Source organism: Hemitrygon akajei, chromosome 10 (assembly GCF_048418815.1).
Source record: "Hemitrygon akajei chromosome 10, sHemAka1.3, whole genome shotgun sequence".
In the NCBI taxonomy this organism is placed as follows: domain Eukaryota; kingdom Metazoa; phylum Chordata; class Chondrichthyes; order Myliobatiformes; family Dasyatidae; genus Hemitrygon; species Hemitrygon akajei.
The window spans coordinates 164268874-164390769 of record NC_133133.1 but is presented as its reverse complement, the minus strand read 5'-3'; the positions used below and the strand labels follow the sequence as shown (position 1 = coordinate 164390769).

At 41.4% G+C, this 121896-nt stretch overlaps 2 protein-coding genes across 7 annotated transcripts; one reads left to right on the top strand and one right to left on the bottom strand.

Moving 5' to 3' along the window:
• Positions 1 to 4345: 4345 nt before the first annotated feature.
• On the top strand, positions 4346 to 72941 carry tbc1d30 (TBC1 domain family, member 30). Of its 6 annotated transcripts, XM_073059595.1 has the most exons (14): positions 4346 to 4973; positions 6380 to 6544; positions 24947 to 25008; positions 27607 to 27672; positions 35360 to 35485; positions 38107 to 38292; positions 40197 to 40365; positions 42869 to 43037; positions 51723 to 51828; positions 62363 to 62475; positions 63865 to 64001; positions 66858 to 67067; positions 68492 to 68563; positions 71849 to 72941. In XM_073059595.1, the coding sequence occupies exons 1-14, from the start codon at positions 4436 to 4438 to the stop codon at positions 72610 to 72612; spliced, it is 2883 nt and encodes a 960-aa protein (XP_072915696.1). In that variant the 5' UTR covers positions 4346 to 4435; the 3' UTR covers positions 72613 to 72941. The 6 variants fall into 6 exon arrangements, with proteins under 6 accessions (XP_072915696.1, XP_072915697.1, XP_072915698.1 ...); XM_073059596.1 differs by lacking the exon at positions 68492 to 68563 and having other exon boundaries at positions 4352 to 4973; XM_073059597.1 differs by lacking the exons at positions 4346 to 4973; positions 6380 to 6544 and adding an exon at positions 22728 to 23856.
• A 3580-nt stretch (positions 72942 to 76521) lies between these two features.
• vhll (von Hippel-Lindau tumor suppressor like) lies at positions 76522 to 91889 on the bottom strand. Its single transcript, XM_073059594.1, has 3 exons — positions 91405 to 91889; positions 81859 to 81993; positions 76522 to 78574 (listed from the first exon to the last, which is right to left on the bottom strand). The coding sequence occupies exons 1-3, from the start codon at positions 91589 to 91591 to the stop codon at positions 78411 to 78413; spliced, it is 486 nt and encodes a 161-aa protein (XP_072915695.1). The 5' UTR covers positions 91592 to 91889; the 3' UTR covers positions 76522 to 78410.
• Positions 91890 to 121896: the final 30007 nt, after the last annotated feature.

Sequence of the window (121896 nt, the reverse complement as noted above, 5' to 3'; positions counted from 1 at the left end):
GCAAATGAGTCTCTGAATAAAGTTAGACCAGGGTATATCCTCCCACAAAAGCACATCTAAATTCTTGTGCATACCACGAGGTCCAGAGCAGACTTGACTCAAATGACTATCACTTGGACATGAGCTTGCTCAAGCACCAATATATGACATATGTTGGTGTTGGGTATACTGAAGATGTGAAGATAGATGTCTTGGATAGGGGTGACACAGGTGGAAATGGAAAACAGAGGCATTCAGTACTATCATTCCCTCAAAAGTAATCAAGAAGCTTCAAGACCTTGGCCTCAACATATTCTTGTGCAATTGGATCCTTGATATTCTCACTTGCAGATCCCGGTCAGTTCAGATTGTCGAGAATCTCCATCAGCACAGGTACACCACAAGGCCGTGCGCTCAGCCTCTTGTTCTACTTGCTTTATACTTACATCTGAGTGGCTGGGCACAGGTTCAATGCTGTAGTTAAATTTGCTGATGACATTACTGTTGTAGGCTGAATCAAAGGTACTGATGAATCAGCATTTAGGAAAGAGATTAAAAATTTGGCTGAGTGGTGCCACAACACCAACCTCCCACTCAATAACGATTGCCTGGTAGCGCTCACATCTACAGTGATGAAATGCTGAGAGGTTGGTCATGCCTAGAGTGAATTCCTGCCGCAGCAAGAACATGGACCCATTACATACCCTCACCACCCAGGCCACGCTCTTTTCCATACTGCTGTCAGCAGGTAAAAGTACAAGTGCCTCAGGACTTACAGCACCAGGTTTAAGAACAGTTACCACCAGTCTCTGGAACAAAAGGAGATAACTTCACTCAATTGCCCAACCATTGAGATGTTGCCATAACCGATGATTTGACTTTAAGGACTCTTTATCTTTTTATTTCATGCTTTCCTTTTTTATTGCTACTTACTTATATTCACATTTGCTCAGTTTGTTGTTTATTGATCTTGTTTACAGTTACTGTTCTATGGATTTACTGAGCATGCCCGCAGGAAAAAGAATCTCCAGAAGGTCATAAGATACAGGAGCAGAATTAGGCCATTTGGCCCATCAAGTCTGCTCTGCCATTCAATCATGGTTGATCCTTTTTTCCCTCCTCAACCCCATTCCATGGCTTTCTCCCCGTAACCTTTGATGCCATGGCCGATCAGGAACCTATCAATCTCTGCCTTAAATACATCCAATGACATGGCCTCCACAGCTGCCTGTGGTAACAATTTCCACAAATTAACCACCCTCTGGCTAAAATAAATTTTTTCCGCATCTCTGTTTTAGATGAACACTCCTCCACCCTGAGGCTGTGCCCTCTTGTCCTTGACTCTCCCATTATGGGAAGCATCCTTTCTACATCTTCTCTGTCTAGGCCTTTCAACATTCGAAAGGTTTCAATAAGATCCCCCCTCATCCTTCTGAATTCCAGTGAGTACACACACAGAGCCATCAAGTGTTCCTTGTATGATAACCCTTTCATTCTCGGAATCATCCTTGTGAGCTCCCTCTGGACCCTGTCCAATGCCAGCACATCTTTTGTTAGATGAGGAGCCCAGAACTGTTCACAATACTCAAGCTGAGGCCTCACCAGTGCCTTATAAAGCCTCAGCAGCACATTCCTACTCTTGTATTCAAAGCCTCTTGAAATGAATGCATACATTGCATTTGCCTTTCTCACCACTGACTCTGTCTGCAGATTAACCTTTAGGACATTCTGCACGAGGACTCCCAAGTCCCTTTACATCTCAGATTTTTGGATTTTCTCCCCATTTAGAAAATCATCTGTACATTTATTTCTATTACCAAAGTGTAGGACCATGCATTTTCCAACATTGTATTTCATTTGTCACTTTCTTGCCCATTCTCTTAATGGTCTGCATCCTACCTGTTTCCTCAACTCTACCTGCCCCTCCACCAATCTTTGTATCATCTGCAAACTTGGCAATAAAGCCATCTATTCCATCATCTAAATCATTGATATCCAGCATAAAAAGAAACACTCCCAACACTGACCTCTCTGGAACACCACTAGTCACTGGCAGCCAACCAGACAAGGACACTTTTATTCCCACTTGCTGCCTCCTACCAAACAGCCAATGTCCTAACATGATAGTAAGTTTTCTGTAATACCATGGGCTCTTAACTTAGTAAAGAGCCTCATGTGTGGCCCTTGTCAAAGGTCTTCTGAAGGTCCAAATATACAACATCCACTACATCCCCTTTATCCATCCTTTTAATCTCCTCAAAGAATTCCAACAAGTTTGTCAGACAAGGTTTACCCTTAAAGAAACAATCCTTTGAGGAAATTTATTACCTTCTTTTCTCCTTAATGAACAGCTTCGGTCTTGGTAGGGGTTAGACTCTTTTTTCTTTTGTAATAGATCAGTTCAATATAACTGTTGATGAACTTATATGAATATGGAGTAATGTAATTGTTATTATGAACAGACATAATGTAACTGGTAGTTTTTTAAATCTTTTCTGACCTTTTATATATACTTTCATGTACTCTGTATTCTTCAATGTAGAAACTAATAAAAATATTGGAAAAAGAAACAATCCTGGCTTTGTCCTATCTTGTCCTGTGTCACCAAGTATTCCATCACCTCATCCATAGCAACTGACTATCTTCCCAACCACTGAGGTCAGGCTGACTGGTCTATAATTTCCTTTCTGCTGCCTTCCTCCTTTCCTAAAGTATGGAGTGACATTTGCAATTTCCAGTCCTCTGACACCATGCCAAAGTACAATGATTTTTGAAAGACCATTACTAATGCCTAACAATCTCAAACACTACCTCTTTCAGAACCCTAAGGAGCAGTTCATCTGGTCTGGGTCCACTAGTGGTACCCCTAGGTCTCTCAGCTTTTTGAGCACCTTCTCCTGTGTAATAGTAACTGCACTCACTTCTCTTCCTTAACACACAGCAACATCTGGTACACTGCCAGCGTCTTCCAGTGAGGACTTAACCAAAATACTGCCATTTAATCTGCCATTTCCTTGTCCCCGTTATTGTTTCTCCGGCCTTATTTCCAGGGTTGTATGCGGTGACGTATGTACACTGATAATAACTTTTACTTTGAACTTTGAACTTTTGTGTCCGCCCTATTGGGTGCGGTCTTTTGTTGATTCTATTATGGTTATTGGATTTACTGAGTATGCCCGCAAGAAAACAGATCTCAGGGTGACATATACGGACTTTGATAATAAATTTACTTTGAGTTTTGAACTTCGAGGTGGAAAATAGATCCAGACAGCAAAACAATGATTTATTCACCCTTAAGGCGTCTACAGGTTAACTGAGTGTTTTTAAAGGTCCTGACCATTTCCTGCTGAGCACGGAATTTGCGAGTTTTAGCCAGGCGGTAATTACCTCCAACCTTCAGTCATGGCATCGGATTTCCTTGATTAAAGTCAAAACAATCGTCCAATACTCAATAACAAGGAAACGATAGCATCTAGCTCCACGCTAAACTGTAACACACCCAAGTAGGAAATGGTCTGCTGTAAGTCAGGGACGGGAAGCCAATGCAAGGACGCGCATTTGTTTATCTCTACAGAAGAGGAAAATTGCCCCGATTCGAAGCAGTTTTCATCCAGTCGTGAACATTCTGGCGTAATGTACTGAGTGGTTTTATTATACTAACACTAATTACTCGCATTAAGCACAACTCCCCTTAAATCCAAGTTGTTGTACCTTTGGCAAATTTTCGAGCAATTCCCAAGCTGAGTAAAATGGCTCGCCGTTAAAATCCCTTGCCGTAATTCTTAATTCCGTTTTCCAGTCAAATCATATTTCGATTTTTTTTTCATCCAAATACTGACCGGTGCTTGGTAGCAATTTCACAACACTATGATTTATCTAATTTGAGCGTGTCCCATTTAATTGATATTGAGCACAAATGGCTTACGTGTCATTCAGAAGAACGTTTACGAGCAATTACCAAAAGTGACAGGATGTGACATACTTCGAGAAAGGTTTCCTGAAAATTCCTTCTAAATCATCCCGGGAAGTGATTTGCTTTTGAATTAATTTCGAATCCTTCCTGTATTTTGTTAATGCAATGTCCTGATCGCGATGAATTGTATTACCTGCGCTGCGAATCCCGACGTGAAATGTACCTGCCGCAATATCATAGCTCGTGGAATGTGCCATGGGAATGGGGGGGGGGGGTGTGGACGCATTAGTTCCATCAGGAGGATGCATCAGCACCTTAGAGTTTATCTAATAAAGTCATACTAAAATGCTACTTTTATTATAGCAGCAAACATGTAGTTTGGTTCGGGAGAGGGATTGGGTAGGAGATAAATGGAGCGTATTAAGTTGCTGCCTCCCCAGTAACAGATTGGAGGGGACCCGGAATTGGCTCCCGTCTTACCTGCTCTTCGCTTCTGGTCACCACTTGGACAAGTTGCGGTGATCCTTCTGGGACCGCCGAACAATGGCGGCTCTTGGCAGCGTCCCGCAGCAGGATTTTTCCGAATTCGATGTCTTCAATGGGAACTTTTTTGAAGGAGAGGGGGACTCCTTCGTGAACTCCCTTGGAAGTAACTTAGACGGACCGTCCGGCTTCCAGGGATGGACGCCGAATGTAGGCTCCTCGGCAGCAATCAGAGGCCCTTTGCATTTAATGGACAGCGAGAACGTCTTCCTACCGTCAGCTGTAGCCCCGGTCCAGCATTGGACAAGGGGGGTGGCCCCCACGGAGAAAACGCTGGGATCTCACTCTGATCAAGGAGGCAGAGACAGCCAATCTGGAATAGTTTGCCGGAGAACATCTTCCATCGTGGACGGTCTGCTGACGGAACTCTATGACAACTACACATACGGCGGCAGGAGCTTTGACAGTGTGGATAGTTCAACGGAGGCCTCCAGTTCCGATGCTTTTCTGGGAAGGAGTAATTCTGGATCTGCATTCCTGCAGGAGTTTCAGGAACAGTACACGACTAAACACCAGATGCAATACTTGGCACAAAAAGGTATGTCCTTAAACTTTTTTTCTCTGATATCAGTCGACACTGCCTATACGATAAACCTGTGATTATTTTAACGCATCCATTTGTGTTTGGAGCTTATTAATTAGAATCCTGTATTTACGCCCACTTCAAGCTCCTGGGAAGCAAAGCTGTTGATCTAACGATGGTGCCAGTCTATAAATTATTGTAATGGAATAAAAAAAAACTGAAAATGCTGGAAATTCTCAACAAGTGAGATGGCATCTGTGGAAGGAGATTAAGAATTGAATATTTACGGGTTTTTTTTGCTTCGTTGTAATAGGATTTCATAACCCGGAAAAAAAAAATCGTGTGAATTTGTAAATGTGATAGAAAAGCGTAGGGGTCAATTGATGATCTTGACAACCTGTACCACTTGCACAAGGCGGAGAGAGGTCCTCATGCCTTGAAGCGTTTGTTTTTATTTCCCGATTAATGGGTTAATAATGCACGGCATCCCCGGGGTCACCGAAGCTCATTGTAGCCGAAAATACTAAATACAAAGTTTGCATTAATTTGATTTTCACAACAAGTGACGAGACAAAGGCAAACACTGAGGACGACTTGCCTGCTTTAGCAAGTTCCTCTGCGGTAGAGTGTACCTGCGCGGCCGGTCGAGCATTCCGGGGTGATTTTCATATAATGAAATATTGCGGATCGACACTGAACTCAATATACAGCGCCTTCAATCTTCGATAAATGACCACAAGGAGGAACCAGGCGTGAGAAAGTGAGTGGTCTGAGCAGTAATTAAACCTGACTCTGATTCTGAGAGGATGTAGAAACTCCACAGATAACATCCAAGGTCAGGCTCAAACCCATAATCACAGAGCTGTAAACTGTGCTAAACTGGATTTTTCACTTGCTGCATATTTCTCCTTTATAAAACAATGAAATATTGCATTTCAGACTGTTTGGTGCTCACCTGAGCCCCCAAGAACGTCCCGTTCCGAAATGTCAACTGTTCACTCCTCCCCATAGATGCGGCCTGACTTGCTGAGTTTGTCCAGAATTCTGTGCTTATTCCACTTCATTATTCATCAAGACTATCTCCCCTGCTGCCTGAAAAATGCTTTGGGTCTCCTGAAAGCAATTTGGAAGTTGCTATTTAAATGCAACTCTTTTTCCTTCAACATTCCAGTCGTGTGGAAGGAGGCTACCACAATGAAGTGAGGGATATCTGATGACTTGAAAGGATGATCTATTTATTAGATATAGCAGAAAGTATTGAAATGAAGCGCTCACAAGAACATTAATGGAATCCAAAATTCCAACCGTACATAATTATTTTTAATTAGAATTCTATATTATTTATCATGGTTTCATGCTTAGCAGCACTTAAATTTAGTGCCATTGCTGTTCCATATTATAATGCCTATTTCTGTTAACAGATTTAGAAGAACTGAAACGAATTGTAGAAGAGCAAAAGTACAGAATTGCGGTGCAGTCTGCCAAGCTGGTCCGTCAGCTAAGGAGAAAGGATACCCTTTCACATAAACTGCAAAAAAACAGTGATATTGTGACAGCATGTTTGCAAGCAGTTTCACAGAAAAGGCGTAAGTATGTTTGAAGTAAGGCACGTTTTATTGCCTCTTTTTGTATGTTATAATATTTGCATTATAGAGCACCTTATCATCTGTGTTTTAAACTCTGCACGTGATACAGTTGTTCTTGGACTGCCAACAGTTGCTAAAAAGGCATTTGACATTGGCTTTTCCATCTACTATTACACATAGAGTCAGGATGTTACCTCAACATTATATGGCTTTGTATAATACATCTACAGACTGGATCCAGGGTGAATAAATTGGTCAAAAGTGTTGTTAATGAATGCTTAAATTTAAAAACATAAAGGTCATGTTTGTCTTTTGATAATTTAACATTCTAGGGATATATGTGGTGTGTATTTATTTAAGATGTAACCTTTATTAAATGGACCAGAAAACTAACCGGTAGTGCATTAGTACCAACAGTTATGTGGTGGGGGTGGGGGAGAATCAAATGTTTGATTATGGGCTCCACCCCGACTAGCATTTTTACTGCAATAAAATGGAAGTGTCACAAATGGGAAGAGTGCTTGGCAATTGCACTTTTCAGCACCAACTTTGAACAATCTTAAGTACTTGCGCTTTCTGAACTCAATTCAATCAAGTGCCTTTCAATGTGTTACTTTCAAGAAGTGTTCATTTTGAAGCCTCTCTTATGTTGCTTACATTAACATAAGAATTTTTGAAAGCATTACAATTTGTAGCAACAAATAGGGAACATAAAACTTTGCTGTCAAACGAGTGTTAAGAAACCTGGCGATCTCCTTCAGCAGCAGAATTGCTGAAAGGATTTAAACCTTCTCCTTTCCCTCTATAGAAATATCCAGGTATAAATTGCTATACCTCGATATTTCTATAGAGGGAAAGGAGAGGGATTAACCCTGTCATTTAATTGTGGTGTTGAGTCGTTTCTTCTAGCTATAGCACTCTACTCCTACTCTGATTGTACTTTGAACTTTAAAACATGAGGCAAGGGATTCCGGGGAAATGGTTAATTACATCAGAATCAATGAAATATAAGCAGAGGTAGACTATTCGGTTCCAGATTGGACTATTACCTTCTCCAAAGTATATCTGTAGTGTCTTACTTTCAATACTTTTATAAGCCAGCATTCTATCTTGTTGAACAGTGAATAATTTGAAAAATTTTAAGTCTCTAGCCTAAACTTTGAGGAGAGAAAAATCTTCAAATTGTTATCTGTATCAAATACATGGTTATCAGTCTTAGATTTTTTTGCAAAACACCTCAGTTTTAATATATTCTGCACTCAGTCACTATATTACTAAATTCAGTCTTCTAACATCTGTTGTCCTAACACATATGACCGTTCATGAAACAGAAGCAGGCTGGTTTTAAGAAACCAGAGCAAGCTGAAATAATACTGAATTACCAATCAGTAATTGAGACTGGAAGATTAAATACTGATAAACCCTTATAAAGAAGAAAGTAATGTAAGCTTTTGATAAGGTACTTAAGAATACTTATTTACTTACTGCCCATTATGCCACTGGCATTTAGGGCAATAATGAAGGCCCTCCACGGTTGTATAGAAGGATTCTTCATGGCTGTTTCTGTAACAAATTTGTTTTCCCAGTCAGGGTTGTTAGCCTTGAGCTGAACCCCAGAACCTGGAGTTCACTCCAGGTGGAACATTCTTAAACTAACCTTAAACTTTAACACTCTTAAACTAACCCTAACCCTTTGACCTGTTTGGCATGAGTGACTCTACCAAGAACCAAAGCACAAAGTCCTGACTCCAGCCAACTTAGCTCTCCAGGTCATTGAGGCACGCAAGCCTCCAAACCATGACATGGATGTGGACTTAAGAATTAATGGTTTAAAATAAATATCAGTTGTATCAAACTAAAGAAGACTATTGCTGTCTCATATTCATTCATCATAAACAATAAAGCATCAGAAGCTTCACGCTGTTTCAAGATAATACTTGGTAGAAGTAGTGATTCAAAATAATGTGAAGTGTACATATCATGTTTTAGGTTGGGAAATACATGTAGGAAGTATGTCCTAAGTTAATATTTAATTGTCTGTTTTGTCAACACGCAGCGTGGCTGTGCTCTGTGATAAGGTAAATATAATGGATTTGTATTGCATTCACACTAAAAGCATGCTGGTCTGATTTTCTTTATGGCCAACTGTTAGTTGATTACTTTAGTCTTGGTATTGAATGGTTTTTAGTTTATGTGCATGTATTAATATGCTTGCTTATTAATTTTACACGCTATCCTGCTGAATATTTGCTTAGTGATACAGCACAGAATAGGCCCTTTCTGCTCTTCAACCCCCACTGCCCGGCAACCCCCTGACAGCCCAATTTAACCCTAATCACGGGACCATTTACAATGACCAATTAACCCACCAACCGGCACATTGGATCGTGGAAGGAAACCAGAGCATCTGGAGAAAACCCACGCGTTCCACGAGGAGGACATTCAGAGACTTCTTACAGATGCCAGGATTGAACTCAGAACTCCAATCCTCTGAGCTGTAATAGCATTGCGCTAACCACTGTGCTACCATGGTGCACCAATATGGTATTTATTTATTTACTTATTGAGGTACAGTGCAGAATAGGCCTTTCAGTTCATGTCATCCAGTAATCTAACCCTAGCCTAGTCACAGGACAATTTACAATGATCAATTAACCTACCAACTAGTACGCCTTTGGACTGTGGGAGGAAACCGGAGCACCCAGAGGAAACCATGCAGTCATGAGGAGAACGTACAAGCTCCCTACAGGCAGTGGCGGGAATTGAACCTGGGTCACCTGTACTATAAAACGATGTGCTAACCACTACACTACCGTGTGTGTAGATACTTTTAAGTACTTGAGAAACAAATACTTAATAAGGGATTGCTTGCATATTTCAGCATGAAAAAATATTACCAAACAGCACTTTAAATGAAACCTGCTTCATGCATCAAGTTAGTTCCTTGAATGCTTTACATGTAGACTTGAGACCTTTGATTGCTTTAAACTCTTGTGCTTCTTTCTGGGTCTTATGATGTTCTACTGTCATTCCTTATTATGACACATACTGTATATTGTAAATGGGTCCTCCTGCTCAAAATATGCAAGGCATGTTGCATAATCATGCTTGGACACACGAGATAGATTATTTAATGACCTGTTTTATGAGAACAGTTGCTGCTATGATATATCATTTAATTAAAAATACACAACAAATAGTAATAAAGCATTTTCACAGATTCCAGTGCCTATCTCTTTAAGGGAAAAAATGTTCAGTTATTCATGGTGTTAAAAGCAGAAAGCCAGCTATGTAAGTACTCAGGTATAGTCACCAGACTGGAATAGGTGGAGCCAACCTTATCAGATTTTTTTTTAGTATCACCGTTGGTTCCCAATGAACATAAAGTAAGCTTTGTTCTGTATTGACAAGGAGGTATTATCTGATCTGCATTTTATTTTATAGAACATTTTCTTACAACTCATCTAATACTTTTTTATTCGATTTAAGTAAATTGTACTTGTCTAAATAAACACATACAATTGGTTACAATTGGTTTGGCAGAAGTTAATTACTTTTACTTCCTGGTGTGAGGAAGGAATATCAAAGTATAATGTCAGTAGTACAAGGAGGACTTAGGAATGAACTTGCTAAAATGTGTTTACCTCAATGAAAACCATTTAGTATCTAATTAGTAACGTGCAAGTATTAAACAAAATTTTTGTATTTTCCATGCATCAAGTTTCAACTTAAACATTTTAAACATATGTTTTGATAAAGTATTTAGTATGAATCAGGATATTGAAAATGACTATTAATGTTTGACTTACTATAATCATTGGTTTGAACTAAATATACTGTACTGACTGTCTTCACACAGTTACAGATGCGGTTGAGGGGTAGTATTGTAGTTGACTTGATTTGAGCAGGTTCTTGATTGAAAAAAAATTCTTACCAGCACATCATGATTGAAAGAAAAGGACTGGAATTGAGCAAATGACAAGGGGTCTTTGAAACATAATAACTACACCTGAAAAATAATAAAAAATACTGGCTCCATAACTTTGCATTTGCCAAACATCCAGATTTTTAGATGTGAAGAAATAAGAGGGATACAAAGATTTTTTCCAATTATTCCTAAGCAGATTTGTCAAATTATGGCAAATAATTATGTGATAAATTCTGTTGTTGAAGTAATAAATTATTATTAGGGGTTGTCTAAAAGTGGCATATGGATTCTAAGGTGTATTAGTAAACAAAATCCAAATTTGGCTTTATGTCAGAAGGCAGAAGGTAGTGGCTGACTTTGTGAAATAGGTGATAACAAAATAAAAGCCCATTTTATATCCATCCAGAGTTTTTGTACTGTCAGCAATTGGTCAGCCTGCAATTACACTCAATGACTTCCTGATCAGAGTGATATAGTTTTATTCATATTATGAGATCCCTGTCACCATTTATATACAAATGAGTCTGCTGAATGATTTCATAAAGAAGTTCTAAGTAAATTTATTATCAAAGTACATATATGTCACCATGTACAACCCTGACATTCATTTTCTTGTTGGCAAATACAATAAATCCATAGAACAATTACCACAACAGAATCAATGAAAGACCATGCCACTTGGGTGTTCAACCAGTGTGCACAAGACAAACTATGCAATACCACAAGAAAGAAATGATAATAAATAATTAAGCAATAAGTATCAAGAACATGAGATAAAGAGTCCTTGAAAGCGAGTCCATAGGTTGAGGGAACATTTCAATGATGGGGCAAGTGAAATTGAGTTTGGTTCTAGAGCCTGATGTTTGAGGCTGAGCCATGAAATCTGCAATCTGCTGAAGACCAGATCAGAGGCATTCAAGTCTGGTCACCGAGAAAGTCACATGAGGTCCAGATATTGATATCCAGAAAGCTAACCCTACTGGGGCCTAAAAAGAATGTGGATACATGCCTTGAAAATGATTGTCCAGTAGTACTTATATCAATGGTGTTTTGAGAGATTGATTGCAAAGCATATCAATTCCTGCCTGAGAAGTGACCTGGATCTGCTCCAATTTGCCTAACAAAGCAGCAGGTTGACAGCAGATGCAATTTCTTTAGCTCTTTTCTCAACACCGGAACATCTGGACAGTAAAGATGCATACATCAGATGCTCTGATCGACAACTCAGCATTCAATACCATCTTCCTGTCAAAATTAATCGATAAGCTCCAAGATCTTGACCTCAATGACTCCTTGTGCAATTGGATCCTTGATTTCCTCACTTGCAGACCCCAGTCAGTTCAGATTGCCAACAACATCTCCTCTGTGATCTCCATCTGCACAGGTGCACCACAAGGCTGTGTGCTTAGATCCCTGCTCTACTTGCTTTACACTTATGACTGTGTAGCTTAGCACAGCTCCAATGTCATATTCAAATTTGCTAACAATGCTGCTGTTCTTGGCCGAATCAAAGGTGGTGATGAATTGGCATACAGGAGGGAGATTGAAAATCTGACTTGAGTGGTGTCACAACACCAACCTCTTGCTCAATGTCAGCAAGACCAAAGAGCTGATTATTGACTTAAGGCGAAGGAAACCAGAGGTCCATGAGCCAGTCCTCATCGGAGGATCAGTGGTAGAGAGGGTCAGCAACTTTAAATTCCTCAGTGTTATTATTTCAGAGAACTTAACCTGGTAGTGCACTTACAAAGAGAGCTTGGCAACATCTCTACTTCCTTAGGAGTTTGCAGAGATTTGGCTTGACATGTAAAACTTAATAAATCTCTATAGATATGTGGTGAAGAGTATATTAACTGACTGCATCACAGTCTGGTAAGGAAACATCAATGGCCTTGAATGGAAAATCCTACAAAATGTAATGGATACATCACAGGTAAAGGCCTCCCCTCCATTAAGCACATCTCCATGAAACACTGTCACAGGAAAGCAGCATCCATAATCAGGAGACCCCCCATCACCCAGGTCACGCTCTCTTCTCATTGCTGCCAGTAGGAAGGAGGTATAGGAGCCTCAGCTGATTGTATGATTATAGGTGTGAAATCACACAGAGGGCACAGTGGAACACAGGCTGCAAAGTTCTGTCCCTCAAGGACATTGGTGAGCTAGATGAGTTTTGCCACCATCTGTGATTAATAGCAATCATGTGAGTTTTGTGAGAATGTGGATGAAATCAGCAAATGTCTTTAGGTCAGTGAAATGAAATATCTGGGATTACTCTTGGTTTAACCTTCCACACCCTTTCTAGCTGCTCTTTCAAGTCCTGGTATTTCTCCAGCTTCTCATATTCTTTCTTCCTGATGTTGCTGTCATTTGGGATTGCCACATCTATTACTATTGCCTTCTTCTCTTCCTTGTCCAGTATTACTATGTCTGGTTGGTTGGCCAGTACCTGCTCATCAATCTGTATTTGGAACTCACACAGGATCTTAGCGCTATCCTTCTCCACTACCTTCTCGGGTGTTTCCCATTTGGACTTGGGTGTGTCCAATTCGTACTCAGTGGAGATGTTCCTGTGCACAATTCCTGCAACCTGATGGTGCTTTTCAGTATATGCTGTTGCTGCCTGCATCTTGCACCCTGCTGATACGTGCTGGATGGTTTCAGTGGTTTCCTTGCACAGTCTGCATCATGGGTCTTGTCTGGTGTGATAGACCCCTGCTTCTATTGCTCCTGTACTCAGCGCCTGTTCTTGTGCAGCCATGAGCAGCATCTCTGTGCTGCCCCTCTGCCCTGTCATTTCCAGCCATTGGTAGGGCTTTCTTATGTCACCCACCTCTGATGTCCTCTAACAAACCATAAATGGATGAGACTGGAAAACGCAGAATTAATGGAATGCTACTTCAACAGTAACCCTCATGAAAGAGGATACACCCAAAGCTTGTGGGGACTCTGACAACAATGAAGACCGTTGTCCACATTCACCAAAAAACAACTGGTTACCCATTGGTTAAACAGAGGATTGCTATCACATCTTTGAATTGGAGGACATGCAGTCATGATGCACCACAGCAACGTCACCACAGAACTGAGCTGATCAGGAAGCATGAGCTCAAACTCCATCTCCATAGCTCACAGATGGTGCAAAGGTAATAACCTTGTGCATGCGAAATGCAAGTTCGAAACTCTGCTGGGGGCATATCATTGCTGGCTGTTGCAGTCAGATCATGGCTTTGTCAATCAGCAAACTAGCTTCCCCAGACTTAGAGTTACAATTCCATCAGGCGGCATGCTTGAAGCAGCCAATGAAACCTGCTCACAATTGCAACCTCCAACATGCCTGAGACCAATAACGAGATATATTCATCGGCAGCGGCAGCCCTAGAAATACTGATCTACAAAATGGGAAACAGTGGAGGATACTGTCATACGCCACCCCCCACCCCACCAGAGACAATGATCAGAAGTCAAGGTGAAATATATAACTCTCTCACTAAATAGTTTAATGCAATTTGTATTTAGGCCAGTGAAATTACATATCTAACCTTTATTAATAACAAGTGACAAGTAACTTTCATTTGAAGCTTTAATGTCATTAGATTTTAATGGAGACATGTTTTCGATATAAAGATTTATAATGACAGCGGACAATATCCAGTATGCAAAATGAGAAAAATAATCAATTTACATTGTTTTAATGTCAGTTAATGTTTTCAGACATTTTCATTTCTGTTTTATAATTATAAAACATAAGTTTCAACAAAGAACAAATGGTTGAAGTTAATGCATGCTTTCCAAGAATATGTCAAATGATTTAAGCACTTTATTGCTTTTCATGTCAATAACTGCAAAATACAATACACTTTGACATGAAGTCTGAACATTTCCATAATTTGTGTTAATTTTCTAATGCATTGCAAATGATATTCAATATTTACTGTAGTATGAGTTTCATCTGTTTTTGTCATGTGTTTCATTATGAAAAAGTCTATGAAATTGTAAAATGTTGATCATTTTTAAAGAAGTTAATTTTATTAGAATATTGGTTCACAGGTGATTTGTTGTGTGTATTGTTAAATAGAGTACTGATAAAGAGAAAGCCATCTCAGGTTTGTAAATAAATGCAGGAACAAGTTTTCAAGAAGGTTTATGTGTTTGTAGCAAAATCGGAGGTTAGTCTGTTTACAGAATTGGGATTGGCCATTTCATTTTGAGTAATGAAGGTGTGGAAAAAGGGCCGAACAGATGCCAGCCTACAAATTGTCTAGCAGGTTAATGTTTACATGCAGTAAAATTAGAAAACCTCTTACTGAATGTGATTGTCTACCTATTGCTTTGTTCATAGCGTTGTTTCTGGACTCTGTGTATGAGACATTCAAGCACTGAGATGACCTGACTTACACATTGACATCCAACATAGGCAGCAACTCATGCAGAAGCAGGTCTTCACAATTAATTTGAGATCTCCTTCAGTGATACTAGGAGAACTTGGCTGAGCAGACCTTACAGTCTCTAATAAGAAAGTTACAAGAGGAGATACTGAAAGCGGGGATCTATCCGCACGATTAGTAGGTTTGCAGGCTTGAAACCAAAATTGGTGATGTGATGGGCAGTGTCTCGGGTTGCAACAGAATCTAGATCAACTGGCAAAGAGGGCAAAGAAATAGCAAATGGAATTTAATTCAGAATTGAGTGGTTTGGGAAGATAAACAAGCATAGGTGATGCACAGTAAATAGTGGATTCTTGTGAAGGTTTTAGAATAGAGCACCAGTACGTACTGCAGTTCCCTGAAAGTTTTCACACAGTTATGTAGGGTGGTCAGAGCATTGAGTACAAGAGATAGGATGTTATGATACCGTTGTGCAAGACGTTGGTGAAACTGCATTCGGAATATTGTGAGCAGTTCTGGTCGCTGTGCCATAGAACAGGGGTTTTCAACCGTTAACTGAGGGGTCTGTGGACCCCAGGGTGGGAATTCTTGCTAGAGAGGAATGTGATTAGGTGAATGAAAATGCAGGAAAGATTCTCATGAATTTTGCCAAGACTGGAGGGGGTTTATTTATAAGGAGGGAGTGTTTAGGCTGTTTGCCCTCTTTGCCCTGGAGTCAAGAAGACTAAGGAGTAGCCTTATAGAGAATTATAAAATCATGATGGGTGTAGTTAAGGTGAATGGTCAGTCTTTTTTTCTCACCTAAAACTAAAGCGAATGGGTACAAAATGAGAGGGTAAGATTTAAAAGGAGACCTGAGGGGCAAGTTTATCAACGGAGGATCAGTGTATGGAATAAACTGCCAAAGGAAGTGGCTGAGGCAGGAACACTTACAACATTTACAATGTGGGCAGTTAAATGGATCAGCATCATCATGCGCCATATCGTATTACGTAGGCAATCATGGTCCATGACCTTGATTGTTCTTGGCAAATTTGTCTACAGAAATGTTTTGCCATTGTCTCCTTCAGGGCAGTGTCTTTACAAGACAGGTCACCCCAGCCATTATCAATACTCTTCAGAGAGTGTCTGTCTGCCTGGCGTCAGAGGTTGCATAACCAAGACTTGTGGTATGCATCAACTGCTCATTAGGCCATCCATCACATGCTCCATGGCTTCACATGACCCTGATCCAGGAGAGGGATGAGGGGACTAAGCAGGTGCTACACCTTGCCCAATGGTGACCTGAAGGCTAGTGGAGGGAAGGAGCACCTTACACCTCCTTTGGGAGCTACGTATCTTCACCCCACCATCCAAAAATAAATTGATAGGAAAGGTTTAGAAGGAAATGGGCCAAGGAAAAACACAGAAAATGCTGGAGGAACTCAGCAGGTCAGGCGGCATCTATGGAGAAGAATGAACAGTTGACGTCTCAGGCTGAGACCCTTCATCAGGATGGAATGTCAAATAAGACAAACTTGTTCAGCAGGGAAGAATTGGGCTGAAGACCCTTTTTCTAGGCAGCATAATTCTGTGACTGTGTACCTGTTGTACCTGGGTGGAAGTAGGTTAAGAATGGGGGAAACAATCTCCTATCCCCCCCCCCCCCCCACCAATCAGGCAGAAGATGTAAAAGCCTGAAAGCATGTACCACCAGACACAAGGACTGCTTCTATCCTGCTGTCTTAAGGCTATCAAACAGTCCCCTTGAAAAATAAGATGGGCTCGTAGCCTCACAGTCTGCATCACTGCAGACTCACATCTGATCATCTACCTGCATTTCACTTTCTGTGCAAAAGCAACACTTTATTCTGCATTCTGATATTGCTCTTTGGTACTGATTCAATCTACTGAGAAGATGAAATGATCTGGCAAGATTTTCGTTGCACCTTGGTCCATGTGACAATGATAAACCAATTTACACCTTGGAGCACGTTTGATATTCAAGGCCTGTGCTATTGCGCACAACCCCTTAGGCAGTAGGATTCTGCAGCACCTAGTCATCACATCGTCAATTTAACACCTCTCTGTGCAGATGATTCTCCAGGTCACTGTGTTTTTTCATGGAGGAGGAAGGAAAAACCCTGAAAACTTTGAAATAGCCATTGAAACTCTAGAAGAAGCCAGTGCTTTTTGAACCGGGGAACTATGATTCTGTTGGGCTTAGATGTTCCCCACACGCCGCAAAAAAGATTATCTGCCTTTTTGATTGAAGAGAATCTAGGTTTAAATCTGTTTATATCTTGGTTAGGCATTGAGCAATAGGGTTACAACAGAATCTAGATCAAATGGGAAAGAGGGCAAAAGAATAGCAAGCGGAATTTAATTCAGGCTCAAGTGATTTTGGGAATTCAGCAATATTGTCAACAGGGAAGTCCTGGATTTGCTTGGATTGATAAATAGAATGTACCACCAGATGAGGAAACCACCCAAAAAAGGAGTCAATTACTTTTCATTCCCAAATAAGTAGTTAATTAATGATCTAAATTTGAAGCATATCATTTTGTCTTTAAGGAAAATTCATGGGTAATACCAATGTAGCATTATTTTCTCAGTCATGATATGCTACCACTGATTATCAAATTGGATTATAACTCAGAATCTTGTGTTTTTGAATCTACAGTACAGGTAGCAGTTTGATAGTTCAAATTCGCTTGTGCTGCCAGTAGATTAAGTGTAAACCAAATTTAACATGAAGGGTTAATAAAGGATATCACTATGGAAACAGGAGGAAAGAAGTGTTCTGAAATAATCAGAGAGCCTTAAAAAAGCTCTTTAATCTTATAATTAGGCATTATAAACAGTGCTGAAGAGGCAACATTTGAAAACCCATAAGACTCAGATAAGACCTTAAGACATAGGAGTAGAAATAGGCCATTCAGCCCATCTAGTTGCTCTGTCATTTCATCATGGCTGATACTATCCCTCTCAAACTCCATTCTCCTGCCTTCCTTCTATGACCTTTGGCATCCTAACTAATCAAAAAACTATCAACCTCCACTTTAAATATTCATAACGACTTTGCCTTCACAGCAGTCTCGGCAAAGAATTCCGCAGATTCATCATCCTTTGTTGAAAGAAATTATTCCTCTTCTCTTTTCTGAAGGAATGTCCTTGCATTCTGAGGCTCTGCCCTCTGTTCCTAGACTCCCCTGATGTAGGAAAGACCCTTTCCATGTCCATTCTACCTAGGCTTTTCAATATTTAAAATTTAGATATGGGGCACAGAGAAATGAATACTGAACCTGTGACCAAGTGATGGAACATTGTAGCATTGTTCCCCACTTGGCAACGGAAATTAGTTCTTTAAGTAGGAAGGCTGCAATCAGTGTTTGCACTGCACCACCCTGTAATTCAGCGCTTCAATACCCCTGCAGTACATGATGTCCAATCTCAGTTTACAGCAACTATTGTTGTACCTGTGCATGGACCAACCCTGTACTGCTTCACACCCACATCGCTCTGGCATCAGAAGTGTCTTCCTATGTTAAAGGAGCACTCTGAGCTGAAGCCCAGCTGACCGCATTCTCACCTCTCACTCAGAAACCCCTGGGTTCACGTTCCGCTCCACAGGCTCTCTGAGATTCTTTTACTTACCATGTCTTTCAATGTCCAATTCACGCCAGCCTCCTTGAATAAACTTTTCAGGCTTGTGCCATCACTTCCTGTGGCCTGAATTCCTCAGTGGACGTATTCCTATCTTAAAGATGCCTTTGAAATGCTAATTGGTTCTGTTGTTCATCTAACTGTATTATCTGTATCATTATCCCATATGTACAAAATTAATAACATCTTTGTAATTGGAAAATCACCAGTAGTATGATTTATAATACGATCACAACTCTGAATCTCTCAGTGCAAAGAATTTGATGTAAAATTGTTGGGGAATGTGATTTATTAACAAAAGTCCTTGGCACTTTGGTGCAATTGTGACCCTTTTTCAAGTTTCTTACAATAATTATATATGATGTATAGTATATTACATATAATGTATAGTATAAATATAATAGTATACATGCATTTATTGTGCAAAGTTTTAGGCACATATATACAGCTAGGGTACTGTATTTGTCAATGTGGAGTGGAGACTGAATTTGTAAATCTGGTGGGAGCAAGGAATGTTGGGGATTGTGAAGGTGGAGTGCCACGGGAGAGATGTGGGGCAGGTGGCAGAGAAGGATTGTGGGGTAAGAGGTGGTGCAGGTGCAGACACATTCAGCATGAGACACCACGCAAGGTCATTTGATTCCAAACAATTGGTTTCTTGATCATTACAGAATGCCTCTCTGGTGCCTCCTGTTCCTTCTCCTTTTCCAAACCACGATTCTTCTCTCTCTGCCCCCTTCTCACTCTCAGTCCACAATAGAGACCCGTATCAGAATCAGTTTTATCATCACTCGCATATGTCATGATTTTTTTTTGTGGCAGCAGTACAGTGCAATACATAAAATTACTGAGCAAAAGTCTTAGGTACTCTAGCTATACAGTATATACTGTATATGTGCCTCAGACTTGAATGTATGTATATTCTGGATCATTGGGATCTCATCTGTGGAAGGTGTGACCTGTATAAAAGGAGGGTTACACCTGAACCTAAGGGGGATCAATATCTTTGTGGTTAGGTTTGCTAGGACTGTGAGGGACGGTTTAAGCTAATTTGGCAGGGGGATGGGAACAACCAGATGCAGTGTGTAGTGAGATTGTGAAGAAGGACAGGCAAATTATAGGGCAAAATTGCAGTCTGTGGGATGAGTTAAAGTGTAATAGGGAGCCAAAATCAAAAAGACAAATACAGGACTGACAGTATTACATCTGACTGCACACAGTACTTGGAATAAGGTAGATGATCTATTAGCACAGGTAGAGAATGGCAGATGTGATGTTGTGGCTGAAAGAAGATCATAGTTGGGAGCTTAACCTCTAAGGGTACCAAAAAGACAGGCAGGTAGGCATAGGGGGTGGGGTGGCTCTGTTGGTAAAGGTAAAACAAAATCCATAGAAAGAGGTGACATAGGTCGGTAGGTGTTAAATCCTTATAGGTAGAGTTAAGAAACTGCAAGAATAAAAAGACCCTGATGTGAGTTATATACAGGCCTCCAGCAGTAACCAGAGTGTGGACTACAAATTTTAACAGGAGATAGAAAAGACACATAAAAAGGGCATGGTATGAAAATCATGGGAGATTCCAGGTAAATTGGGAAAATCGGGAGGGAATTTGTAGAATGCCTATGAGATGGCGTGTTACAGCAGCTTGTGATTGAGCCCACCGGGGAAGGGCAGTTCTGGATTGGGTGTTTTGTACTAGAACATAGAAGTCTACAACATATTACAGGCCCTTCAGCCCACAATGTTGTACCTACTCTAGAAGCTAACTGCCTTGAATTTCCCTTCTGCATAGCCCTCTATTTTCTAAGCTCCATGTACCTATCTAAGAGTCTCTTAAAAGACCCTATTGTGTCCGCCTCTACCACCATTGCCAGCAGTGCATTCCACGCACCCACCACTCTCTGTGTGAAAAGCTTACCTCTGACATCCCCTTGGTACCTATTTCCAAACATCTTAAAACTATGCCCCCTTGTGTTAGCCATTTCAGACCTGGGAAAAAGCTTCTGGCTATCCACACGATCAATGCCTCTCATCATCTTGTACACCTCTATCAGGTCACCTCTCATCCTTTGTCAGTCCTAGGAAAGAAGACCAAGTTCACTCAATCTATTCTCATAAGGCATGTTCTCCAATCCAAGCAACATCCTTGTAAATCTCCTCTGCACCCTCTCTATAGTATCCACATCCTTCCTGTAATGAGGAGACCAGAACTGAGCACAGTACTCCAAGTGGGGTGTAACTAAGGTCTTATATGGCTGTAACAACCCAGATTTGATTAGAGGGCTTAAGATAAAGGAACACTTAGGATACAGTATTCAAAATATAATAGAATTCACCCTGCAGTTTGAGAAGGCAAAGCTAAGATTGGATGTATCAGTATTACAGTTCAGTAAAGGAGTTACAGAGGCATGAGAGAGAAGCTGGCCAAAGTTGATTGGAAGGAGACATGGGCACAGATGACGGCAGAACAGTAATGCCTGGTGTTTCTGGGGGAAATTCAGAAGGCGCAGGAAAGATGCATCCCAAAGATAAAAAAAAGTATTCTAAAGGGAGAATGATACAACTGTGGCTGACAAGGGAAGACAAGGGCAGCATAAAAACAAAACATCGGGCATATAACATTGCAAAAATTAGTGCGATTGTAGAGGATTGGGATTTTAAAATCCAAAAGAAGGCATTTAAAAAAGCCATAAGGAGAAAAGTTGAAATATGAAGGTAAGCTAGCCGATAATATAAAAGAGGATACTAAACAATTTTTCAGATATATAAAGAGTAAAAGAGAGCTGAGAGTGATATTGGACACTGGAAAATGTGCTGAGAGGTAGTAGTGTAATAGGGGGACAAAGACATGGTGGATGAACTTAATAAGTATTTTGAGTCCATCTTCAGGGTGGAAGACACTTCCTAGCAGAATGCCAGAAATGTGAGAGCAGCAGGGGGCAGAAGTGAGTGTCATTGCTGTTACTAAGGAGAGGGTGCTTGGGGGAGCTGAAAAGTCTGATGGTCGACAAGTCACCTGGACCAGATGGACTACACCCCAGCATTCTGAAAGGAATAGCTGAAGAGATTGTGGAGGCATTAGTAAAAATCTTCCAAGAATCATTAGATTCTGGAATAGTTCCAGAGTATTGAAAAATTGCAAATGTCACTCCACTCTTTAAGAAGGAAGGAAATTATAAGCCAGTTAGCCTGATTTCAGTGGTTGGGAAGATAGCATTATTTAGAATGAGGTTTCGGTGTATTTGGAGGCACATGATAACATAGGCCAAAGCAAGCATGGTTTTTTTTTAAAGGAGAGAACTTGTCTGACAAATCTGTTGGAATTCTTTGAGGAAGTAACAGGCAAGATAAACACAAGACAGTCAGTGGATGTTGTTTTATTTGGGTTTTCATAAGGACTTTAACAAGGTGATGCACATGAGGCTGTTTTATTAAGATAAGTGCCCACAAATAGAAGATTGGCTGGGAGGGCAGAGTGGGAATAAAGGGGGCCTTTTCTGGTTTGCTGCTGGTAACTAGTGAGGTGCTGTAAGGGGTTGGTGTTGTGACAGTTTCTTTTCACATTCTATATCAGCGATTTGGAGGGAAGAATTGATGGCTTTGTGGCCAAATTTGTGGATGATCTGAAGATAAGTGGAGGGGCAGATAGTGTTGAGGAAACAGGGTGTCTGCTGAAGGACTCGGGCAGACTGGGTGAATGGTCAAAGAAGTGGCAGGTGAAATATAGTGCAGGAAGTGCAAAGTCATGCATGTTGGCAGAAGCAATAAAGGTGTGGACTATTTACTAAATGGTGAAGAAAATTTAAAAGTCAGAGGTGAAAAGGGACTTGGGAGTCCTCGTGCAGAATTTCCGAAAGGTTAACTTGCAGGTTGAGTCAGTGGTGAAGAATGCAAATGATATGCTAGCATTAACTTCCAGAGGTCTAGAATATAAATGTAAGGATGTGACGCTGAAGGCTTTGGTCAGACTGCACTTGGAATATTGTGAGCAGTTTTAGGACCCTTATCAAAGAAAAGATGTGGGGGCATTGGAGGGGGTCCGGAGGATGTTCATGAGAATGTCCCAGGGACGAAAGGGTTAACACATTGAAGACCGTTTGTTGGCTCTGGGGCTGTACTGGCTGGAATTTAGAAGAATGGAGGTCTCAATGAAACCTATCAAATATTGAAATGCCTAGATAGAGTGGATATGCAGAGTGGGGGAGATTAAGACCTGCGGGCACAGCCTCAGAAATGAGGGACGTCCATTTAGAACAGAGCTGAGGAAAGATGCTTTCCGCCAGAATCTGTGGAATTCATTGCCTCAGACAGCTGTGTAGGCCAAGTCGCTGGGAATATCAGAGAGGCTGATAGGTTCTCGATTAATCAGGGTGTCAAAGGTTATGGTGTGTGTGTAAATGCACTAACCTTAACTGGAGCTAATTTTGTTTTTGCAAATTTGTGTGAGAAGATTTTCATGGTGGTCCGAAGGGCCTGTACTATGTGGTGTCCTGTTTCATGTTGTAAATCTAAAACGAGAAGTGTGTATGCGAGTGAGAATGAGTGGTGGGGAGGACGAATAGTGATGTTACATGAACCATTTGTTTGGAGACTACTTTCGAGCGCCCTGTACATCACACCACTCTTACCCAACATTATAGGAACTGGGAGAGAGAGGGTTGGCTTGTCTTTCTTTTTTACATCCCGGCGCTACACCTCCCGAATTCGACGCCTTCTCAATTAATATTCATCGTCAGTATTTCCAAGCCGACCTACATGCCCGCGTATACAAATGGCAACGTTCACTGAAATCCAACCATTCCGACGTGAGAAAACGGCCGCTGCTTCGGAAAGTTTATTTTAATCGGACCGGGATATCCGCAAACACTCCGTTCGGGGAGGTGCAGTGGTTTCCGAGTGAAGATACTCTGGTAGTGATGCTGTGTCAAGGTGGGCGGTTACACGGATTGCAGTGAAACGGCCGTGTTACTACTGCTGCACTGCAGATATCCCCCGACAAAGACATCAACAAACCCTTTAATGTCTCTGCTATCGCTGGCTCTGTTAGTTTTGTCCATATACTTGTTAAAAAAAAAACAGAAAAGCTCGAAATGACGAACGCGATTGGGCGCCCATCTGAACGCTCGACATAAACCAAGGTCTGTTTCCAGGGAATAAGCTCTCGGGGTTGTGCTTTGAACCAGGATACGGAATGAAAAAGGGTAAACAGTCCCTGTCTTCAGGCAAACGTATTGGGAAGTGTTTGAAAAGGCAGAACACGGCGAGTATGACCAACATCATCAGCAATGTCCTTAAAAAGAGAAGCTGCATCGCGCGGACCGCTCCACGGCTGCTGTGCACCCTGGAACCAGGTGAAGCCTCTTCTTGTTGAAAAGAAACCACAGTAAAAGAGCGATCCGTAAGGAACATCTTGTAAATCGTGTGCATGTCCGATTGTGTGGAGGGTCCAGCCCAACAGCGGAATGCCAGGAGTTTAATGTCGAAATGGCACCGCCGCAAAATCCATTTCCCCCCCAAGTTTAAACAACGCCCTTGCTTCTGTTTTTAATGCCGGGCTGAGGGGAGGGGGCGAGTTATAATCGTGGCTCGATGGGTCTATTGTGTACTTTAACAATGCAAAGACCAGCGAGTGGGTGTTATGTGCATCAGCCGATTAGGTTTCATGAGCGGGGTGTTTGCGGATCTGCCGGTGCCCGGGGAAAGCTTCCCTAGACGGGGGCTTTGGATCGCAGTGACAGGGAAGCGAAGTTCGATGGCAGCAGGTATGGCGGAGGAAGCGGTGAGCCGGGAGGCGGTGTGTATGAGGCTCCCTTGTTTGTACGGGGGAGCGGATGGATGGTTGGCGTTTTGTTTAAAGGAGGAAATGCTGGTGACAGGGGTTGCAACAGAAAAAGGCAGGGAACTCTTCAGTTTTCACCAGCAGCCGTGTACAATGCGGAACCGTGAACCTCTGGAGATCATAGCTGCCGAAGTACGATTTGGCCCGGTGTAATGACCGTTGATTGATCTGCGCACGCATTCAGCAGTGCCCGTGTCCGGGACATTCAGCACCTGCTGTTTCGTGGACAGTTCAAAATGGGCTCCCTACCCTTCCTGGAAATGGCCTTGTATAAACTGCCCATCTTTCCGACCCCAGAAAGCGGCCGAGAAGCTGGCTGTTGGTGGGTATCTGTAGCGAGGAGAAAGCAGATTTGTTATCTGCCAGATAGCGTGATGCTTCGCGAGAGTGCGGCGCCGTGACCGTGATTTGACGGTGGCTGCTGGAGAATACAGCTGTTGTTTTGACAGACAATTACTGCAGAACAGCCGTCTGAATAGTATATTCAATGAAACGAGTCTGCTCCTTTTCCTTATATAAGCACCATACTTATTGTGAGAATTTGCATGTTTCTTTTTGGCGCTAATATTTCCTCTGTTCCCCCCCCCCCCCCCCCCGCTTAGGAGTCGATACAAAGTTGAAATTTACAATCGAACCATCTCTGAGCAAGCACGGGTTTCAGCAGGTACGGAACTCTCTTTAACACGGTCACAGACCTAGAGTCATAATTGGGATGTGGGAAGGTAGTTGAGGGTATAACATAGGTGACCAGTAGGGAGAGAACTTGCTGCCCAATGCCCTCCTGGAAATATCTTATTTCTAGTTATGATTTTGCCTCCCTCACGGCATTTGCTCAGATAATGAAACAGTCGGCATTTTTAGACTGACGCAACCCCAAGTTTTTGTGAATGAGTGGCAAGCAACATTGACATAAACTGGCTATCCTCAACAGAAGCGAGACTCCAAGGCAAAGCAACTATCACAGATGCTGAAAAGCTGGAAGTACTCCAATATTTGACAATCATCTGCAAAATCAGATTGACCCCTACAACTAGCGAGGCTCTTAGATGACGTCCATGGCCACACACACACTTTAGTAAGAGTTTGGCCCCCGAAATGGGTGTGTTGCTGCCAGTTACATTAACCACTTCAAGCTGCAAAGTCCATGCAAACGATATTCTTTTCCAAGTCAATTTGACTGGGTTGTGTGTGCTTACTTGCTTGCTGCCCGTTCCACCGCTAGTGTGTAGGGGTAGCAATGAAGATCCTCCATCTCCGGCAGCGTTCAGGGCTTCCATCATCATGTCAGGAACTTCCTCCCAGTTTTCATTACTGTCAGTCCTGCAAATCCACTAGTAGAGATTCAGGAATACCACGCATACACAGATATACAGTAGAAGGATTCTCAAACGCATCTCTCCCATTTCCCGCACATCTGCCCGCCACCCCACTCGGGATAGGGTTCCCCTTGTCCTCACCTACCACCCCACCAGCCTCCAGGTCCAACGTATAATTCTCCTTAACTTCCACCACCTCCAACGGGATCCCGCTACCAAGCACATCTTTCCCTCCCCCCCCCCCCCTTTCTGCTTTCCGCAGGGATTTCTCCCTTGTCCACTTGTCCCCTCCCATCCCTTCCCACTGATCTCCCTCCTGGCACTTATCCTTGTAAGTGGAACAAGTGCTACACCTGCCCTTACACTTCCTCCCTCACCACCATTCAGGACCCCAGACAGTCCTTCCAGGTGAGGCGACACTTCACCTGTGAGTCGGCTGGTGTGGTACACTGCGGCCGGTGCTCCTGGTATGGCCTTTTATATATTGGTGAGACCCAACGCAGACTGGGAGACTGTTTCGCTGAACACCTACGCTCGGTCCGCCAGAGAAAGCAGGATCTCCCAGTGGCCACACATTTTAATTCCAAGTCCCATTCCCATTCTGATATCTCTATCCATGGCCTCCTCTACTGTCAAAATGAATCCAAACTCAGGTTGGAGGAACAACACCTTATATACCGGCTGGGTAGCCTCCAACTTGATGGCATGAACATTGACTTCTCTAACTTCCGTTAATGCCCCTCCTCCCCTTCTTACCCCATCCCTGACATATTTAGTTGTTTGCCTGTTCTCCATCTCCCTCTGGTGCTTCCCCACCCCCCCCCCCCCCGCTTTCTTTCTCCCAAGGCCTCCCGGTCCCATGATCCTTTCCCTTCTCCAGCTCTGTATCACTCTCGCCAATCACCTTTCCAGCTCTTAACTTCATCCCACTCCCACCCCCCCCCCAGTCTTCTCCTATCATTTCACACTTCCCCCTCCCCCCACTACTTTCAAATCTCTTACTATCTTTCCTTTCCGTTAGAAGAGTTTCGGCCCGAAACGTCGACAGTGCTTCTCCTTATAGATGCTGCCTGGTCTGCTGTGTTCCACCAGCATTTTGTGTGTGTGTTGAAGGATTCTTCATTGCTGTTTCCATAACAATTTTGTTTGACCAGTTGGGGTTAGCCCTGAACTGAACCTGTAAAGCTGGAGGACAGATGGACCACTCTTGGTCTGTCCTTTTACCCTTTGACCTGTTTGGCATGGGTCAAGAGCCGAAGCATAAAGCCCGACTCCAGCCAACCTATGTAGCTGTCCAGATCCTGAGGCACACAAGCTTCCAAACTCAACAACGAGGTCATGTTCCTCTTGGAGGTAGGGCGTGTATCAAAGTTCCTTAATTGTCACTTGGTTAGGGTTCTGAAAATCTCAAGGGCACATTCAACAAGAGCCAAACCAAAAACTAAACACCTCCTGCTTGCAAGGCAAAAAAAAAAGAAAAATCATGAATGAGTGACCAGATCAGACAATGAAAACTTGATAAATCGTAGGAGCTACCAGTTGCATGAAGTCAAAGTCTATTTAACCTTAACACTTTCAGACTGGTAACTCATGTAAGACCCAGCATACCAGTGGAAATATCCATGCATAGATGGGAGATCAGGTGAATCTGAGCACTGCCAATTAATTTTCTGATGGATTGTGCTTGACTATAATGTTTTGTCATGTCAGATACTTTTAAGAATACAATGGCTTCATTGTCATGGAAGTTGACAACTAGCACAAATCCCCACAGGGCAATCAAACCTATCTTTACCAGCATCAATAGTTGCCTTCTGAAGTACAGGAATGATTGGAAAAATGATTTTACTTCAAGATGAAAATTGCAGTGATAGCTAAAACAATTTAAATTTTTTTTTACTGAAACTACTTTGTAGAATTAACTGATAACTATACCTTCATTTTAGTGGTATGATGCTCTGAAAGCTGTTGCTAGATTGCCAACAGGAATACCAAAGGAATGGAGGAAAAGGGTAAGTGATTCCCAATTGTAAAGTCTCTTTCTATATCTTTAATTAACAAGTATTTATCAATAATAATACTTAAAGAGTTATTTTCATCTTCAGTGGGCATATTATGCAGTAATATGTGTAATCAGAGTCTGATTAGGAACAGTCAGCATGGATTTGTGCGTGGAAAGTCATGTTTGACAAATCTTATTGAATTTTTTGAAGAGGTTACGAGGAAAGTTGACGATGGTAAAGCAGCGGATGTTGTCTATATGGACTTCAGTAAGGCCTTTGACAAGGTTCCACACAGAAGGGTAGTTAGGAAGGTTCAACTGTTAGGTATTAATATTGAAGTAGTAAAATGGATTCAACAGTGGCTGGATGGGAGATGCCAGAGAGTAGTGGTGGATAACTGTTTGTCAGGTTGGAGGCCGGTGACTAGTGGTGTGCCTCAGGGATCTGTTATGGGTCCAATGTTGTTTGTCATATACATTAATGATCTGGATGATGGGGTGCTAAATTGGATTAGTAAGTATACAGATGATACTAAGGTAGGTGGCGTTGTGGATAATGAAGTAGGTTTTCAAAGTTTGCAGAGAGATTTAAGCCAGTTAGAAGAGTGGGCTGGGCGATGGCAGATGGAGTTTAATGCTGATAAATGTGAGGTGCTACATTTTGGTAGGAATAATTCAAATAGGACATACATGGTAAATGGTAGGGCTTTGAAGAATGCAGTAGAACAGAATGATCTAGGAATAATAGTGCATAGTTCCCTGAAGGTGGAATCTCATGTGGATAAGTTGGTGAAGAAAGCTTTTGGTATATTGGCCTTTATAAATCAGAGCATTGAGTATAGGAGTTGGGATGTAATGTTAAAATTGTACAAGGCATTGATAAGGCCAAATTTGGAGTATTGTGTACAGTTCTGGTCACCGAATTATAAGAAAGATGTCAACAAAATAGAGAGAGTACAGAGAAGATTTACTAGAATGTTACTTGGGTTTCAGCACCTAAGTTACAGGGAAAGATTGAACAAGTTAGGTCTTTATTCTTTGGAGCGTAGAAGGTTGAGGGGGGACTTGATAGAGGTATTTAAAATTATGAGGGGGATAGATAGAGTTGACGTGGATAGGCTTTTTCCATTGAGAGTAGGGGAGAATCAAACAAGAGGACATGAGTTGAGAGTTAGGGGGCAAAAGTTTAAGGGTAACACAAGGGGGAATTTCTTTACTCAGAGAGTGGTAGCTGTGTGGTACGAGATTCCAGTAGAAGTGGTAGAGGCAGGTTCGGTATTGTCATTTAAAGTAAAATTTGATAGGTATATGGACAGGAAAGGAATGGACGGTTATGGGCTGAGTGCGGGTCGGTGGAACTAGGTGAGAGTAAGCATTTGGCACGGACTAGAAGGGCCGAGATGGCCTGTTTCCGTGCTGTAATTGTTATATGGTTATATAATATAAAGGATTATTATTACCGATTGCAGTTGTAGCTGCAGTTGTAACATAATCTTCAAGTTTGCAGTCTTCACAATTTGTGACAATGGTAATAGAGAGACGGCATTTAATTTGGATCTGGAGTATATTGTATTATTTCATAAGAGTTTGTAAAGGCCAGGACTCTTGAGAAGGAGCAGCTAAAGTCAGATGTATCAGTATTGTAGTGGAGTAAAGGAAATTACAGAGGCACAAAAGAGGAGCTGGCGAACATGGATTGGAAAGGAACATGAGCAGGGATGAGGACAGAGCAGCAATGGCTGGAATTTTTGGGAGCAATTTGGAAGACGCAGGATTTATACATCACATAGAAGAAGTAGTATTCCAAAACCAGGATGATACAACCATGGCTGACAAGAGACGTCAAAGCCAACATAAAACCATGTTTTTATAAACTACAGTATTCACTATTCTCTCATTGTCCACTTTCTCTTCCCTTCCTTAGTTCATTATAAACCATCTATTGTTAGGTGTATTTTAGAAACATAGAAAACCTACAACACAAAACAGGCCCTTCAGCCCACAAAGTTTTGCCAAACATGTCCCTACCTTAGAAATTACTAGACTTCCTCATAGCCCTCTATTTTGCTAAGCTCCATGTACCTATCCAAAAGTCTCTTAGAAGGCCCTGTCGTATCTGCCTCCACCACCATTGCTGGCAGCCCATTCCACATGATCACCACTCTCTGCGTATAAAACCTACCCCTGACATCTCCTCTGTACCTACACCCCAGCACCTTAAACCTGTGTCCTCTTGTGGCAACCATTTCAACCCTGGAAAAAAGCCTCTGACTATCCACACGATCAATGCCTCTCGTCATCTTATACACCTCCTCAAGATTTTGCTCTTGTAATGAAGACCAGATCCCTAATGATAAATATGGCAGGAAAATTGGAAGAAAAGAGTAAAGTCGTTTCACATAAGAGGAGTTTTTGGAACACTGAATGGTAGGCAGGACATAATAAAGGAGCAGTTGTTACATTCCTATGGTTGCATAGACAGGTGTTGTAGGAGAATGAAAGAATATTGAGTTAGCTGTGGAAGTGCTTTCACAGTAGAAAGTAGTCAATAGCCTTCCCTATGGAAATGTAGGAAGAGAAACTGAGGAAGGGAAGGGAAAGTGAGGATAATGGAATAGAAATTGGAAGTAATGTTGATGATTTGTAGAGTCTGGTGAGAGCAGAGTAACATTCCTCAGTTTCTAAACAAAGAGGTAAGTGGAGTGGAGTTGCAGCTGATAGGCAGTGGGGTGCAAGTGGTGGTGGTGGTGATAAGGGCAGGTGGAACAATATGTTGGTGGACATTTTGAGTAGGACTAGAACAACACTGTGTCCCTCCAATCCCACAGAATAGACTCGACCAGGTTGGATAAGGAAATGTTTCCAACATCACATGCCCAAAACATACCAACCCTAACTCGTGCTTCTTTGGAGCGTGGAAGGAAGTCGGAAAACTTGGAGGAAATCCATGCGGTCATGGGGAGAATGAATAAATTCTTTACAAACAGTGTCAGGAATTGAACTGTGATCTTACAGCTGATGCTGTAGAGCTTTATGCTAACAGTGTCTTTGTAAAGGGATTGGACATCTCTCTTTTCACAGATGCCGGCTTAAAAATTCCGCAATGTATAGTAGATCAACATTTTTGTGCATTGTGGAACAGAGCGTTAACAAAAGAATTGATTGTATTATGAGCATTTTCTCTGAAATTATATTGTGGCCATCTGGGCATAAGCAGTGATGTCAAGCAGCATTCATGATTCATTTGACATCTTGGCCTTTTCTCCTTGGAGTGACAGAGGATGAGAGGTGACCTGATTGAGGTGTATAAGATGATGAGAGGCATTGATCATGGGGATAGTCAGAGGCATTTTCCCAGGGCTGAAATGGCTAGCACAGGAGGACACAGTTTTAAGGTGCTTGGAAGTAGGTACAGAGGAGATGTCAGCGGCAAGTTTTTTTATGCAGAGGGTGGTGAGTGGGTGGAATGGGCTGCCGGCAACGGTGGTGGAGGCGGATACGATAGGGTCTTTTGAGAGGCTCCTGGATAGGTACATGGAGCTTAGAAAAATAGAGGGCTATGGGTAACCCCAGGTAATTTGTAAAGTAAGTACCTGTTTGGCACGTCATCGTGGGCCAAAGGGCCAGTATTGTGCTGTAGGTTTTCTGTGTTCTACTACTTGTGAAATATCGTTATGCAGTGATAAGGCTCATGAGTGTCAGAAACACACCTTCAACAATGAAACAAGAAGACCTTAATTAGAGTAACACGTACAAAATGCGGCAGGAACTCAGCAGGTCGGGTAGCATCTGTGGAAAGGAATAAACATTTCAGACCAAGACCCTTCATCAGTACCCTTCACCTTAACTGATGGGGTTGAGGGCTGCTGCAGTATCACTTATGACTGTCACCTCCCTGATGCTCTACAGTCATATTGTACACAAATAGATCTTTCAGCTCATTGAATATTTCTATCTGTCATCCATCCATCTATCATCATTTGCCCACGTTCTCTTTAGCTCCCCCCCACCCACCCTCCCGCACAAGGCTAACATTCATTTATATAATAGGGGAATTTACATGGGCTGTTAATCCACCAATGCACGTATCTTTGAGGGGTGGGAGGAAACTGGAGCGCCAGGAGGAAACCCTCACCTCACATAGAGAATGCAAACAGCACCTGGGATCAGGATTCAAACCGGTTCTCTAGCACTGTGAGGCAGAGGCTTCACTAGCTGTGTCACTGTGCTGCCCACTGAACAGCTGGAGTGGAGTCCATGGCATCAGCCATCTGTTGTCTTCAATGCAGGGGCTACTTTATGTTTCATTAGAACTACCAATTGTTCCAACCACTGTTGTCTCCTCACTACCAAAGTTCAGGGCCATCTCCCATCTAATGACCTCCACTATGTTCTCCGCGGCTGGCATTGCAATGTGATGACTCACCCCCATCCTTCCCCCCCCCCCCCCCCTTCCCCACCCCCCACGTCCTGTTCCTGGACCTCTGCTAATTTCCTGGTATTCACACTCCAATACAATCCCCACTAACTTTCTCTGTGATGTTAAGACCATAAGACCATTAGATATAGGAGAAGAATTAGGCCATTTGGGCCATCGAGTCTGCTCCACCATTTCATCTTAACTGATGTAATTTTCCTCTCAGCTCCAATCTCCTGCCTTCTCCCTGTATCCCTTCATGAATCTATCAATCTCTGCCTTAAATATACATAAAAACTTGGCCTCTATAGCTCCCTGTGGCAAAGAATTCCACAGATTCACTACTCTTTGTCTAAAGAAATTCATAAGATCATAAGATATAGGAGCAGAAGTAGGCCATTTGGCCCATAGAGTCTGCTCCACCATTCAATCATGGGCTGATTCAATTCTTCCAATCATTCCCACTCCCCTGCCTTCTCCCCATACCCTTTGATGCCCTGGCTATTCAACAACATATCTATCTCTGCCTTAAATACACCCAACAACTTGGTCTCCACAGCTGCTCATGGCAACAAATTCCACAGATTTACCACCCTCTGACTAAAGTAATTTCTCTGTATCTTTGTTCTAAATGGACGTCCTTCAATCCTGAAGTTGTGCCCTCATGTCCCAGACTTCCCTACCATGTGAAATAACTTCACCATATCTAATCTGTTCAGGCCTTTTAACATTCAGATTGTTTCTATGAGATCCCCCTTCATTCTCCTGAACCCCAGGGAATACAGCCCAAGAGCTGCCAGACGTTCCTTATACGGTAACCCTTTCTTTCCTGGAATTATTCTCGTGAATCTTCTCTGAACCCTCTCCAATGTCAGTATATCCTTTCTAAAATAAGGAGCCCAAAACTGCACACAATACTCCATGTGGTCTCACGCGTGCCTTATAGGGCCGCAACATCACATCCCTGCTCTTATATTTTATACCTCTAGAAATGATTCCTCCTCATCTCTGTTCTAAAAAGATGTCCATCTAATTCTGAGGCTGTGTCCTCTGGTCATAGACTCTGTCACCATAGGAAATATCCTCTCCACATCCACTCTATCAAGTCCTTTCACCGCTTGATAGGTTTCAGTGAGGTCACCCCTCACTCTTCTGAATTCTAGTGAATAGAAGAGCCATTTAGTGATTCCAGAGCCATCAAATGCTCTTCATATGACATGCTATTCAACTCTGGAATCATTTCCATGAACCTCTTTGAACCCTTTCCGATCCTCTCTAAGATACGGCCCAGAACTGCTCACAATACTCCAAGTGAGGCCTCACCAGTGCTTTATAAAGCCTCTACATTCCATCCTTGCTTTTATATTCTAGTCCTCTTGAAATGAATGCTAACATCACATTTGCCTTCCTCACCGCAGACTCAACCTGCAAATTAATCTTTAGGGCACAAGGACTCCCAAGTCCTTTGCACCTCAGTTTAAAAAAAAAATAAATTCTCTCCATTTGAAAAAAATAGTCAACCTTCTCATTTCTTCTACCAAAGTGCATGACCATATACCTCCTGACACTGTGTTCCATCTGCCATTTCTTTGCCCATTCTCCAAATTTGTCTAAGTCCTTCTGTAACTTCTCTATATCCTCAAAACTACCTCCTCCACATGCTTTCATGTCATCTGCAAACTTTGCAACAAAGCCATCAATTCCATCATCCAAATCATTGATATACTATGTAAAAAGAATCAGGTGCAACATAGACTCTTGTGGAACACTACTAGTCAACCAGAAAAGGCTCCCTTTATTCTCACTCTTTGCCTCTTGCCAATCAGCCACTGCTTTATCCATGCTAGAATCTTTCCTGTAAAACTTATAGCTTGTTAAGCAACCTCGTATATGGCATCTTGTCAAAAGCCTTCTGAAAATGCAAGTACTGTACGCAACATCAACCGATTCTTCTTTGTCCATCCTACTTGTTATTTCTTCAAAGAATTCCAACAAGTTTGTCAGGCAAAATTTTTCCTTGAGGAAACCATGGCCTACAGCCTATTTTATCATGCGCCTCCAAGTACCTTGAAACTTCATCCTTCATAGTCAACTCCAACATCTGCCCAACCACTGAGGTCAGACTAGCTGGCCTATAGTTTCCTTGTTTCTGACTCTCTCCCTTCTTGAAAAGTGGCATAACATTTGCAATTTTCCAGTCTTCTGGAACCATTCCAGAATCTAGTGATTCTTAAAAGATGATTACTATTACTACTTACTCCAATATTGACTGTACTGGAGATCTTGAATATACTCTTTTTTGCATAGCTTGACATATACAACTATTTCACCCCACCTGATGTCTTGAACCTCATATACAGAATAGCTCAGTCAAGGAACTTGTGCAAATATTGAACTGGTGTCTTTTTATCATCATCGTTATGTCCCATGTCATTTGACATGGGCAATCATGGTCTTTGATCATGATTGTTCTCAGCAAATTTTTCTTCAGAAGTGGTTTGTCTTCTTCTGGGCAGTGCCTATAGTTACTACATAATTTAAAGGGAATTTATTAGCATTTTACAATATCCTGATTGCTGTTTCTGCCAATCAGTTAGACATTGAAAGTGCAAAACATTTATAATGATCATCCCACCTAAATATGGTGTTTTTCTTTTGGTTGGAGTCAATTCTTCCCCATTATGTCTCGATGAAAAGCACTAGGATGTTTTACTATCATAGAGACAGTGCATATATATCTTGTCTAATCTTTAAATAAGCAGCATATTCTCTATGTTTTCGCAATGGGAAATGTCAATGGTCTAATAATTCCTTAATTGTATGCAGTTTGAAGTGAAAGGCACTATTACAGATAATCAGACAAAACATCAGACATTTGACCTTCATTTTAATTGATGTATTTTTGTAAACACACTTTTAAAATGATAGCACTTAAAATGTGTATTTTTTGTGTGAACTATTAATAGTGACTTATGGAGAAATAATTTAGAATATTAAATATACTTGGAATTTTGCTGATAAACATTTTTTAATTAACTGGAACTATACTTTTAAAGTAATTGAACTCTCTGGTAACTTTAATACCTTTATTCAAATCTCAGTTTCATTTTGAAAATGTACAGTCACTTTGGATGTTTCCAGTAGATCAGCTAAAACTGCTTTAAAACTGTGTGTGTGTGTGTGTCCTTTAGATAATCTTCTTTAGTGTACTTAATGTTTATTATAATCTACTTTTCCTTGTGGAATTCAGGGGTTTATTGGACTGTCTGCTCCCTTTCAGGTTTGGCTGACTCTCGCAGACCATTATTTGCACAGTATCTCAATTGATTGGGAAAAGACAATGCGGTTTGCTTTTAATGATAGAAGCAATCCTGACGATGATTCCATGGGCATTCAGATTGTGAAGGTACATATACCCCAACATAATTACTTACAAATTTAATATTTTTATTGTTCCCATTCTAGTACTGCTGAGGTATATGGAGAATACCATATGTGTGTGAAAATATTTTACAAGTGCAGGTGTAATGAATCCACAGGAGCAGAAATTTTCATTTTGAAACTTAATGCATTTTCCAATAATGTATTTCAATGTTTGTGCAAGTTAGTGAAACAGATGGTGCTGGAACAAGCCAGAAGGTCCACAACAAGCTAATGAGTAAGGGGAGGTTTTGTTCTTCTGCAAAGTATAAGACTCAGGCACGCTGGCTATTGTACTTTGCATCTTTTCCAATTGCGTCCCAGTGTTGGACAGCAGTGGGATATGAATTTTCTGCAACTCTCCAGCCGCTGTGCTGGGAAGTCTGATGCAGTAAACTCATTCATTTCAATGGAGAGGAATATGAAGACTAAGAATTAATTCTTATTTTTGAATGAACTAAGTGCAATGTTTTTCTGCTCTGAAGGGTTTCACTGTAAAACTTTTATTAATTTCAAATTGTTTCAGTGAATTTTAAGATTTTATAACAATGCAGTAGAAGACCATTCAGCCAATCAGATCCATTCCAGCTTCCATGGCAACAAGCCAACAAGCCCATTATAGCCCCATTGTCATTGCCCTTCCTAATAACTCTGGAGTTTACTCCCTCTCACATATACATTCTTCCATTCTCTTTGTCATTATCCTACAATAAAGGGCAATTTACGGTGGTCTTTGTAAGCTTTAAGTTACAGTATACCAACTTCACAGATTACCCAAAGCATGGAGAAATAATAAGTAGTTTACTTGACAAGTGACAATGACATTTGAAACATCTATCAAACTGTTGATCTGTCGTTAGAGTTGAAACACAGACACTCTTGATTGATATCTTACCCCCTCTCTCATTACCTAAATTCACTTTTCAATGGAAGTCACAGATCCCTCCCTGAAAATGTCCATCAGCATTAAATCCAAACCAAAGAATACAAATTTGTATTCCAACCGTATCAAGCTGTTGACAGAAATTATGGAGACCTGTAAAAGTATGGTAGGTGTTTACGATGCTGGAGCTGCCTTGAAGCTCGCTGCCAGAGAATGGCACTAAAATCGGGGTCGTATGCTCTCAGTGGTGTGGACCGATGTGTACAGAGTATACAATCTCTACTCATTTCCAGGTACAATGAAATTTCTAAGCTGTTATCTTTCCATTACACAAAAATCTAATTGTCAGATAACATTTCCAACAGCTGTTTATACTTATGAAAACAAATTATTTTGTGGTCAATTAATTTCTCTGGTATTTGAACTTAAACCTCTGCTTATCTTTCCATGTTTTTATTTATCTTTCAAAATAAATCTGTTGATGCTCTTGATCTCTGCGGGGTCCATAACTGGCACAAAATGGATGTCAATCTATCCTAGCAGCACTCCTTTGATACAACATGTTATTGTGACCCTAAATTATATACTACATAGAGTAGATTCTCAAATAATGCAGATGCTTATAGGAGGCTTCTACTGTACTGAGACATTTAGATTGTTTTTGTATTGGATGAAGGCTGAAATGTAGCGTGCTTGTGAACACACTAAGCACACTAATTAGGAAATAGATAAAAACAGACAAACACAAGATTTACTTATTAAATTTGCTTTGGGGTTCTAAATGTCCTGTTTTAGCATTGTATCTGTCATTGCAAGGGCACCACTCATATTACTCATCCCTCCTTGCTGTTAGGACATATGAGTCAACCAAGGTAATTTAGACTTCAACCCACCTAGCAGAAAGTTGAGGAAAATTAGCTCTCCACTCATCTTGCACAACACGCAATTTGCACTGTCAATAGGAAGATGGAGTGCATTTACATTATTGTTGCGGTTCAAGTATCTTTTTTATCTGTGGAGTGAGGAGAAAATAGTTAAAATTACAGATGCCTTATTAATCCCACTGTTAGCAAAGTCTTAAGTCTTGTGTGATAGAGGATGAACTCTGAATCTCTGCAACCTAACTTTTTGTGACCCATGCCCTTCCATTGCACTTTCTCTTTAACTGTAACAGGGTAGTGTGATCAGATTGATCTGTTTATTAATACCATTGCACCAAAACACAAAATTTTCACCAGCAGCACAGACAAAATGCTGGAGGAACTCAGGAGGTCCGGCAGGATCTACGAAAAGGAATAAAGGGGTGATGTTTTGGGCTGAGACCCTTCATCAGGACTCCATCAATATTGCCCACTTACTCATCCGCTGACTCAATTTCTCCATGTTGTGAGAGCCGCCAAGGCCCTAAGCTCTGGAACTGCTTCTCTGCCTTTTTGTTTCCCCTCTCCTTTTAAGATGCTTAATAAAACCTACTGCTCTGACTAAACTTTTAGCCATCTAACTTAATATCTCAATATCTTCCCTCTACGTTCTCACACAGAGTCTCGATCGGAATATTTCCTGTCCCTCTACTTCCACAGATGCTGCCTGGCCCAATGAGTTCTTCCGGCAGTTTGTTATTAATACTATGTATGCAAAAAGCATTTAGATTTATGACTATTAGGTTTATGAGTTTCTATAATGTGCACAAAGAGTTACTTAAACATGTACTTGTCTGTCTGAAGGATCTTCACAGGACAGGGTGCAGTTCTTACTGCGGGCAGGAGGCGGAACAGGATCGTGTGGTGCTGAAGCGGGTCCTTCTGGCCTATGCACGTTGGAATAAATTTGTTGGTTACTGTCAAGGCTTCAATGTGCTTGCAGCACTCATATTGGAAGTGATGGAAGTAAATGAAGGAGATGCACTGAAGGTGAGTGCAGAGGCAGAGAATAATCTTGTTGATGCAGTTAGAGATGGAAAACTTATCTAAATATTGCAGTGTCACATTCATGGGAATTTGTGTTTTAATTGTTCGATATTTGCTCCGAGCAGCCCCCTAATTGAAGCTGTGTCATAGGTACATGATAGGTTTCTAACTGGAACCCTATCTTTTCTTAAAGGCACAAGATGAAAAAAAGAACAGAATTTGTAATTATGCAGTGTCTTCCACGTCCTTGCAGGGTTACCCAAAATTCTTTACCCTTACTGTTTGAATGTAGGAACCTGGTTAATTTGACTATTGCAAGTTTCCTTGAAGAACAATATGATAACAACCAGGTAATCTATTCTTTAGTAGTTATGAGTGGGGAATAAATATTGCCCAGACTCTCAGAATAAATGTTCAAAATAATGCAAAGTAATCTTCAGCTGAGTGATTAAGTTATACTTCAATGAATGTGTCAGTCAGCCAGTGGCATCGACACCAGGCTATGAGGCGAGTGGTCCCAGGTTCGAGCCCGGCCGGCTCCTTGTATATTTTCCATCTGTGCTGGGTTGAGCATCGAGCTAGCAAGTTGACCTCGTAAAAAACAGACAAATATGTTAAAGGTTGTCACGCAATGCGCCACAAGGTGCAGGAAAGAACAGTAGCAATACATGTCACCTGAAAAAGTTATTTATCATATGTGACAGATCTGGAACCTTCCTTGGTTAACAGTTATTATTAAAACAAGGCTGACCCTTCAATATTTAATCATTCAGGATAATCATAATTGACTAAAGAATAATGTGCCTTGACTGCAGTTGAGTATCACAAATATGGAACTGTGCTTCCCCAACTTCATACAATTCAGGTCAATGGGAGTAGGCAGTTTAAATGATTCAACACGGACTAGATGGGCTGAAGGGCCTGTTTCTGTGCTGAACTTTTCTATGACTCTATGACTATAATTGGAATCAAGGAATAAAACCAGGACTGTCATTTGTATGAATGTGAAAAAGTACCCTGCAGGTACTCATTTGTCTATTTCATTTTTATGTGTGGCGGTGTGCAGATACGTCTTGGGTAAGGTGCTTCTACTTTCCACTAGATGGCAGGTCACCCTTGGGCAAGATGTAGCACCTGCTTAGCCCCCCAATCAGGGTCACGTGAAGCCATGGGAACAGGTAGTGGGTGGCTATACAAGCAGCTGGTGCATATCACAAGCCCTGGTTATGCGACCACTGACGCCAGGCAGACAGTCTTAGAAGAGTATTGATAAACGGCTGGGGTCACCCGTCTTGTAAAGACACTGCCCAGAAGAAGGCAATGGTGAATGACTTACGTAGGAAAAATTGCCAAGAACAATCATGGTTATGGAAAGACCATGGTCACCCATGTCATATGACTCCACATTTAACAAATGGACGATTTTCATTTTGCATACTGTCAAAGCCACAGTGGTCTGAGTCCTGAAGCAGGCTCTTGATCCAAAATGTCGAGCATCCATTTTCCTCTATCGATGCTGTTTGACCTACTAAGTTTCTTCAGCAATTAATTTTCTGCTCTAGTTTCCAGTGCCTGCAGTCTATTGTGCCTCCGTAAACTACTTGTCTGTCTTCTCGACATTTTAGTTTTTATAAATAATTCCTGATGGTAATTTGCTGCATTATGTTACATCATTGAAAGATTCAAATTTGGGATATTGCGTAAGCAGCCATACAATATACTAAACTTCACCACAGCATCTGGGGCTGAGATTCTGGTTCTAATACAAATCCAAATGAAAAGCATAAGAATTAATTCCAGTTTGAAGTTTTTTTTAAAATTGAGGCTATAGAATACATTTTACATAAGAAGGAAAATTTAGTTGTGTTATATCTGTTTTACGTTGCTTTTTATTTTTTAACATGCAGATAATGATTTATTTGATTGACAAAGTGCTTCCGGAGAGTTATTTTGCCAATAATCTACGTGCTTTATCAGTGGATATGGCTGTTTTTCGAGATCTTCTTCGGATCAAGCTACCTGAGCTTTCTCAGTACCTGGATGATCTCCAGAAGGTTGCCAACAAGGAAAGTGCAGGTAATTTCCTCTGTTTTATTTTAAGAAGATTTCCTTTCTCAGCAATCTATTTTTCTTCTTTCCGCAGACTTGTATTGTTAATTATTTCCAAGATTTCCAAAGACAATTTTATGTTGAGAAGGGGATGTTTTTGAAAGAGTAACAAATCTGACATGGGTCTGTAAGCCAAGGACATAATTCAGCCCAGCTGGTCCATGTGCTATGTATCTGTTCTCATCCTAATTAGGTGAAAGTTTGCAGCATTCTTCCTATTCATTTGGTTCTTGTCCCCCTTCCTAAATGCATCTATAAAATCTTGTTCTAATAGTAATGACTGTGATAATTTACTAATTCTCCAGCAAAATATTTCTCCTGAATGTTCCAATAGATTTATTAATGGCCAGCTGTTATTTATGGCTCAAAGATTTAGTCAACCCCAATAGAAAAGATGTCCACTCTGGACTGGGGCAGTGATACAAAGGAATGTGTGTACAAAGAAAAGAGACTGGTGATCCAACTTGTCCAAGAAGTATAATTACTTTTGATGCCTCCTACTTAATGGGTGAATGAGGAGAGCTAGAGAGAGGGGAAAAAGAACAAAAGATCCGGTTTAGAGATGAGCATTATTTGTCACAAGTACATCATGACATGCAATGAAATGCATCAAATCAAAGATTGTGCTGGGCAGCCTGCATTCTGGCACCAACATAGCATGCCCACAACTCATTACCCTTTGGAATGTGAGAGGAAACCAGAGACAGCTGCGTCATCACGGGGAGAGCATTTAAGTTCCTTCAAAATAAAAGTTCAAAGTAGATTTCTCATCAAAGTACATACATGTCACCGTATACAACCCAGAATATGCCGGCAAGAAAGTGAGATTCATTTTCTTGCAGGCATACTCAATAAATCCAATAACCATAGTATAATGAATGAAAGACTTCTCCAATAGGGCGGACAGCCAGTGTGTGTGTAAAAATCAAACAAACAACTAATTGTGCAAATACAAAAAGAAAAATAAGCATTAAGTACTGAGAACATGTGATGAAGAGTCTTTGAAGGTGAATCCATGCAGAAGGGTGAGGGAACAGTTCATTGATGGGGACAGGTGAAGTTGAGTGAAGTTATCTCCTTTGGTTCAAGCGCCTGATGGTTGAGGGGTAAAACCAGCTCCTCTACCTTGATGGTAGCACAGGGGAAAGAGCAAGACCTGGGTCATGGGGTCCTGAAGGTGAACACTTCTTTTCTGAGACAACACTCCATGTAGATGTGCTCAATAGTGGGGAGAGCTTTACTGGGCCATATCTACTGCTTTTTGTAGATTTACAGACAATGGCAGGAATTGAACCTCGATTTTACAGCTGATGCTGTAAAGCACTGTGCTAAATGCTACGCTGCCTTATCGCTCACTAGATTATTAAGATGCCCAACAGTTATTGAGCGATTGAATATGTGCTGGAAGTACTCAGCGGAGTTGGCAGTATCTCTGGAGAGAGTTAATGTTAAAAGTGCATCATAGATGTTGCATGCAGGATAGGTGAGTCCCGGGGCTGCAGTGGCGGGTCAGAATTTAAGGTGTTCTACCTTGAACTTCTAATGGGCATCTTTGGAACAGCTTCGGTGGCCAAAGGGAGAGTGGAATGGGCAATTAAAGTGAAGCTCAGAGTCACTGAAGCAGTCACTGAGGAGATAACAATATGAGAACCAATGCAGCACGTGTGGGTGTGGGTCACTGGATGGTAAGAAGGGAAGAGATTAAAAAGCCAGATGTTGCACCTCCTTCAGTTGTGCAGGAAAGTTCAGTGAGGAGTGCAGATACTGGTGGAGGTGGAAAAGTGAATCAGGAAATAGTCCCTTTAGAATACTGGAAGAGAGGAGGGGGGAAGAAGTGTGGTGGTGGAATTTCAGTAAAAACAGCAAAAATTATGGACAATGTTTTGAATGTGGAGGCTGATGCAGTAGATCAAGAGAACAAGGGAAACTCTATCCTTGGACTGTCTGCAGGGAGAGAGGTGAGAGCAGAGTTGGAAATAGACTCATTTTAGAGTCCCATCAACAGTGGAGAGGGGAAGCACAGTTGCTGGGAAAGGGAGTCCTTTCAGAAGCACTGATCAGAATCAGGTTTAATATCACCAGCATTTGTTGTGAAATCTGAAAATGTTATGGCAGCAGTACAATGCAATGTATGATAGTGGAAATGAAACAGTGCCTGTTTACTCCTTTCCATAGATGCTGCCTGGCCTGCTGAGTTCCGCCAGAATTTTGCACGTAGTACTTTGATTTTCAGCATCTGCAGATTTCCCCGTGTTCATTACCAGATAAGCTGCTTCTGGATTTTTGTTTCTCCCTTCATCTACGCATAAATTTGTTGAAAAGTTGCCTGATGATACAGTAACAAATGGAAATTTAAATTGGGGTTGGTTTGGGGCATGAGGCGGGGGAGGGGTGCCAGTTACAAACCTTTGCCTTAAATCTGATTGCGTGCTTTTCTGATCGAGCTCGATTTTATTTTATTATTTGACAGGTAGTTACGAGCCTCCCCTGACAAATGTTTTCACCATGCAGTGGTTCCTAACGTTGTTTGCCACATGTCTTCCTAATCACACTGTCCTCCGAATCTGGGACTCTGTCTTCTTTGAAGGGTCTGAAGTGATCCTAAGAGTGGCCTTGGCGATCTGGGCTAAACTTGGAGAGTAAGTTGCAGATTTTAATTATTACTGTTAATACCTTTCGGTGCACATTATCAGCCTGATTATAGTGGAAAGAATGTGGAAAATGTTTGTGGGAGAGGCAATGTCTTTAATGTCAGAGAGAGAACTATGCAGGACCTAAATAGGCCCATCAACCCAATAAGTTTGTGACCATCAAGCACCTATTTTTATACTAATCCTACCACGACCAATTTTATTCTCCACACTTTCCTCCTGATTCTGCCAATCGTCTACATACCAGAGGCAAATTACAGTGGCCAATTAATCCATACAGGTGTGGAAGGAAAGCAGAACACCTAGCAGAAACCCACGTGGCCAAAGGGCAAATGAACGTACTTCTAACAAAGTACTAACTCCACATTCATCTCAACGTTTCATGTGAGTATCTCTCCCTACCATCAGAATTATCAATATGAGGCGCTGCCTCATAAAGGCAATATCTCTCATCAAAGACCCCCCACCATTTGGGCCATGCGACCTTCTCACATTTATCATCAAACAGGAGGTCCAGAAGCCTGAAGTCACACACCACCAGTTTCAAGAGTAGCTTCTTCCTGTTAATCACTTGGTTCTTGAACCAACCTGCACAACCATAGTCAATACTAGTCCTGACGAAGGGTCTCGGCCTGAAATGTCGACAGCGCTTCTCTCTATAGATGCTGCCTGGCCTGCTGCGTTCCACCAGCATTTTGTTTGTGTTACAGCAATACTATGACCACTTTGCACTACAACGGACATTTTTTTGTTCTAATTGTGTTCTCTCTGGTATAATTTATATATAATTGTGATTTTTCTTGTGAACATTGTGTCTCTAATGCTATGTGCCTGTGGTAGTGCTGCAAGATCGATTTTCTTTGCAGCTTATGCATGCGTGTACTCATGTACATGACAATAAACTCAATTTTGACTTCGTGACTTTTATAGCGGTGGAGTTATGAGGGAGCATTTCTACTGCCTGTACCACTGTGCCATCCCTTTCCACTGGCCTCCGTCCTCGTTGTGAAATGTCCACTTGCTGCTCCATCTCCTCTGTGCAGCAACTTCATATAAAAATCCGTTTCCCTTCTGTATGGTGGAAAAACCAATTTCACATTTTCTCTCCCCTGCTCTAGCACCTCTTTCATGAAGTGACCATTGTTCAGCCCGTATGCCTCAGGGGAACATCTACCTTCCTTGATCCTTCCCCATGTTTCTTCGAGTATTTCTCTAAGAAATGAATGTAAAATACAGATACAGTGGCGGTGCAAGAGGTGCGCTACACGAGTCTCAAACCCCGAGTTCAAAGCCCACTATGGCAGCCATGGAATTTAATTCAGTTAATAATGTAAAAGTTAAAGGAGTAAAAAAGGATAAAACCAAGATATAAACATGAGAAAATCCAAAACAACACACACAAAATGCTGGAGGAACTCTGCAGGTCAGGCAGCATCTGTGAAAATGAATAAACAGTCAACATTTCGGTCCGAGACCCTTCATCAGGATCCAAGCCAAGATAATTATGAAACTACTAGGTTATTGAAGAAATCCAGTGGTTTCACTATTTCATTCAGGCAACGAAGCCTGTAATCTTTTGCCAGTCTTTTGAGACTCCGGTTTGACTCTTAAATTTTGTCTAAAATGGCTTAGCAATTTGCTCTGCACAGTAATGATTACAAATGGGCAATAAACCTTAACTTGGCCAGCAATCACCACACTAAATAAATCAATAAGAAAATTATAAGTCTTTTTGTTTGATAATTTTTCATTAAATGGAGAATTGCCGCAGGAGGCAAAGGATGGGTACTTTTGGTGACAAATTCTCTTAATCTATTTTAATCTAGGTTGAGGCATTGTGATCTCATCCCCCTCAGAATAAAATTAGCCTCACTGTCACCAGTATGAATTTGTGCTGTTGTTTGGATGGGTTGCTGCAGTTAAATTTATTTCAGTTAACATTTTCACAAAAATGATTTCAGGATTGAATTGTTTGTCATATAAAGAATGTCCGATGGCTCTGGGCCTGTATTCACTGCTATTCAGAAGAATGAGGGGTGGCCTAATTTAAACTGGTTGTATTGTGGAAGGACTTGATAGAGTGGATGTGGAGAGGATGTTTTCTATGGTGGGAGAGTCTAAGACATTTCGGTCCAAGACCCTTCATCAGGATCCAAGCCAAGATAATGATGAAACTACTAGATTATTGAAGAAAACCAGTGGTTTCACTATTTCATTCAGGCAATAAAGCCTGTAATCTTTTGCCAGTCTTTTGAGACTCTAGTTTGACTCTTAAATTTTGTCTAAAATGACTTAGCAATAGACATAGCCTCAGAATAGAGGGATGTCCTTTTAAAATGGAGATAGAGAGGAATTTCTTTAGCTCGAGAGTGGTGAATCAGCTGAATTCTTTGTCACAGACAGCTGTGGAGGCCAAGTCTTTATGTATATTGAAGGCAAAGTTCGATAGATTCTTGAGGGTAATAGATTATTGATTAGTCAGGGCATGAAGGGATGCAGGAAGAAGGCAGGAGATCGGTGCTGAGAGGAAAATTGGTTCAGCCATGATGAAATGGTGGAGCAGACTCGATGGGCCAAATGGCCCAATTCTGCTCCTATATCTTATGGTCTTATAATAAATTCAGCAAGACGAAGGAATTGGTTGTTGACTTCAGAAGGAATAGCGGACCGCACGACCCCATCTACGTCGGTGGTGCGCAGGTGGAAAAGGTCAAAAGCTTTAAGTTCCTCGGGGTGAATATCACAAATGACCTGATTTGGTCTAACCAAGCAGAGTCCACTGCCAAAAAGGCCCACCAGCGCATTTACTTCCTGAGAAAGCTGAAGAAATTTGGCCTGTCCCCTAAAACCCCCACTAATTTTTATAGGTGCACCGTAGAAAGCATTCTTCTAGGGTGCATCACAACTTGGTATGGAAGTTGTCCTGTCCAAGACCGGAAGAAGCTGCAGAAGATCGTGAACATAGCCCAGCACATCACACAAACCATTTGGACTCACTTTACACCGCACGCTGTTGGAGCAGTGCTGGCAGAATAATCCAGGACACGACCCACCCAGCCAACACATTTTTTGTCCCTCTTCCCTCCGGGAGAAGGTTTAGGAGCTTGAAGATTCGTAGATTTGGGAACAGCTTCTTGTGGTGAACTAGATATACCTGTCTGACTGCTCCTGTGGCTCCTCCCAAGACCCTGCTGACTACCCCTGTGGCTCCTCCCACAGACCCCTGTATAAAGGCGACTGTGGCCTGCTGCTCTCCCTCATTTTCCCCAGGATGTAGTGTTGTTCTTCAGTCAATAAAAGCCGATATCTCACTTCCTAAGTCTCGGCGTGAGTTATTGATGGTGCAATCACCACACTTCTTTCCAACTGTGATAAAACTGCTGAACGGATCCTGACCCGGATCTGGGCCGTACCTTCCAAATATCCGGACCTGACTTGCACTACCTTACTTTCCCTTTTCTATTTTCTTTTTTTTTGTAATTTATTTTTTTTATTGAAGTTCATCAAACAAACATTTCCATAAGATGTATTTCAGACATTGTACATATATATCATATAATCATATATATCACAAAATCTCCACAAAGTATTTATCTGAGGTATACACTTATAGAAAAAAGTGGAAAGAAAAAACAAGCAAAAGGAAAGAACTATGTACAAGTAGGGAGTGATTTTTTTTTTTACAACAGATTCATTGATTTGTGAGAATAAAATCAGGCCTATGAGGCATTATGTAGTTAAACCATTTTTCCCAGTATGAATCAAATTGTTCCAGCTTATGATTAACAGATGCTGTTATCTTCTCCATTTTGTAAATGTCCATTGAAATTTCCATCCATGTATTTAAAGTTGGGCTCTCCTGTGATAACCATTTCCTAGTAAGAGTCTTTTTACCAGCCACCAACAGTATATTCATTAAATATTTATCTCTTTTCAACCATTCTTGAGGTATATATCCAAAATATATGATCTTACTGTCCAAGGGTATTTCACATTTAAAGATGTGTTGTAGGGCATTGTGTATCCCCCTCCAATAGTTTTTGATAACAGGGCAGTCCCAAAAAATATGATAATAATTTGCATTTTGATTTCCACAATTTCTCCAGCAAACAGGGAGGTTACCATCATAATGGGATTTCTGAGAGGGTGTAATAAAATGTCTTATCAAGTTTTTCCATCCAAACTCCCTCCATTTCTGTGAATTGGTACACTTCCATTGATATCTCCATATTGTCCATTCTTCCTTGGATATAATTATCCCTCCTTCCTTCTCCCATTTTGTTTTAATGTATGAAATCGAATGTGTTTTAAGATTTGACAACCCCTTATACATGCTTGAAATAATTCTACTACCATTATCTGAATTATATGCTTTTCTAAAGAGCTCTATCAAGCATGTATTTGCCTTGGTTATATTTTTAAGCATCCTATTAACATATTGTCGCATCTGTAAATACCGATAAAAATCTTGTTTTTCTAATAAGTGTTTCTCTTTAAGCATTTCAAAACTGAACAGTGTTCCTTCTTTCGTTATGTTGCAAAGAACTGTTATTCCTTTAGCTGTCCAGTCCTTAAATCTAGCATCCAATTTATTTGGTGTAAAATCAGAGTCATATGCACACCATTTAAGAATTGCAATATCTCCCTCTAGATTATATTCTTTTATAGTAGTTTTCCATATTTAAAAAGTCAATTTCACCCATGGGTTATCAATAGTATTTATGTACCTTTGCAGGTTGTTATCAGCCAAAATTGCTTGTATGGGAATTTTCTAATTATGATTTATAATTTAAATTTTTATTATATTTACTTCAATTCGTACTTCAGGGAGCATGAAGTGCAGGATCAAATATCGCTGTGATGATTGTACACTCTAGTATCAATTGTTTGGTGACAATAAAGTAAAGTAATAATTAAGGAATCATTTTCATCCTGTTTTTGGTATGAATGTGATTAAAGCAGCAGTTGGCATAAAATCAAAGGAAATGCAACCTCTTGATTGTTAGCTGCATTTTGTCCATATTTGTCGAAAATTAATTAACATTAATAAGGACATTTCTGGTTCCTTATAAAATGTTTTGCTGAAAATCTTCCTTTAGATATAAGAAATATTAATATTCTTCGGTGAATCCTGCACAGGAAAATTGTGTATTCCTATCTGTAATTTTAGCCAATTAGCTAGAATTCTAACCAATCGTTATCCTTTAGATGTTATAATTCAGATAAGCTTGCTTTGTACAAGAACTGGATTGCATTTTTCTGATGCAATGACCTAGATTCAAGCTGCATGAAACTTGGAGAATATAAAAGAATAACATTTGAATTAATATTATTGCCAGTATGTACAATTTCCATTATTAATGTGGATTTCCACACTAATTTAACTTTTATTTATTGAGATTTAACAGTTTCCACTCGAAGCTTGCAAAAATAAATTGTTAAAACTTTATAATTAATGTTTATAATTTACATTCAGAAATATAAGTTCCATTTCCTAACATGCTACTTTAGTGATGACATGGGCACAGACAGTATGATATAACAAAAAGCTCAGAACTAAAATTTTTCTGGTTATCAGTAATAATACTGATTATTATGAGTATTATTGGGATGTTGTGAAAAGTTATAGAATTCCCTTCTCCTTCATATAGGCAAGATTAGATAGAGTTATAGAGAGATAGAGTACAGAAACAGTCCCTTTGGCCCACTGACTCTGCTGAACATCAAGCACCAATTTTTCCACTCCCTCCCACCCTTCCTTGAAGAGGTCCACAACCTTGTCATGGATTCACTGTGCCTCAATGACCCAGAGACCTATGTTGGCTGGAGTCAGGGCATCATGCTTTGGCTCTTGGTAGGGTCACCCATGCCAAACAGGTCAAAGGGCTAAGAGCGGACCACCAGTTCCCTGACTGGTAAAACAAAATTGTTACGGAAACAGGAATGAAGAATCCTTCTACATCTGAGTGTGACAGTATTCCTGAGTCTCCACCTGGGACTAGCAAGAATGATAAAAATACCCAGTTATTCCAAGGTTCTGTATTTTTGGCCAGTGGAATATTATTATGACCACAATAGTAAAGTTTAAATCTCTTCTGTAGGGGATGTGTTTGGATATATTACTACACAATAGCGTAACAGTTAGTGTAAGACTGTTACACGCACTCACCACTCTCTGTGTGGAAAAACTTATCCCTGACATCCCCCTTGCACCTTCTTCCAAGCACCTTAAAACAATGCACCTCGTGTTAGCCATTTCAGCCCTGGAAAAAGCCTCTGGCTATCCACACGATCAATCCACATCATCTTTTCACCTCTATCAAGTCACCTCACATTCTCTGTCGCTCCAAGGAGAAAAGGCCTGGTTCACTCAACCTATTCTCGTAAGGCATGCTCCCCAAACCAGGCAACATCCTTGTAAATCTCCTCTGCACTCTCTCTGTAGTATCCACATCCTTCATGTAGTGAGGTGATTAGAACTGAACACAGTACTCCAAGTGGAGTCTAACTAAGGTCTTATATAGTTGTAACATTACCTCACGGCTCTTGAACTCAATCCCATGGTTGATGAAGGCCAACGCACCATACGCCTTTGTGACAAGTTAAAGGATAAGACACTAAAGATCTGTTGTTCAAAAATTGTTAAAAACAGTGAAAACACATGTTAAAAAGGGCTAAAATACTAACAGGTATTTAATTCATTTCATTGTTTCTCTCATTCTTTATTGTGTAAAGTTAAGTCCTGATAGTATTATCAGTGATCTGCAGAGTAACCTTGATCTGCTAGCCAGAAGTCAATTGCTTCTGTCTCCACCCACATACCCAGGGGACATCACGGTACTTTCTTCACTTGAGTAAATTCTCAATGAGGAAACCACATCATGTCTTTGTGGTGATTTTCTCTCCCCGTTTCTCAGGGGCGTAACACCTTCTCAATAACGCTGTCAACCTGCGCAGCAGCTTTGAGTGTCTTATGAACATGGACCTCAAGATCTTGCTGATCCTCCACACTGCCAAAAGTCTTACTTTTAATATTATTTAATTTCATCCCACATTCCAAAGATGTACAGGTTAGAAAATTGGTCACGTAGATGTAATTGAGCAGTGCTGGTTTGTTGTGCAGGAAGGGCTTGTTACCATGGTGCAGCTCAATATAAAACTAAAAAATAAAATAAAAATTCATTGTTGATCTAAATTCATCTTGAAGAATACCTCTATTTTTGGAGGTCTAATAAGGTTAACAAATACATTATGAATGACTAGGCCCTGTTGTGCACTGAGGAACAGAGAGATCTTGGGATGCTAGTCAATATAGATTCCAAAATGTGGCAGCACATGTAGATAAGATAGTGAAGAAAGCCTACACTAGGCCTAGAATACTAGAATCTGGTACAACTTTATAGAACATCCATTGTGTAGTGTGGGGTCTAGTCACCACTCCATAAGAAGGACATTATTACATTGGAGAAGGTGTAGTATCGACTGACCAGGACATTATAAACATGAAAAGACTGCAGGTGCTGGAAATCCAATGCGGGAGGAACTGAGCAAGTCAGAGTGCATCTATGGAAATGAATAAACAGTCGACGTTTCAGGCTGAGACCTTTCTTCTGGACTGAACAGGAAGGGGGAAGATGCCAGAATAAAAAGCTGGGTGGGAGATGGTGGTGAGGTGGATAGTTAGAAGATGATAGGTGATGCCAGGTGGGAGGAAAAGGTAAAGGGCTGGAGAAAAAGGAATCGGATAGGACAGGAGAGTGGACCATAGGGGAAAGAGAAGGAAGAGGGGACGGACTGAAGGGGTGCTGATATGCAGGTGAGAAGAGGTAAGAGGCTAGAGGTGGGAATAGAAGAAGAGGGGAGGATGATGGTTTGCCTGGGATGGATAAACTGTATTTGTTTTCCTTTGAATGGAGGGGGACCGGACACAAAATTAGGAGAGGCTTGGATCGTAGGGACTTCTTACCCTTGACAGGGATATCTATATCCCTGGGTTTAAAATGATATGGAAGAATGTTTTTCTCTGAGAGGGTGGTTGCAATCTGGAGCGCACTGCCTGAGAAGGTGGTAGAGGCATGAACTCTCAGAACGGTTTTAAAAAAAAACAACTGAGTCACCAGGATATTAATGATTTCAAGCTAAGTGCTGGTAAATAGGATTAGAATAAGCAGGATCTTAATGACTGTTGTGCACCTGGTGTAGGGGTGCAAAGGGCTTGTTTCTGTGGTGTAACAATTAATAATGCTTCACACAAACACAGAAGTACCAAGTGTTTGTTTTTTAAACAGTTCATACACATAAGTGTACGTGTAAAGTGTTAGTAATAGTTCACTTTTTATAGCCTATGAGCTTGCTCTTTGAATAAATATATAAGTGGTTGAATTCTTGTCAGATTTGTGCAAATTCCACTCTCTGCCTTCTGTTATTTCCTCAGACTCAACAACCTGCAGTTTATGCTGTTTGTACTAAGTTGGCTGGGGCTGGTGAAATACAAATTGACATGAATATCTGCTGTGCAATGCCATCAGCGAGCATCTTTGTTTAGAGTAAGGGTTCTTGGCCTATTTTATGCCATGGACCGAGGGATCTTTAACCGAGGGGTCAGTGGACCCCAGGTTGGGAACCCCTGATTTAGCGTAAGTCTCTTAGTCTCATTTTCGTTATTTTTTGCAGAAGAATCAAAAGCTGTCAGAGTGCAGATGAATTTTACAGCACCATGGGAAGACTGACTCAGGAGATGCTGGAGGATAATCTGATTGACTGCAGTGAGCTGATGCAGGTCAGTGACCTGGGCCCTTTCACCGAGAGTGAATTTCTTTAGAAACATTTATGATAAAATTATTGAGATTTCCTGAGGGTTTCGTCTTTCTGATGTTTTTACAGACGTCATAGCTACTTTTCAAAGGAGCATGTTGACTATTTCACTGGAAGTGCCATCCAGGGAAATTCTTAATGAATATACGCTTAGAGACTATTTTCTTAGGTACATCTGCTCATTAATGCTTATCAGCCAATTACGTGGCAGCAACTTGATACATAAAAGCATGCAGACATGGTCAAGAGGTTCAGCCATTGTCCAGATCAAACATCAGAATGGGGGAGGAATGTGATCTAAGTGGCTTTGACCATGGAATGATTGTTGGTGCCAGACAGGGTGGTTTGAGTATCTCAGAATCTTGCTGATCTTCTGGGATTTTCATGCACAATAGTTTCTAAAGCTTACAGAGAATGGTGTAGGAAAAAAAACCCCAGAAAACATCCAGAGAGAGGCAGTTCTGTGGGTGAAAATGTCTTATTAACGAGAGAGGTCAGAGGAGAATGGTTCAAGCTGACAGGAAGGCGACAGTAACTCAGATAGCCACTCGATACAACAGTGGTGTGCAGAAGAGCATCCTTGAACACACAACATGTCAAACGTTGAAATCAATGGGCTACAGCAGCAGCAGCAGAAGACCATGCCGGGTTTCAAGGTGTACTGAGTAACGTGGTCACTGACTGTATTTGTAAACACTTAGTAACCTGAACGTTTAAAATCGAGGGGTGGTGCTGAAGGTTTCTTTCTCAGGATGTGTAAATTATCGGACGTCCTTCAGAATGTCGGAAAGAAAATGTTTTTATGGGTCTCACACCCACTTGAGAATTTCTAAAGAGAAATTACTGGATTCATTATCTTAAATGTTCGGGGGGTAGAATTTTTCTAGTGCAATTTTCAAGGAAATCCAAAACTGAGTAACTAGCAGTAATTCTGTCTTCTGGACAACTGCAGAGAGTACGTTCTCAGTGATGCCACATGGCATGGAGCACAGGTTTCACTTCCACTTACGTATGTGGAGCACATGAACAATCTGAGGCTGTCACACGGAAGGATGAATTTTGACCAACTTCAACATTACCAGCCATATTTCATGAATTCTATGGCATCATTCTTCTACTTTTCAAGGGCCTGTTTTACAGATTTATTTAGTGTTCACTCCCATCTGTTCAACTCTTTGCTTGTTTCTTTGTTTTACGATAACAGGCCGTGCTGACCCAACATGCCATATACATCGATGTGACCAATTAACCCCCTGACCTCTATGGCTGGCTTAGGAATGTGGGAAGAAACTGGAGCTCGTGGGGATTGTAGTCACGGGGAGAATGTACAAACTCCTTACAGACAGCGGCGGCTGTTGAACTTGCGTCACTGGTGCTGTAATATCCTTATGCTAACTGCTACAGTACCACATCACCCACAATGTTTCTGATGTCATTTCAGCCCTTCCGACACCTCCACCCATCCACAATGTACCACCTCCTTCCACATTACGCCACCCTCAACCACTCCCATTGACTCCAGCCTGCCCCACCAAGCGTGCATGTTTCTGTCACGTGAAAAGTCTTGGGACTCAGGGTCGTAAGGTCATTATTAGCAGGGGCTGTGCTTTAAGAAATATTCCACACCACATGTTTAAGTTTCCCTTTTCAGCGCTAAGGCATTTGTAGGCCACTGTCTGTTGTGCAGTAATTAAACTAGCAATTCTTGCAGAATTGAATTAATGTCAAAATTGCAACCTATTCATCAAGATGATAATGAGGATTTAGTTTTAACTAACAAGTTATCTATGGCATCACAGTCTGAATCTTGTGGGATTACTGTAAGATATCTCTATGCATACATCTAGACTTAATTGGGAAATGTAAAATGCTTGTATTACTATGATACATTCCTTGATTCCCAGCTAGTACTGATAAAGAAACAATTACTTATGTCCAAGAGAGGATGATATTTGATTAGGTTAATGTCACCGCTGGGCAAGGAATAGCATTCAAAATAACCATGCTGAGTGTCAGGAAGTGTATTCTGGGTCTGCGTGTGTTGTGTCTACTGCAGGTGGAGGTAGTCAAGTCTAGTTAAGTTCAATTTATTGTCATTTAACTACAGTATGCCATCAAATGAGACAATGTTTCCCTGGACCAGGGTGTAAAGCGCAGTAGCACATATAACACACAATAGCTTAGGAAAGAAAGAATTAAATCTATAAATGAATTATGCATAGATACTGCATAATTAAATATTGTAGGGTACAGTACAGATTATCCGGTGAACTTTCGAATGCGATGCGGAAGGGAGATAAAGAAGCCAAATGGCCTGAGGGAAGAAACTGTTTCCCATCCCGACTGTTCTTGTCTTTATGTTTTAAGTTTTCTGCCTAATGGCAAAATGTCAAAGAGAGTACTGGATAAATGGATGTGATGATATTAAGGGCCCAGTGTACTTGGCGCTCCTGATAAATGCCCCCGATGGATGGTAGGGAGACCTCTATGATCCTCTCTGATGGAGCACTGCCTCAACAAATTGTTCTGTTCTAAATTGCATTTATTGTGCATTCAGAATCCACCTTTCTTCTGAACCCCAGTAGGTAATGACAAGGCTTTTAAGAGCTTTGGGACTAGGCAGAGTACACAGCTTCCTATAGTCCGAGGCTGGTATGGTTGACTCAATTCGAACTTCAGTCTGTGATGATCCCCAGCAGGATGAGGTTGGTGAAGCTGTTGAAGATTGAGGGAATGCGATAGTGCTTGAGAATGTTAAAAAAAATTGGCTATACAAATAGAGCACGTTACCTCCAGTTTGTCAATCCAAACCTGCGTTGAGTAATGTAGTCCATTTCATTATCGCAGGAGCTGTGACTCACTTGGTTGCTGCTGTTTGTGTTGGACTCCTACACAGTTTCTTACTATCAATATCAAAGCTAGAAATGATTCCTACTCTGTGTTAAAGTGCAATTAACATTTGAATCAGAAATTTATTCTTCCATCCTTCCTTAATGAGAATATTTATTCCAATTGGCTGAGATGGGGTAAAGATATAGGAAGAAAGTATTGAAATTGCAGTGTTCGTGGCCAGTGGAGCAGGCTGTTCAAATGTCCTCTGCCCTATGGGTGGATGAGAAACAACACACAAAATGCAGGAGGAACACAGCAGGTCGGGCAGCATCTAGGGAGGGAAATGAACAGCCAACATTGAGATGAGAAACATATGTTGCAAAATATATACAATATAAAGCATCTTCAGACTTCCTCATGTTTGTGCGCATAAAGAACTGTCTCACTGAGACAGTGGGAGCAAGGATAAACGAGGTCAGATCTGTTCTTTAACATTTTGCGACCTGGGATGGAGATTGATTGAATTAAAATGTTTTGCTTCGTGCAATCTGAACCGTATGTATATAAGACCAACCCCACAACAGAAAGCAACACGTTTATTTGAGTGCCTTGAAGTAACTTGCTTTCTTGCTTCATCAGTGTGTTGTGCGTGCCTCAGCCTTTATCACTGTTATCACAAAGCCACCAGACGGGTGTGGAAGCCAGGTCATTGGGTGTAGTTAAAGGAAAGGTTGGTAGATTCTTAATCAGTAATGGTGTCATAAGTTACAGGAAGAAGTCAAGAGAATACGGTTGAGAGGGATATTAATGATGGAATGACAGAGCAGACTCAATGTGTCAAATGGCCTAATTCTGTTCCTATGTCTCATGGTTTAAGAGTGGGATGGTTATAAGAAGTGGGAAATAACTAGCTAGTGAGTATAGTACTCAGACTGCAGCTGAGAACGATTGAAATTTTATCACACAGAAGAAATCTATTTACCCTATCCTGTTCGTACAGGTATAACAGAGAACAGGGATCTAAATTCCTTGGATGGAATTAGGGGCAGCTTAGCTTTAGTCTGCAATGATCATTGTTCATTGAATCCCGGACGTGGAATTTGGGTGCCTGAATAGGAAGTGGTCCATTTTTGAGCAAATAAGCATTAAAAATAAACAACATCTTTACAGCAATTATAAAAGGACTTGGCTTTAAAAGTAATTGTTGCCCTCAGTACCTCAGAGGCATTGAGTTTGTTGTCTTTTGCACACTGGTTGAATGCCCAAGTTGAGATAGATAGATACTTTATTGATCCCAAAGGAAATTACATTGTCACCGTAGCATTACAAATACACAGATAAACAAATACAAATGCACAAATATCAGAAGAGAAGTAAGAAAGAATAAAAAATAAGTTACCTTAAACAGTCTAACAGGAGGGCGGTCATCACTTCCCAAGCTACAGGTTGACTCATTATAGAGCCTAACGGCCAAGGGTAAGAATGACCTCATATATCGCTCTTCGGAGCAGCGCAGTTGTCTTAATCGATTACTAAAATTGCTTCTCTGTTCAGCCAAGGTGGCATACAGAGGTTGAGGAAGATTATCCAGAATTGCCAGGATTTTCTGTAGGGTCCTTCGTTCTGCCACAGCCTCCAGTGTGTCCAGTTTGACTCCTATAACAGAGCCAGCCTTTCTAATCAGTTTATTGAGCCAGTTGGCATCACCCGTGTTGGTGCCATTGTTCCAGCACACCACCACATAGAAGATTGTACTGGTGACAATAGACTGGTAGAACATGTGAAGGAGAGGCCTGCATACTCCAAAGGACCTCAGTCTCCTCAGGAAATAGAGGTGGCTCTGACCCTTGTACACAGCCTCTGTTGGTGCTCCACTCGAGTCTGTCATCCGGGTGAACCCCAGGTGCTTGTAGGTCCTCACCACATCAACGTCCTCACCATCAATAGTAACAGGGAGCAGTGCATCTTGAAGTCCATCAGCATCTCCTTTGTCTTACTGATCCTGAGCTGCAGATGATTCAACTTGCACCATTTGACAAAAGCCCTACACAAGGGCCCTGTATTCATCCTCCCGTCCGCCCTTTATACACCCAACTATTGCTGAGTTATCAGAGAGTATCTGCAGATGACATGACTCTGTGTTGTATCTAAAGTCTGAGGGATACAGGGTAAACAGGAATGAAACCAATACAGTCCCTGTGGGGCCCCAGTACTGTTTCTAGCCATGTCTGACACACAGCTCTGAAGCCACACAAACTGTGGTCTGCCAGTCAGGTAGCCCATTATCCAGGATACAATGGAAGTGCCAACCTACATTGAACAGAGTTTCTCCCCCCACCCCCCAGCAATGAGGGCTGTATGGTGTAGAAGGAACTTGAGAAATCAGAAAACATGATCATCATGTGCTGCCCTGCTTATCCAATGGGAGTAGGATCTGTTCAGCAGGTAGATGACAACATCATCGACTCCAACACACTCCTGTTGGGCAAACTGCAGGGGATTGAAGGTTGATCTGATCAGGGGTCGGAGGTGAGCCTGGACCAGCCTCTCTAGGGTCTTCATGATGTGTGAGGCCACTGGACGATAGTCATTCAAGACTTTTGCTTGGCCCTTCTTGGGAACTGGGATCACAAATGATGTTTTCCACCCTTTCCAGGCTGAGACTCAGATTGAAAATGCACTGGAGAACTCCACACAGCTGCTGAACACACTCCTTGGTGCAGTCTTTCATTGATTCTGTTACGATTATTATTCCATGGGTTTATTGAGTATGCCTACAAGAAAATTAATCCCAGGGGTTTTATGTGGTGACGTATATGCACATTGATAATAAATGTATTTTGAAGTGATACACTTTGGAAGGTCAAATGTGAAAACAGTACAGGGTGAATGGCAGGATTCTTAATAGAGGGCTCTTGAGGGTCCATGTCCATTATGCCTCAAAGTTGCCATGCATGTTGGTAGGGTGGTTAAGAAGCTGTTGGTGTACTGCCCTTCATTATAATGTGAGGCTTTATAAGGCATTGGTCAGACCACACTGGAAGTATTATGAGCAGTTTTGGTCACCTTATCTGAGAAAATATGTGTTGGCATTGGAGCGAGTCCAGAGGAGGCTGACAACAATGATTCAGGAAATGAAAGTGTTAATGCATGAGTGAGTGTTAGATAGCTCTGGGTCTGTACTTGCTGGAGTTTAGAAGAATGGGGGGTGGTGAGATTGCATTATAACCCATCAAATATTGAAAGGCCTAGATAGAGTGGATGTGGAGAGGATGTTGTGTATGGCGGGTGAGAGGACATAGAGCAGGCATGGGCAAACTACGGCCCGCGGGCCATATGTGGCCCGTTAAGCTTTTTAATCCGGCCCGCAGAACTTGATGAAATTATATTAATAAAGCTTGTTAACACCTCAGATCCATCCTGAGAATCGCCACAACAAAACTAAATCCAGACTTTGATGCGCTGGCTAAAAAGGGAGACCAACAACACTGTTCTCACTGAAATTAAAAATAAGTTTCTTCGTTGTGTTATGTAAAAAATGCATTTGAAAATATTTTTTTCAATAAGCCTTACATGTTACATGTCATTTCTGTTAAGAGATGGACATGAGTAGTGCGCAGGTGCACGTACGTTCTCAAAATAAAAAATGCGCTCCAGATCATATAACGCGCTCCGCATACTGGCGCGCTGTCACTGTTCTGTCAGTGACACTGGTCGTTGTTGAGTTTTGGCACCGGGGACAATTGAATAAGAAGGAGCAGGACAAGTAGACCTGCATCTCCTACCGTTTTTGAAATAAAGACAGTCAGGAGGAGAGTGATGATGATAATATCTTGAAGGATAACAGAATTTTCAGTGCTTTAAAATAATAACTGTTACTATTAAAAAAAGCTGTATTTTATTCATTTAATTTTCAGTGTTTTAAAAGTCATTTCAATAAATAGCTAAATACCATGGGACTTCAAAGACAGATATTTTGTTGTAATCCATTTGTTCATTTTCAATTGAAATTAAAGCACATGTTTTCTACATATCCCATGATATTTTATTTTCTCTTATGAGGTGTATTACCAAAACACTCCGTCCATCTGCTCCTGGTCTGGCCCCCCTGTCAAATTTTAGAACCCTTTGTGGCCCACAAGTCAAAAAGTTTGCCCACCCCTGACATAGAGGATACTTTCTCAGAATAGAGGGACATCCATTTAGACCAGAGCTGAAAAGGAATTTCTTTAGCACAAGAGTGGTGGATCTGTGGAATTCTTTGTCATAGATGGCTGTGGAGGCCAAGTAATTGGATATATTTAAAATGAGGGTTGATACATTCTTAAGTCGTCAAGGTGTCAAAGGTTACAGGGAGAAGGCAGCGGAATGGGGTTGAGAGGGATAATATATCAACCATGATGAGATGGGGGAGCAGAGTCAATGGACCGAATGCCATAATTTTGTAAATACGTCTTACTAGACAGGGCACTGAGTTCAAGAGCTGCAAGGTAATGCTGTGGCTCTATAAAACTCTGGTTAGACCTCACTTGGTTTTGGTCTCCTCATTATACGAATGATGTAGAAATTTTAGAGCGTGCAGAGGAGATTTACCAGGATGCTACCTAGAACAGAGAGCATGTCTTATGAGGAGAGGTTGAGTGAGCTAGGGCTTTTCTCTTTGGAACGAAGGAAGGTTAGAGGTGACTAAAGGAATGTTATTGCTTTTTTAATTTAATATTATCCGGCATTTTCTGTTCCTGAAGTTTATTAGCAATGATGGCAGCTATATCCATCACCAGCAAGTCAGTAAACTATTCAGAGCTTGAAAGGAAGCACTGCTTCTTCATGGTAAATGGCAATATTTTCACAGAAGGCAGATGAATGCCTGTTGGGCATTTGGAGCAGCCATCTACTATTCAGCTTCTGATTGTTCTGAAAAATAGTGAAAAGCTGCAGTCGTGTACAAGCATGTAGCTCATGTTACAAAACAGTCAAGGTTAACTCTTTTCAAATGAAGGATTTACTGTGCTTATCCAAATAAAGTCAGCATACAATTACTTCACTGAAGAACATGAGAAAGTGTATAATGATAGAAAACAGATCCATTTGAAAACATGTTTAGTGTAAGTATAGAAAAAAGTGTATTAATTTGGTAATTCAGTCATAAGTGCTGAGATTGTTTGCCAACCACCAAAGGAAGATGATATCATCTAGTGTTATTTTTGTTGTTTTTTACTTAATAATTATGTAGTGACAAGGCTATGCTCATTGCCTGAATACTGTCGGTCCTCCTTATCCGCGGGTTCCGCATGCACGGATTCAACTAACCGCGGATCAGGAAAACCCGGAAATTCTCTCTCCAGCACTCGATGGTTGAGCATTGTTCGCCTCGCATCTCGTTCGATCGCTACTTTGTTTCTGTGAAAACATGGCTCCTAAAAAATAATTAAGTGGTCAAAGCAATTCCTCAAAGGCTAAGAGGGAGCGTAAAGTGCTATCTCTCACCGAGAAAGAAGAAATCTTAGATCTTTTGAAAAGTGGCATGTCGCTTGCCGAAGTGGTCCTCAGCCCTCAACCTCCACAGATCCTGACTTGAGTATTATTGAGCCTTTTCCAAAGCGTCCTTACTCCCTAAACAATACAGTGTAACATCTATTCACATAGCATTTCCATTGCATTAGGTATTATAAGTACTGTAATCTAGAGATGATTTTAAGTATTACTCGTTTGAGCATTGTTCACCTCACGTCTCGCTCGTTCGCTACTTGTGTAGTGAGTGAGAGGAAGGAGTTTAAAGCTAGTAAGGGATGGCTGACTAGCTATGTAAAGCGCTACAGCCTCAAGAACTTAAAGATCACGGGAGAATCGGGATTGGCTAATGCCGAGGTGGCATCAGTGTTCCCAGAAGTGCTACGATGGTTGTGTCGGTACTGAACACGTACAGACTTTTTTTTTCTTGTCATTATTCCCTAAACAATACAGTATAAGAACTATTTACATAGCATTTACATTGTATTAGATATTGTAAGTAATCTAGAGATGATTTAAAGTATACGGGAGGATGTGCTTAGGTTATATGCAAATACTACGCCATTTTATATAAGGGACTTGAGCATCCGTGTTTTTTGGTATCCGCGGGGGGTCCCAGAACCAATCCCCCACGGATAAGGAAGGCCAACTGTACAATCATTTGACCCCCATCACCCAGGACATGCCTTCTTCTCATAGCTACCATCAGGTAGGAGATACAGAAGCCTGAAGGCACACACTCAGTGATTCAGGAACAGCTTCTTCCTCTCTGCCATAAGATTTCTGAATGGACATTGAACCCATGAACACCACCTCACTCCTTATTATTTTTATTTTTGCACTATTTATTTAATGTAACTTTACTGTAATTCAGATTTTTTCTATTGTGGATTGCAATGTACTGCTGCCTCAAAACAACAAATTTCACGACATATGCCAGTGAGATTAAACCTGATTCTGAAGTAAAGTTGTCCAAGTTGTTCCTTCCATAAGAATACAAAGAATTTAGGAATCTGCAGGAGGTTATATTTACTCTCTTGGCGTGCCCATCTGCAAGTAGAAGATTGATTCAAAAGCACACGTTGAGTGTGAAGAAACAATAAGCAGTTAATACCAGACTTTTGGAGGAGTTCAGTCTGATGAGCAGCATCTGAAGAGGGAAAGAAGTGGACAATATTTCAGATTGTGACCCTGCATCAAGACCGAGAGTGTAAGGGGGAGGTGCTGGTATAGATGGTAGGCGATGGGTGGAAGCTACAGAAAGTTGTAAAATTAGCTCCCTCTTGGGTACTAGCCGTAACGGTATCCAGGACATCTTTAAGGAGTGGTGCCGCAAAAAGGCAGCGTCCATTACTAAGGACAGGATTATTGAAAAGCTGCATACGGACACAGATGGTCAAACAACCAATGTGCAAAACACAACAAACTGTCCAAAAACCAAAAAAAGTAGAAAATAACAATAATAAAAAAATAAATAAGCAATAAATATCGAGGACCTGAGTTGTAAAGTCCTTGAAAGTGAGTCCAGAGGTTGTGGAATCAGTTCTGTGCTGATCTGAGTGGAGTTATTCACACTGGTTCAGGACCCTGATGGCTGAGGGTTAATAACTGTCCCTGGGCCTAGTGTTGTTGGACATAAGGCTCTTACAACTCCTTCTGTAGTTTAGGTTCTGTGGATTGTTTTTTTTTATAGTTTGCTGTACTTGCATTCTTGAGAGTTCAGTTCTCCAAATATTTCAGGAAACCATAAAAATGCCAAATCACACAGACAGCTCTAAAGAACACCTGCTGGCACAAAATTACGGGCAGTGAATGTAGTCCCGATAAAGTATATTTAGCAGAATTGCTAGTAGTTTTGTTTGCTGCTTGTGAAGTGCCGCCATGTCTTGCCAACACCATGATAAGGCCAAGGAATTTAAGGTTACTGACCCACTCCACCACTGATCCCCTGATGAGGACTGGTTCATGGACCTTCTTACTTTTCATCTTCTGCTGCTTCTCTCAAATATCTGCGTCAAACATTTAAACAATAAACCAATATGTAGCGGAGCTTCTAAAACAAAATATTTCTGATCTGATATGTCAGTGTGCTGGATTGCATATCGTATAAGTTTGCAATCACCCCGGAATACCATGTTTCCTTATTTCTGTTGTAGACACTTTACTCAATGGCACCATTCCCTTTCCCACAACTGGCTGAACTGAGGGAAAAATATACTTATAACATCAACCCGTTCCCAATCCCTGTGAAGCTCTCTGAATCACAACGGTAAGTAAAGCTTTTATTCAACTAGTGATCATAAAACATTTATGTACTTAACATTTAGATAATCAATATATTCTGTGTATAGATGTTATGATAAGTATTTGGTAATTCATCAGGTTTATCATTAAAATTGGAAATATTTCAAAGTGTAATATGTTTATTGGGGTTTGTTGAAAATGTTTCTGCACCATTGGAAACTTTGTTTATGTCACCTGTGGTTTTGATATATACATATACAGTACAGTATAGTTTTGGGCAGGTGGGGCTTGTCAGCCTCGGACAGCAGCCTGCCTCAGAGGAGGAAAACTCTGATTTGAAACCTCCGCTGCCTTGCGGCCATACCCACCCTTGGGAAAGGCTTTGGGAGTAAACGCCAAGGAAAAAATCTGGAACGGGGGCCCCTAAGGCAGTTTGATGTTGTTTACAACTTCACTCTGGCAACCTCTGCGACGACACTGGTGCCAAGCTGTATCAGCGCTTGCCCTTCCCTTGGACTACATCAGTGACGTGGAGAGAGGGATCCCACTGCGTGGACAACAGCCGGTTCTTCAAATCTTCCCACCCAGGCTTGCACCCTGGAGAGGACACAGTGACCTCTGCGTTTTGCTTCTCCAGTGTAATTTTAAACAATAATTGATTTAAAAGTGGATCAAAACTGAAAACATCATTTCTCGAAGCCCTCTGTAGGTCGGGGTTGACCATAAATGTTATGTGCCAGCTGTATGATACGCAAGCCAGGGCAGTAAGATATGAAGAGTAAGCTGTTGCCCATGTAGCAAGCTCCCCTCCCCACGCAGCTGATGAATCCAAAGGAATGGCAGAGACCGATACAGTTTGGCATCAGCGCCATCACAGGTGTCGCCAGTTAACGTTGAACTCAATACGGGACTGTCTTAGAGACATCAGCTCCAGATTTTTCCTCAGGGTTCACTCCCGAAGCCTCCTCATGAGTGGGTTTTGCCGTAAGGCAGCAGAGGTTTGAGATCAGAGTTTTCCTTCTAGATGAGCTGCTAACCCATGCCTGATGAGCCCAAAGTGACTGGCTTTGAGGTGCCAGTAACCCGCCTTTTCCTCATCTCCTGTCAGTAGACACGGTTCTGCTGGGTTTAGTAGCTAAACCACACATGAAGGCCAGGAGCTGGACTTGGTAGTCAGAGGCTATTTGAGGCACATGCCATTGGGAGCATTTAGTAGGTAGTGGGAGCTTATCCCTACTGCCTTCCTCAGCTATAACAACCTTAAAGAACCTATTACATCATTACTTAGTTCTTCACTAAGTATAACTTGTAATATGGATATGTTCTAATCTCTTTTTGTGCTGTTTGGTATTTGTGAGTAGTATCTGTTTTTATTGAACTGGACTTTCTTTCTCTCCCATAACCCTCAATCCAGGAATCTCAATAAAACCAAAGACAGCGATGAAGAGATCGATTTGGACGATGAAGATGCAATAGCTTCAGCAGTTGGTTGTCTGGGACCGTTCAGCCTTCTTGTACCAGAATTGCAGAAGTATCAGAAGCAAATCAAAGGTAATCTGCGATGTATATTTTCATGTGCTTTTTTATTGTTTTGTTTAGATGAAGAGCATTTTGTTAGAACAACCCAACGTGGCATTGCTCAGGAACAATCCTGAGAGTGGTAAATCTGGCTCATTTCTCTTCAACACACAAGCGTTTGCTGCTCTGTTTTGCTTCTTTCTGGAATGGACTTTAATTATCCATCACCTGATGACTCTTGGCAAATGTATTTTTTAATTAAATTGCTTGCAGGAAAATAACACATTTGCCACACTTATTATTCTTGGCATGGCCTTCTGATTGGCAAGAACGCAGGCCATACCCTGGTAATGTACAGGGTCTGTTTTTACAGTCAAATTTTCTTCATAAGCACTAAATCACTTCACATGGTAATCACATCTGTACCCGATTATAATAAATGGCGTCAAAAGCACATAATTTTTTTTTAATGAAGAGAGGGAGGAAAATAGTTCTCCCATTTGAAGGAATAGATGTATGAACATGCATTGAGGTTTTTAACTTAATGATGTTATGGGAGTTAGTTTGTATGTAGGGGTGTCCATAAAGCAGATGTTCTGAACCTAGGAATACTCTGTAACTGCAGCAGATTCTGTTGTTGTGGGAAGTATCAGCTGGCTGACTAACTCTGGGAAACAGCTCCTCTTGGATTACTTTGGACTCATCCCAAGTACTACGCATCCTGCACTGTATTAGATGTGAAGGGCTAATTTACATTGCACTCTGCGCCCTTGAATTCACACTACTGTAAATAAATGTTTAAAAAAAACTTTACTGCGTGTTGGTCTTAACGGTGTTAATGTGCGCAGCTGGATTCTCATGTTAGTTGCAGCAGAGAAGCAGAATTCATCGGAGAAGCAGCATGGTAGCGTAATGATTAGCACAATATTTTACAGTACCAGTGACCCAGGCTCAATTCCTGCCGCTAAGGAGTTTGTACGTTCTCCCTGCGACTGTGTGGGTTTCCTCCGGGTGCTCCGGTTTCCTCCCACAGTCCAAAGACATACCAGCTGGTAGGTTAATTGGTCATTGTAAATTGTCCCATGCTTAGGCTAGGATTAAGTTAGGGGTTTGGGCCAGATTGGCTTATTCTACACATATCTCAATAAACAAACCAACAAACACAAGAAAGTCTGCAGGTGCTGGAAATCCAAAGCAACGCACACAAGATCAGGTCAGGCAGCATCTATGAAAATAAAGACACAGTCGACGTTTCGAGCTGAAACCCTTCTTCAGGGGGAAGGGGAGAAGAAGCCAGAATAAAAAGGTGGGGGGAGGGGAAAGAGGCTAGCAAGTAGGTGATAGGTGAAGCCAGGTGGGTGGGAAAGGTTAAGGGCTGGAGAAGAAGGAATCTGATAGGAGAGGAGAGCAGACCATTGGAGAAAGGGAAGGAGGAGGGGACTGGGGGGAAGTGAGAGGCAGCTGAGAAGAGGTAAAAGGTCAAACTGCGGAATAGAAGAGGGGGGAGTTTAAATAAACTCGGAAAAACTCTTAGCCTAGGGTTTGACTAACCTAAACTGTGTAAAGGATATTTCCAACCATTATATCAATTCAACTTGCTTCAGGGTGGTAAATTGCTTACAATTTGTTGGATCTCTTTCACAGAAAGAAGCACCCTGAAGTGGTGAAGCAACAAATGACAGTTACCAGTAGATGGGCACTTTTATTCCCTTGTCAGGACACAGGCACCAGAGTCTAGGCTCACATTTGTTGTGCATTCCTAATTCCTTATTCCCTACGATATGCGTTGGTGAGCAGCTTCTTGAATTGACATAGTCCTAGCGATGGCGCTCTTACAGTGCAAGTTGGCAGGGAGTTCCGAAACAACCTGGGGGGGTTCTTCTCCCTTCCTTCTCAGTCCTGGTGAAAGGTCTTGGTCTGAAATATTGACTGTTTACTCTTTTCCATAGATGCTGCCTGGCCTGCAGAGCTCCTCCAGCATTTTGTGTGTGTTGCTTTGTATTTCCAGCATCGGCAGATTTTCTCATGTTCAAAATATTTCTATTCAGTTGAGTTGCTCACTGTCATCCAATGTGTAAGCAAAGATCTGAGGCCACTATTTTTTAGCATTTAAAATCTGTATTGAAAGTTTAATTTCCATATACCCAGTTAATTTCTAATAGGTGAAGTGCTTAAACATGCCTTTATAAAGATAGTTATAAATATGTAGATTTGCTTTTAATCTTGTTAATCCAGTTTTCTCATTAGTACCAACTTGTGTTCATATGTGTTACGTGGAAACAGGTGCACGGGTTTGGTGAGTGAGGCAGAAGACACTGACTATGAATAAGCATATTTATTATTTATTTACAAACAGTAAAACATGGTACCAAGTATCTAAGTAACCCCCCCCCCCCCCCCCGCCAAGTCACAGAACTACAAAGCTAAAAATCAACAGATACTTTGCTAAGAGTGCGTGAGTGCCCTCCTAAATCTGGAGCATTCTTCCCCAATGGTTCCTCAGCGCTGGTCGCGTCCTTCGTGAGAAAATGAGTGCCTGGCAGACAAAGGCAAGGCGCCTGAAACTGGACACCGGTGCCATGGCAACCAATGGGAACCAATGGGAAAGAGAAGCTGCATCTTTTAAATGGACCAATCGATGTCCAGCAGAGTAGAAATGGCCTTTGACCTATAAGTAAACTGCCCCCCCACACACACATGACAATGTGCAACTTGTACACTACAAGATTTGATGTCTTTATTAACCCTTGTCTGTTATCTGAATGAAACAGATGCCTCACATATTATTGGTTTGTCTTTCCATTTAACCTGCGGGCATATGTAATATGAGATCTAATGTTTACATGAAACTCTAAAGCCTCTCCATGTTCTGATTTATGGTTCCTGTAGATCAGCAGGATGAGCAGATCCTGAAATCGAGTAACATTGCCGAGCTCAGCCCTGGGGCAATTGATGCAGGCCGGAGTGAGCACCAGTCTGTTTTTAACAGCATGATGATGGAGCGTATGACAACTGACATCAATGCGCTGAAGCAACAGTACATTAGGATAAAGAAGAAGCAGCGGCAACAACAGGCCCACCTCATTTTCATCAAAGCAGGTATTGTATCATCCAGAAGCATTTCCAGAATCATGCTCCTTTCCTCTTCATCTTCCCTCGAGGAGGATTTGCTTCCACTCTGGTAGTATAGGGTTCGGAGGTGGCTGTTGAGACCGACGTGAGATTCGCGAATGAGTGGGGCAGAGGTTGCTTGGTGGGGTGGGTAGATTGAGAGGTACTCTGCTCTTCCCGCCATTTACCTGTGCTTCTGGTGCCATCTTAAATGCTGCTTCTGCATTTTGAATGGTTCTGGGCCAGGGTTCCCCATGTGTCAGTGGGGGAATTACACTACTTGAAGCTGACCGTGAGAAATCTTCAAATTGTGTCCTCTGTCTATCTGAGAATCCTTGCCCCAATGGAGCTGGGAGTACATACAACATAGAAAATTACAGCACATTACAGGCCCTTCGGCCCGCAAAGTTGTGCCGACCATGTAACCTACTCTAGAAACTGCATAGAATTTCCCTAGCGCATAACGCTTTATTTTTTTAAGCTCCATGTACCTATCTAACAGGTTCTTAAAAGACCCGATTGTATCCACCTCCACCCCCGTCATCGGCTGTGCAATCCACGCACCCACCACTCTCTGTATGAAAAACCCACCCCTGACATCCCCTCGGTACCTATTTCCAAGCAGCTTAAACCTATGCCCCCTCACGTTAGCCATTTCAGCCCTGGGAAAAAGCCTCTGACTATTCACATGATCAATGGCCCTCATCATCTTAAACACTTCTATCAGGTCACCTCTCATCCTCTTTCGCTCCAAGGAGGAAAGGCAAGAGTAGGGTGTCCTTAATGACAATCTGGTGTCAAACGTGCAAACAATATGGCCTGCCCATCATGAACTTTGTTGCTTTGGGGAAGGCGCACAGTGCAAGACATCAGAATCAGAATCAAGTTTAATATCACCGTCATATGTCCCGAAATTTGTTGTTTTTGCAGCAGCAGTACAATGTATATAGGTTCAATGTCCATTCAGAAATCAGATGGCGGAGGGGAAGAAGCTGGTCCTGAATCATTTGAGCGTGTGTTTTCAGGCTTCTGTACCTCCTTCCTACTGGTAGCAATGAGAACAGGGCACATCCTGGGTGATGGGGGTCCTTAATGATGGACAACGCCTTTTTGAGGCATCACTCCTTGAAGACGTCGTGGATGCTGTGGAGGCTAATGTCCATCATGGAGCTGACTGAGTTTACAACTTTGCATCTTCTTTCGATCCTGTGACAGTTGGCAGTAAAATAAAATCATGCTGCTTAACACACTAATTATCAGTTAGCAGAGAAACATACAGTTGGAGCAAGGTCATCATTAACTCTAAAACCAATCTAATATCTTAAAGATTTTGTATCAATTTACCAGCAATGCAAATTCTGTGAAGACTAACTCATTTTTACAATTTCAAAATGTTGTGTTTCTTTTATTAGGAACAGAAAATGAAATGAATCCTGGGATCACCCCAGATCCTAGGGACCAGATGAATAATACTATTGAAAGAAGTTAGTGTCTTACGATTTTATTTTTCATTCATGGTTTCTCCATAACACACTAATGTACTGAGGCACTAAATGTACTAACACCCTTGTGTAGATTAATGTTTTTATTTAATTATAATGTCATCTTCTATTTATCAGCAACGTGGTATCTTTTTTATAGAGCTGGTTATACCAGCAGAATAAATATCAAAGCCTACTAAAATTACAACATAAGTGCTACAGATATCTCTTCAGCTTTTCCAAGATGATGAACACCAATACAACAGATCCAAGGGGTGATAATTAAGAAAAATGGCAACTGCTTCCCTCTATTGTTATTGCCAACTCTGCTGTTATGAGTGTAGTTTCATAAGGAAAGTTAGTCCAAAAATATAATACATTTCCGTTGATAAATTGGCAAAGTCTGCCACTTCTTCAAAACTATACTTTAACATATTTAAATTGTTCGAATTTTCATGGAAGAGTGGTACTCTTTGCACTTCTTCCTCTTGATGCAACATCAATAACTCTCGGAGATGGGAGGCGAACAATAGGCTTTTATTAGCAGCAAGAGACCACCACACAACATCCTGGAGACTGAGGGAGGAGCAGTGCCTCCAATCGCCTTTATACAGGGGTCTGTGGGAGGAGCCACAGGAGCAGTCAGCAGAGGGGCATGTCCAGACAGGTATATGTAGTTCACCACACATCTGGAATTCTCAATCAAATCCTTAAATCTCAGGCATATATAGCCTCTCTTATAATTCAGCTTCCTGTTCTACGTATGCACTTATCGTTTGTTGCACGTTCTGTCACGGAAGAGTATTAACAAGCAAGTATTTCTTCACTTTTTTCCCGTTCCCATGGGAAGTTGGGTCTCACCTTTTGACTTTTCATCTATCTAAGCCTGGCCAGAATAGATGGCGATCAAACCTACTATCTTGACACTTTTGTTTGAAACTAGAGTGATGCAGATTACAACAGAAAGAAACATTCTGCATCTGTGCAAGATAAAGCATTTATCAATAGCCTTTTAAGTGTTTAACACCATTAATCCCACTTCTTCTGATGAAAAGTATAAATGGCAATCTCGTCAAATATCACCGTTTTAAATAACTGCCAATCATATTAAACAAAAATCTTTCTCTGCAATTCTATCTATTGTGAAATGGTCAAAGGTCCTGAAACTTGGAAGTTATAGGAAAAATCACAGTCTATTAATCCCAATCCTGATTAATAAACCTTAGTCACTATTTCTACAGCACTCAAACTAAATAATACTTACGAAGGAGATAAATATTTAATGAGAAAAGAATTTGTTTCTTCATGGTATGTATTTAGGGGTTGATCACAAACAAGAAAAAAATTGCAGACACTGGAAATCCAAGCAACAGAAAATGCTGGAGGAACTCAGCAGGCCAGGCAGCATCTATGGAGAAGAGTACAGATGACGTTTTAAGCTGAAACCCTTAGAAAAAAAAGATGAGAAGACAGAGTAAGACAGTGGGGGGAGGGGAGGAAGAACCACAAGGTGAGAGGTGAAACCGGGAGGGGGAGGGATGAAGTAAAGAGCTGGGAAGTTGATTGGTGAAAGAGATACAGGGCTGGAGAAGGGGGAATTTGATAGGAGAGGACAGAAGGCCATGGAAGAAAGGCAAGTGGGAGGAACACCAGAGGGAAGTGATGAGGTGAGAGAGGAAAATGGGAATGGTTGGGGGGGGGCGGGGGGGTATTACCAGAAGTTCGAGAAATCGATGTTCGTGCCATCAGAACCGGAAGTTTGAGACGCAGATCGGAAGACAGCTTTGCCAAGCACCTATGCTCCATTCACCAGAAAAAGCAGGATCTCCCAGTGGCCACCCATTTTAATTCCACTTCCCATTCCCATTCCGACATGTCAGACCATGCCCCCCTCTCTTATCATGATGAGGCCACACTCAGGCTGGAGGAACAACACCTTGTATTCCGTCTGGGTAGCCTCCAACCTGATGGTATCAACATCGATTTCTTGAACTTCCAGTAATGCCTCTTCCCCTTCACCAGTCCCCATCCCCATTTCCCATTCTCAACTTATCACCTCCCTCTGGTGCTCCAACCCCCTTTACTTTCTTCCATGGCCTTCTGCCCTCTCCTAGCAGACTCCCCCTTCTCCAGCCCAGTATCTCTTTCACCAACCAACTACCCAGCTCTTTACCACATCCCTGCCCCTCACCCCCAGGTTCCACCCATCACCTTGTGGTTCTTCCTCCCCTCCCACCCAGCTTCTAACTCTGACTCCTCATCTTTTTTTTTCCCGGTCCTGAAGAAGGGTCTCAGTCCAAAACGTTGACTGGACTCTTCAATAGATGCTGCCTGGCCTGCTCAGTTCCTCTAGCATTTTGCATGTGATATTTCGGGGCTGAATATTTTGGAGTAAATAGCTTTGTTTCAGTGATGTGCGTACCCATTTACTTGTAACTTTTTATTTACAATTAGACTGGGATTTGTCCGTGAATAACATATACGGACTTGGGATTTTAGCTCTTTCACACTATTTAAATGCAAACCGGTTTAATATTTGTTTATTTTGTGAGTAAGTTGATGAACAAAAATAGGAAATGCTGGAGATACTCAGAAGGTAGGGCTGTGCCTATGGGAAGGGAAACTGAATCCAAGTATCAGGCTAGAAACTGACCCGGAACATTGACTCTGCTTAAAATCCCACAGAGGCAGCCTGACCTGCTGAACGTCTTCCAGAATTTTCTGCTTTTGTTTTAGGTTTCCAGCATCTGTAGTTTTAAAATTTTTCCAATAAAATGATCTCCTGGTTTGATTTTCGTCAGTGGATGGGCGCCACTGTTGGAAAATGCATTTCATTAAAAAAAAATTCTGTCTGTTGTTCGGATTAGGTGTAGATAGCCCATGGGCTAGACCTGCAATGTAATTGTTTCACCTCTGCCCCAAACTCACGAAAGGATCACTGAAATTTTAATTTTCTTTGCTATATATGTGTGTGTGTGACCTGTCAAGTGTGCCTGCTAGATGGTGCTGGGTTGCGGAGAGCAATATGCACTGGACATGTGCCCACCAGGATCTAGGCTAACGTGAAACAATATGCAGTCAAGGCTCACCCAAAACTTGTTAGGTTACACCAAAATCACACAGTAATTTATTGCCATGATTTTTAAAAATTGTTGTTCAATATGAACTTTGTGTCTCAACTCTGAATATTCTGAATGCTTTGGAAGAAATGTGGTCCATGGAAAGAGGCTGTGACTGTCTCTGTCATTATTAAGCTGCTTTTTTAAATCTTTATTGTATATTTCATAGGTGAAGGATCTGCCGGCACTATTCTGCCTTCAGCAACCAATGAAACCCCAATGATGAATCACTTACTTCTTGGGAAGAAACTGCAAGTCACTAACAGGATCACAAGGAATGCTGTCCTTCATGTGGCCGCGTCAAAGGCCCCACACGATGATACAAAGTCAAAGCTAAACTCGCCGTGGCGCACGCATGTCCGTGTGCATCGAAAAAACCTTGCACGGACCAGGAACCAGCTGAACTACGGTGACACCATAGGGCTAATGGAGGAACAGGGCCCGGTCATAAAGGAGAAAAACACAAAATCAGTTGAAGAGTCATCCCTCAGCTCCGCAGAAAGTGCAGACGCTGACGCTAAGGGTGTTGAAGACCGAGTATTGTCACAAGGAGATGGGGAGACTTCCACGCCAGTTTACAGGGATAATAATGACAATGTGACTGAGATTCAGCATCAGCTAAAGTTGCTGGATTTAAGCCCAACTGACACAACTGCCGCGAAGCCCCCCAGTCCTTCACCAAGTCAAAGGTGGTCTTCCGATTCTTCAGATTCTGACAAAGGGGTTTCAGATTCAACTCACAGGATTAGCACTGTGAAGTCTCAGACATTTAGCCCATTTCCCAACGTCAAACCACCCCGGAGATCGGCAGCGGCAAGAAATTTAGGTTTATACGGCCCAACTGAGCGGACCCCAACAGTCCATTTTCCCCACATGAGCAAAAGTGCACATAGTTCAGGAAATGGCAAACTGAACAGGGCCAGGAAGGAGTGAACATGTCAGAGGCATTTAGTGATTACTATTTTGTTATAATTTATGCTTAAATTAAGATGTTTGAAGACACTTTATATCATGTGCAGTGTTACAAAACCTACTACTTGTAAATAACACTTATTAAAAAAAGGTCAAATTCCAAGCTATTGTTGGATTAAATCCGTTTTCTGGAAGACAAACCAATTTTAAAGCCACTGCCATATAATATTAATGGACAATTAATGGCAAACCAAAAATTATGAATGGACATTCTTAAATTTATCACAATTATTGTCCTGTCTATTCCTATTGTATGATGTGACAATAAACACTGCTGTTTACAATTTTAATGTAAGATTCTTTTCCCTATTTAGACATGAAAGATTAAAATCTCAGAATAATTGTGGTTTCGTACCTGTTACAAAACTTGTCCAATATCTGTTCTGCTGCACATTCAGCTTTTCCAGGTGCCTCCAAGAGAAAATTTGGGACTACTTTAAGAATCTACTACAGTTAAAGAGCTGGTGAAGAAGGAATCTCATAGGAGAGCAAAGTGGACTATAGGTGAAAGGGAAGAAGGAGGGGCAACAGGGGGAGGTGATAGGGACTAGCTAGAGGATAGAGGACTTTGTGAAAGTACAAGACCATGCTTACATTTTTGCTGGTCTCCAGAGGTATTGCTTTGACATTATGTTATTCCTCGCCAGACTCTCTCAAGCTCTTTTCTAGACCATTGGAACAATGGAATCATATTTGATCCTGTGTCACCTTGTGGGCCATATTTCTGCACCACCTCCAGCAGTGTTTAACTCCATCCATTTCCTGTTGAAAGCATCATCCTTCCATGGAGAGAAATAAACAGTCAATGTTTCGGGCCGAGACCCTTCATCAGGATTTGATAAGGGGTCTCAGCCCAAAATGTCGACCGTTCATTCCTCTCCATAGATGCTGCCTGCCCTACTGAAGTCCTCCAGCATTTTGTGTATGTTTCTCTGGATTTCCAGCATCTGCCCAATCCCTTGTGCTGAAACTTCATTCCCGCCTTGTTTACACCTGGTAGCTTCCTGTCCCCTTTCTGTCTGTTCTGAGTCAGGTCCCGGAGCTCACATTCCACATCAGGTGAAGACTACATTTTGGACTGAAATTTCTAGGCCCTGCCGTGGAAATTCTCCAGTGTTGGAAGTGCTGGCATTTTTATTTTGGAGGGTCAGCTGTTGAAACAAATTTCTGCCTGCACTACCACTGGGTGGATGTAAAAGGACTTGTAGCAACATTTTAGGAAGCTACCGTGATGGTACTAGCCAATAATTGTGTCCCAGTAAATGTACCTAAACCCCAACTGGTCTTGTACTGACTTTCACAAAATCCTCTACCTTCTAACTAATCCCTATCACCTCCCCCTGGTGCCCTCCTGCTTCCCTTTCTCCCATGGTCCACTCTCCCCTCCTATCGCATTCCCTCTTCTCCAGCCTTTTACCTTTCCCATCCACCTGGCTTCACCTATCCCTCTAGCTAGTCCTCCTTCCCCACCCCACCCCCACTTCTTTATTCTGGTGCCTTCACCCTTCCTTTCCAGTCCTGAAGAAGGGTCTTGACCTGGGAACTTCCACTGTTTATTCTTTCCCATAGATGCAATGTGAGCTGTTGAGTTCCTTCAACATTTTGTATGTGTTCCTCTGGATTTCCAGCACCTGAAGAATCTTTCGTGTTTACAAAGTCCTCTTGCCTGCTTCTCCAACACTGCCCCATTTCTCAACCGTAGCCTCCCAACTAGACAATGGATTGATTTTTGTACCAAGTTCTCATTTTTGTTTATTCTCCAGCCTCACTCTCCAACCTCTGTTCAATCCACGTTCCTTTAAATCTCGTCTCTTCAGCATTCCTGATTTTGGCTATTCTATCTTAAAATGCAAAGGTCTACTGGTTTAGAATCCCTTTCTTAAATCTCTCCACGTTGTCATCTCTCTTTTATTCTTTAAAAAACCCTTAAACCAACTTCTTCGGTTATCATATTTTTTATTTCCCAGTCTCTGTCAAAATTTGTTTGCTAACTTACCTGTGAATCACCTCTGATAATGAGTTCACTATCAATTATTACGGGAATTGGGCTCCTGTTTTAATGTTTACCGGGTAAATGCGTCACTTAATGAGGTATTCAAAGTGAAAATTGTCTTTGTTCACTAGTGCTGAATGTGTAATATGATACAGGTTATGCAACATATTCCAACTTCGACATCTGTTCCTGTTGACTCCAATACAGTGGCAGCCAATCGGCGTGGTAAATTGGTGATTCTGAGCAAGAATAACTTCCTGACAGCTGAGCTTTACAGAGTAGGAAGATTCTGTGGAAGTTGCAGCAAGGTAAGGGTTAAGATAATGGCCAGTCAAGTGAAGTCTTTGAAGACCACATCTTCCCTTTGCACAGCAAAGGACTGGAGCCATTTGGCACGCGGAGACAAGATGAGGATGTAATTGAAGAACACAGGCACATGCATCAATTAGGGGACAATTACTTTACTAACTTTAAAGTATGATTGGTTGTTAGCTTGTAGTTTCTATTGACTTTTAACACCTGTATTGTGAATGGGGATTTATCTTCCAAATAAGGATTTTGAACATACACAAGGTTACCAATCGGCCATTATCCATAACTGCTTGTCAGTTCTGTATAAAAATGGTATTCCTCTGTTCAGAAGCGTGGTAGTGTAAAGCGCAATGCTTTAGTGTACAGGTGAGATAGGTTCAACTCCTACCACTGCCTGTAAGGAGTGTATACGTTCTCCCCGTGTCCATGTGGGTTTCCTCCGGACTCTTTCCACTGTCCAAAGACATACGGGTTGGTAGGTAAATTGGTCCTGTGAATTAAGCTTGGATTAAATTGTGGGATTGTTGGGTGGTGTGGCTCTAAAGCTAGGAGAGCCTCATCCACACTGCATCTCAATAAATAAACAGCGTGGTGACAGGGGCCATGCTCGTGCACAAGTAAATAAATTGTGTTTTAGGAAAAAGTGTGAGTTTTCAGTCCATTTACTCAACAACGACTGTTTCAGGTTAAATCCCATCTCCCGAGATTGGAATAGATCAAATAATAAATCAGTGGTGATAAAATTTGCGTAAAACACCATAAATACTGTGAATCCCACTTCATCACTCTGAAGTTTATTTTTTTGCAACACACTGGAATATTCACAGATATTCATCAGCCAATTCTAGACAAGGAGGGCTGTTCCTGATATTATTTCAGTACACCAGGTGTTTGCCACAGAGCTTTGACTACTAGACAAGCCACAAGCCACTGTAGACAATTTACGTTTCTAAACATCCTCCATATTGTTGGAGGCCTGCAGTATAATGGACGGAAAGATTCAGTATTTTCAGTATTAAACAGCAGAGCCACCACCATTATGTAACCAAATAAAGCCCAAGATGTATTCAAGTTTGTAATTGTTTTTTTATGCTGGGTTGATGTGCTTCAAATTTCATAATTAGTTTGCTCATTATACCTTGTTAGTCAAATCAGAATCTACTGATCTTTACACTAATGCATTTCTGGGACTCTGTCCCCAAATTTCTCGGTCCCTCTACCTTTGAAAGCATCTTAAAATCTATATCTTCACAAGACTTTTGGTCCTGTGTCCTAGTAACTCCTCAGTAATTTTGTTTAAAGCTTGTATTGCACATATGGCTACATTAAGTATGTTTTACTGTAGATGGGTGGATGGGAGAGAATAGTAATTTTATACTATAATTTGGTTCTGTGCATAAAACCCAGATAAAAGTGATCACATAAAGAATGTAGATAGGTAAAAATCTAAAGATGTATTTAATATGAGGAGCTAGAATGCCCCATTCCTATGCTGTTTCACATGCCAATGCACCTGCTCATGCAGAGAACATAAGAGATAATAAATCAAGTTTCCATTGAACTCGTTGAATGATAAATAACATTTTATTGACGCCCAGGAAACACTGTCCAAGATTTAAAAACACCCAAAGTAGCACTTTCAATAATAAATTTAAATTTTAAAAAACTGCAAAAGTTAGAGATCTGATATAAAAACAGAAACAGCCAAAAATGCTCAACTGGTCAGGCAGCATCTGAAGGAAAAGAAACAGAACTAATAACACGTACAGGGCTCAAATGCATTTCACAGATCTTAGATGTCATTTGGTTTATTCTCCCCAATCCTCACTTCCTCTGTCCCCCTTCCCTCTGTCTCATTGTCCTCCTTATGTCAACCCTGATCTCACCTGATTAGACATAAGTAGTTGAGTCCTGATGACGGGTCTCAGCCCAAAAACTCAACAGTTTGCTGTTTTCCATAGATGGTGCCTGGCCTGCTGAGTTCCTCCAGCATTTTGTGTGTATTGCTTTGGATTTCCAGCATCTGCAGACTTTCTTGTGTTTTGATTACTACCCTTCCCTCATTCACTTAACCTCTTAAGTCTAACTTGTCTTCCCAGTCTAAACAGAAGATATTTGATCTAAAATGTTCCCTCTAACCATCTTCGTTGATCTATTAGTCATATAGCCTACCCCCCCCCCCCCCCACGTAACGTAAAACTAACCTTTTCACAGATCTGAAGCATTAACTTGTTTTTTCTTTCCATTACAGCAGCCTGAGGTGCTGAGTGTATCTTGCATTTTCTGTTTTTTTTAAGTTTTGGCAGTTTCAAAAACTAGGTAGTATACATTTTCAGAAATAACAAAAGAGGCAGATATAACAAAGACAATCAAATTTACATTTAACAACTGGTTCTAATGAAGTACTGAAGAAGTAAATCAAGAAGAAACAATAAAACGATTGCTTTACACATTCAGTACCTTGTGAGATAAAGATCAAGTAGTAATATATGCCCCCCAAAATATCTCAATATAGTTTTCCTCTTTGATTCCAGAAAATTCTTATTTTTTTAAGTTGTATTTAAAGGAAAATGGGGCAGCACATGTCTTGTTGGTCCTATATATGCTCACATCAACTTCCACAATTTCTGAGATACCTAGGTCAGAGCGAGGACAGGCAACGTAACTGCAGAAGTACATTTCTGAACCTCTCACTTCACTTCCATCTGCCTCAATCAAAATGGTCTCCTTTTCAGAGGAAAGCAAAGTAATTAACAATGGGGCTTCTGCATGCGACTGCCAGATCAGCCCGAGGAAGGACAACAAATGCGACACCATTAATCAAACTGCACCATTCACGTGGACTCCCATTTGTTCTTTGGGTCTTAAGCTTTTCAAGCTGCTGTTCTTCAACAGTAGTCCAGATGCTCTAATGACTTGGCCTAATATACTTTGGATGCACTTTATTACTCCCAGTAGAGAGAACACAGAGCCAAAGAGATGGAAAATAACTCTTAACTCTTCACTTGAAAGATTAGAATTATTTGAGCCAATGGACAGTGCATTGATTTTTAAATTGCACTTAATAATTTATCGACTACGAAGCAGAGCATGAGAGTGTTCATTGTTATTCCGTTCCGGTTCCAACCATTACTTATGGACAGGGAAATATTATTTAATCTTAAATGAAAGACAAATAGCCTGTTCTATAAACAAGCTATTTTTATCCTCATTAGAAATACATAAGATCTATCTAGTTTATAGTTGCAGAATAAAATTAGCATCTCCTCCACCAATAAATCCCTAATTTTGTAACTAAAGATTGAAAAATTTTCCTTTACGTGTCCCATTAAACCATTTGTCAAGCTGGTAAAAACATAGGAATATAAGTGAAGTGGAAAAAGTTAAGTCATACATTAACAATGTAAAACAAGGTCGAAATGCAAGAAATGGCACAGTAGCAGTTTTTAAATTGTTAGCTGTTTCTGTAGCGAGTGCTCAGGTCTTCAATTTCCTTTTGCAGATGTGGAGGATTTTGAAGATCAGTTTGCAATGGACATGGTATTTTCAACTTTGTGTAGTCCTCCGACTTCACGTGTTTGCGAACAAATTGCAAACACCAATCCTTCAGTGAATACACTGTAAAGAAAAGAGTTTATTATTCACACAGGTATGAAAGGAACAGATTTGCAATGTTTTGACAACTAACTTCAGTAAGACTTCATGCATAGCAAATTAAAAACGTGTCCAACAACGAAGTTAACTTAACCGACAGATGAGCTAAACAGTGAAAATAGTGGATATTTACAGTAAGTGTTTTAAAGAGATAAATATAACAATGTTTTTGGTCTCAATTCAAATCACAATTTATATTAAATTAGGACATATCAAGAAATTTATTATTGGGTTGAGTTGCTATCCAATCTTGGCAATTTACTTCCAGAAGTTTTGTCACCCTACGACAGTGTCTCCTCGTACGGTGACAGAACATTTGCAAGTAAATTGCCAAGATCGGAGAACAGCTCAACCCAGCCATCAACCACCTACACTATACATATTCTGAATTATTTCCAAAATTATTATTTTGCAGAATATCAGTTGGTGACTAGATTCCACTGCTGAGCAGGATTCTTTCCAAATAAATAGACAGGTTGTATGAAAAGAATTTTCCTTTTCATTGGATTTTTGTGCATCCTACAATTTGTACCATTTCTGTTACATTCCTGCCAATCCTCCCCAGGACTATACTTGGGACCATCTCAGAACCAGAATCAGATTTAGCATCACCAATATATATCATGTAATTTGTTAACTCCATAGAAATTATATCCCTAATTAATACATCTGAGTCAAAGAAAATTAATAATATCATTGAGCTTACTATGAATCTACACCTGTTGGAAATACTTCATTACACATTCAAAGATACTAAGTTCATATGCAGTACACAACCCTGAGATTCGTCTTCCCCACAGCCAGCCACGAAAGAAAGAAAACCATGGAACTCATTTAAAGAAACATCAACATCAGCCCACCCCCTACATGCAAACAAAATCGTGCATACAGCAACAAAAATAAAGAGCAAAAAGTGTGGAATATAAAACACAGATTCAAAAGAGTGCAGGCATAACTGCTCCTGCCAGTGTCCTGAATATTGCCCGTTTACTACCCAGATGGTGCTGTAACCCAAAAGTTTAATAGTAAAAATCCCTTGAGATGTTGGCTGGATGTCCATGCTTTTGGGATGACGTGCTGATAGATTTGGGATTGGCAATGCTATTTCACTGGTAGTGAGCAATCTTGGTCCAAACTGTGCAGCTAGAATGGACTAGTTTAGAACCATAGAACCCTAGAACATTACAGCACAGAAACAGGCCCTTTGGCCCTTCTTGGCTGTGCCGAACCATTTTTCTGCCTAATCCCTCTGACCTGTACCTGGACCATATCCCTCCATACCCCTCTCATCCATGTACCTGTCCAAGTTTTTCTCAAATGTTAAAAGTGAGCCTGCATTTACTACTTCATCTGGCAGCTCATTCCACACTCTTACCACTCTCTGTGTGAAGAAGCAGCCCCCCCCCCAATGTTCCCTTTAAAATTTTCCCCCTTCACACTTATAGAACCATAGAAACAGGCCTTTTGGAATTATTAAATTGTAATTAAAAAATTATTTTTGTTCTGTATCTACGAATTTGATGGCTATTTTCCAGCATGGGGATTTTTAATGATAGAATACTCGTATTCTCTCAGTGGCCTCTTTATTAGTTACCTCCTGCACCATCGAGTGTATGTTTGTGGTCTTCTGCTGCCTTAGCCTAGAAGACTTTAACACTTAGCCCAGAAGCCCAAACACTTTAAGCTTCAAAGTATTTTACATTCAGAGTTACTCTTCTGCACACTACTGGCAGATCGAAAAGGGCTGGCCATTCTCCTCTGACCTCTCTCATTAACAAGGCATCTTTGTTCACAGATCTGGAAGTTCTTCTGTTTTTTTTTCACCATCTCTGTAAACTCTGGAGACTGTTGCGTGTGAAAACCTCAGGAGATCAGCAGTTTCTGAGTTAATCAAGCCACCCCGTCTGGAACCAACAATCACTCCATGAAAGTCAAAGTCACTTAGATTACATTTCTTCCTCACTCTGATGTTTGGTCTGAGCAAATGAACCTCTTGACCATGTCAGCGTGCTTCTATGCATTAAGTTGTTACCACATGATTAGCTGGTTAACAAACAGATTTACTGAATAAAAAGTGTGTATGTCATTCAACAGTAACTAGGTTCAGATTCTATCCGTTTGTCCCTTCCCTGATCAAAGCATTGAAGTCACTCTAATCCCCGGACTAGCGTCACAGGATAAGACCAGATAACCGATTATAGTCTGTTATACTACTGTCTGTATGGTTCAATCTGGATGATCACCAGCAATGAGATATTTGTACCTATATGGTCAAATATTTTAAAACAATCTTTGAAAAAAATGTTAATTTTTTTGGTGTTCACCTGGCGGAGAATCTCACCTGGTCCCTCAACACCAGCTCCATAGCAAAGAAAGCCCAGCAGCATCTCTACTTTCTGCGAAGGCTGAGGAAAGTCCATCTCCCAGCCCCCATCCTCATCACATTCTACAGGGGTTGTATTGAGAGTATCCTGAGCAGCTGCATCACTGCCTGGTTCAGAAATTGCACCATCTCGGATCGCAAGACCCTGCAGCGGATAGTGAGGTCAGCTGAGAAGATCATCGGGGTCTCTCTTCCCGCCATTATGGACATTTACACCACACACTGCATCCGCAAAGTAAACAGCTTTACGAAGGACCCCACGCATCCCTCATACAAACTCTTCTCCCTCCTGCTGTCTGGGAAAAGGCACCAAAGCATTCGGGCTCTCACGACCAGACTATGTAACAGTTTCTTCCCCCAGGCTATCAGACTCCTCCATACCCAGAGCCTGGACTGACACCTTACTGCCCTATTGTCTCATTTATTATTTATTGTAATGCCTGCACTGTTTTGTGCACTTTATGCAGTCCTGGGTAGGTTTGTAGTCTAGTGTAGTTTTTTTCTCTGTTGTTTTTTACGTAGTTCAGTCTAGGTTTTGTATTGTGTCATGTAATACCATGGTCCTGAAAAAACGTTGTCTCATTTTTACTATGTACAGTACCAGCAGTTATGGTCAAAATAACAATTAAAAGTGACTTGACTTAATTAATGACATTCTGTCAAAACTGCTAATGACATGAGAAAGTCATTTTTACAAATTTACTGAAATATTAATGTTTAGCTATGAAGCAAGACATCCTGAAAATTCAGAAGCCTTTGTAGTTGAGTGAGAGGATTAAGATCTAATTACAGATCTGATGCTAGAGACATTATGTTTTGTGTTTGTGAGTTTACTGCAGTTGAAAGCCACACATGTTATACTTGCCTGGAAGTGTGATGTAAACAGGAAGATAAGCGGGGTTGTTTCCATCATATAGTGCAGATGTTGGAAAATAAATTTCATCTTTATTTATAAGCAATTTATCCCCAGTGTTTGCATCTCGAAAAACCCAAGGATGAGCTGAAATAAAAGAATCAGGCGTCAGATAATGGAATGTGTTGACAGCTACCAACAATTCACATAAAACCCACTGTTACTTCATGGATACTGGCTACAAGCGCACCATCATTTTGTTCCATTAGTGACACTACAGCGTTGTCTGAGGCTCCTGGTGCTGTGTAATTTGTTACAGGCCAACAGTTACATGTTTGTTAAATAAAAGCAGGAAGTGTTGAAAATACTCACCAGGATGGGATGTGAAACAGAGTTAAATTTAAAGACCTTTCATTCAGAACTTTTATAGTTTATGAAGCTGATTTTGGTTTGAAAAGAGTAAATCTGCTTCTAAAAAAACTTCCTGCATGTGCTTATTTAAAAAAATTCAGCTGCATGTTTGTATTTATCCCTTGTTGAACTACTCTCTGTAGGAAATAGGCCGGAAGTAAATTCCTTGTATGTGCACAGGTACTTGGCGATTAAAGTCTGATTCTGATTCTGATCAAAAGCAAAATCACTGACATGGATAACTGCTGGCACTCAAGTTCACTCACTGGCCACTTTATTAGGTACAGAAGTGAAACCTAGTGTTACTGTCGCCTTCCTGTCAGCTTGAACCAGTCCGGTCATTCTGCTCTGATCTCTCTTATTACTGAGGCATTTTTGTTCACAGAACTGATGCTCACAGGATTGTTTTGTTTTGTGCAGAATTCTCTGCAAGCTCCAGAGCAGGACTCCCCAACCCGGGGTCCACAGACCACTTGCTTAATGGTATCGATCCCCGGCATTAAAAAAAAGTTGGATCATTGTTAACTGATTTCCATAGTTCTGACATAGAAAAGAGGGTGTTTCATACTGAGGGTGAAGTCTCCATTAGTACTTTTTACAGCATCCTGAGTGAATGTTCTTGTGGAGAGGCTGAGCAGCTGGGAAGGGTCTGGGAGGAAGAGCTGGGAGTAGAAATTACAGCTGAAACATGGGAAGACATCTGTGATAATGCAAAGAAGATATCAGTTTGTAATAGAACTAAAGCATTGCAACTCAAAATTCTGCATAGAGCCCATCTGACTCCAGATCGTCTCTTGAAATTTAAGACGGGGGTTTCTCCAATGTGTTCTATATGTAAAGTCAATACTGGAACTTTCACCCACTGATTTTGGACTTGTCCCAAACTTCAGGCATACTGGAGTGATATTTTGGGTGAAATGAAAAAGATTCTGAAGATGGATCTTGAACTGGACCCAGTGTCTTCTCTTAGGCTTACCCAGCAGTCGTATTATTAATGCACATCAGAAAAAAACCTTTTAACATCCTGACTTTTTGTGCCGGGAAGAACATTTTACTTTGTTGCATATCCGATAAGGCCCCTGGACTTTTTGGTTGGCATAAATTAATCATGGAATACATTCCTTTGGACTTTTTGACATGTATGGTACACTCAAAAACAAATAGTTTTCATAAAACATGGCAACCTTTGCTGCAGTATATAGATATAAACCCGTCTGCTATACTAAAAGGGCTTTTGTATAGGATGTTGTGGTGATGTCTATGTTTTGATGGAAGTGTTCTGATACCTGATATCTGTGAGGGGAAGAAATGTAAGTGTATCTGGAAATTGAAGGTTTTGTTATGCTGAGCAAAAGAAAAATGTTTAAAAAGTAGGGAACACCTGCTCTAGAGACTGTTGTGCATGAAAACCTCAGGGGATCAGCATTTCTGAAATACTCAAACACCATCTGTCACCTACAATCGATCCACGGCCAAAGTCACTTAGATCACATTGCTTCCCCATTCTGATGTTTGGTCTGAACAACAACTGAACCTCTTGACCATGTCTGCAAGCTTTTCTGCACTGAGTTGTCGTGACATGATTGGCTGATCAGATGTCTGCATTAATGAGCAGGTGTACCGTATAAAGTGACCACTGAGTGTAAATTGCTCTTTCTGCAACTAACAGCAATCTTTATCAAATGAAAAGTTTAGAGGACAAAAACTCATCTATATCAGATCACTGCAAGGCAATGCTTTGCGTGGTTCTCCTATCAAAATCTGAACTTTGATCCCAGTCTTGTCAAATTATTCATTATCACTTTCTGAATCAGATCTTAAATTAGCAGGATTTGGTTATCAGTTTAAAACAGCAAAAAATTGAATTCAATGTAGGAAAGATGACTATCTATATATAATGTGCTTTGGAAGGATATCTAATGACATTCATGATTATCACATGTGCCATGCTGTACGACGTGGACAATCATGATGTATGACCATGCTTGTTCTTGACAAATTCTACAGAGTTGGTTGGCCATTGCCTTCTTCTGGGCAATGTCTCTACAAGATGGGTAACCCAAGTCATTATCAATACTCTTCAGAGATCGTCTGCCTGGTGTCAGTGGCCGTAATAACCAGGACTTGTGATATGCACCAGCTGCTTATACGAACATCAACCACCTGCTCCCATGGCTTCACGTGACACTGATCATAGGGCTAAGCAGGTGCTACACCTTGTCCAAGGGTGACCTACAGGCTAGCGAAGGGAAGGAGCACCTTACACCTCCTTTGACCTCCTAATGACAACAGAATTGAATAATAACCAAAGCCTGGAAGCTGTGCATTGCCATTTTATCTGAGTAGAAATTTGAACTTGTTTATGACAATGTTTCACTTTATTCTGCATTGTATTCCGCTGGCCTTTAAAAGTCAATTTCTAACATTACCAATGAAATAACATTCTCCACTACCATTGCCTAATGCACATGACTTGCATGGTAATTTTTCATGTGTGGAACTCATACTGTCAATGAGTCTTTCTCGCAGGCATCACTATCAACTTCACAAACGTTCAATGTTCAAAGTAAAGTTATGATCCAAGTACATACATGTCACCATATACAACCCTGAGATTCATTTTCTTGTGGGCATACTCAATATAACTATAGGATGATAACTTAATAACCATAACAGAATGAAAGAAAGACTGCCCAACTTGGGCATTCAACAAGAGTGCAGAAGACATCAAACTGTGCAAATGAAAAAAAAAAGGAAATAATAATAATAATAATAAATATCAAGGACGTGACATGAAGAGCCCTTGGAAGTTGGTCCGTTGGTTGTGGGAACAGTTCAGTGATGGGGCACGTGAAGCTGAGTGAAGTTATCCACTTTGGTTCAAGATTCTGATGGTTGAGGGACAGCAACTGTACCTGAACCTGCTGGTGTGTGTCTTGAGGCTCCTGTACCTTCCTCCTGATGGCGGTGGTGAGAAGAGAGCGTGTCCTGGGTGGTGGGGGTCCCTGATGATGGATGCTGCTTTCCTGCGACAGTGCTTCAAGAAGATGTGCTCATTGGTGGGGAGGGCTTTACCTCTGATGGACTGGATCGTGTCCAGTACTTACTGTGACACAGCCAGTCGATATACTCTCCACTTCACACCTAATGACAAACTTCCAAGTTTTAGATGTTATTCCACAAACTCCTGAAGAAGTAAAGACACTGCTGTGCTTTCTTCGTAATTGCACTTACATGCTGGGCCCAGGACAGGTCCTCTGATATGATAACATCGAGGAATTTAATGCCGCTGACCCTCTGCACCTCTGTTCCTCCAATGAGGATTGGTTCATGGACTTTTAGTTTCCTCCTCTTGAAATCAATAATCAGCTCCTTGGTCTTGCTGACACTGAGTAAGTCATTGTTATTATGGCAGCATCGATATATACATGCACTTTCTAGCACTTACCAGCATTAAGATGAAATCATTGTGCTTTAAAAGATTAATTTTCAATTCAAGAGGCATCCACTTTACTTCAAACTTTAAAGTAAATCTATTATCAAAGTATATATGTCACCATATACAAACCTGAGATTTGTTATATGACACTTTCACTTCAGCACTATTTCTGGTGATAATGTACTCACAGAAACAAGGCAATGCTGATACCTTTGGAACTTACAAGACCACCTCAGATGTGCTTGCACATAATCTCTGTAAGTACAGCACTACAAAGGCCAATATGTTGAGTCTGACAATTGTAATTCTCTCCTAGTCAGATAGGCTGCACTAGCCATAGACATAAAACGCAGTCACTACTTTTGATCATCTCCATTTGATTCAAGTTGAATGCCAGTGCTTTCATTTGATTCTGGAGCCACAGAATACCAGACTCAGAGAAACAGGCCTGTCTGTCCACCACGGTCATGACCAAGTTCTCATCTAGAATAGTCCCATTTATCAGTAATTGGCCTTCAGCAATTGACTTGTAGCCTTCAACAGCTTGGGAATTCAACTGATCATCTAGTTAGTTCTTAAATGTTGGGAGGATTCCGGATCCCACCATCCATTGAGGCAGTTTGCTCCACATTTTAACCACCTTCTTTGTAAAGAATTCTTCCCCAGAGCCTTCCTAAAACTCTTCCCAACTGTTAGACTTAACTTACGCACTTTAGTTTTGACACTTCTGTTTTGGGGAAATGTTTCCAACTATCCACCCTGTCTATACCTACATAGTTATGTATACTTCAATCAAATCCCCCATCAACCTCCTCTTCTCTAAGAAAACAAACCCAGCCTAATCAGTCTCTGACTGTAAGTGACTCACCATCAGGGTTCTGAATAGTACATGCATCCATGAGCTCTACTTCATTATTCCTATTATTTGCACTAATTAAATTTATTTTTGTAATTTGTAGCAACTTTATGCCTGCCACCACAAAACAACATATTTCACATAATCTAAGCCAGCAATAGTAAATCTGATTCTGATTCTGAAATGCTCCAACCAAACAATAACCTGGTGAATCTCCACTGCATCCTTTCCTCCTTGTAGTGAGGTGACCAACACTGTACGCATATTCTTGCAGTGACCCAACCAATGGCTTATAAAGATGTTCCTTAACCTCCCTGCTCTTACTGGTAATTAGTAATTGGTTTATTGTTGTCACGTGTACTGAGGTACAGTGAAAACTCAGGTTATTATGACACCTCTACAGATTATTTCAAAACATCAGTACATTGAGGTAGTCCATGGGAAAAGAAATAAATGCAGAACACAGTGTAATAGTTCCAGAGTAAGTCGGGTGCAGACGGGCAGTAAGGTGCAAGACCATAGTGAGATAGATTGTGAGATCAAGAGATCATCTTATTATGATAGAAACCTAGAGGGGCAATCAATAGTTTTAAAACTTTGTCAGTAAGACCAAGGAATTGATTGTGGACTTCAGGAAGGGCAGGTTGAGGATCGGAGGATCAGTGGTGGAAAGGGTGAGCAGTTTCACATTCCTCAGTGTCAACATCTCTGAAAATCTATCCTGGGCCCAACATATTGCTGCAATTACAAAGACAGGCGTGACCGTGGCTCTATTTTGTTAGGAGTTTGAGGAAACTTGGTACATCACCAAAGACTCTCGCAAATTTCTACAGCTACATCGTGGAGAGCATTCTAACTGATTGTGTCATCATCTGGTATTGGGAAGGGGGGGGACGACAAATGTACAGGATCAGAAAAAGCTGCAGAGAGCTGTGAACTCAGTCAGCTCCATCATGGGTACTAACTTCTTCAGCATCCAGTACACCTTCAAAAGATGACGTCTCAAAAAGGAGGCATTCATCATTAAGTACCCCCATCATCCAGGACACACCCTCTTCTCATCGCTACCATTAGGGAGGAGGTAGAGGAGCCTGAGACACACATTCAATGTTTTAAGAATAGCTTCTTTGCCTCCAACTTTAGATTTCTGAATGGACAACAAACTGGTGGTACACAATCTCACTATTTTTTGCACTACTTGAATTGAATTGACTTCATTTCTTACATCCTTCACATACTTAAGGAGTAAAAATCTTTACATTACGCCTCCGTCTAAGTGTGCAATGTGCAATCAAAGTAATTTATAACAGTCAATGTAACATAAATTACACTCAAATCAGCATGAGTTAATCTGTCTGATGGCCTGGTGGAAGAAGCTGTCCCAGAGCCTGTTGGTCCTGGCTTTTATGCTGCGGTACTATTTCCCAGGTGGTAACAGCTGGAATAGACTGTGGTTGACGTGACTCGGGTCCCCAATGATCATATGGGCCCATTTTACACACCTGTCTTTGTAAATGTCCTGAATCATGGGAAATTCACATCTACAGAGGCGCTGGACTGTCCACACAACTCTCTGCAGAGTCCTGCAATTAAGGGAGGTACAGTTCCCATACCAGGCAGTGATGCAGCCAGTCAGGATGCTCTCAATTGTGCCCCTGTAGAAAGTTACCTGGATTTGGGGGCCCATACCAAACTTCAACTGTCTGAGGTGAAAGAGGCGCTGTTGTGCCACATAGCTGGTGTGTTCAGACCATGTGAGGTCCTCGGAGATGTGGATGCTGATGAACTTATAGCTGTTGATCCTCTCAACTCCAGAACCATTGATGTCACAGGGGGCTAGCCCATCTCCATTCCTCCTGTAATCAACAACCAGCTCCTTCATTTTTGTGACATTGAGGGAGAGGTTGTTTTCTTGACACCACTGTGTCAGAGAGATGACTTCTTCCTTGTAGGCCACCTCGTTATTGTTTGAGATAAGGCTAATCAATGTAGTGTTGTTGGCAAATTTATTTATCAGATTGGAGCTGTGGGTGGTGATACAGTCATGGGTATACAGAGAGTAAAGGAGGGGACTTAGTACACAGCCCCGAGGGGCTCCTGTTTTGAGAGTCAGAGGGTTGGAGGTGAGGGAGCCCACTCTTACAACCTGCCGGCAATCTGACAGGAAATCCAAGATCCAGCTGCATAAGGCAGGGTCAAGGCTGAGGCCTGAGCTTCTTGTCGGGCCTGGATGGAACTATGGTGTTTAATGCTGAACTGTAGTCCAAGAACAGCATTCTCACATAAGCATCCTTCTTCTCCAGATGTGTAAGGACAGTACGTAGAGCAGTGACTATTGCGTCATCTGTCAATTGGTTGTGTCGGTAGGTGAATTGTAGGGGGTCCAGTCTGGGTGGTAGCATGCTGTAGATGTAACCCTTGACCAGCCTCTCAAAGCATTTGCTTGTTATTGAGGTGAGTGTGACAGGACGCCAGTCATTTAGGCGTGTTACCCTGGTCTTTTTTGGTACATGGTTAATGGTGGATAATTTGAAGCAAGATGGTACTCTACACCGGGAGAGGGAGAGATTAAAAATGTCTGTAAACACACCTGCCAGGTGTGCCGTGCACATCCTGAGCACTCGCCCTGGAATGCCGTCTGGTCCTGCAGCCTTGCGACTGTCTGCTCATTGGAAACCTTTGCCTACCTCAGCCTCAGAGATGACCAGGTTGCAGGTTGTAGCTTTCCTCGGAGGCTCAGAGTTAGCAACATCGAACCAAGCATAAAAGTGATTGAGCTCACCTGGGATAGAGGCTGCGTAGTTGGGAGCACCACAACATTTGGCTTTGAAGTCTGCAGTGGTATGCAACCCTTGCCACAAGTTACGTGTGCTATTCATTGTGAATCTTGACTCAATCTTGACCTTGTATTGCTGTTTCACAGCCTTGATAGCTTTGCGCAGATCATTTCTGCTTTTTGTGAGGTCCTGCTGATCGCTGGCAACGTAAGCTGTCTGTCGCATGGTAAGTGCTGATCCAGGGTTTCTGGTTCAAGAAGACCCTGACCGACTTCTGGGGCACAACATCATCGATGCACTTCTGGATTAAGCACATGACTCCATCCGCGAACTCGGAGATACCCTCATCACAGAAGACATTCCAGTCAACATCATCGAAGCAGTTCCAGATACTTATATAATGACATATATTTCTTATTGTAATTTATAGTTTTTTTTAATCAATGTACTGCTGCGAAGAAAAACAAATTTCATGACATATGCCAGTGATATTGAACTTCATTCTGATTCTCAACCACAGAGTAGAAGCTGTCCTTGAGCCTTATATTCTAAGCCCTAGATAATTAAGGCAGGTATCCCATTTGCCTTATCTGTCTGGCCTGAAAATGAAATGTAGTACATGGTGACATATACAGTTCAATGGTTCATTTAATATCAAAGAATATATACATTATACAACCTGAAATTCTTCCTCTTTGCAGACATCCATGAAACAGATGAAAATGCCCAAAGAATGAATGACAGAAAAACTTAATGTACTTTATGTACTTTGGTAACATAGAAACATAGAAAACAGGTGCAGGAGTAGGCCATTCGGCCCTTCGAGCCTGCACCGCCATTCAGTATGATCATGGCTGATCATCCAACTCAGAACCCTGTACCTGCTTTCTCTCCATACCCCCGATCCCTTTAGCCACAAGGGCCATATCTAACTTCCTCTTAAATATAGCCAATGAACTGGCCTCAACTGTTTCCTGTGGCAGAGAATCCCACTTCTTTGTGTGAAGAAGTTTTTCCTCATCTCCGTCCTAAAAGGCTTCCCCTTTATCCTTAAACTGTGACCCCTCGTTCTGGACTTCCCCAACATCGGAAACAATCTTCCTGCATCTAGCCTGTCCAATCCCTTTAGAATTTTATACGTTTCAATAAGATCCCCCCCTCAATGTTCTAAACTTACTTATAATAAATTTATAATTTATAAACTTATAATAAACTTACTTACTTATAATAAACTTACTTGAACTTTGCCGTCTTCAGAGAGACTTGTTTACCAAGGACCCTCCATTCCCCTGCTTTGTGGATCACCTGCACTCTGTCCACAGTTGCTGAAGTTTCTGTTGCCAATACATTATTCCTACATCCCACACCTACCCCAGCCTCCCTATTGTCACCGACACATGAGGCCTAACACAAACTGGAAAAACAGCATCTCTCCTTCCTCTTGAGCAACTTGCAGCTTCCAGGACTTCTCCAACTTCAGGTAACTCACTCTTCCCTTTTTCCCCCTGCATCAGAACTGGCCATTTCTGTCAGTCATCTATGATTGAGGTTCATTTTATTTTCTCTTTCCAATGATAAAATCTATCCTGCTGGGAGTGTCCCTCCGCCTTGCTATGAATAACATTTTTTTTAAAAAAAAGACAAAAATTGATCTGATTCTCATCTACTGTCACATTAATTTGGTTAGTCTCCACTCTCAGAAATGCTCCCTTCTGTCCTTGCCCTCCAAATCCCACCTTCTCTGCTACTGAAAACTTGTTTCTCTCTTTCTCAGTTCTGGTAAACATATTTCCACAGACTGGTCCCCTGACCGTTTCCTTCATTTTCTCGTTTTATTATGGATAAATCCGGTCTTTTCCACAAATCAAAATTTCAAATAAACACCTTATATCCTCGGGTATTGTCCGTAAATATGCAGCCGATTGCAGTGCCCCTTGAAGGACTGTACTTCAGGATGCAAGAGGCTTCAGATAGGGAAGAAATTGAGTCTACAGGTCTGTCGGCCTCACAGGAGCACCGATATGTGATTCGCATAAAGACCTACTGTTTTAAATATGTACTTTGTTTGCACTTACTGCGATAGGTGCGCATATGCAAAATGCCTCCCGGTGCAATGTCATCATATTTTTGAGGGAGTCCATTAAAATCGATCCACCAAGGTCTTGCAGTGCGCTGGGTCAGATTCACAAACTTCACAAAGCTGGCTTCGTCAGAATGCAAGGATCTTAGCGCGCACGGAGGCTGCTCGTTCATGACGGCCATGAACCCAAGTTGCTGTCGTTATCGATCGCTTTTCCCCGGGTCTTCTATCGATTGCAATCAAAAACAGGAAGCGGCAAGTCCAAAGGAGATGGTCCTCGCGGGGATCCGGGAGCGGGCTGAGTCAGGCGGAGCCTGGGTGTAAACAGTGCGGGGCATGTGAGGGTGTGAGACAAATAACTTGAGCGTGGTTGAAAATTTTGCCACCTGCTTTCGACATTTTCCTCACAGACCATTCCCAGAAACTGTCCGCGGGATCGTTTGTGAGGAATTCCCCCTCTCGCACCCTCCCAAATGCGCCGCCCTCTGCGTGGTTCTGTGAGGAGTGTCAGGTAGGAGGAGGAAGGTAACTCAACACGTTAAACTGAAGAATCCTCGCTGAGGCTGTGGAACAGGAAGTAAAACACTGATATAAAATATTTCTAAATCTTTGTAAGCAAAATAATGATTGACGTATATATATTAGATGAAGTGAAAGATTTATACAAAGTTCAAAGTAAATTTATTATCAAATTACATGTATGCCACCACATACAACCCTGAAATTCATTGTCTTGTGTGCATACCCAATAAATCTATAAATCAAATCAAGTTTAACAATCATTCAACCATACATGGACACAGCCGAATGAGACAGCATTCCTCTATGGCCAAAGTGCAAAACATGCACAGTGCATTCAAGATAACAAGAAAGAAAGAAAACATAGTCATGCAAGAGAACACGTGTATGGAATAATAACCGTGACAGATAACAAAACCAAAAAATAATCTCGTTAACAATCTCCACAGTAGAAACTTTGTTTTGAGGGAATGGGGTACTGTGCAAATTTTATCTTTCACAAACAGAGAGGTTGAAAACTTGTTCCTTCTGTATTGAAGACCCACATATTCATGAGGACACTAGCCCTAGCATTTTTCTGCTGTTCGTAGAGGAGGCTACCCTGTGACAGCACAGATGTGACTTTGATGCATTGACAAAGTGAGATTAAGTGTGTGCTCTATTGAGGAGCTGAGTAAAAGCACATTGTGGAGTTTTATTCTTGAATGAAACAGTGTACTATTTACCCTTTATTGATGTTGCTGGCTTTATCGTTTTAACACTAAAATACAATTTGTTAAGACAATGCACATCTCTGTATCAAGTAAACCCGACTTGAGTTGTTCAGAGTCCAAATTAAAACTCTTCTGTTCATAAAAGCTGATTGTTGATACCTTCAAATTCTTCATAGTGCTTAACTTGTTGGAGTAGCGAAATCATTTTATTTTCACTCCTGGCCAATTCTTACATCTCCAAGCCTGAATGCTTGACACTGCATTGATCAAAATAATTCTAAATTGTCTTCCTGCTTATTTCTAGTCAACTATCAGTGGCAAAATCATTGTTTTTCAAACAGAGGCACACACAGCTAATGCTATATAATGTTATTCGCTCTAAGCATGGTGTAATATTTAATGTCCACACAAATTCACGCAACTAACGCTAGTTAAAACCTGTTTGGCAACAGTCTCCTGTCCCAATTAAGTGGCACAATGTCTCAAATAAACAAAGAGAATCCTGTTTTTTTCAATTAATTTTTGTTCTTTAAGAGGTGTCCCAAATAAATGGCTGCCCTGATTAACTGACGGACCAATTAACTGGAATCCACTGTATATGCAATTTATTGATTAAGTAATAAAAATGATCAGTGAGGCAAGTGCATTTAGTAAGGTATTCGTGGACTTACAAATATATTTGATTACAGGACACATCGCATATCTCTTGCTCAAGGTTGAAATCTTGGAACAAAAGGGCTTTAATAGAAGTAAGAAACAAAACGGGAAAAGTGAAAGAAAATCAGAAAATACTGGAAATACCTGGCAGGTCTGGCTGCATCTGTGGGAAGTGAAACTGAGTGAATGTTTTGGGTCAGGGAGACGTCATCAGAACTCACATAAAGTGAAAGTTTTTATTTAAACTAGAGGCTAGAGCAAGTGGACTAGGTGTCTGAGCTATCGCATTTCAAAATACATGTATTCTGGTTAATTGGGACACATCGGGCCAACACATTTTCACCCATTTAAGTGGCTGTCCAAATTAGCTGAAGTTTCATGGAAATAGTTAAAAGTGTATAAAAAAAACAACTGAGTAACAAATCATGCATTTCTATGAAATACAAATCAAATTGGAATGCTACTATAGTAATATCAAACTGTGTATTAGCTCCTAATTGGATATTCCCAATATGGCGGCGTGACACAGCTTGCAGTGGCCACTCCTGAGCTGATTATCTGTTATTTGTGAAGTGGGGTGCCGTGCGCAATCATAATCGATTGAAAACGGACGTGGGAGCATGGAGGAACATCGAGAAATCTCCAGGAAGACCTTCTTCGTTGCTGCTGCTGCTGTGAGGTCCGGGACTCTGCTGGGAAGAACAGGCCCCCAGTCCTCGGGGTCATGTTGCCGGTGGCCGTTGGTGGGGCCGTCTTAATATGCTTGGCAGAGGATGGTGCTCGGAGAAGCTGTGCCGGAGGGGATGGTCGTCGGCTTGGAGGTTCGACGGACTCGGAGTCCGCTGCGGTCAGGTCCCTTTCGGTGTGTGCTGTGTCTGCAAGGCTGGGTCCGACGGAGCTTTCGTTATGTGCTGCATCTGCGAGGCTGAGTCAGGCGGCGCCAGGAAATCCATAGCGGGGGTATTCCCTTCTGCCGCTGGCGTGGGATGGCAAGTCTGTCGGGATCCTGGGGACTTGTGGAAACTTTGTGGTGATTTCTTTTAAACTTATAGTCCTTTAACATCTTTGGACTATTTTTACTGTGCCCATAGTCTGTTTTTTTTTATCAATTATGCTATTGTTTGCACTGTTGTAACTATGTGGTTTTGTGCAGGTCTTGTAGCTTTAGTTTTTCATCTTGTTTGTCTGGTGGATTTGGAGCTCCTTTCTGGGGAACGCACTAAGACGGTAGTGCGATTTTAATACGCAGCAGCCTCTCCGGACTCTGGATTGGGGATTGCCAAACGTTATGTGGATTTTCTAGTGTAGTCTGTTTTGTCATATGCTTTTGTGATATCATTCTGGGGGAACATTGTCTCATTTGTTAACTGCATTGCATTTGTGGTTTCTAAATGACAATAAACTGAATCTGAATCTGAATGAATAATAGTTATTGACAGAGGAATTCATCCAGTGTATACTGTTGCATTCTCTTGATTGACTGTAAATGAACAAAATCAGTGCAGACTCTTGAAATTGGACTGCCTTCATAAAATCTTTTTGAAGATGGCATCCTCCAAATCTTTATTTTCATTGTTACATTCAAAATAATTGACAATACCTTCAAATTCTTACAACACACACAAAATGCTGGTGGAACACAGCAGGCCAGGCAGCATCTATAAGAAGAAGCACTGTCGACGTTTCGGGCCAAGACCCTTCCTTCAAATTCTTTGTAGTTTGTAACTTGTTGAAATAGTGAAATTGGTTCATTTTCATTTCTGGCTGTTTCTGGCATCTCCAAGCATGAATGTTTGAAAACACAGTGAGAAAAAGAGTTTTCAAATGTCTTACAGCTTATTTCTCACCAACTCTCAGTGACTAAAATCACTGCTTTTCAAACACAAACACATGCAATTGACATTATTTAAAACCTGTTCACTCTAAGTATGTTGTAGTGCCATGCAAGTGCATGCAACTGACACTAGTTAGAAACTGATTGGCAACAGTCTCCTGTCCCAATTAAGAGGTATAGTGACTCATATCGAACTCCTTCACCCGTCTGAGGTGAAAGAGGCGCTGTTGTGCTTTCTCCACCACACAGCTAGTACGTACAGTCCAGGTGAGATCCTCGGTGATGTGTATACGGAGGAACTTGAAACTACTCGCCCTCTCAACTACAGTCCCATTGATGACAATAGGGGCTAGCCTGTCTCTGTTCCTCCCGTAAACTTCAAGAAGATGTATACTCAGTTTTGTGGAATGGGTAGATTGTGGTAAATGAAATTTAACATAAGCTGTTAAATTTTGTAGAAAGAGTGAGAAAAGATTATATAAACACAGGACATAAACTATTACTTACTTTATTAATTACACTTCTTCTTGAAAGCAATCATTGCAATTAATAGCCTGAAGTTTCCCTTTCAGAGTTGATCTTTTGAACTGCATTTTTGCGGGTTGAACTGAATTCTCAAAGGTGCAGGATGGTTGTGGTGTGGCATGTACAGGCTGAATTGAGCCAATTTAAGCACAAGACAAGATTGGAAAGATCGGCTACAGGCAGTGGCAGTGGGTCCAGGGCCCAAGAGTGAGGAACAACTTGCTGATGGGCCGATTAAAGTGCCAGCCCAGATTGAAAAGATGAGGGTGTCAGGGCTGGAGGGGCGGAATGGGCTGGTGTTCAGCTCACTGCTTGTGACGTTTGCTGGTCTCGGTGTTGAACTGAGGCGATTAACTGGCTATATCTGGCTTCGTGGGTTTGGGAACTCAGTTTTGTGAATTTCAGTTCTAAATGTTATTTGCCTATTTTTAATGTTTGCATGATGCTTTTCCTGCACATTGGGTGTTTGAGGATCTTTTTAAATGGTTTCTTTGTTTTGTGGCTGCCTGCAAGAAGACGGATCTCAAGGTTGTATATAGTATACATACTTCAATAATAAATGTATTTTAAACTTTAAACTTTATTGCATTCCTTTTAAGCTTCTGTTTCTTCCATTTTATCTGATATTGCAGATTGGAATCTTCAAACTTAGCGCTATTTTAATTTATGAACATTCCCTTCGGAATTTTCTTTCTAGCTCCTGCGCAGCGGTACAACTCTTATGAAAGACCGATGAATGATATTTATCTGGGTTGTCCAGTGATCACAACTAATGGCCAGTCTGATAAATTCCCTAAGCAAATTCAAACAAAATTATAATGAGAACAGTGACTCAGATGGTGACTCTCCCTTACTCCATCTCTGCCTTAAAAGTTAACGAACTGGAACAAACAGATTTAGGTTATTCATAACCATGAAGAAGTCCACAGATGCTGAAAATCTAAACCAACGCCTTTGTGCCAAGATGGCGCCTCCGTCAGGGTGGAGGAGCAACTCCATCTGGGTATCCTCCAACCTGATGGCATGAATATCGATTTCTTCTTCCGGTAAAAAAATGTTTCCCTCACCATCCCCTCTTCTTCTATTCCCCACTCTAGCCTTTTACCTCTTTTCACCTGCCTATTACCTCCTCCTGGGTCCCCTCCTCTTTTCCTATCTCCTATGGTCCACTCTCCTCTCCTATCAGAATCCTTCCTCTCCAGCCACCATTCCCACCCACCTGGCTTCACCTATCATCTTCTAGCAATCCTCCTTTCCCACGTCCCCCCCACCTTTTTTTAATCTGACATCTTCCCCTTTCCTTTCCAATCTTCAAGAAGGGTCTCGGCCTGAAGTGTCAACTGTTTATTCATTTCTGTAGATGCTAACTGATTTGTTGAGTTCCTCCAGCATTTTACGTGCAAAGCTTTAAGTTACATATTTATTTACTCTTTTTAGTTTTTGAGACCTGGCATCTCCTGGTAAGGTTTGAATGTGGTTTCCTTCCCTAATTTCCTTTGAACAGTCTTACTTGCTGCGCCATTTCAGAAGGTGTTTTAGATTCAGTTATGTGTTAGATGTGAAGTCATGTACAAGCTACAGTAGGTAGGAACGGCTGATTTTCTTTCCTGAGGTCTTTAGTGAACCATACTGTCCCTCTCTGTGTTAGAAACGCCTGACCTATGGACACTGGAACATATGAATAAATGTGTGGGAATATGAATAAATTTCTGCATGACCTCTATCTCCACCCTGCTCCTGAGCTACAACAGTCAAAAATTTGTTGTGATTGAAAAACCTAGATAGAATGGACATGGAGAGAGATGATGTTTCCAGTAGTGGGAGAGCCCTGGACCAGAGCACACAGCCTCAGAATTCAAAAATGTCCCTTTAGAACAGAGATGAGGAGGAGTTTCTTTAGCCAGAGGGTGGTGAATCTGTGGACTTCATTGCCACAGATGGCTGTGGAGGCCAAGTCATTGGGTATATTTTAAGAGGAGTTTGATAGGCTCTTGATTAATAAGGCTGTTAAAGGTTATGGGGAGAAGGCAGAAGAATGGGGTTGAGAGAGACGATAAATCAGCCATGATTGAATGACAGAGTAGACTCTACAACCAAATGTTCTAATTCTGTTCTTACAGTCTGTCCTGTAGTCTTAGGGAGCTGAGCAGGGGTGGGAGCTCTGAGGTGACTCACTTGCTCACTCCCAGCGCAGCTGGTGGCTGTTCCTCCTGCACGTGCTCGCTCTCCCTTCACGCCTGTCTCTGTCAACCTGTCCCAATGACCGTTTTGTTCTTTTCTGACTCATGAATTGCTCTCAGGAAGACAGCCCTAACTCAGTCAGGGAATTAACTGCCTTTACACTTGTTTACAATGATCCCAGTTGTTTTGAGGTCAACATTACTAATGATTGTCGCGATGAAGGATGGTGTCTGTTTCGATATATTTGTTTACAGACTCATCCGATGAGAACCACGCTTCTAAAAATTCACGTGCCTGCTTCATGTTTTAACTGGGACACTGCAGAGGTTCTGATGCAGAAAAACATGAAGCGGACATGAGAATTTTTAGTAGCGTAGTTCTCTTCTGATAACTCCATAAACAAACCTATTGAAACACACACCATTTATGAACCTCTAAGCACCAAAGAAACGCAAGCCAATAGAACTCAATGGCCAACTGAAGGGGTAGCCAATCAGGACCGAGGCAAGTGAATGAGGGCCTATATAAACGCGAGCAATCCCAGAGAGAAACACCAACAACTGCACACTGAGGATGTCACCTCGACTGGTGATAAAATGTCTGCAAGCTAATTGCCAAGCTCAGCGAAACTTGCAACACCAAATGCCTCAACCCGAGCTACCGATATTACCCACCACTTTTTTGTTGACTGCTTAATTACATCTGGAATCACTTAACACACCTAAGTTAGTCTAATTACATTGAAGAAAGCTATATGCTTAATACTGTTTATTTTTATATAGCTCTAGTTTTAGTTTCATTAGTTTCCATCTTGGCTACAAGCCTCCGTAGTATCCAAGACATCTTCAAGGAGTGGTGCTTCAGGAAGCCGACGTCCGTTATTAAGGATCCCCACCACCCAGGTCATGCCTTGTTCTCATTGCTACCATCAGGAAGGAGGTACAGAAGCCTGAAGACACACCTCAGCGATTCAGAAACAGCTTCTGAACACCTTCTGCCATCAGATTTCTGAATTGATGTTGAACCCTTGAACACTACATCACTTCTTTTATACTATTTCTGTTTTTGCACTATTTTTAATTTAACTATTTAATATACATATATATACTTCCTGTAATTGGTTTACTTATTTATTGTTGTCTACATTATCATGTATTGCACTGTACTGCTATGGCAAAGTTAACAAGTTTCACAACACATGCTGGTGATATTAAACCTGATTCTGATTCTATCTCTCGATGAACAACGCTTACCAAAAAAAGCAATGAGACCTTGACATTGATATCACTCACAATAAGCAGACAAAATATAGATTGTGGACATCACATGTTTTCATTAACAACTGCACATATAATAAACCTAGTGGAAAAAAAAACAATACTTCAGATAAAAATGACAAAAGTGAAAAGTGCAGGATTAAGTTTCTTCAGTTTAGCTGTCAAGGATGGAGTGAAGAGGCTGGAGTCCCTGCTGGTCTCTCACAATGTTTATTTGAGTTTATCTTTTACATTCTCCAGGTTTGTCCGTTGTTCTCCAATAGAATTAAACTCCTTTTAAGGATTAGCATAGCTCAGCAGAGAATTTTTAATTGCATAAGAAATTTTACATCTCCAATAATAACAGACAGTTGGAGGAAAACTGCAAGGGGGTGATATTGTGCAGGTGGTAGCGACAATGGCCAAGAATGGGAAAGGCTACAGTTTATCTGCTAGGAAATCTGTGAATTTATCTTTATTTTAAAGAAAATTCTCCATTTCTTGACAGCAGCCCATCAGCTTGATGGCAGTGTGACTATGTTGGAAGTCAGGCCTGTGGGTCTAGGCGGCAGCCAATGACCTGGGAATGGCAGGGGAGCAAGCTCCAGACACAGCCATTGCAGAAGCTGGTGGTGCATCAGATTGTGTGTAACTGAACGAGGGAGTTTGATAGATCAGATTAGGCCATAGACCGTAAGACCACAAGACATAGGAACAGAACCCACCTCCCCAGTTTTCTCCCTGTAACCTTCGATGCTGTATCCAATCAAGAATCGATCAATCTCTGCCTTTAATACACCAGAAAAGCTGGCCTAAACAGCTGCCTGTGGTAACAAATTCCACAAATTCACTACCCTCTGACTATAGAAATTTTTCAGCATCTCTGTTTTAAATGGATGCCCCTCTATTCCAAGATTGTGCCCTCTTATCCTAGACTTCCCCCACCATGGGAAACGTCCTTTCCACGTCTACTCTGTCTAGCCCTTTCAACATTTAAAAGGTTTCAATGAGATCCCCCTTCATCCTTCTAACTTCCAGCGAGTACAGACGCAGAGCTATGGAATGTTCCTTGTATGATAACTGTTTCATTCCCGGAATCATCCTTGTGAACCTCCTCTGCACCATCTCCAATGCCAGCACATCTTTCCTTGGATGAGGAACCAAAAATTATTCACAATACTCAAGGTTAGGCCTCACCAGTGCCCTATGAAGCCTCAGCATCACATCCTTGCTTTTGAACTCTAGACCTCTTGAAATGAATGCGAACATTGCATTTGCCTTCCTCATCACCGACTCTACCTGCAAATTAACCTTTAGGGCATTCCGCACAAGATCTGCCTAGTCCCTTCTATCTCAGATTTTTGGATTTTCTCCCCATTTAGAAAATCGTCTGCACATTTATTTCTTCTACCATTGTGTATGACCCTGCATTGTCCAACATTGTATTTCATTTGCCACTTTCTTGCCCATATCCTACTCTGTCTAAGTCCGTCTACAGCCTACCTGTTTCCTCAATGCTACCTGCCCCTCCACCAATCTTTGTATCATCAGCAAACTTGTCAACTAAGCCATCTATTCCATCACCTAAATCATTGATATGCAGCATAAAAAGAAGTGGTCCCAACACAGACCCCTATGGAACAACACTCGTCACTGGCAGTCAACTAGAAAAGGATCCTTTTATTCCCACTTGTTGCCTCCTACCAATCAGCCAATGCTCTAACCATGTTAGTAACGTTCCTGTAATACCATGGACTCTTAACTCGGTAAGCAGCCTCATGTGTGGCACCTTGTCAAAGGCCTTCTCAAAGTCCAAATATACAACATCCCCTGCGTCCCTGTTATCTAACCCACCTGCAATCTCCACAAAGAATTCCAACAGGTTCATCAGGCAAGATTTTCCCTGAAGGAAACCATGCTGACTTTGTCCTATCTTGTTCTGTGTCACCAAGTAGTCCATAACCTCATCCATAAATATTGACTCCAGTATCTTCCTAACCACTGTGGATAGGCTAACTAGTGTATAATTTCCTTTCTGCTGCTGTCCTCCTTTTTTAAAGAGTGGTATGACATTTGCAAATTTCCAGTCCTCTGGCACCATGGCAGAATCCAATGATTTTTGTAAGATCATTACTAATGCCTCCACAATCTCTACCACTACCTCTTTCAGAACCCTAGGATGCAATTCATCTGGTCCGGGTGACCTATGTACTGTTGGGTCTTTCAGCTTTTTGTGCACCTTTTCTCTTGTAGTAGTAACTGCACTCATTTCTCTTCCTTCAAGGCTTTCAATATCTGGCACACTGCTAGTGTATTCCACAGTGAGGACTGATGCAAAATACTCATTCAGTTCCTCAGCCATCTTCTTGTTTCACCGTTATTATTTCTCCAGCCTCATTTTCTGGTGGTCCTATATCTACTCTCACTCTCTCTTTTATTTTTTACATACTTGCAAAAGCTTTTACTATCCACTTTGATATTGTTTGCTAGTTTCCTTTCATATTTCATCTTTTCCCCCCTAATGATTCTATTAGTTGCTCTCTGTAGGGTCGTTTGCCCTCTCTTTTGCTTTTACATTAGTTTTGACTTCCGTTGTCAGCCACGGTTGTACTATTTTGCCATTTGAGTATTTATTCATTTTTGGAATACGTCTATCCTGCACCTTCCTCACGCCATTAATGTTGGGCTGTCATCCAGGCCAGCATCTCCTTCCAACTTACTTTGGCCAACTTCTCTCTCATACCACTGTAATTACTCCACTGAAACGCTGCTATGTCAAATCCACTGAAATACTGCTATCTCAGACTTTACTTTCTCCCTATCAGATTTCAAGTTGAACTCAATCATATTGTGGTCACTGCCTCTGAAGGGGTCTTTTGCCTTAAGCTTCCTAATCACCTCCAGTTCATTACATAACACCCAATCCAGTATAGCTGATCCTCCTAATAGGCTCACCGACAAACTGCCCTAAAAAGCCATCTTATAGGCATTCAACAAACTCACTTTCTTGAGGTCCATTACTAACCTGATTTTCTAAATTGACCTGCATGTTGAAATCTCACATGGCTATCATAATATTGCCCTTTTGGCATGTCTTTCTATTTCCCATTGCAATCTGTGGTCCATATCCCAGGTACTGTTTGGAAGCCTCTATATAACTGCCATCAAAGTCCTCCTACCCTTGTAGTTTCTTAACTCAACCCACAAGGATTCAACACCTTCTGATCCTACGTCACGTCTTTCTACTGAATTGATTCCATTCTTTAGCAGCAGAGCCACACCACCCTCTCTGCCTAACTTCCGATACAACGTGTAACCTTGGACATATAGCTCCCAACTACAGCCATCCACAATTCAGTGATGGCCACAACATCGTACCTGATAATCAGTAGTCACTCAACAAGATCATCCACTTTATTTCTTATTCTCTGTGCATTGAGATATACTTTGAGTACCATATTTGCGACCCTTTTTGATTCTGCATCCCTAATGTACTGATACTCACCCTGCCGGCTGCAATTTCCTGACAGTCTGACTGCATGCTGTCTTTTTGCATTTTTACCATCCATCCTGTCCTGAGTCCCTTAACTCTAGTTCCCACCCGCCTGCCAAATTAGTTTAAACCCTCCCCGACAGCTCTAACAAACCTTCTGATAAGAATATTGGTCCCCCTTAGTTCAGATGCAATGCATCACTTTTGTCCGGGTCATACCTCCCCCAGAAGAGATCCCAATGATCCAAGAACCTGAAGCCCTGCCCCCTAAATCAGCTTCTCTGACACACATTAATCTGCCAAATCATCCTGTTTCTGCTCTCACTGCTGCGCGGCACCGGCAGCAATCCAGAAATTATTACTGTGGAGGTCCTACTTCTCAGCTTTCTGCCTAGCTCTCTAAATTCACTTTTCAGGAATAGCAGGATGATGGTGAGAATAAAGCACAATGGGACAGATTGCAGAGGTAATCTCTCTCTGGCCCGTTACACTGCTGGTGTTCAGAGCAGCAATGAGGATCCTCCAACTCTGGCGGTGTTCAGGGCTTCCTTCATCGTGTTAATTGCTTCCCCTCAGTTTTCACTCCTGTCAGTCATGCAAGTCCCGGATGGAGACTCAGGAATACCGTCACACTCAGATGTAGAAGGATTCTTCATTGCTGTTTCTGTAACGATTTTGTTTTACCAGTCAGGGTTGTTAACCTTGAGCTGAATTTCTGAACCTGAAGGATCAGTAGAACACTTTTATTTCTGGTCTTTACCCTTTGGACCTCTTTGGCATGAGTGACCATACCAAGAGCCAAAGTATAAAGCCCTGACTCTGGCCAATATAATTCTCTGGGTCAATGAGGCACGCAAGCAGTACTATAAAAGGCAGTTGCTTGTGAATAATAGCCTCCTACTCACTTCTGGACTCTAGGTGTTAAAGTGTGGAAACAGAGAGTATGTTTCAATTATTGTAAAGATCAGCCTTTCTTCTGAAAGTGAGTTGGTTTTCCATATCTGACCCAGAAGTAGAAGGGGACAGTGCTGGAAGAATTCTCAGTCGAGCACCATTTATTGAGAGGGCCAATGACTTTTTCATGTCCAGCATTTTCTATTTTTATTATTGTCCCATGGGTTGGGAATGGCTCACTCATTTCTTAAAACCTTACAAACCTACCACTATTTCTCATGAGAGGTTAAAGTACTTTTTTGTGTCCTTTCAATGGATTTTAGTTCCTTGGAGCACATTATTGTAGCACAGTGCCACCTGTGGGTTGGATGATGTCAAGTATCTTCAAGTTCAAGTTTATTATCATCTGTCTGTACATAGATACAATCAAATGAAACAACATTCCCCGGTCTGTAGTGCATCCACAATACGTATATCACACACAGCACATAAAACAAAATATTACCTTAAATAGGCGTGGCACATTTGCCTGGTGGTTAGCACAACACTTTAGCGTGCAGTCCAACTGGGTTCAACTCCAGCCCCTCTCTGGAAGGAATTTGTACGTTCTCCCTATGACCTGTGTGGGTTTCCTTTGGGTGCTCCAGTTTCCTCACACAGTCCAAAGACGTACAGGTTGGCAGGTTATTTGGTCATTGTAAATTGTCCCGTGATTAGGCTAGGATTAAATCGGGGACTGCTGGCCAGTGTGGCTCGACAGGCAAAAAGAGCCTATTCCACGCTGTATCTCAATAAGTAAAAATAAAAGTTAATAAAATATGTCAACTATGTTGAAATTAATTGCCTTTTAAGGAATTTTCTCCCAAGTCTCATCTGTGTTTTTTCCAGAATCAGAATCAGGTTTACTATCACTGACCTATGTTGTGAAATTTGTTGTTTTGCGGCAGTCCAAGTTATAAAAACTACTATAAATTACAATAATAAATAACTCGTGCAAAAGAAGAACAATGAGGTAGTGTACACAGAGTGTTGGGCTGTTCAGATAGCTGATGCTCAGGAGAAAGATACTATTGGTGATGGCATTTGCTCAATTGTTTCCAGTTTTTGTACACTTTACCAATGGAGTAATAAACCTCACATACAACAAGGTGAACTTCGTCTTTGCTATTAGCCTGGTCTGAGAATGCCAACACTACACAAACAGAAATCATTAAAATGAGCCCAATGCTGCTTTAATCTAATGTTCACACATCTGGTAATCAGCAACCCAAGGAGGTCTTATGCCTGTAATCATTAGTCCAATTAAACTGTAGATCTCCACAGTCTTAATTTCAGTTACATCAATAAAATGAAAGGAAAAGCAATATATGCAAGAATGACTGTGATTGGAAGTCTGTTACTAGTGGTGTACCCCAGCAATCAGTGTTAGCACCCTTACTGTTTGTAATATGTACAATTCATTAAGTATTTGAATGCGAATGTAAGAGGTATAATTAGTAAGTTTGCACATGACATTAAAGTTGGTAGGACGGTTGGTATTGAGAAGGATATGAATTGTTCCATTTCAAGTTTATTGTCATCTGAGTGTACATATAAAAAAGCTGCAGAAGGTTGTAAATCTTGGGTACTAGCCTTCAAATTACCCAGGACATCTTTAGGGAGCGGTGTCTCAGAAAGGCAACGTCCATTATTAAGGACCTCCAGCACCAGGGCATGCCCTTTTCTCACTGTTACCATCAGGTAGGAGATACAGAAGCCTGAAGGCACACACTCAGTGATTCAGGAACAGCTTCTTCCCCTCTGCCATCCGATTCCTAAATGGACATTGAAGCTTTGGACACGACCTCACTTTTTTAAAAATATACAATATTCCTGTTTTTGCACATTTTAAAAAATCTATTCAATATACATAATTGATCTACTTGTTTATTTATTATTATGTTTTATTTATTATTATTATTATTATTTTCTCTCTCTGCTAGATTATGTATTGCATTAAACTGCTGCTGCTAATGTTAACAAATTTCACATCACATGCCGGTGATAATAAACCTGATTCTGATTCTGAAACAAAACAACATTCCTCCAGACCATGGTGCACCCACACAACATATCACACACAGCACATAAACCAAAATACCATTCTATAAATAAGTTAACAAAATATAATTCAGAATGCATGAAGTCAAGTGCAGGACAGGTAAATACTAAACTGCTCACTGTCCTGGTAATGAGACCTCAGTGCTGGCAGGAAATTGTGGAAAGACTCATAAGGGGAAGACATGAAAATGCTCAGCAGGCTTGTAGAGAGTATATCTATGAAGCTTCTCAGTCATATTGTATATCAAGCAGTAGTAAATCAAGGCAACTGGATTTGCTGTGTTGCCTAGAAGACGTTTCGCCACTCATCCAAGAGGCTTCTTCAGTTCTGATCCATGGTGGGTAGTTTTCCAGCTTATAAACTCTGTGAGTTGTTTAAAGGTATAGCAATCACAAGAAACATAGAAAACCTACAGCACAATACAGGCCCTTCAGCCCACAAAGCTGTGCTGAACATGTCCTTACTTGAGAACTTCCTAGCTCTCTATTTTTCGAAGCTCCACGTATCCATCCAGGAGTCTCTTAAAAGACCCTATCGTTTCCACCTCCTCCACCGCCACCGGCAGCCCATTCCACACACTCACCACTCTCTGCATAAAAAAGTTACCCCTGACATCTCCTCTGTACCTACTTCCAAGAACCTTAAAACTATGTCCTCTCATGCTAGCCATTTCAGTCCCCGGAAAAAGCCTCTGACTATCCACACGATCAATGCCTCTCATTATCTTGTACACCTCTATTAGTTCACCTCTCATCCTCCATTGCTCCAAGGAGAAAAGGCCGAGTTCACTCAACCTATTCTCATAAGGCATTCTCCCCAATCCAGGCAACATCCTTGTAAATCTCCTCTGCACCCTTTCTATGGTTTCCACGTCCTTCCAGAAGTGAGCACAGTACTCCAAGTGGGGTCTGACCAGGGTCCTATATAACTGCAACATTACCTCTCAGCTCTTAAACTCAATCCCACGATTGATGAAGACCAATGCAGCATATGCCTTCTTAACAGAGTCAACCTGCGTAGCAGCTTTGAGTGTCGTATGGACTCGGACCCCAAGATGAGGGTCATTAAAAGTCTTAGAGGTAATGAGAGGGTCATTAGTCTTACCTTAGCATGAATGGAGGTGGGAAATGTTGTGGAGACACTGAGGTAGAGATGTTAGGACTGCATTGTAAGTAGCTGATAGGTGGTGTCATACCCCACCCCCTGTGTTCAGGGATGGGTTTTCCAGTTTGAGAAAGATGGCTTCTTTAACCTCTCTTTCAAACCACCTGTCCTCCCTGTCCAAAATGTGCACATTGTTATCATCAAAGGAGTGTCCCTTGTCCTTTAGGTGTAGATATACAGCTGGCTCTTGACCTTAGGTGTTAGACCTCCTATCTGTTTATGAAGTAGTTGCTTTGTCTTGCCGATATACAGATCTGTGCAGTTCTCTTAGAGAATATTGAGTAACAGAGTAAAAGGGTAAAAGTCTAAAGATACCTGGAGGTGGCAGCACAGATGGATAAGGTGGTGCTATAATTACCCAAGGCGTCAAATATAAGGGGATGGTAGCTTTTGGAGATACGTCTTGTCCAAAGGAGGTTCAAGGCCCTTCCCTCCTCTGGCCTGCAGGTCACCTGGGGCAAGATGTAGCACCTATTTAGTTCCCCCACCAGGGTCATGTGAAGCTGTGGGAGCGGGTGGTGGATGGTCGTATGAGCAGCTGGGGTGACCCGTCTTGTGAAGTCACTGCCCAGAAGAAGGCAGTGGCAAACCACTTCCGTAGGAAAAATTGCCAAGGACAATCACGGTCATGGAAAGACCATGATCACCCATGTCACACAACATGGCACATGATGATGATGATAATAAAGTATCAGAGCAGGGAGGTTACGGGATAACTTTATAAAATCTTGACTGGGCCATCACCAGGCACAGCACTGGTCATAGAAAGAAGATGATTGTGCTGAAAAGAACACAGAGGAGCTCACCAGGATGTTGCCTGGGATGAAGTGTTTCACTTATTGGGAGAAACTGAACATAAGCTGTGTTCATTTTCCTTGGAGGCTGAGGAAGTGGGGAGTGCCAGCGGGGAGAATAATAGTGGTCTACAAAATTATGAGGGCACGGATCAAATAGATAGCAGGAAACTTTTCGTAATAGCAGAGGTGTAGAAAATCGGTTAATTATTGTTACATGCACTGAGATACCATGAAAGCATACAGGGGCCTTCAAACAAATAGGTGATTTCATTCCAACGGGGCATTGGGGTAGTACAGTACAAAGTAAACCAATCACAGAATGTAGAATAAAGCATTGCTGTTACATTGAAAGACCATGCAGAGAGATGAGGAAGTGAAACAGAATTAGTTGACATAGGTTTTGGGTAAGGGCTAAGTGGCAGATAGGATCTTCGGAAGAATTTCATCATCCGGAAAATGACTGGAATATAGAGCACAAAGCCTAAGTGGGCAGAGGTAGTAGACACAGTGGCATAGAGGTTAGCACAACACTTTACTGCACAGGTGACCAGGGTTCAACTCCCGCTGCTGCCTCTAAGGAGCTGCTATGTTCTCCCCGTGACTGTGTGGGTTTCCTCCCTCAATCCAAAGACCTACTGTTTGGTAGGTTAATTGGCCATTGTAAGTTGTCCCGTGACTTGGCTAGGATTAAATTGAGGTTACTGAGCCCCATGGCTCGAAGGGCCAGAAGGGCCTACTCTGTGGGGAGTCCCAATAAATAAGTAAACACTCTCACAAATTTGTAAGTCTCTAAATGTGCACTTGAATCATCATGTAAGGCGACAGACCAAATGCTGGTAAATGAGATTAGTGAAGACAGGTACTTGACGGTCAGAATAGACGTTTTTTGGCACCAGGGGCTTGGTTCTGTCCTGTACGACTCTATGAGTATAGTAATTCTCAAATTGGGGTTGTGACCCGTTTCGGGTTGCAAAGATTGAACAAAAGGTGCTGTATGGTGGAATGTTACTTTGATAATCTCTCATTTGAGGTTGCAAAAAAAAATTGAATGTTTTAGATGTTTAGTAGAGGTAATGCTAAGAAAAATGTTATAGCAAGCAGGCAATGCTGCAGATGTGTGACCCCATTTTAGTTTCTGAATAATTTCTACCTGTAGATGGCGCTGCTTCAGCTGTACACCGGGTATAGACTGAGCAGTATCCATGGAGACTCTTCAGTAAAGGATTATCATAATGTCTGCACGGAGCAGCAAACTAAAGCCAAGTTTCTGTTATTAAATTTTTCTGTATGTTTTACTGCCTCAGTAAAGCAGGCAGCATAATCAAAGATCGACATACCCTGGATGTTCTCTCTCCTCATCCATCGGGCAGTAGTCAATTCCAGTCAAGTTTATTGTCATTTAACTATATGCATGCACACCGTCAAATGAGACGTCGTTTCTCCGAACCAGGGTGAAAAGCACAGTAGTAGACATAAAACACATATAACACACAATAACTTAGGAAAGTAAGAATTAAATCTACAAATGAATTATGCATAGGTAAACAATGTAAAGTGCATAAATTAAATATCGTAGGGAACTGAACAACTGACACTTCAAGTGCGATGTGGCAGGGAGTGCAGAAGCCAAATGGCCTGAGGGAAGAAATTGTTTCCCATCCAGACCATTCTTGTCTTTATGCATCGGTGTTTCCTGCCTGATAGTAGAATGTCAAAGAGAGTACTGGATGGATGGGTGGGATCCTTAATAATACTAAGGGCTCCTGATAAATGTCCCGGCTCAGGAACACAAAAGTCTGATAGCATGTACCACCAGGTTCAAGGACAACTTGTACACCACTGTTGTAAGACTATTATGTAGCTCCCTAGCAGATAAATTGGACCCTTGACCTTACATCTACCTCATTATAAGACCCTTGACCTTACATCTACCTCATTATAATCTTGCACCTTATTGTTTGCCTACACTGCCCTTCCCCTGTAGCTGTTACGATTAACTGTATCTGTGTGGCGGGGTGGAGAAACATCTCTACCAAAGGAGGTGTTCGGCACTCCTTCCCTCTGCTAGCCAGCAGATCACCCTTGGACAGGGTGTAGCACCTTCTTAGCCCCCTGAACAGTCACGTGAAGCTCCGGGAGCAGGCGGTGGACGGCCGCATGAGCGGCCGGTACATATCACAAGTCCCAGTTATGTGATTGCTGACGCCAGGCAGACAATCTCTGAAGAGTATTGATAATGGCTGGAGTCACCCATCTTCTAAAGCACTGCCCAGAAGAAGGCAAAGGCAAACTGCTTCTGCAAAAAAAATTGCCAAGAACAGTCATGGAAAGACCATGACTACCCATGTCAATACAACACAGCACATAATGTATGAATGTTGCACATTATTATGAAGCTAATTTTGGTAGCTAATTAATCTGTGGGGTACGGGAAGAAATGGAGACCATGCAAACTCTACACAGACTGCACTGGAGGTCACGGTCAAACTCAAGTCAATAAAACTGCTGTGTAGAGTTCAAAGTACATTATATTATCAAAATATGTATAATTTATACAACCTTACGATTCGTCTCCTTAGAGCCAGCCATGAAACAAAGAACCCCAATCGAACCCATTTAAAACAAAAAAAAAGATTGTCAAACACCCAGTGTGCAGAGAGAGAGAGAGAAAAGAACAAATCATACAAACAATAAAGCAAGCAAACAGCGTTCAGAAGTGAAGCTGACTGATGCACCATCAATAACTCACGCCGAGACTTAGGAAGTGAGATATCGGCTTTTATTGACTGAAGAACAACACTACATCCTGGGGAAAATGAGGGAGAGCAGCAGGCCACAGTCGCCTTTATACAGGGGTCTGTGGGAGGAGCCACAGGGGTAGTCAGCAGGGTCTTGGGAGGAGCCACAGGAGCAGTCAGACAGGTATATCTAGTTCACCACACTGACAACACCAAGCGTCACTACCACGATCCAAAAGCCCACTAGCTGCAGGCCGCAGCTTCAGTCCAGCGCAGAGACAAGCAAACCGCACAGGGCAGCGAGCTGAACCGGCCCCAACACCCTGACCTCTTCAATCTGGTCTGGTGCTTAAATCGTCCAAACCTCAGTACCTTTCTTGACCTTGGGTTTGGGCTCGGGCTCTGCCGTCTCAAATCGGCCAGGATCCAACCTTTACAATTCAGCTCAGCTTTTAAATCAATCAAACCTCTGATACTTTCTCGACTCCACTGCATGGAAGTTCTGGGCAAAGCAAAGACATGGCAGTAAAACACAGTGCTTTAGCCAAAAGCAGGAATATCTGTGTCCTTACAAAGAGCGCAACCTTTTACCAGGGTGTTTAGTACAGCTTAACCTGCAATGTTGTTACAGTGCTTTCTAATTCAATACTGTGAACATTAATATCCTAAACAATGGCTCATACCTTGGGAATAACTTGAAGTCAGCAAATTTTTCTTTCACGTATACATGGGTGGGACAAAACCTCTGGTCTGTTTCCTTTCACATGTTTTGTTTTTCCTTGGGACGTGTCAGACAGCCATAAAACTCTCCATTATTTTCAATACATATTTCGGTTGAATGTTCAAAGCTGTTTAAAATATACCTCTACCTTTCTGCAAGATGGTATTAACAGAACATTGCAGACCTTTACTTCACAATGTGCACCTACACAACACAAATTTCATGTGAATGAGATGAACTAGCACTGGATAAATAATTTCTAACTTCTTGAGGGTATCGCTTAAACCTCCAATGAATCCCGATTTTGATCCATTCATCATGTTCCATCTTCCAGGAGTGAAGCCACTTGATAATCTGTATCTGTACTTCAAGAACAAAATATTGTGATGCTGGAAATCAGGAATATAAAATAAATTACTGGAAGTTCTCGTCTTCCCTGGCAGCACCTATTGAGGGAGAGAAACAACCACGTTCTGATTCATTCATCGTGACATAGTGTGCATTTCCAGCATTTTTCAAGTTCAAAATTCCAAGCCAATTTATTATCGAAGTACACATATGTCACCATTTACAACCCTGAGATTCATGTTCTTTTCCTGCAGTTTGGTCCCTTAAAAACTATGACAGCTCAATTTTAAGAGTTAATTGACATAAAGGAGTTTATTCTGCATACTTACCAAATGGAGAAACAAAATTGTTAAGCATTTGATTCACTTGTAGTTAATTCCATAATCATAATCTATGATTAGAGTTTTAAGAGGTAAAACAAGGAAAAATAATCTTGCATGCATAGTATATTTTCTTTTTAACACATAAAAGCCTGCTTGATGTTCTGTCTGAGTCCTATTAATCCTCAAAGGAAAATGTAATTATATTAGTTTATCTTGATGAAACCTTGATTGGATTCGGGAATCATATTTTCCTTCTGCAATTTGAAATCTCTGAAGTGCAGTAACAATCATTTGAAGATAATAGCTTCAAATTTTGAAGAGATAGCAATCGTAGTCGAGGTGAAAAGGGGGATCCAATTTGGTATCTGAGAAAAGACTCAATACATACCAGCCATGTATTATCCACATGTCAGATTGCACGTGCAGGCTACATGGGAAACTCACTTGACTGTAAATCAGATTCTACGTTTGTAATAAGACACTGCAAGATTAGATAGTTCCATGTGGTAGACTTCAAACCTGGATCGACCAAACAGTTTTCCCTTGTAAACTGATGAAGAATTAGAATAATTTTGGATTTCACATGCAGTTCTGGAGAACCAAGGCAGCACGGAAGCGTAGTGGTTAGCACAGTGCTTTACAGTTCAGGTGACCTGGGTTCAATTCCCGCTGCCGCCTGTAAGGAGTTTTTACGTCCTCCCTGTGACCACACGGGTTTCCTCCAGGTGCTCCGGTTTCCTCCCACAGTTCAAAGACTTGTATTGCAAAGTTAACAAATCTCACGATATTTAACCAGATTCTGATTCTTAGTGACTGATGATGTCTTTGTAACTTAAACATGTACAGAGAGCGCAGTTGAAGTCCAGAGTTAGGTTAATTGGTCATTGTAAATTGTCCTGTGATTAGGCTGGGATTAAGATCGGAGTATTGCCGAGCACTGTGGCTCAGAGGGCTGATAGGGCCTGTTCCGTGCTGTATCTCAATAAAATAAAAATAAAATGTCAGCAGACAAGAAGAACTTTCAATAATACAAAAGATCCCAGGCCGATTGTGGTAACCACTTAAGGTGATGTGGGACCAGTGAGTAACGTCTTAACCCCTGGGCAGAGTGTGTGAATTTCACTGCTCTCTTAAGCTGTTTTATTTTGTCACAGCGCTTTCTGCTGGACAGAATATCAGCATATACCACCGGATTCTTTCTTTTTGATCAGGGTCCACAGACCCCTTGCTTAATAGTATTGGTCCTTGACATGAAAAAGTTTGGGAAAAGTTAGATGGTTCAATAAACAAGGACGCAAAGCAATTCTGTGAAAGTGAAAAGTTATTTTCTTGCTTGTAAATCAGCACCAGCAAATGTGGTAGAGTGCTGCCAACTCTCGATTACCCAGACTAATGGAGAAGAGCAACTCCACACATAATACAAAACCTAGACAATACTGAACAGATTAATAGGCATCAAACAGGTAGCATAGAACTTACGTTGTAGTTTATTGTTGTTTTTTTTTCTTAACAGCAGCATCTTTTGGAGTCTCTAAAGCACTCCCAAATTTCTGTTCAATAGACAAAACCACTCATTTCCATTTACAGACGTAATTGTACAAGTTTCCTGCATACAATACAGCACTGCTGTGTAAGTAATGTTCCATAAACTTGAAAGATTTTATCAATGTTAATGTAATCTTACTGTAAAACTTGTATTTTTAATGTTCTAGTTGTAGTTAATTCACTGTAACAGTAATTAAAGTACTAACTATACTCATTGTAATTATTGTACAGTTACAATATTCTGAGTGTAGCTAATCTTCTCTTTCTCTAACTGATAAACTACTATCATATGAGACAGGCATGTCCTGTTGATGCTGTTTAGTCAAACAGAACAACTCAGCCTTGTTTTAATTTTAAATTGCAACAACATTGCAACATTGAGGTGATACTTTATGCCAGATACCGTGCTGTAAAGACTCGCTTAGGGTAAGTAATTTCACTCAGCAAACATGACATGGTCCAGCAGGCGGTGCACCAGACCTCTCCCTACAAAGTCAGGCTTGAGAAACTGGATGTTTTTCTTCTTGGAGCCGAGAACATTGGAAGGAGCTTTGATGAAGCTGTGCAAGATCATAACTCATTTAGAAATAGATTCAGATTAGCACAGTGGTTAGCACAACGCTTTACATCACAAGCAATCTGGCTTCAATTCCCACCACTGCCTGTAAGAGGTTTGTACGTTCTCCCTGTAAGCGCGTGGGTTTCTTCCGGGTGCTCTGGTCTCTTCCCACAGTCCTAAGACGTACTAGTCGGTAGGTTAATTGGTCATTTAGGATATGGTTATCCAGGGGATTGCTGGGTGGTGTGGCTTGAAGGGCCTATTCTGCATTGTATCACAATAAATAAATAAATTAATAAACAAATTTATCACATGTACATCGAAACATACAGAGAAATGTGTCTTTTGTGTTTACAATCAGCACAACCTAAGGAGGTGCTGGGGACAGCTCGCAAGTGGTGTCACACATTCTGACACCAATATAGCATACCCACAATGCTTGGCAGAACAACACAGAGCACATCGAGCAACAAAACTACAGCAAAAGGTTGAGGGCTGTAGCCCACCAGTTCGTTGGGTTCTGGGATTTGATGTCTGTGCGAGCAAGGGGGCCCGAGAGCTGTTGACTCCCTAGGCACACAAGCTGGCAAGCCCTGGTATTTAGGGTCACGTCATTGGCGAGTCAAGTGCTCAAGGCCTGGAGTTTGGGGTCTCATCACTGGCTAATCCAGAGGTCAATACCACAGACCGAAGCCCAAAGGTGGATCGGAAGTCTGGAAGTCAATGCCCAATTGGCAATACCCTCAGTGTATGACTCTGAAATCCACTGGAGAAGGCCCATTGTTCCTATGTCTGCTGGAGGCCCGGTGTAAACAAAAGAAGTCCATTCCTATTCGTGAGTAGTTTAAGAACTGGGACAGAAGTTTTACACATTTGAGGAGAAAATATAAGTGGGATGTGAGGAAAATGTTTTTACACAGAGGTGAGATATGAGCTGAAGCTCACTGTTTTTAGGGATAGTGGAAACAGAATCATTCAGGGCTTTTATAAAGGGATGGGTAGGTACTTAGTAGAAAATCAATTGTAGGGCCATAGAGAAAAGATTGAGACTCTTGAAATTACCCTCCAGGAACTGGCATAGATTTAATAGGCCATTTGTTTCATGGAATCTCTAAAGGGCCCTTTAAGGATCAGTAATTTGGTTCCCAGATTCCTGAAGAAATTAACTGCAGCACATGCTGTGATAAATTTTATTGAATGATGTTCAACAACTATTGTGACATAACATTATTTGCATGTCCAAAGGGAAAGCATGCAAGGAAAGGCATGTAGGGCCTTTCGCTGAAATGGCACGCAGCCCACTTCTGGCATAAAATGAGCAACAACACATCACTCTTTATGTCGTTTCCTTAAAAACTGATGGATTAATTCAGAGGCTTGCAGGGCTTGGGCCTAGCCCCCCTACCAATTGGGTGTCCAACAGGAAATTGGCAGAATCGCTGCGGGTGTGGCATCCTCCCAGGTACGACCAACAGGAAAGCAATATTGCTTGTTCTATACCTCTTTGATCCAGGTCCAATTTCCCCATACCATAACAACTGGGGAAGGAGGAGAGGGCTCAGAACCTCAAGATAATCTGATCTCCAGACAAGGAGTTGTAAAATTAGTCAGCTCCATCATGGGCACTAGCCTCCGTAGTATCCAGGCCATCTTCAAGGAGCGGTGCCTCAAAGAGGCGGCATCCATCATTGAAGACCCCCACCACCCAGGACATGCCCTTGTCTCACTACCATCAGGAAGGAGGTACAGGAACCTGAAGGCACACACTCAGCGATTCAGGAAGAGGTTTCTCCTCTCTGCCATCTGATTTTTGATGGACATTGAAATCATGAACACCACCTCATTACTTTTTTATTTCTGGTTTTTCACTACTCATCTAATTTAACTATTTGATGTGCATCTATATACTGACTGCAATTCACGTTTTTTCCCATGCATTGCTGCAGCAAAGTTAACATATTTCACGACATATGCTGGTGATATTAAAACTGATTCTGATTCTGAGTGACTGATGATGTCTTTGTAATTTAAACATGTACAGGGAGCGCAGCTGAAGTCCAGAGGTAGAAAAGATTTCTGTGTTCCCACCCCTCCCACTCTCTCTGGCTGAACCCCAGGGACCACCCAGTGGAGGGGTCCATTCCCGGATTCACTGAACGTCGGCTTAGGCCAGGACACTGGGGAACAATATACACGGTACAGTACTGTTTGTCACAGTAAGGGGGATACAGTACTGATTGGCACACACCTGTTAATGGAAAGCAGGCTGCAGTCCCAGTGTGCACATGGCTCAAACAGGCACTTACTGCACTTCAGAAAGATCCTATAATCCTTCAATGGAGAATAGACTGAATGACTCTCCCTGCTTCTGCCTCCCTCCCAGATTGTTAGGGACAGGCACGCATATAAGAACAATAGTTATTGATGGGGTGGGGTAGCACAGGGAGGAAACGTGTCTGACATATTAATTTGGAGAAAAGGAAATGTTTCCTCTTTTGAGAGGTAACAGGAAGGTGGAAACACTAACTAAAAAGAATCCCTGAGCTGCAATCCATTGATTTCTGAATGCCCGGAGGAGTTACCTTCAGATTGGTTATGAAATGTAATTTTTCACTTTGAGAACTATGGGGCTTTCACCAAGTGGTAAGTTTTTGGAAACAGGCAACTGGCATATTCTGTATGATGTATTCTTTTCCCTCTTTCAGGTGATATCATTTCCTCCAACATCCACTATTGCAGGAGCTGGATTTCACCGTCGAGCCTCAGGTGCTCCGGTATAGGGTGTCAATGGCTGTTGCCACAGTCACAAGTCCTTCTACGAGCACCAGTGGTATGTAAAGGAAGGCCAATTTTCTGTCTTGTCCTGGAAGCCAAAACTTCCTAAAAACACCCCTCTCCTTAGGCATCTGACGGTTGCCTATGAAACAACTCAAGTTCTCAATATTATTTATTATTATTTGAAGACTTTGTCCTTTGCACATTGATGTTTATCAGTTTTGAACTGTATATGTATAGTTCTTTTTTGTAAATTCTATTGTATTTTTCCTGTAAATGCCTGCAAGAAAATTAATCTTAAGACGGTATATAGTAACATATACGTACTTTGATAATAAATTTATTTTGGACTTTGAAACACCATCAAAATGCTGGAGGAACTCAGCAGATCAAGAAGCATCTATGCTAAAGAATAAGCCATCGGCATTTCGGTCCAAGACCATTCTTCAGGACTGAGAAGGAAGGGGGGAGATGCCAGAATAAAAAGGAGGGGGAAGGGGAAAGAGGCTAGCTGGAAGGTGATAGGTGAAGCCAGGTGGATGGAAAAGGTAAAGGGCTGGAGAAGAAGGAATCTGATAGGAGAGGAGAGTGGACCATAGGAGAAAGAGAAGGAGGAGGGGACTCAGGAGGAAGTGACAGGCAGGTGAGAAGAAGTAAAAGGTCAAAGTGGGGATTAAAGGAACAAGGGTGGTGTGGGGTGGGGGAAATTTGTTTACAGGAAGGGGAAATCGATGTTCATGCCATCAGGTTGGAGGGTACCCAGACGGAATTCAAGGTGTTGCTCCTCCACCCCGAGGATAGCCTCAACTTTGCGCAAGAGGATCAAGATGTCGGAACGAGAATGGAAATTAAAGTGGGATACTTAATTGCAAGACAGATCTCTAGAATCATCTAAATTGCATTTATTTTATAACTCATCTTCTTCCCTCATGACTTGTCCGATGTGTAGCAGAGGTTCTCAGTACCATCCTGAATACTGATTCTCCACTTCAGCTGGTCAAGGGCCAATAGTTCTGTTGCCAGTGGGAATGCTGCATTTCTTCAAAGACCCTTTGAGCCTATCCTTGAAATTTTTCCTGATAATTTCTTCCCACAACACAATTTGGAAAAAAACTAAACAAACGCACACAAAATGCTGGAGGAACTTCAGCAGGTCAGGCAGCATCGATGGAAAAGAGTAAACAGTCAATGTTTCAGGCTGAGACCCTTCACCTGTTTTGGGAATCTGTTATTGGGTTTGTGAATGATGTGACCTGTCGGATAAGGCTGACTGGAATTAAGGCTTGAATGCCAGGAACGTGGCCTGAGAAAGGACACTTACCTATTCATCCAGCGACCTCAGAGGACTTTGTGAAGGCAGAATTGGTATTTTTCCCCGCCAGTACCTTGAAATGCCTGCTGCAGGTAGTTCAGGTCTATAGTGACAACACAAACACTTAGGAAATTATATAAATGAGAAGTTAGATCAAAAACAGACTGCAGATTTACATCATTACACTTTAGTGTGAAGCAAAACAGCTCTGCCCTGCCACTGCAGTCTTGTGTAAGTAAAGTGTAAGGAAATCCCTTGTTTGTGGAGAATCTGATTTATTTCCTCTGCTGTGTTTGAAGTTTGGACCTACAACAGGTAACTCACTCTTGTGTTAATTTGTTGCAGGTCCAGAGTTAATTTTCCAGCTCAAATACGTCACCCACCCAGACAATATATTGAAAATCTGGCAGAATAACCGTGGGATTTCAATGAGTTTCAGAATCAGGTTTAATATCACTGACATAATATTGTGAAATTTGTTATTTTGCAGCAAAAATACAGTACATTAAGAAATACAAATTACAACTATATATATAGCTGTAATTTGTGTATGTATATATATATATATATATATATATACATATACACACACACACACATATATTATAAAAGGTTGGGTACATTGTAATATACCTTTTTAAATATATTATTTTTTTTGGTGTGCTATACTCTGCCAGAGCCTCAGCAACCACCTTTTTTTCAAGTGGTTGTCTTGAAGGAAAGATTCTGTGGTTCCCCCATGTCCTTCTCACAGCGCAGTTTTGTTTTTCTTTTACGAGGCCGAGTCGCGAGCTCCACACTCAACCCGGCACAGATAGAAGTCGACCCTGGGAGCAGCCAGACTGGGTTCGAACTCGAGAACCTTCGCTCCGGAGGCCGGTGCTGATATCACCATGCCACCAGCCAAATATATAGATAGTTCAAAAAATAAGTGAGGTGGTGTTCAATGTCTATTCAGATATCTGATGGTGGATCGATATTTTAAATAGGAACCCTGATGTATGCTCTGGCAAGTGAGACTATTTACCAGGGGCAAAAATCAGTAACCGATTTGTTGAAATGCTACTAGTATACCTGTTGTTCAAGGCCATTATAAGTGAGATGAAAATTGTTTTCCTCTGATATGATTGCACATATGGTCATTGCAAAGCTAAGAAGCTTTGGGATCATTTTTCTCTCAATTACCCAGGAAATACAAAGAATTATTTTGTCCTATTTCCTGCCCTGACTGAGGTCATCCATCTGAGTATAATCAAAGATTACAGTGGAAATTTCCTGAGCAAGAATTAGTGCTAAAATCAATATAGGATAAAAATATCCTATTTCTAGCAGGCGTATAATGGTTAGCACGGCTCAGGAATACAACTATTATCTAAACAGATCGTCCAACAAATTCCAAATCAGTGCTCCCAAATGGTGGTCAGTTCCTGCACTGACAGAAGCTTGCTCCTGAATCACCAACAATAATTTTGGGTAACTTTTGCAATCTGTTAAAAGGGCAGCAGTTGCCAAATTTCAAGCAGCTCCTGTACCCAAAGTCAGCACTGAATCCATTCATGAAACCATGGAGTTGGACATACAAAAAGATTTCCAATTTCATGTTAGCAATTTATGCACCATCAAGAAAAATGAGTGGATGCCAAAAAGTAATAGATCACAAGGGCCCAAACCGTTTGTATTGCAAGAATGTTGTGATTAACACTTCTCAGTTAATGTATGCCACTATTGTTCCAGTATGTCAGTAACCATAAATGCATTAATTTCTTCAGTTGGCTAAGCTTTAATCAATGTTTCTATTAAAAAGATAAATTGCATGCAATAATAAAATACATTCATCAACTTTGAACTAGTCAAACACAATTTACATAGTCATAGATCTGAATACCTTGTTTATACATTCTCTTTATAAAAGCAAGGAAAAGCAAACAAAATTCTCAATGTTTCTCATGAGTTCAGAATTGATCAAGGAAAAGATTTCAACATTTCTCGTCAGGGCAATTTCCTTCCCACGCTAATACTTTTATCATCTCGGGCCGTTGTTGTTCCTTTTTGCACATTGGGTGGTATTTTTGCCATTTGCGTAACATTTTGAATAGGAGGCTGAGTTGCTAGTTCAACCCTCAACCCAGCACAGACGGAAAGCGTGCAAGGAGCTGCCCGGATGTGAACTTGGGACCATTCGCCTTAAAGTCCAGTGCCAATGCCACTATACCACTGGTTGGCATATCATCTCTGTTGAAGCACGAGAAATATTCAAAGTTCAAAGTACATTTTATTATCAATTTATGTATACTTCATACAACCGTGATACTTGCCTCCTTACGGGCAGCCGCAAAACCAAGAACAGTTTTCTTTGTTTCATTGACCAGCGGCCGCTTGCCAGTAAGCAGCAGAAGGAGCCGTCTCACACCAGCTTATTTAATAGGCTGAACCTTTTGGTTATTTTTATGTATTCATTGTATTGATGGTCTACCCTGATCTGCACCACATTATTTTTTCCATTTAATTTAATTGCCACACCATCAAGTGTTTTTCTTAACTGTTTGTGTTAAAAATATGGTTCACATATCTATCTTCATGTAAGGAAAATTTCTACTATGCAGAGTTTCTGAAGGTTTGCCAGTGTACTTCTGTTTCTCCAGCACACTTCAAAAACATTGTGACTGCAGGCCAGATGAGAGCTAGGATACGCAAGAGCTGTGTTACACAACAGACAGCTGGAAACAAAGCAAAGAGGATAAGAATGTCCAGATGCTGATTTTTTTCCCCCATACTAATTGTTTGGGTTTGGACAGAGAATGTAACTGGGGCCCACATCCCTGATCCACACACAGATGGAACTCGTGGTGCATTTAGCATTTTAGTGAAGAACATCGCTTCCTCGCTCGCCCTCAATACAGGTGCACCTCAAGAATGCACGCTGAGTCCGCTCCTCTCGTCTCTACAAGTGCGGCTGAAGTGCCACCTACAAGTTCCCCGTTATTGTTCGTAGAATCTCAGACGCCGATGAGGGTGTTTACAGAGGCAAGATAGATTAGCGGGCTGAGTGGTGTTGCAACATCAACAACCTCATCTCAGTGCCTTCAAGACTGAGGAACTGACGGTGGATTTCAGGAAGGGGAAGTGGAGAGAGCACATGCCAGGGGTCAGCAGTGGAAGGAGTGAGCGGCTTCAGGTTTACAGGCATCAACGTCTCAGCTGATCTATCCTGGCTCCAACACCAATCAAGACACGCCAGTGGCTCTATTTCATTAAGAGATGAAAGATTTGATATGCCAGCAAAGACTTTCCAAATATCTCTAAATGCACAATGGATAACATTTTGACTTGTGGGATCACAGCCTGGTGTGGCGGCTCCAACATAGAGGATTGCAAGAGGCTGCAGAGGATTATACACTTCATCACAGGTGAAATCCTTCCCACCATCGTCTTCAAGAAACGGTGTCTCAAGAGAGCATCCAACATTAAGGACATTTGTCTTGTTACTACCATCAGGGAGGAGGTACAGGAGCCTGAAGACCTACAGTCAATGATTTAGGAATGACTTCTTCCCCTCTGTCTTTGAGCTTAGAAAAATAGACGGCTATGCACTAGGAAAACTCTAGACAGTTTCTAGAATAGGTTACATGGTTGGCACAACATTATGGACTGAAGAGCTGAAATGTGCTGTAGATTACTACATTCTGTCATCAAATTTCTGAATGAACATTGAGCATTAATTTGTTATTCTGTTTGCTTTTGCCCCATTTATTTCAGTAAGTTACAGTAATGTTATGTCTCTGCAAAATTCCTCTGCCACTAAACAACATGTTTCATGTCATACGGTGAGTGATAATATATCTCAGATCTGAAGTACATGTTCCCCTATTATTTCTGGAGATTATTGTATTTTATTTACAACATGCTTAGAATACAAAATATCAGATGAATTGATAATGAAAGAGTTTTTTTTTAAAAAAAAGGCTTAATGTGATTCCTTCTTGTAATAGAGGGTGAAAAATTTTCTTTGCAATGAAAATTTTTCATAAAATA

Excerpts from the sequence above, each read along its gene's own strand:
- vhll (XM_073059594.1), bottom strand. The coding sequence starts at position 91,591 with ATGGCCGTCATGAACGAGCAGCCTCCGTGCGCGCTAAGATCCTTGCAT. Across the intron at positions 81,994-91,404 it reads GCATATGCGCACCTATCGCA|CTCATCCTTGGGTTTTTCGA; the intron begins GTAAGTGCAAAC and ends CTTTTATTTCAG. Across the intron at positions 78,575-81,858 it reads TGTTTACATCACACTTCCAG|TGTATTCACTGAAGGATTGG; the intron begins GCAAGTATAACA and ends TTTTCTTTACAG.
- tbc1d30 (XM_073059595.1), top strand. The coding sequence starts at position 4,436 with ATGGCGGCTCTTGGCAGCGTCCCGCAGCAGGATTTTTCCGAATTCGAT. Across the intron at positions 40,366-42,868 it reads TGCCAACAAGGAAAGTGCAG|GTAGTTACGAGCCTCCCCTG; the intron begins GTAATTTCCTCT and ends ATTATTTGACAG. Across the intron at positions 67,068-68,491 it reads CCTCATTTTCATCAAAGCAG|GAACAGAAAATGAAATGAAT; the intron begins GTATTGTATCAT and ends TTCTTTTATTAG.